Raw genomic sequence first — 142,153 nt, forward strand, 5'->3', positions numbered from 1 at the left:
ATAGTATAGACCTGATAATTCTCTTATAAGCATTAAACTTATTGTACTCCTTTGCTTTGTGTTTCATTTTAAATTGAACATTAAGGGAATGCACTATTTTAATTGTATCTCTGCCAATATTTGTTTATCCAGAGGCTTGTCATTTTTGTCATTTAAGCAATATTTGCATGTCTATCCTGATTGAATTGGTGTATTATATTCTCGGTTATCCAAATAGTCATGGCCTTTGGGCTTTCAACTGGTAAATATCTTTATATGTGAAAAAGAATGATGCATACTATATGATCTCAAGCACAAAACCATGTGTCACTGTGTAAATGTACAGACACACACACACACACACACACAGGACTAGAAGTTCAAGTCAAACTGTAAACTCCTTGTGATTATGGATGTTTCTTTATGTCCTTTGCTTGTTGGGTTCTATAATGCACATATCAACTTTTAAAAGTTGGGGGGGCAATGTTACTTTTTTAAAAAATCCAGTAGATATTGCTGTTTTTACTTCTTAAATCTAATGCTCTTGAATAGAACTAGTAGTCCATCTTAACATTTGTCACCAACTTAATGGCCTTATTTCTCTGACTAAAGGCTTATGGGACTCTCTGTTGTTTAGTCATTTCACTAGGATATATATTAGCACTAATATTTCTTATGAATTGTCTTGGTACACACTGAACACTCAGACTGAGTATCTCGTCTTTTTTATTATAGAAAAATTCCCTTACGTCATATTCTTAAAATATTTATTTTCTATTCCATGTATTCATTTTGTTTTTCAGGCCACCCGCTACCCTCTCTTTACTCTCTCTGTGACTTTTACCAATTCTTACTTTTTGGTCACTGATTCACTTCTTGGCAGCTTTGTTTTTGCTCTTCACTGCTTTGACATGCATTTTAAATTTCTATCTTTTCTTCTCTGTTTAATTCCTTAATTTTGGAAGTGCCCTTTTTATCTTATTCTGTTTTTACATTATCTTATAACTCATAGTCTCATTTTCATAGTGGTAGTTTTCTTTTTAATTTCCTTGAAACTATGAAGGGTTGTTTAAACTTTTACCTTTTATATTCTTTTCCTTTCGTTTTTTTTTTTTTTCTTTTTTAAAAGAATACTTCTAGGGTGAGCTCCACTCCTCTGTCTCTCTTTTTCCTAATTTCTTCTGCCTTCCTGCCTTCCTTCCTTCTCCCTTCATCCTCTCTCTGGAGAATCCTCTACTTCTTCCTCCTCCTCCCGCTGCTTCTTCATCCTCTCTTCTCCTTTTATAATTTTACATAGTTCCCAATTTTATTTCCCCTACTTATCCATGAATCAGCATATGGATATTTCTTTGAGGAATACATGTATACAGTTATTTTTATTTATTTATTTATTTATTTTTGCGGTACGCAGGCCTCTCACTGTTGTGGCCTCTCCCGCTGCGGAGCACAGGCTCTGGACGTGCAGGCTCAGTGGCCATGGCTCACGGACCCAGCCGCTCCGCGGCATGTGGGATCTTCCCGGACCGGGGCATGAACCCGTGTCCTCTGCATCGGCAGGCGGACTCTCAACCACTGCACCACCAGGGAAGCCCTACAGTTATTTTTAAATGCTAGTTTGGGGAATTCTCTCTGGGCCCACTCCTGGCACCAAAATGGTGTAATAGGTTTCACTTTGGCTTTCTTCACTATCTACATGGATACTGGATGAATTTTCATCTTAGACCATGAGCTGAGGAGCTGAAAACAAATGGATAGAAAAAAATGTTATGGCTTGGTTAAACTTCTAGTGCAGGCTTAGAATTTCTCTTCAATCATTTCACACATTTTATCTTTCTCATTGCACTAGGTTCCGTGGGAAGACTTTCTGCCTAAGTTCTATGAGGAGGCATTGTCATGCCAAAAATATGCTTTTTATATTGGGATATATTAGTAATTTTTTTCTTTTTTGTTTACTCATTTACTTACTCCTCTATGCCTTCCTTTCTAAAAGTGGAGCTTTAGAATTTCATTGCCAATATAAACCAAATTGTTAAATTACATTCTCTAAGCTTGGAACCTAAGTTTTAAACTCCTTCCATAGTTTTAGAGCTGATTACATACTCTCTTATTTTAGCTTCTTTTCATTCTCTTCAGTTGTTTTTCAAGAAAAAGTTGCTTTGTGCTTTCATGTATACCATTTCCCCCAGTTATGTATTTGTCAGCAAATGTTACTATATGCAGTGTAATAAGAGCTACATTTATAGAATGCCTACAATATGTCAGGCACAGATCTTTGCATAATTCTATTTTAGGAGACAGATAACTTTTCACATTTTTCAGAGGAAGAAAAGGCTCAGAGAGATTTAAAAATTATCCTACTTGTAGACCTACTGCCCAAGATTTATCTCAGTTTGTTTGTTTAAAGCTGGTGGGGTTTTTTAACTATATGTTTTGTTTGGTTTGCATAATTGTTATGATACACTACCTGCAGCCAGAAACAAAGATCAAAAGTGTAATGTTTGCTTGACTTTAGAATTATGGTCCAAAGGCCATGTATAACATCATCAGTAATATCAGTTCTCTATGTTTTGTTCTCAAAACTTGCTAATACATTTGGATTATACCTGTTCACTATGTATGCTCTCTACCTCAAATGATCATTAGATTTTTGAAGGCAGACATATCTTTCTATAGAACATAAAACAGTGCCCCACATCTGAGTCCTTCAAAGAGTAATGTTGCCTAACTGACATGAAAACTCCAGAATGAATCCTTGATGATGCACTGAAGGCAGCCTAAAAGGGCTTTTATCCAATGTAAATGTTTAAGCCTATCTCTCAAGAGGTAGGGAGCAAATATATATTGTAGCCCTCCCTAATTCACTCTGTAGCTGTATCAAATAGAGATAGTCACAAAAATATGGGAAAATTGTTACCTCCATGACTTAATTTTATTTCTATAATTAACTTTATAGTTTTAATTAATTAAAATGTTAAAGGTGAAGTGATTATGAAATGCATAATACAAAATATGCAGTTTGGTCTAGAGCATACTAATTAAGCATTTCTCTTCTTTCCAGTGGAAAGCCCTAGAATAAACAATTTACATAATAGCAAAGACCTGCCTTCATTTTTGGCCTGAATCATGGGATGGCAGTATGAGCACAGATTCTCTATCACTTGGGCATTAGCAACATATTTCTCATTCTAAATGAAGATGTTTAAGGGATATCCTATTGTAACAAAAATATTTTGGTGGCTCTAATATCAACAATTTATATTTCTATAGGTAATATTATTTTGAATATTTGCTAAATGTATTTTTTGCTATTTTTAATTAGTACCAGTTAATTTTGTAAAATTAATATTTTTAAGTTAAATTAAGCTGGATCTCTTTAGATTTATTATGAAGAAACTGTTTCCTTGCCCTGTTACAATTCTGAAATGCTGGCCACCATTTATGAGTAAAATAAATAAAATCTTGACAAATCTCATTAGTTTGCCTATTAAGATAGCTCTGGTTTGATGGATAAGAACAATAATACATCTAAAAGGCATTCTTGCAGTGGCTGTCGATCTGAAAGGAAACTACATTGTTATCAACATGAATAGTTCTCCGTGATGTGCAGTTCAACAAAATCATCCTTGGTATGAATGTTGTAGGTTTGAAAATTAATAATGTAAAAATGTGTTCCAAAAACCAATGATTGACACATTAAAAATTAAGTGCCAACTAATCTTTTTTCTTTGTAACTTTCCCCATTACACTCTCCTGTTCTTATCACAGTACTTTCCACATATTCAATAGCTGTGGCATTTTAAATTATTGTATGTGATAATTTAATTATAATTTTTCCAGTGTATGTTTACTTAACTGCTTTGACTTTTCTATGAAGAACCCATTCATAATATGAAGAATGTGAAAGCTGGATGTTAAATGGAACTATTTTAATCTTATTTGTGTCTGAGGCCACAGGATATTAAGTAGCAATAACCTCCTATTCCCAAATTAGGAGAAGACCATCTCTGCAGGGCTTGTAAAGGAGGTATGTAAATGCCAACTTGCTCACCAGCTTCAGTGTATAAAAACAAGTAGAGGTTGCAGAAGCAGGGGTACTAGAGAGAGAATTTCATGGGGTAAGGCATTTTTTTCTTTCCCCTAATGGTAGGACCGAAGCTCTGAAGCTCAAATTTTCAGCGGGGAGTTAGATAGTGGTGGAGAAGCAGGGAAAGTTCTTCTTCTCTTCTCCCTCCCAAGAAAACCTCATTGATTTCTGCCCATGGCTGTTTCCCACTATTCATGGAACTGGAATTTGAGCCATTTTATACTAAAAGAAAAGAATAACATCTAAAAATGGGGTATTCCATAGGAGGAGATACATACGTTAAATTTAAAGGACTGGAGATTAAACACTGAATCCCTTAATTGGCAGCCAGAAGAGACAAAGTGTTCAAAATAAAAGATTCACCATTATCTTTCTCACCAAGACATTGGCGGATCCTCAGAACCCAAAACTGCCCAGTTCTGCTTGACCAAATATTCACAATTGGCCATTTCTTACCCTCCAATTTGTCTTGACCAAACTTTAGTTAGGCTTATCTCCTTCCTACAGTCCGCTGAGCGCAGCTTGCTCCAAAGCCTTAGGAAGCACTAAAAAAATGGAATTGTTCCCCTACCCCACACTTATCAGCTTCTCCTGGGAATCAGATGACCACAGGGAGACCCTTTTCCAATGAAACCCCACCGGTCATTTCTCCTTGCTTGTCCAGAGTCCCCTTAAAAGATTACGCTTGTCTCTGCTTACCCCTCCTTTACACTGTGGAAGAAAAACTTGCTCTGTTTGATTTTGAAACCCAGATTTCTGAGATTGGAGAGCTCTCACAACTGCAATTGTAATTCCTTCTAATTAAAATCGCTCCCTATCTAAGTTCGGATTTGTTTATATTTGACATACTTTTTTTTTTAACATCTTTTTTGGAGTATAATTGCTTTACAATGGTGTGTTAGTTTCTGCTTTATAACAAAGTGAATCAGTTATACATACATACATGTTCCCATATCTCTTCCCTCTTGCGTCTCCCTCCGTCCCACCCTCCCTATCCCACACCTCTAGGTGGTCACAAACCACCGAGCTGATCTCCCTGTGCTATGGGGCTGCTTCCCACTAGCTATCTATTCTACGTTTGGTAGTGTATATATGTCCATGCCACTCTCTCACTTTGTCACAGCTTACCCTTCCCCCTCCCCGTATCCTCAAGTCCATCCTCTAGTAGGTCTGCATCTCCATTCCCATCTTACTCCTAGGTTCTTCATGACCTTGTTTTAAATTTCCTTAGATTCCATATATATGTGTTAGCATACGGTATTTGTTTTTCTCTTTCTGACTTACTTCACTCTGTATGACAGACTCTAGGTCCATCCACCTCACTACGAATAACTCAACTTCATTTCTTTTGATGGCTGAGTAATATTCCATTGTATATATGTGCCACATCTTCCTTATCCATTCATCTATTGATGGACACTTAGGTTGCTTCCATGTCCTGGCTATTGTAAATAGAGCTGCAATGAACATTTTGGTACATGACTCTTTTTGAATTATGGTTTTCTTAGGGTATATGCCCAGGAGTGGGATTGCTGGGTCATATGGTAGTTCTATTTGTAGTTTTTTAAGGAACCTCCATACTGTTCTCCATAGTGGCTGTATCAATTCACATTCCCACCAACAGTGCAAGAGTGTTCCCTTTTCTCCACACCCTCTCCAGCATTTATTGTTTCTAGATTTTTTGATGATGGCCATTCTGACTGGTGTGAGATGATATCTCATTGTAGTTTTGATTTGCATTTCTCTAATGATTAATGATGTTGAACATTCTTTCATGTCTTTGTTGGCAGTCTGTATATCTTCTTTGGAGAAATGTCTGTTTAGGTCTTCTGCCCATTTTTGGATTGGGTTGTTTGTTTCTTTGTTATTGAGCTGCATGAGCTGCTTATAAATTTTGGAGATTAATCCTTTGTCAGTTGCTTCATTTGCAAATAGTTTCTCCCATTCTGAGGGTTGTCTTTTGGTCTTGTTTATGGTCTCTTTTGCTGTGCAAAAGCTTTTAAGCTTCATTAGGTCCCATTTGTTTATTTTTGTTTTTATTTCCATTTCTCTAGGAGGTGGGTCAAAAAGGATCCTGCTGTGATTTATGTCACAGAGTGTTCTGCCTAAGTTTTCCTCTAAGAGTTTGATAGTTTCTGGCCTTACATTTAGGTCTTTAATCCATTTTGAGCTTATTTTTGTGTATGGTGTTAGGGAGTGTTTTAATTTGGTAAAGTAGCAGGATACAAAATTAATGCACAGAAATCACTGGCATTCCTATACACTAATGATGAAATATCTGAAAGTGAAATCAAGAAAACACTCCCATTTACCATTGCAACAAAAAGAATAAAATATCTAGGAATAAACCTACCTAAGGAGACAAAAGACCTGTATGCAGAAAATTATAAGACACTGAAGAAAGAAATTAAAGATGATACAAATAGATGGAGAGATATACCATGTTCTTGGATTGGAAGAATCAACATTGTGAAAATGACTCTACTACCCAAAGCAATCTACAGATTCAATGCAATCCCTATCAAACTACCACTGGCATTTTTCACAGAACTAGAACAAAAGAATCTCACAATTTGTATGGAAACACAAAAGACCCCGAATAGCCAAAGCAATCTTGAGAATGAAAAACGGAGCTGGAGGAATCAGGCTCCCTGACTTCAGACTATACTAGAAAGCTACATTAATCAAGACAGTATGGTAATGGCACAAAAACAGAAAGATAGATCAATGGAACAGCATAGAAAGCCCAGAGATAAACCCACGCACATATGGTCACCTTATCTTTGATAAAGGAGGCAAGAATGTACAGTGGAAAAAGGACAGCCTCTTCAATAAGTGGTACTGGGAAAACTGGACAGGTACATGTAAAAGTATGAGATTAGATCACTCCCTAACACCATACACAAAAATAAGCTCAAAATGGATTAAAGACCTAAATGTAAAGCCAGGAACTGTCAAACTCTTAGAGGAAAACAGGATGAACACTTTGACATAAATCACAGCAGGATCCTTTTTGACCCACCTCCTAGAGAAATGGAAATAAAAACAAAAATAAACAAATGGGACCTAATGAAGCTTAAAAGCTTTTGCACAGCAAAAGAGACCATAAACAAGACCAAAAGACAACCCTCAGAATGGGAGAAACTATTTGCAAATGAAGCAACTGACAAAGGATTAATCTCCAAAATTTATAAGCAGCTCATGCAGCTCAATAACAAAGACACAAACAACCCAATCCAAAAATGGGCAGAAGACCTAAACAGACATTTCTCCAAAGAAGATATACAGACTGCCAACAAAGACATGAAAGAATGTTCAACATCATTAATCATTAGAGAAATGCAAATCAAAACTACAATGAGATATCATCTCACACCAGTCAGAATGGCCATCATCAAAAAATCTAGAAACAATAAATGCTGGAGAGGGTGTGGAGAAAAGGGAACACTCTTGCACTGTTGGTGGGAATGTGAATTGATACAGCCACTATGGAGAACAGTATGGAGGTTCCTTAAAAAACTACAAATAGAACTACCATATGACCCAGCAATCCCACTCCTGGGCATATACCCTGAGAAAACCATAATTCAAAAAGAGTCATGTACCAAAATGTTCATTGCAGCTCTATTTACAATAGCCCAGAGATGGAAACAACCTAAGTGTCCATCATCGGATGAATGGATAAAGAAGATGTGGCACATATATACAATGGAATATTACTCAGCCATAAAAAGAAACGAAATTGAGCTATTTGTGATGAGGTGGATAGACCTAGAGTCTGTCATACAGAGTGAAGTAAGCCAGAAAGAGAAAGACAAATACCGTATGCTAACACATATATATAGAATTTAAGAAAAAAAATGTCATGAAGAACCTAGGGGTAAGACAGGAATAAAGACACAGATCTACTGGAGCACGGACTTGAGGATAAGGGGAGGGGGAAGGGTGAGCTGTGACAAAGCGAGAGAGAGGCATGGACATATATACACTAACAAACATAAGGTAGATAGCTAGTGGGAAGCAGCCGCATAGCACAGGGAGATCAGCTTGGTGCTTTATGACCGCCTGGAGGGGTGGGATAGGCAGGGTGGGAGGGAGGGAGACGCAAGAGGGTAGAGATTTGGGAACACATGTATATGTATAACTGATTCACTTTGTTATAAAGCAGAAACACACCATTGTAAAGCAATTATACCCCAATAAAGATGTTAAAAAAAAAAAAAAAGAACTACCATATGACCCAGCAATCCCATTCCTGGGCATATACACTAAGAAAACCATAATTCAAAACGAGTCATGTACCAAAATGTTCATTGCAGCTCTATTTACAATAGCCCGGAGATGGAAACAACCTAAGTGTCCATCATCGGATGAATGGATAAAGAAGATGTGGCACATATATACAATGGAATATTACTCAGCCATAAAAAGAAACGAAATTGAGCTATTTGTAATGAGGTGGATAGACCTAGAGTCTGTCATACAGAGTGAAGTAAGTCAGAAAGAGAAAGACAAATACCGTATGCTAACACACATATATGGAATTTAAGAAAAAAAAATGTCATAAAGAACCTGGGGTAAGACAGGAATAAAGACATAGACCTACTGGAGAATGGACTTGAGGATATGGGGAGTGGGAAGGGTAAGCTGTGACAAAGCGAGAGAGAGGCATGGACATATATACACTAACAAACATAAGGTAGATAGCTAGTGGGAAGCAGCCTCATAGCACAGGGAGATCAGCTCAGTGCTTTGTGACCGCCTGGAGGGGTGGAATAGGGAGGGTGGGAGGGAAGGAGACGCAAGAGGGAAGAGATATGGGAACATATGTATATGTATAACTGATTCACTTTGTTATAAAGCAGAAACTAACACACCATTGTAAAGCAATTATACTCCAATAAAGATGTAAAAAAAAAAAAGTTCAAATAAAAAAATTAAAAAAAAAGTGTTAGTAAGCAAAATTATTTCTCAAAGGTTTTGGAAATTCATGTTTTAGAAAGACAATTATTGATTTGCATTTTGAAAGGCTGTGCTAGAAAAATAAACAGGTAGTTTTCCTTTAAAGCCTTAACATTTTGTTTACCAACTCATCTTCCCTTTGTCAGAAGGCAACTCTACCTAGAGGCATCAACTGAGATCCTGTTTCTCAGATATTCAAGGCGTTCCACAGGCTGGACAGCACTCCATACCCATGATAATTCCTTTCATCTCTCCTTCCCTCCCCCTTCAGGGTTCTTTGCCCTGGAGAGATGCAAATTTGAGAAAAAAGGTTAATGGCTGTTAATAGCTAAATGTGTTTCCTTTTCAGGGGTAAAATGCTATTATAGAAAACAACTCTTGTCCTCTGTTGCAGATGGTATGAGTTTTAATTCTTGTACTTTTGTGTACAGGCTTTGCTGGGCAAGTCATTTGTTCTCTCTGAACTACAATTTCTTTATCTGAAAAAGTAATCTTCATTCAGTTTAGCACTTCTTCAGGGCCTTTGATGTTTCCAGGCCCAAGGATAACCACTGGGTTCACAACTATGCCCCTGAACAATTCTTTTGTTCCTACTGCACAAAATTGTTATGAAACTCAAATTAGACCATTTATATGAAAGCGTTTGGACAATTAAGTGTTATCATTAGGATGGTAGCATGTGAACACTTCCTTCGTTGCATTCAACCATAGAAAAAGGTAAGAGTGGGCATTTCAGGGAAAGAAATTGGTTAAGGATGGAAAAATCTTTTGTCAGAGATAACTTTTTAAGTTAATTCCAAAGAAATTACTGCTCAAACTGAAGGACTGCTATCTCCATAGTTCTATTCATTAAAATGTAAACCAAAAAACTATTGTTCCCTTTATGTTCAAATTAAAGTATCTTATTCTTTCCTTCTAGCCTGCAACACCGATATGCTGTAGAGAGGGACAAATGAAATAAAACATAACCACATATTAGTTTTCTATGCTGTGTAACAAATTATCACCAATTTAGCAGCTTAAAACAACATATGCTTATTATCTCACAATTTCAGTGGGTTCGGAGTCCAGGTCTGGTTTAGCTGGGTACTCTGCTCAGGGTCACAACACTTCAATCATGGGCTGTGTCTAATTTGGAGGCCTGATTGGGGAAGAATCTGCTTCCAAGCTCATTCAAATTGTTGGCAGAATTAATTAATTTCCTTGCACCTGTGTGATTGAGGACCCTGGCTTTCTTGCTGGCTGTCAACTATGGGAGCCACCCTTAGGTCCCAGAGGCTAATAACTGCATTTCCATGACCCATGGGTTTCTCCAACATGGCCACTTACTTCATCAAGCCACTCTGGGTCTAGTCCATATTAAAAGAGCATTCACCTGATTAAATCAGGCCCACCTTGGCTAATCTCCCTTTTGATTAATTCTGTATGGATTGATTTGGGATCTTAACTATATCTGCAAAGACCCTTTATCTTTGCCATATTCTATGGCTAGAAGCAAGTCACAGGTCTTGTCCACACTCAAGGGGAGGGTACTTTACAGGGCATGAAATACAAGGGAGTGGGAATCATGTAGGCTACCACAATGCTTAAAAAGAATTAAAGAGAAGATCTTTTTTAAAAAAATCTAAATTTGATTTTTTCAAATCAAATGCACTGTACCATTTCCTTAACTCCTCTATCACAGTCGTTTTTGTTTTGTAAGCTGCTTTAGGAAATAGACCGGTATCCCTCCAGGGGAGATAAGAAGTGCATACACGTAATGGATGGAGAGAGTATGAGGGCTATATTGGTGATATTATCAATAATACTACTTAACAATTAACTATGGGCCATGAATTATTCAGAGTATTCTGCATGAATTACTTAATTTAATTCTCACAACAACCTTATGAGGTAGGTACTATTATTATACAAAGTAAAAATGTGATTATTTGGAAGATCTACATAGGAATGCCTAGTAATATTTGCGCCCTTCGTGCTTACTGTGGTGTATGTGTAGTTGCTGAATCCAGATTTGTTGAACTAATAGCCTAAAATATTTATGGTTAACATTTAGAGTCTACAGTACTTAACGCAGACATTAAACCAAAGGTTCTTGGCAAGTTGTAAACTACAAACAGCATGCTGGTTGTTAGGTGTTCTGGGTTTCTAAACTTGACCCTGCTTTTTCACTTACTGAGAACTTGAAGTAATCACTTTAACTCCCTAGATCCCCAAAATCTTTCCTTTAAAATAAGAATTTGAAACTAGATCACCTGTAAGAGTCTCTCTGTACTTAAGTAAAACACATTCAAAATGCATGGGGAATTTGTCACACAGGGTCCACCTAATAACCAAAACACATTTCTAAGTACTTTAACCACATATACTTATAGTAGGAATAATGCTAGGTGAGTGAAGTTCATATTTGGGCAAGGGTTTTGTGACAGGACAGACTTAGGTTTGTGTTCTAGCCCTAAAACGTATTAGCTGCAAGTGAGCCTCTTTGAGCATCAGTGTCTTCCCCTGTGAAACTTCAAAAAGAGAACTTCCTTGCCAACCTGTTTTGGGAATCAATTAAGATAACTTACATAAAGCAATTAATATAATGTCTGGTGCCATGATGCTGCTCACTTTCTCTTTTTCTATGGAAAAAAAGAAATATAAAAGAACAATCTGTAAACAAGACCAAATGAATTTTATCTTCATATAGCAATTCAAACTTTGAAAATATAAACTTCTTAAATCTTCCTTTGGATGTTTATAAACATATAACACCCCACAGTAAGGGGGTGTGTGTGTGCGTGCGTGCGCGCGCGTGTGTGTATGTATGATGCTATTGTGTGAATAAAGTTCCCTTGTTAGCTGAATGAATCTTATAAGTTGGGAGACTTGAATATAAAATGTCTCCCTTGGTGGTTATAAAGGAAAGTCATGTGTACATTTCTGAATGTTCCATTATACACACTTTAATTGCAGTGGTATTTTAATTGCACAGTGATTGCAGTTTTATAAGTGAGACTTATAAAAATAGTCTACGCTATACTATATTGAATGAAGCATTTCAGCGTTTAAGAAGATGATATAAAAAGAGTTGTAAACTACAACTTAAAAAATTAAAATTAACTACAGCTTAAAAAATTAAGCTCTTTTTTTTAAGGTGATTGCTCTTTAATTCCACCTTCACTGCCCATAGGCTGAAAACAGTTGGAAGATGAACATTGTAATTGACTAGCATGGGAGATTTTAACACTTACTTGCAGTGTTGAGGGAAATCAGTTTCTGTACATCTTCTGAACTAAACTAAAATCTCTATCTAGAGCATTCCTATTAAGTGGCCATCTTATCAACCTTCCCTTTATATGTTTCATTCTAATTTCTTTGTGGGATACCCTTGCTCATATAATAAAATATAAGCATGGATATGTTATGCTTTTAGGATCAAGCATGGCTTCTTTGATCATTCCTTTGTGGATATTCCAGGTATTAAGAACACACATGGTTGAAAAATTACATTTTTAGAAGTCCTATGCCCACAATATCTGCTTCTGTACTTTCATACTCTTATTTACTTTCAATTTCCATTTTTTATCCCACTATATTCAAAGAAACTAATATCACCATGAATAACATGCTGATTCAGACAGATTTTTAAAAGAAATTAAAAAGACCAAAGATCACAGCAGCTGTTTTTCATCTAAGTTCCTTCTATCCAGGACCAATTTTCGAATGAGTGACTAATATTTATGAGGCTCTAGGCATCAGAATCTGCTGGGATTGAACCAGCTTTACTGAAAGATAATACAATAGATAGTTGTTTGAACCATTTTGCTTCTGAATGAACAGACTCAACTAATTCTGCCTCACATGTCCTTCTTGGCATATGTGCAGTTGACCCTTGAACGATGTGGGTTTGAACTGCGCAGGTCCACTTATAGGCAGATTATTTTCTATAGTAAATATTACAGTACTATGTAATCTGTGATTGGCACATCCACTGATGCGGAACCACCTATGTGGAACTGCAGTTATTCAAAGGTCAACTGTATTAGAAATAGTTTTCCTCCTAATTTAAAAGTACTATTTTTACATGTTTGTAATTTTCTCCTGTCCAGAAGTGAAAATTGGCAAAATCTAGAACAAACAAATGTGATTCTGTCAGCTTCCTAACCTATGAAATAAGGAGGTTGGGAACTAATTGGCTTTTAAGGCTTTTCTTCTGAGTCATGTTCTATGGTTTTAGTTTTATAGGCTCCCACATTTCTTGCTCAGATAATTGAAAAAAAATTTGGTATCCTATGTTTCTTTTCTACTTTCTTCATATTCCAAGGGCTTGCTTGATTATTTAATGAGATTAGGAATACATGCATAAAATGGGGTCACCTTCTTCCCTGAAAACAATTGAGAACAAACAGCATGGAAAAATAAAAACTCAAACAAACTTGGTGAAAAAACCCCACAAAAAAACCCCAATCCCCAAATCCCCAGTGAATTAGAGTAAAATGGAACAAATCAAAATCTCAGCCCCAAAGAAATTACATGCCTTTCAGTTCTAGGGCATCTCTCTCACAGAGCTGTTCATAAGTCGGTAGCCTACTAAGCTGGCCATCCCTCCATTGAACCAAAAGGCCATTTACCACAGAGAGGCTAGAGAAGTGTGGCAAAACTCACATGATACCAAGAAGTTCAGGGGAAAGTGATGATCAAAGAATTTGATAGACATATCATTATTGAAGGAAGCAGATTTTAGTTACGGCTAAGCTTACACACTTAAGCAGGTTGAAGCTAAAAATCTATAGTTGCTGATCTGGTTAACTGAAGAGCAGTGGGAGCTAAATCACCATATAAAAGATTATCAAAGTGCTGGATTCACTGAGAGTCAGGCCTTCTACCAACTGGTAGGTGGAAAATACTCTCAGCATTGAATGTCAGGGAGAAAGAGTTTTAATTCTATTGATCTAAATCTAAGATACTTACTCCTTAATTCATCCCCTGGGTCTTTCTACCTTACAGCATTTAATGAAAGCTTGGCAACAAGAGAAGCCACTGCAATGATGCAATGAGAAGCCCGCCCACTGCAATGAAGAGTAGCTCCCGCTCGCCACAACTAGAGAAAGCCTGTGCACAGCAATGAAGACCCAACACAGCCAAAAAAAAAAAAAAAAAAAGAACCTCAAGGGAATTCCCTGGTGGTCCAGTGGGGTTGGGACTCTGTACTTCCACTGCAGAGGGCACTAGTTCGATCCCTGGTCGAGGAACTAAGATCCCACATGCTGCGTGGTGTGGCCAGAAAAAAAAAAAGTTAAAATTAAAACCTCAAAATCCTCACAGGAAACAACTCCTCTTAGAATATACTTTAATAAAAATGTTTCATATTGACAGAAATTCTGCCAGGGTCTGAATTAGATGTATAAAATACTAAGAACACTGGATACATCAGCATTTGATGTGCAGCTAGACGGTGAGTGAAGACGTATTACTTAATTTTTGAGGATTCTTCTTGTACAGAGTTAGAAAGTGCTTGTATTTAATCTTTGATAAATTCTAAGCACTTCCTTAAGATATTCTTTTCTGCCTAGGGAAATATATTCATTAAAAGAATATTTTAAGATGTAACTTAATGAATAAGAGCAAATATTCATGAGAGTAAGTTTCTATGTGTTTACTAAAATTTTAAATAAAAATTCACTTAAATCAGTTCAGCAAATGTTTATTTCACATCTACTATATAGAATGTACTAAGCTAGATGTCGTGCTTAAATAGATAAAATGTCAAAGCAATACTGTACATATTAGTGGGAAAAACTTATTACATTTAAAATGTAACCTTATTCTATTAACGTTGCTTTGCTATAGAATATGCTACAGGTTTCCTCATACCTTACTTATTTGCGTGTTGCTGGGTTTTTTTTAAGGAGTAGAATAACATATTTATATGCTCTTATTTTTCTTTGCTATTTCTTTCTTATTATTTTTAAAGTAATATCTTCATAGCAGTTTTCAGAAGAAATTTAGATTATAAAAAGAGAAGACATACATATGTGGTAATATCTTTTATGCACACCACACAAATTTCACAGCTTATTAAATTTCTTCTTTGGTTGTTGCTAAAATGCACCTCTTAGCAAACCAAAGAAATTTACTTCATGACTCAAATTCTCTGTTCTTTGCAGAAGCCTAGCATGGGTACCATTTCAAATTTTTGGCTCCATAGTTTTAAATATTTGATGTTCAAGAATGTTTCCTGCTGATCGAATAACTCTTTCACTCACAAACATAGGAAGGAAAAAAGTGGAAAAGAGAAGCTGAGGGAAACAAATTGTTCTTAAAATACAACAGCTGGCTGAATTAAATTGAGTCAATTACAGATTGCATCTTACACTGAAATACAGTTTTCAGCAAAGAGACAACAATAATGTGATGATTTAGTTTTTGCATGAGATTCTCACTTATTGAACATGTAAAATAGACAAATATGACATTTATCAGGAAATACACGTTAAAATTTTAGCCCTCTGGGTTGACAGACTGTGTCATAGTGAAACTTTGCAGTGACAGTAGGGCTAGAAGAAAATTTGAAGATTATATCTTTTTATTGCAGCAGTAATTAAGTGGGCAGATGTCTCAATTGTGGTGCAATTGGCCTACTTTTCCACAAGCTAAACTTCTTTGCCCATCTGGACATGGCCAATGACCTACTTTTCTCAATTCTACCAGTATTGTATACTAACTCACAAAAGTGAAAAGTAATCTACATATTATGAAAGGAAATACTGTGGTCGAAATGACGTATGATGTTTAGCAATTACTCTTGTTTTCCTAATATATTTGTTATGGGGTAAATATACTTTCTTATAGGCTATTTTATGTAGATTCCTAAATTTAACCTCAATATATAGCAGAAAGGTAAGCCTAGATGTGAACACACACACATACACACACATACATTTTGATTTTGATTTCACATTTTATTTTCACCTTTAAAATACTCTTTTGAACCTGTCTTCCCTTAGCTGGACTTGCTATGAAGACGGCATAAATTTACTGTTTCTTATACAAATTTCAGGGAGTGACCTTGAGCCTGAGTCTTGGGCACTGTTGCCTGTGTCTTCCTTACGTGAAATTGTTCAGTATTAGATTTTACATTGATTTTAACTGGAAAATGGATATCTTTCTTGGACTTTTCACTACTATTCTTTCTCCATGAGACATTGAACACACTTTTCTTTTTGTTTCATTCCTATATATATTCATGAATACATATATGGTTTTAATACATAAATTCACTAAAAATTATTATTATTATTTTAATATTTTAAAAATTAATTTAGTTTATTTCTTTTTGGCTGCATTGGGTTTTCGTTGCTGCGCATGGGCTTTCTCTAGTTGCAGCAAGTGGGACATGGGCTTCTCATTGCGGTGGCTTCTCTTGCTGCGGAGCACGGGCTCTAGGTGCGCAGGCTTCAGTAGTTGTGGTGCACGGGCTTAGTTGCTCTGCGGCATGTGGGATCTTCCCGGACCAGGGCTTGAACCAGTGTCCCCTGCATTGGCAGGTGGATTCTTAACCACTGCACCACCAGGGAAGCCCACTAAAAATTATTTATTAAATCCCTATCCTGTGCTGAGTACTTTGCTGTTGTGGAAAATATGACTATCTTATAATGGATATTCAGAAACTTAGAATATTTTAAATCTTGAATGTTATGTCTACCTCTAAGTATAAAACATAACTTAATATTCTGAACTAAGTTCTAAAGATTTAAATAAAAGGAACATGTTATGGTAATTTGAGACATAGTTTGTCTCAGTCAGATAGACTAAGCTGTTCCGTAGTAACAAAAATTCCCCAATTCTCCAAAGATGATGATAATGGTAAAGTTGATATCTTGTTTATTCTACGTGTCTGTTCTGGGTCACTGGGAAGGGATAGGTGAAGTACTTTTTGTTCATGGTAGTTGCACACGGAGTCAAGCTGACAGAACCACCACCATCTGGAATATTGCTGGTCATGGGGAAAGTGCAGAAAGGGATCTATGTATGGTAGCACATCTGCAATTTAATGAGCCAGCTCAGTAGTGACGAACGCTGCTTATACTCACAGCAGCAGCTAAAATCTAATCACACAGTCCTATCCAACTGCACAGAGAACAGGAAGTACAGTCCTGTCATGTATATAAATGGGAAAATAACCAGAAATATTTGTCATACAGCACTAATAACTGAAGAAACAGTGGTGTTTGACAAACAGCCCCCACCTACTGATCATTGAATACTATTTGGCTCACCCTCTTTCTCTCATATAAAATACATCTATGTCTCCTCCCCAAGGAGATAAACCAAAAGCCTCTTTTAGGCAAAACATCAATTTCAGTGTCCAGGATCACAGCGTTACCTCTATCAGGGAGACTGACGTGTGGCAAAATCTATGAACAAAAAGAAACACAAGGTATTTCCCTACACCATCCCACCATATGCAATGAAGGAACAAGTTCAGTATAACTGCAGTAAACACTCCTCATGAGAAAATAAAGGATAGGGGACTTGTAGAGTTGGGTAGCAATTCTGACACATCACTAGGAAGACATTTGAATGTGGGGACTATTCCTTGATTAGACTCCAGATTTTCTCCCTAGAAGGAACTCCCCAGCCATTGATTTTTAAAACCCTTTTCTGTGTCCGGTGGTAGGTTCTTACATTTTTATTACCATCTTTGCCCACATTTGAAATGAGATTTCAGACTAAGCTGTTCTTGAGGGCTGTTCAGCTTTCTCATCCTGCTTTGTCTATTCAGAAGTTTGAAAGCCCAAGTATTGCTTTGTGTCTCAAAGAACTGTAAAAAATTTTACTACAAATTTGTGTTTTCTTTCTCTTCTACTCCAGTTTGTTCCGTGTGTAAACACATACACACACACCTATTAGTTTTTTGTGTGACATAATATTCTTTACTCACTTTTACATGACATTTTTGACAAAGCTACTCAGCTCTCCTCCTATTACAACTTTTTCTTTAACTTTTTATTTTGAAATAATTAAAATTTACATAAAAATTGCAAAATAGTAGAGTTCCCATATACCTTTCATCCAACTCCCACCAATATTAACATTTTATATAACAATAGTATAATTATCAAAACCAGGAAATTAACAATATTAACTAGATTACAGACTTAATTCAAATTTTATCAGTGTTCCCACTAATGTTTTTCTTCTCTTCCAGGATCTAAGCCAAGACTCCGTATTGTATTACTTGTCATGTCTGCTCAGTCTCCTCTAATTTGTGACAATTTTTAACTTTTTATTTTTCTTTCATGACCTTGACACTTTTGAAGAGTACTGGTCAGGTGTTTTGTACATGTTTCTTAACTTGGGTTTGTCTGATGTTTTCTCATGATTAGATTGAAGGTATTCATTTTTGGCAAGAATATCACAGAAGTATTATTCATAGTTATTTTTTGAGATCTCTCTCTCTCCCTTTCTTAACTGTGGGCACATTGTTGGAACAGTTTGTTTCCATGTCTGCTACCTAGTCCTAAAGCTAATGCCTCATATTTGAGACTTCTGTTATAGCAGTACTCCCTTTCTGGGAATCAACTTTGTGTCAGTCATAACAGACAGGTTACGTTATAGAAAGTACAACTTGCATATCTCAATGCTTAAAGAAACACATGCTTACTTCTCACTCACACTACATGGCAATCACTGGTTGTTAGAGAGGCTTTCTTTGCTCATGGTCGTGTCTCAGGTATTCAGGCTCATGAAGCAGCCACTATTTTCAATGTTTCTGGTCATAGCAGGCAGTATGTTACCTCAACAATTAAATGCCCCAGCCTGAAAGTGACACATCATGCTTCTGCTCTCAATTCAATGTTTTGATCTAGTCAGAGGTCACCAGGAAGTATATTCCTACCATGTGCTTAGAAGGAGGAGGCCAGAAATATTTGACAAACAGCATCAATGATGATCACATTCCTACTATAATACTTTATAAAATTTAAATGATTTTATAAAATTATTTTCTGATTTTGCATATTATGTGCAATGGAAAAATCTGAAAAGAGCAAAAAAGCATGAAGGATAAACATCACATTATTCCTAATTCAGCCCTCAAGAAATTATGCATAAGTGTTTATGCTTGTTTCCTTGCATTTGCTTTTCTGTGTGTGTGTGTGTGTGTGTGTGTGTGTGTGTAACCAGGATCACACTTCAGAAACAGATTTATATACTGCTAAATTTGACTTACTGTAAAAATTCTACTATTTCAGCAAAAATTTTTTGAAATGATTGTTTTATTAAATAACTATACTATTTCATCACATATATACAATGACATTTTCATTTATATTTTTCTTTGTTAGATATATTGCTGTTTTTAATACTCTACTATTCTAAAACTGCTATGATATAATCTATTTAAAATACATTCTTTCTGTTTTTCTACTTATTAGCATGGCAGATGAAAGCTGGACAGATTGTCATGAGACTTTGGAGGCTTATATATGGTGCTTGGTTTATTATTATTATTCCTGGATATTAGTTATCATGAATAAATAAAGTTCTTGCTGCACCATACCTTAAAGCACAGCACATGGAGTGTTCTCACTTACCTGCAAAGCAATTTTATCCTAATTCCAGAACATCACCAGCCCCTCATATGAATTTTAAACTGTCGTTTAAATAAGAAATATTTTGCTGTTAATCTTCTTGGGGTTTCCAAGCATATCTACAAATTCTCGTGGTTTTCTCTTATTTAAAAACTACACTGTGGCAGCCATGAGAATGAGCCTCTTAGATCTATGATTTCAGGGAGCATAATTGACAGAGATCCCCAGTTACTGCCCTCTGAAATCCGTCATGGTATTGGCACCGAGGTCACACTTCCCATGAGCTGCTCTCAGCCAGTGACTGAGCATGGCAGGGATACTAAGACAGACAGACCCGTCCTGGGAAACAGAACTCCTCTGACTCTTGATCTTGGCTCAAGGACTTCCCATCAGCTTTGCTGAAATTTTTTAGAACTGCACTGCATTTTTTAATTTTCTCTCTCTCCCACCTTTCCACTAAGAGGCATGCCAGGGATACTGGCCTGCTTTTGCTTTTCCTTGTTAGGGGGCAACTATGAGAAGAAACTCATCAGTGTTCGAACAGTGTGGGAACCAGAGCATCAAGGTTGTCTGAGAAAGCTAGCTTCCCTGCCTCTGGAGACACTGAGGTTCATAACAGGTGTGTTGCCCCTCCTTTCAGTAAAAGGAGCTCATCTATCCTTGGAGAACTCATCCATCCATCTCCTCCTGCTGAGAGAAGATTGTACTCAGGTCTCAGGCAGCTCATTGTCTAACAAGCTGAAGTAAGTTCCTAGGGTCACATTTGGACACTTTTGCTCATTGCCCCTACCACACATTAAAATGTTTGCTGGTAGTTCAAGATACTATTTTTCATAATACAAAAGTGTCCTTCTTTTATATTCATAGAATTATTAATATTAAGCTATCTTTTCAATCCTGAGATAGCCCTATTTTTTTCTCAGCAGTTAAATCACTTAATGAACAATTGAATTTGTTTTCATGAAATCAGGTATTCTCATTTGAATTTACTGGAGATTGAACTATTGTGGAACCATGGTTTTACGCAGATGTGCGCGTGTGTGTGTCCACAATGAGCTTATGTGTGTCCCTTACATTTGCCAATTATTGACAGCCTAGGTGTGTTCCATTCAAATACAAATTGCTTGGCTTTCCATTATTTTCTGTAAGAGTAAATGGTTTACTTAGCATGGAAATTATCATAACAGAAAACAACACATCATCTTTACTTAGAACCTATTTGAAAACTTTGGTATATTTTTCCATTTCTTCCATGTTAATTTGTTGGTTCAGGTTTTGTCTACTTACATCAATTTAGATAATTTATGTTTCCATAAATATTTATTTTCTCAGATTGACAGAATGTATGTAGTCCGTCTCTATATTTTTAAACAGCTCTGTAGGTTTTTCTTTCTTTTTGCTTCAAATTTTATTTATCAGTGTTTTCTATATTTAACTTGCCAATATTTATTTATGAAACACTTTAAGAAAACAAGTATTCTATTTGTTGTATTGTAATTGATTGTCCATATTCTTATTTATTAATTTATGTTTTAAGTGTTCTGATTTTTTTCTTGCTTTACTTTGGGTAATTTTTTCTTTCTAAAATTGAATTAATTATTTACTTAATTAAAATTATTTTTTCTCTAAGGAACATATTTAAACCTATGAATCTTTTTTCCATGAGTAGGGCTTCCAGCAAACTTCCTATGTCTTGATAAGTAATATTCTCACTGTTTTATGGATTATTTGCAATGACATTTTCTTATGCTTTTGTAATTTACATATTTTAAATGTAAAGAATAATGCATGCTTGCCGTGACAAACTGAGCAATACAAAGATTTATAAAGAAATTCGATATCTCCTCTACCCTGGACCACCAATGTTATAATTTTCTCTAATATCTTTTTGCATCTTTCTTTGTGCTTCCTTCTATAGATACTTCCAAATATCCATAAATGCATAGTTCCTCCCCCTCATCTATATGTTTACAAAGATGGGATCATTCTCTATATATTACTCAGCTATTTAAAATTTTTGTTTGTTTTTTCTTAGTGATATACCATACTTAGCATTCCATGATAACACATGTAGAGCTAGCTCATTATTTTTCGATAATCGCTTAATATTCTGTGTTGAAGGATTTAGGCTCAGGCTACGGATTATTTCTCTATTGAGCTTCATTACCCTTTGTAACTAGTGAGATTCATTACAGGTTCGACCAGTTAGTTTTAGTTAATTTAATTTGGGGTATGTTGGAGTTTTTTTTCCTTTTTCCTTTGTCTTTGGCTCAGAAGACATTATTTGGAAAAATATGAGAGAAGATATGTTAGCAATTTAAAGTCAGATCCAGCTTTAAGTTAGTAGTCTCTCTAACTTTTGTGTTATTCTTTTCAACAAGCCTTGCCCCTCCATCCTCTTCATTTATGACTGTTCGTTCTTTCTCAATTGGAAGTTAAAGCTAGAAATTAAATTTCTCATCAAGATATACAAAGACCTCCATGACATCTTCTCTCCTCTTTCCAGCCTCATCATCAGCCATTCCCCATCTCCAAACAGACACTACACAATCATTTTCAATCCTAGATTATTCTTTGCTTTTCTGGACCTCCTTATTTAAATTCATGTTTTTCCTTCTGCCTTGAATATCCTTTCTCCTTTTCCATTTCTGACTAATTCTTATATATCCTCAACAGTCAGTTTAGAAAGCACCACGTCTGTAAACCTCACCCCATCTCCACCCCATCCAATTTTAGGCCCATTTCTTTCTTTTGCACTGTCTATAATAGCACCTATCATCCTGTTGCTGCTGTATGTGACAGCCCTAAAAGTGTTTCCTGAGCTTCCCTGACTCCTCAAGTTCTCATTATGCATCTCCTCTTGGTTACCTGGAATAGCAAAACAGTAGCACCTACCACAAAATTTAACATTTAAACATAAATAATAAGGTACATGAAACACATATACATATGTATTTACTTATAAATTAGATAGAATACATAGAGATAACTTATCAATATGGACTTAAACCCCAGATGTCTAAACACAGAATACACTGCTAATCAATGAATATACGTTAAATGACAGATGTATCTTTTTTACTTCATAGGGAAGAAATAACCTTACATGGTTTTATTCTCTTTTTAGATGATGTTCAATGAAATTTTTAATGGTTAAATTGTAAGAAAGGGCCATGGATGCTTTATACGAGCATGAATAGGATAGACTTTTCTGCCTCTGAATGAAGACTATCCATTAATAAGAACAATTACAATTTACAGTCAGTTCTGTTTTCAATCTCTCTTCACCATCTCAACCCCCCCAAAAGATTTATAAGAAATATGTTTGTTACAAGCATCACACTATTTTTTATAATCTGGGCACTCAGTAATGTTGGGAATATAGTCCCAAACCACCTGTGTTTTGCCCTGTGAATTACAGGAGCAGCAGCGCCAACAATGTTCTATTGTCACCTTCTGCCCCAGTGGCCTGCTGGCCTCTCTGCTCAGCCACCTGATTGCTCCTCATACAGAATGATCAATGCTAGAATTAGGATGGACCTTAGCACCAGCAATGTGAGCTCCCTTATGTTACTGATGAGGAAATTGAGGCCCAGAGGTTCAGTAGCTTGCTCATTAGTTTGCAGTGAGTCAGCGATAATGCAGACTCTTATCTCCTTGGCCAGTGCTTCTTTCTTTCTTTTTCCCCCCAATTTTATTGGGATATAATTGCATCCAGCACTGTACAAGTTTAAGGTGTATATCATAATGATTTGACTTACATACATCATGAAATGATTACCACAATAGGTTTAGTGAACATCCATCCTCTCATATAGATACATTAAAGAAATAGAAAAAATATTTTTCCTTGTGATGAGAACTCTTAGGACTTACTCTCGTAACTTTCATATATAATCTACAGCAGTGTTAATTATCTTTATCATATTGTATATTACATCCCTAGTATTTATGTATCTTCTAACTGGAAGTTTGTACCTTTTGACTACTTTCATCTAATTCCCTCTCCACCCACCCCCTGACTCTGGCAGTCACAAATTTGATCTCTTTTTCTGTGAGTTTGTTTGTCTGTTTGTTTTTGAAGTATAACTGACCTACAACTCTACGTTAGTTCCTGGTACACAACATGGTGATTCACTATTTCTATACATTTCAAAATGATTACCATGATTAGGCTAGCTGTCCTCTGTCACAAAACAAAGATTTTACATAATTATTGGCTGTATTCCCCATACTGTACATTTCATACCCATGACGTATTTATTTTGTAACTGAAAGTTTGTACCTCAATCTCCCTCACGTATTCGTTTCTTCTCCCAACTCTCTCCCCTCTGGCAACCACCTGTTTGTTCTCTGTATCTATAACTGTTTCTGTTTTGTTATGTTTGTTCACTTCCTTTGTTATTTAGATTTCACGTAAGTGAAATCATACAGTATTTGTCTTTGTCTGACTTATTTCACTTAGCATAATAACCTCTAGGTCCATTCATCTTGTTGGAAATGGCAAGATTTCCTTCTTTTTATGGCTGAGCAATATCCCATAGTGTGTATATGTGTACATATATACACCACATCATTGTTCATTCAGCTGTTAATAGACACTTAGGTCACTTCCGACTTCCATATCTTGGCTATTGTAAATAATGCTGCAGTGAACATTGGGGTGCATATATCTTTTTGAATTAGTAATTTCATTTTCTTTAGATAAATACCCAGAAGTGGAATTACTGGATCGTATGATAGTTCTATTTTTAATTTTTTGAGGACTCTCCTTACTGTAAGGAGAGTCCTCAAAAATTGGCTTCACCAATTTACATTTCTACCAACAATGCACGTGGGTTCCCTTTTCTCTACATTCTCACCAACATTTGTTATTTCTTATCTTGTTCATAATAGCCATTCTGACAAGTGTGAGGAGATCTCACTGTGGTTTTGATTTGCATTTCCCTGATGATTAGTGATTTTGAAGATCTTTTCATGTGCCTGTTGGCCATTTGTATATCTTTTTTGGAAAAATGTCTATTCTGGTCCTCTGCCCATTTTTAATTGGGTTGTTTGATGTTGAGTTATATGAGTTCTTCATATATTTTGGAATATTAACCCCTTGTTGGATATTTCATTTACAATTATCTTCTCCCATTCAGTAGGTGGCATTTTTGTTTTATTGATAGTTTCCTTTGCTGTGCAAAAGCTTCTTAGTTTGATGTACTCCCATTTGTTTATTTTTGCTTTTGTTTCCCTTGCCTGAGGAGACATATCAAAAAAAGATATTGCTAAGACCAATGTCGAAGAGTGTATTGCCTATGTTTTCTTGTATAAGTTTTATGGTTTCAGGTCTTACATTTAAGTTTTTAATACATTTTGAGTTTGTTTTTGCATATGGTGTGAGAAAGTAGCCTAGTTTTATTCTTTAGCACATAGCTGTCTCTTTTTCCCAACACCATTTACTGTAGAGGCTGTGTTTTCCTCATTGTACATTCTTGCCTTCTTTGTTGTAGATTAATTGTCCATATAAGTGTGGGTTCATTCCTGGGCTCTCTATTCGGTTCCTTTGACTTATCTGTCTGTTTTTGCGCCAGTACCATACAGTTTGATTACTTTAGCTTTGTAGTATAGTCTGAAGTTAGGGAACGTGCAGTCAGTTTTATCTTAAGAAGAAGGTAATGTTCAGGATGATTTAAAAAACTGAAGTTTCATTTTGGAAAAATATATATGTATGAAAAGAAGAAAAAATTTTATATGGATATATATTTCTTTTTCAATTGTTTCTGTAGGCATAAAAAGAATGAGCATCAAGAAAAGAGAATTAGAAAAGTAGATAACTTTATGTATTATGTATGTATGTATTCATTTATTGCCTTATAAATTATAATATAGAATTGAGGAAGATAATACAGGGTTTATAACAGTCAGCAAAGCTGATAAAATGACATGAAGACTTAGGCAAAGCTAAAAAGCTCCTTAAAAAGTCAAAAAAAATTAAATTAGTAATTTTTGAGCTTGGGGAAATACTGGTGGAGACTAATTTGAATGAAAATGTTGGTTACCTCTAGAAATATAATATGGAGTCAGAGAACTATCACTTCCCAAATTAGGCAAATTATCTGATTTCTCTGAGACTTAGTTTCCTTCACTATAAAATGGCACCAAATGGCATGCCTATCTCCCAGATTTGTTTGAGGAAGTGAGATAAATACACTAAAAGGCTTACAATAACACCGATTAGTATATAATCTGATTCTAAAGGGAGAAGGGGAGGGATTAAAGTCCACAGCACCAAAATCACCCATTGCCATCCATGTTTAAGCTGTACTTGCAAGTGATTTTTCTTGTATTTGCAAGTAATTGATGACTTGTAAATCCCTATAGAAATGATAATTATAATCCCATAGGATTTCTAATAGTGTCATTATTAGTTCTTTTAGGGATAAATTTTTGGTTAATAAAATCAGTCTACTGACAAAATCAAAGCAGAGGCTTAAAAGGTTTACTTTGTCTACAATGGTCAAATTAATTAAATTTCATTTTTTCTTAAATAAACATAGTATTGATGTACCTGTTAATGACAATGATCCCTTACATTTTTTAGTGAGAAGGTTGAGCCTAACAAAGGAAATTTAACATTTTCAGGAGGTGAAATTGGAAAAGATCATGAATAATTTTCCCAAAACTGGAAACTGATAATTCAAACTATATCCATTTACATACCTAAGTGTAATGAACGTCATGAATCTTGTTCATCTCTGTTGTCTAGAACATAGCCTGGTGCATAGTAGGTGCTTAATAAATATTGGATGAATGAACTTTGTATTGCATTCTAAAGGAGAAGGAAATCACAAGGAGTGAAATTATTTAAATTAACCTCTGAGCAAGTGTGTTTACCTTGAAAGGTTTGGATAGGATTATTACATTATGAAATGTGCATATTCTTTTATAGAAGACACACCATAACTTCACTTGGGTAAGCATGTTTCTGATTTGCATGTAAATGTAAAATACCATTGGATTCTGGGACAATTCATTTAATCAGTCTAAGCCTCAGTTTCCTCATTAATAAGGTCAGGAATTTGGGTTGGATAGTCATTCCAACTCTGGCAATTCTAAATTTCTGTAATTCTGGGTTTTACTTAAATAAAACAGGTTCATTAGATACCTGGGTTTTATGGCTATAAATGGGAAAACCTATACTTAGTTCACAGTATCAATAGTATATAATAAAAATAATCTATTTGGCTATGTCTTTTGTAGTTTGTGTTTTTCCTCCATCTTACCTTCCAGAACACATGCATATTTTCTTGGTATTAATTTTATTTTTTATTGCAGCTATACAGACAAAAAAAATGCCAATTACTTTTTTAAAGGGTGTAAAAATGACTCAGTGCAGGAGACTTGGAAGTTATAACAATAGGGGGAATTTCTGTTTCTAAATCCAGTGTCTGTTATGGCTCCCGAAGGATTGAGAAGTGTTTTTAAAACACTGTGCAAGTTCATGCTCACGACTAATTGCTATGAAGAATATTGTGCTCATATAGTATCAGTATGTATAATACAGAAAATCTAAATTGAAGTTTGACAGTACTTATCTGTTTTTTTAATTGCCACAAAAAGCTATTAAATTTGCTGAAGCACAGTTTCTATGGAACCACTTCTCTGAGTTTTATCTCAGTTGTTGCACAGCACCAGGGAAGAGTATTATCTATTCCTCATACCGTCAACAAATCTAGCTTTGTGCTAGTTTCAAAAAGTTACACACACTATGTAAGGAGAAATTCATAGAAACTTAAAAATAAACTTTTCATTTTAATGAAAATAGTGTCTAATAACTTGAGATTTTCTCTTTGCTCACCTGTGAGTCACAAAAGAAATTGGGGAGAAATTGTTCTTTTTATTTAAAATGACCATTGGCAGGCATGTAAACCTTATCTGGATGTATTTTAGTTAAATTCCTTGAAGTAATTCACTTCTGGGCTAAGAGCAAGTAAGAAATTTCAGCCCCCAAAAGTAATTTTTCATGACAAATAACTGAAGCAAAGATTTGGAAGGAAGGTGCCATCTGAACTCAAGTTATAGCACTGATAATTTCAAGCCTGACGAAAACTGATTATTGTGTTTGCTCATCTTAGAAGACAGGGAAATCCTAAGTAACGGGGTAGAAAAAAATGTAGTCTGAAAATCTAATTGACTGTCCATGCTTAAAATAAATAATGCAAATAATAAAAACACAAAATAGGCTTCTTTTGTTATCATAAAGTTATATAGTTTAAAATCTGAATTTGGACCCCTTGAAGTAACAGAATTTACTTGAGGAAATTCTAAGTACCTCTCTTACTACAGAGAGTCATAGCAGAGTCAAAAGTCCTAGCATGAAACTGCTGAAAGTGGCTAATTAAAGTGTTGCATGACTTGACAGAGATGATAAAATATGGAGCTGCCTACCTTTAAGGAGAGAGTGGTTCATTTTCATGTCTATTTTTAACCAAGTATGAGAAAATAATGTATTTTTTAACAGAAATTCTGAAAGCTTTCGAAAATATAGAAAATACAACTTTAATGCTTCAATTTTAAGAAAATTGAATGACATTTGACTACCTCCCACCTTTTCCTTCTCCATTTTAAAGATCTGGAAACTGAGGATAAATGACCAGACCAAAGATTTCTGTTAGCTCATCTCAGGACTGGAATTTAATTTTATGATACTCTGCCATTGGTTTTCTCTCCTCACTGCATTGATTCCAATATTCAACGTTCCCTTTTTTTCTTATATAATTTATATGATTTTTCTCTTCACTACTTACTAGGAAGCCAGATTAATTAACCAAGCATTTATGTTTGGTTTCCCAGATAATTCCCAGACGCTATGACTCTGTCCAGGATGTCAAGGTTTCACACAGTTCTGTGGGTCCTGAGAGAGGAACGGCCAAAGCCTAGATGGCAGAACCTTCTCTTTTGTCCTCCTCCAGCCTGATATCGTCACTTGTTCTGGGATTCCCATGGCTTGGGATTCATACCTGCCTAGTGAGCGAGATGCTGAGAAAACTTAGCTTGGGTTTTTCTGCCTGGGGATTACCTTCTGATGTTTTCATTGTTGATGCCTTGGGCTGACTTTTCATATCTGTTAACTTCCTGCAAATTTCTGCCAATGAACATAATAAATAAAATATTCCCAAACCAGGTGGCAGTGTGGCCCAACAGTGTAGTCTGGGGGTCAAGAGATGGGATTTTGGCCTTTCACTTGATTTCTGTTCCACCATTGTACATAGTTCTGGAATAACACATGGTTTGGAAAATAGTTTTTTGAGTTCAAACACTGGGTTCAAAGCTAGCAATATGTTCTTGAGGGAATAACTTGGGAGCGCTGTGCCTGTTTCCCCATCAACCAAAGGAGATAAAAATAAAATATAAATAATAGAATTGTTGGGAAAAATGGCAATTTATTTGAAGAGTTTAGAATTATGCCTGACAAACAGTGTCACTTGATAAAATGTAGCTATGATTATTAATATTACTGTGGTGACTTTCCACTATCCATTTAGTAAGTAGGACTGCCATCTACTTCCACCTTAGAAAGAGTTTATTGAAATCTGCTGTGTGGAGAAAGGATGGGTTTTTGAGTTAGATCTTACTTGCATTTGAAATAGCAATTATACAAGCTGAAATATCAATTATACAAGCTACTAGGTATATAAACTCTGGATAAGTTATTCACTCTTTCACAGCCCTCGTAGTCCTCATCTGTGAAATGGGGATTGTATCAGAGAATTGTTTTAAAAAAATAAAATGAAAACTGATAGTGAGAGCAAGAGAGAGATTGATTGTGTTTTTGTCAAGTGGTGATGTGGAGGTAAGCCTTATGGAAAATGTGTGTGTGGGATGCGTTGGGGTTGGCGGGGGACTAATGCAATTGAGAATCCTGTAAGATTTGTAAGGAAATAATTTATTTCTGAGCATATTTGTGTATTTAGTAGTACTTCAGGAAGTTCTGTAGGTGTGACATAGAAAATAAATTGCCGAAATAAAAATTAAATAAGACATTATCTGTTACCCCTTTTAATGTAAAACAGTATCCTTGGCAGTTTGCAGCTGCTTGTGAGCATAGTATGTGTGTTAAAAAGCCCAGAGGTCTTTGGAAATTTGAATCCTCATAGCTAATAAAGAACACAAATGGAAATGATAATGTTGCAGTTTCAGTACACTGGGTTTTGGATTATTTTATAATTATGATGTTATGGTTTTCTCTTACTAAAATACTAACGATTCACTCGGCCAGAAAAGCCTAAGAAGTTGGTGGCATGCCAACTATGGTGAGCACATCGTTTGATTTGCTCCTATGGTTGCAGAGAATTTGAGTATTTCTGAAGCAGAAACAGAGAAAAGAAGGCTTATTTAAATAATAAGATCCAGAAGTGAAATAACGAGGAAAAAAAGAAAACTCTCGTGGTGTTTGGGGCCCGTGTGTCTCTGGTCCAAAATGCTCTCACCTATGAAGGCCCTCTCCAGAAGTATAGCTCCCATGAGATGTTCAGAATGACACCATCAGTGATTACACTTGTCCAATGTTTCTTTTTTCAAAATAAAAATATTTCTCCAAAGGATAGTACATCAAGTCTCTTATATTGTTATTTAGTTTCTTACTAATTGATTTCCCCCCCAGAGCTAAAGAAAGGGGCTGAGAGAAGGGGAGCGGAGAAGAACCAGGGGGTATTGTAGATTATATAACTGCTCAGAAATATTTACTTATTCTTGCCTCTCCTTTTTCAGGGGTGGAGTTTATTTCCCTATCATTTGATTTTTGGGTTTATGTGACTTGTGTTGACCAGGAGAATGCAGTAAAATTGACAACATAACCGGCCTGAGCCTTGGTCTTAGAGGGCTTCGTGGTTCTTTGCTTTCAGTCTTGTGGTTCTGCCATTGCCATGGCATGGAGAACTTTTACATGCTCCAAAAAACTCTTTCCTACTCCCACTTTTAAATTTGATCCAACTTTCATCAATCCATTCTCCACTTAATAATCAAAGTGATATTTTAAAATTTAAATCAGATTATTTCTCTTTTTCTTGGCTTAAATTCTTCAGTCACTTCCAATTTCACATGGAATAAAATTTAATGTCTTAAATGAGGTCCTAAATTCTCTATTTCTCCTGTTTTTCTTTTATGTCAGCCTCACTATATTCTTTTACATCCTCTGAAAACCCCTTTTCTGGAAAACTCTTTTCTCATCTCAAGCCTTAGCAAGTAGCATTTGCAAAAACATGGAAGTACAAGAATGTATGGAAAATTCAGGAAAGGAAAAATTGTTCATTATGAATGTGGCATAGGGACATATCAGGAGTGGTTACAAAAATTAGTTTGTGTTTGCTCACATGCTACAGAAAATACTTGTGTTTATGTCAGCACATGTGATAATATATGCATTACACAAGTGCATATATATCATGTTTTTCTTGGTAAGTCAAGATAAAGTGTAATAAATTCAAGTTGGCAGGTGTGATCAAATGTCTTTACCATACAGGTGATATAAATTATTTAACGTCTTTGAGCCTCAGGTTTCTCACGCAAAAAAGAAGAAGAAGAATACCTACTCACAGGGTTGTTGTATTTCAGAGATTTCTTTTTTGTAAGGCGCACTAAACACTTGGCACATTGCAGCTATTCTATGCACATCAGGGAGTTAACCGTAGAGAGGAATGTTAAACAAAAAAACACAGATTTTACTCCCAGTGAGATTTAAAACTCTCAGAACAGAAATCTTTACAGGGCAAAAGGGGTAAGTACCCATTAACCTACTCATCTTTTAATATAATGACTAAAAATAGTAAAACTTTCTGGACTGAGAATTCCATATCCCAAATGCAGAGTCCTGCCATGAGGTCACTGAGGAAAGCTTTGATGGTGAGCATTGACCTCAAATATTTAAAGAACTAAATTCACCATGTTTGTGTGACCAGGACCCGTGCCCCTTTAGGTTCAGACACTGTATATTTCTCTGTGATTAAGCACATACTACAATATCAACTAACATTTTTAACTTGATTGTCTTTTGGTAACAAAGCTTCCAGGAGCGCCTGAGCCAGCTACGTCATTCAGGAAAACAGCTTAAAATTACGACACTAGTTTAGTTTTAAAAATATTATGAGCCGGGCTTCCCTGGTGGCGCAGTGGTTGAGAATCTACTTGCCGATGCAGGAGACACGGGTTCGTGCCCGGGTCTGGGAAGATCCCACGGGCTAGGCCCGTGAGCCACGGCCGCTGAGCCTGCGCGTCCAGAGCCTGTGCTCCGCAACGGGAGGGGCCACAACAGTGAGAGGTCTGCGTACCGCAGGAAAAAAAAAAAAAAAAAAATATATATATAGATATATAGATATATAGATATATATGTATATTATGAGCCAGTCAGGTAATGGAGACTATTGTAATGCCTAAAGGAAATGAATACAGAAAGCGTCTAAGAAAACAAGTTAAGAAATTTGTAGTCTATATATCACTTTGCAAAAAGCTCAAAAGTTTAGACTTTAAAAAATAAACCGAATCCTATCCTTTACAAATTTGTCACAAAACTTATGAGTACAGATTTTTTACCCGATTGTTAATGCCTCTTGTAACTACTGTAAATGCAACTTGTATTGTAATAGTCTAATATTCTTCAAGGATTTTATTTTGGCCAGAAACCATAATTGGAGAAAAAGGTTATTAAAAACAAATTCAACCTCAAAAAGTTGAAGATTTACTTTGATACTAACTGGGAAAGGCCTAATATAGTAGAATGCAAATATTAATCATGAGTTTATAAACTATGTAACATATTCAATAATAATTTCATCTTACAGAAACATTGTATTTTGATTTAGTTTATGCCAAACCACAGACTCAATCCAAGGAATTTTCTATGGCGCAACTACTCACTTGGAAATACAAGGTTTCTCTAGAAGAGAAGCTTAACTATTATATTCTTACTGATATTTGATTGCTCTAAATGAGACAGAAGTAGAGATAGAATGAATATAGCACTGGCTTAGTTCACTACATTTGGTGTGAAATGTAGGTTTAAATCCAGGGTAGTAGTTTCATGACACTGGACAAATTACTTAACTTCTCCATGTCTCAATTTACTTCTGGGGATGATATTAATGGTCCTCAAAATAATTTGATGAGATGATAGCTAGAAGTTGTGTGTGTTGTAGTAGCAGATTGAATTCCCCAGAAAGCTAACTCTGACTTGAAGATTAAGTTCATTATGGAGTACTCTTGGGATAAACACTGTGGAAGGGAATATGCAGAAATGGGATTAGGCAGAGGTAGAAGCTAAGCGGCAATGCGCTATCAGTGGAAGCCTCAGCCAGCCCATGGAGAGTTCTGTAGATAGGATGAAACTTCAGAGGAGTCCTGAGTTTGGATGAGAGGAATGAATCGTTTTACCCCCTCACAGATCAGTCATAAGATGAGGGCCATCTGGAATGGCGGAATGACCTTGGCTGAGGCTGTTCACTTCAGCTGAGGCAATCATTGAAGAGGGCTTGGTAGCTTGAGGGCTGTCAATCATTAGCAGTACTTCCAGCGCCTGGGATAATTGACCCTTCCTTTCTGAACGGGATCTGGGCAGCACTTCAGTGTCCACTACAGTTAGTCACAAAGTCAACTGTAAGTGTTTAACAGTATATGTTACTATGAGAAGGGTCATCTTTCATATTTCAAAGAGACTTTAGAAGTTCCCTCCCGCCTCTTTTTATTCAGTTGCACTATTTTTGTATTTGAATTTGCTCTTCTATATTGGGTCAGGCACCCTATGAGGTATCTTGCATGTCTTATATCATTTAATTTTCATAATAACCTGGTAAATTGGTATCATCTTCAACAAGTTACTGTTGTCAAACAGTAACTGTTTGACAACAAGAAACTGTTGTCAAAATTGAGGGTATAAGCATTTTAATTTACAAATCTAATATACAGTGAAATATGAATTCAACCCCAATATTTTTTAAAATCTAAAGCCTATATTTTATTGAGGACTTTGGTGTGGTTGGACTTTGCTATAATTTATAACTTAAGCTATTTTGACAAAATCTTTTAATGCCTATAAGGATTTTAATTTAGCATATGCTGTCAGCAACAATTATCATATTAAGATTAAATGTAAGATCTTTTAATTTTTTATATAATTTTATAAGTAGGTTAATTACATGAATTTAGTTTAATTATTAAAACTTGTATTTAATTTGGATAGACAGGTAAACCTAGAATTTTCATGAATATCTGACAAATATTCTCATATCTTATATAAAATATTTTGGCGCCATAATTTCTTACTGTGCTATTCACTCATTTTGACCTAGAAACACAAGTGAACTGATTAAAATAAGGATTTACCTAACTGTTAAATACCAGTGTCCAAAACAGAATGAACCAGAAATATCACAAGATATAATGACACACACGTTAGGTGGTCTTCAAACAAATACACTTTGTTCTTTGAGATACATTAGTTAGAGGAGCAGAAGCAGTACACCATGAGAACAGCTGGGTTTTTCAAGTAGCTCACTCATGAAAGGCAGGTGAGTGGGTGGTGCATTCAGTTAAGGGATTGAGGAGTTAAGGACCTTTCTCCATAACTGAGGGCTCAGAGAAAAGCCTTGGAGGTACAGAGAAAGCGAAAAGGAGATCCAAGTGAGAAAAAGCACAATGTATAGTGGGCATACAAGTCTAGAAGCAGACAGACAACAGGGATCGCTTTTGATTTGGCCTGTGACCAAGGATTGCAATCATATGAAACATGTTGGGGTTGGCTATTTTATTTTATTAAAAAAATTATTTATTTATTTTTTTGGCTGCACCACACACCATTTGGGATCTTAGTTCCCTGACCAGGGATTGAGCCCATGCCCCCTGCAGTGGAAGCACAGAGTCTTAATCACTGGACCACCAGGGATGTCCCTGGGGTTGGCTATTTTAGAAGGCTTCCAAAAGCGTTATTCTCAGCAGTTTAGTGATAGAAAGAAACAGCATCAGCCTCCAGGTTATGGGATCAGAGATCAGCTTCATCACATGAGAGTTACTAGAAATTTCCCCCAGGTTGTGGCACCAGGTTTTTAGACAGTTTTAGCCTCTGAGAGTGATATGACCTTTTCTTAAAAATCTTCCGTGAGTGTGTCTTCAAGGTATTTTAGAAGTAGATTGGAATTTATTGCATTGGGGCCTGGATGTAATAGTTAAGATGAATTTTAAACAAGAAATTCTTGGAGCGACATAGGTCATTCCCAACTTGGCTCCCCTTCCCAACAAGAACAACTAAGAACTATTCATGGACAAGACACCACTGAAAAAAACCTAGAACACAGTGGTGAAGCTAAAGCACCCCCTGTATCACAGAGGCCAAGACAGAACCAATCAGAGGATGAGACGAGCAGTTACATGCTGACTTCAATGTCCCTCCTGCAGGCTGGCCCAGTGACCAAGCCCCGCAGATTCCCGCACAATCCCCATGAGGTAAGAGCAGAGTGGGGACTGCCAAGAAGCAACCGACAGGGCTAAGGAAGCTGGATGTCGGCAAGAACTGTAGGCTGAGAGATCTCCCCTACAGTTCTTAGCCTACAGTTCTTAGCACTGTGGGTCACTTCTTGTCAGTCCCCACTCTGTTCGCTTCATGGGGATTGTGGGGGGAATCTGTGGGGCTTGGTCATTGGGAACCTGATTGTGACTAAGAAGCGGGGAAGAGCTCACAACAACCAGCACTTAGATCTGGGCAAACCAAGTTCCTATCTACAGTACCCGAGTTGTAGTCCCAACCAGCAGCTATGCTCATCTGCAGAGCCAAGTGGGACAGTTTGACCAAGGAACGGGGAGGGGTGCGGATATGCCTGACTTGGGTCCTCAAAGGAAGAGCCTTGCTGGCCCTGGAGCCTGATCTGCCTCGCCGCCTGCCCACCCAGGCAGAGGAGGTGTCATAGCCCCACCCCTACTGAGTGTAGCTCCCAGCTCTGCCCGACCAGAAATCCTGTCTGGAACATGTGGAAGCTGTGTAGCCCAGCAACACTCAAGTGGAGAGTCTGGAAGACAGAACTGATCTTCTGCAGAGCAAAGCCAGTGGCCCCATTCAGCTAAGGAACTTGGGGTACTGGTCGGGTTGAGTCAAGACCGCAAAGAACCTCGCTAACTTTGGAGTCAGTTCTGCCAGGACAGGGAAACTAATTTGTAGCCCTACCTATGACTGAATACAGCCTTCAGCCCATCTGACTAGGGAACCTAACCAGAGCACACTGGAAGCTGCAGACCCCATTCAACAGCCCTGCTTACAGTGTCACTTGAACAGAGAGCACTACCAGTGGCTTTCCCCATCTGCAGAACAAAACTGGTGTCCCCATCTGGCTGGGGAATTCAGTGAATATTCTTGCTTGATTCAGGTCAGCGAACAGAGAGCACTGCAGGTCTTAGGGCTGTTCTGCTGCCCCCCAAGTGCAGGGAAACTAATTCATAGTCCCACCTACAAGAGTATAGTACCCAGCCCTATTATCTAGGAAGCCCAACCAAAGAACCCAGACAACCATGGAGCCCATCCTACAGCCTCGCTTGGGCAGGGAACAAAGCCAGCAGGCAGTTCTAGCCAACTGTTCTCAGCGAGTGGCACCACCCCAACCCCACCTCAGAGCTTGGGCAATGGCCTTGCCCCCAAATAGAGCCCATTAGTAAGCTCCACCTGCCCAAGGACATTACCAGCTGACACGTCCAGAAACCCAAAATGAGCTGCATGGTAGAGAACTGTCTCTGCCAAACACATTAGGGTGGTTCAATGTATGCAAATAAATAAATGTGATGCATCACATTAATAGAATGAAATATAAAAATCATATGATCGCCTCAATAGATGCAGATAAAGTACTGGACAAAATTCAACATCCTTTCATAATAAAAACTCTCAACAAATCAGGTATAGAAGGAACATAACATAATAAAGGCCATATATGACAAGCCCACAGCTAACATCATACTCAGTGGTGAAAGGTTCAAAGCTTTCTTGCTATGATCAGGAAAAAGACATGGGTGCCCACTGTTACTGCTTATTCGAAGTCCTGGCTGGAGTATTAGGCAAGAAAAAGAAATAAAAGGCATCCAGATCAGAAAGGAAGAAGTAAAATTGTCTCTGCTTGCATATGATATGATCTTATATATAGAAAAGCATAAAGACTCTACAAAAAGTGTTATGTCAACAAATTCAGTAATGTACAACCTGGTAACTATAGTTAATAATACTATATTAGTTAAGTACTCGGAAATTGCTAAGAGAGTAGATCTTTAATGTTATCACCAAAAAATGAAATGGTAATTATGTGAAGTGATGGAGGTGTTAACTAACCCTACTGTGGTAATAATCATTTCTCAATATAAGCATCAAATCATCACATTGCACATCTTAAACTTATACCAAATTATATGTCAATTATATCTTAATAAAGCTGGAAAATAAATAAAATTCAGTTCCTCCCAAGAGGCCAATCCTCAATTAGATAAGGAGCTGAGCCAGAATGAAACTCAATGCACTGCTTCCTTCTTTGAGAAAGTCATATCATGAAAAATAGAAAGCGGCTGAAAGAAATAGTGTGCTTAGTGATATAGCTGAATTACATTTTGGCATAAGCTCCTTATCTCATTGTAGTCTAGTCATGGACAGGCAGCCATTAACTTGGTGTAGCAAAGTTTTACCTGTATCATTTAATTTAATCCTCAAATCCATGCTATGAGAAATAATTATTAATCTCATTTTACAGGGAATTCAGATCCAGAGAGTTAGTGTAATTCACTCTCGTGTCTGCAATTAGCAAGTGCTGGTCAAGGATTTTCAATGCAGACTGACTCCATTGTCCTCCTGTTTAATTATTGTGCTTTACTGGCATTTCGAATATAAATGGGCTTTAGAAGCTTTTACACAATAATTTTTAAAATGAAATCTCATGTGTGTTCCAACACATAAAACAGATAAAAGTGGATGTATCTGGTTTGATTTGGGAAAGCAGGGAATTTGATATCTTACTTACTCAGACTCTATCAGCCCCATCTGTCTTGTTTTGTGTCTCTAGACACAGCTTGGACCCCTCTAGTCTAGATTATACTGGAGATTGGCATAGTTATTAGAGCACAGACAAGTTTTATTTTGTTCACTTGATAACATAACCAAGGTATGTATGTAGTACACAAAATACAATTTCATTTTGTGGATCAGACCTATAGAGAACAAAAGGAAGTCATTATTCAAAAGTCTGGGGGAACACTGATAGAATCAACCCAAGATCATCAATCTGGGAATATCTTATTCTTGTTTCAATGGCTCCTTTAAGTCTCTCTTTACCATGCTTTTATTGATGCAAACAATCATTTGGGAAACCCAAATGTGATCAAAGAAGCACAATTCCTCAGTCTATGCAGGTACATGTTAATTCCATTTAAAAAAATTTTTCAGAGGATGTTGAAAGCATATCAATACTTCTACCATTTTATGATGAACTCCTTGTTAGGGTCAGTTGCCTCAGGTTAAAAAAAGTGTAAATATGCTGTTTCTTTCAGTGAAATTAGCTCCTTTTAAGGCCTGGAGGGATAAAGTTTGAATTGCATCTATGATTCCTGATGTTTATGTACTGAAGTTTGCATACAGGTGAGGTTCTACATTGTATTAAGGGAATGATCAACAAATCTGTTAAGATTACATTTCTTCCAGGCAAATCTTAGGATAAAAATGTAGAGTTAACAAAGAGACTTTGCAACGTGAAAATGTAGTATACGAAAATAACCATATTAACATAAAATATTTATATGTCCCAACCTTATTTTCAGTAAAATAATTTTATACCATATAACTATTCTTAATAAGTGACCAAGTAAAATAGCAGCTCATTGATACTAATTATTTGACTTATCTCCCTCAAAATATTTCTTAAAGTATGCTTCCATTACTAAAACCATACTGAAAAAGCCACAAGCATCATTCAAATAAAAATTTCTGACTATGCAGTTCACCAGCAAGAGGAAATGCATTATTAATTATCAGAGCATTTGCTAGTTCCACTCACATTCTGCTTGGTAGTAGTTACTGCCATTTGCCATTCCATAATTTACACTTCACTCAGACCTAATTGCTTGCAGCTTCTAAAACAAATAAAACTGTTTTTAATCTTGGGTGCCTGCTGACACAGTTCTTTTTATCTGGGAACCCACTCTACTTTTAATAGAGTAATTAATGCTCCCTGCTATAATAAAATTCCCACAATCTCATTGCCTTAACCTACAAAGATTTAGTGCATTTTATCAAATCTAAGCTGCCATCTATTTTAAGGTGCATTGTTTTGTATAGTGCCCAGGAAGAAAATGAATTCTCCCAGTTAAATTATGGTACCTTGCTTCCTTATCACTTTAAGAAGCATCCTTATTATAGAGAAATTAAAATGTGAGGAGGAAAAGTACCTGAGAATCAATGATACTGCTTTCTCCTTGTGCATAGTCTACTGAAGATCATCTAACTGGAAAGGGTCTCCATCAGGCTGTGACTAAGGCATCCTGGCTCTTTCCATCTTGAGGCTCCACTGTCTCCTGGCGACTTCTGAGTTCTCCATAGGATCCTGTCCATTGAGATTAGCAAGAAGTCACGAGAGAGAGAGAGAGAGAGAGAGAGAGAGAGAGAGAGGATGGCAATCGTTGTTTCAAATGTCAGGTCTAGGAGTGTCTTACATCACTATCACTCACATCCCTTTGGCAGCACTGATCACATGACATATCTAGATTTACGAGGAGGAGAAACGTATTTTTCCTGTGGTCCAGGAGGAAAATGAAATGGTGTGAATACCACATGGTATCACTACTCCAGTTCAGCCCCTATCACTTCCATTCATCTTTCACAACTTACCACAAGAATCACCTTTTCTGTTCAAGTTTTTCTTACTCATTACTCTTCCAAGTTAAAATGACTACTCTTCCTTTCGTGCTGTACTGATTTTCTTTTTTTTTTAAATTTAATTTTATTTATTTTTTTATACAGCAGGTTCTTATTAGTTACCTATTTTATACATATTAGTGCATATATGTCAATCCCAATCTCCCAATTCATCCCACCACCACCACCCCACCCCAACTTTTCCCCCTTGGTGTCCACACGTTTTGTACTGATTTTCTGATATAAAATTAATAACCCTGTATGTTTGCATTAGACAGTGTCATAGTCTGCTAGGGCTGCCATAACAAAATACCACAGACTGAGTGGCTTAAACAACAGAAGTTCATTTTCCCAAAGATCTGGAGGCTAGAAGTCCAAGATCAAGGAGCCAGTAGGGTTCCTTTCTGGTGAGACCTCTCTTCCTTGCTTGCAGACAGCTGCCTTCTCACAGTTTACTCATGAGTCCTTTTCTCTGTGCATGTGCACCCACCAAGAGAGAAATCTCTCTGGTGTCTGTTCCTCTTCTATAAGGACACCAGTCCTATTGGATTAGGGTTCCATCTTTATGACCTCATTTAACCTTAATTACGTCCTTAAAGGCCCTATCTCCAAATACAATGACATTGGGAGGTTAGGGCTTCAACACAGGAATTTTGGAGAGACACAATTCAGTCCATAACAGATTCCAAGTCCTTTTAAATGAGTGGATCCCTTCTGCCTGGAAGAATTTAGAAAATTAATACATTTGTTTTAGTTTAATTGGAATTAAATTGGAAGATGATGAAGAAGGGAAACTGTTGGGTTCTAGTTCTAGAATTTACATCATTTATCTATGTGATCTTTTTTTGCAGTACGCGGGCCTCTCACTGTTGTGGCCTCTCCCGTTGTGGAGCACAGGCTCCGGACGCGCAGTCCCAGCGGCCATGGCTCACGGGCCCAGCCGCTCCGCGGCATGTGGGATCCTCCCGGACCGGGGCACAAACCCATGTCCCCTGCATCGGCAGGCGGACTCTCAACCACTGTGCCACCAGGGAAGCCCATCTATGTGATTTTTAACCCTTCAGACACAAGTTTCTTCACCAAAAATTTTAGGAATTACAACAGATGGGTCTTTAAGTTTTCTTGAATGCTAAAATTTTTAATCTATTTGACACCCACAATAAAAATCAATGAAAGATCTTAATTCTCAATCAGGGCTCACAATTTTGATATACATACATCTTTTAAAGCAACAGATCATATTCCTGTATTGGGTCACAATTTACATTTATGCAAATTCATGATTGAATTCATGATTCCTGACTTTGTAACTATATCCTACCACATGCTGAAGACACATAATGCTATTCCAATTTCCCTTGCTATTGACTGGGTTGAAGTATAATATATTCTAATAATTATTTGCCATCAGGGAATTCTTTAGCAAATCTTTCCTCAGTTATTCCATTTCTGCAATACAGATGGGGAGATTTTTCACTTTTCAAAATGCTAGTGAATAAAATTCACATAAAGCTACCTTTCAAAATATAAAGAATTCATCTCATTTGAATCCTACCAAGGTCACCAGTGACTCTAAATTTACTTGAAAAAAACACATTTAAGTTAGAATGTGTTGTTAAAAAAGCAAAAATCAGCTAGAGCATTGTGAATGAGGGATAATGATAAACAATATTCCACCATAGAGTTAGAAGTCATCAGCAGTAGTAAGTTAATACTATTAGCTTTGAGGCTAGTTATAGTTAGTATTTTTATAAAAATACATTAAGAAAACAAAAGAATGATAATTTATTTTTCTAAGTAGGAAGAAGTTAGAACAAAATACAAATATTCAAAAGAAAAATGTATCACTTCAGATTTGAAAATGTTTCCAAATATATTCATTTCTCTGTAATTTAATTACATATTTTGGGACTTTCAAATGATACTTCTCTGTTGAAAGCAGGAAATAAAGAATATTTTTAAAAGTTCAACAAATATACATGGTAAGATTTGGGTATATATAGATATATATGTTATTAATGGCACCAATGATCAGAAGGTTTTTTTTTTTTTTAAACAATTAAACTATTTTTATTTTTGTGGTACGTGGGCCTCTCACTGCTGTGGCCTCTCCCGTCGCAGAGCACAGGCCCCGGACGTGCAGGCTCAGTGGCCATGGCCCACGGGCCCAGCCGCCCCGTGGCATGCAGGACCCTCCCGGACCGGGGCACGAACCTGTGTCCCCTGCATTGGCAGGCGGACTCCCAACCACTGTGCCACCAGGGAAGCCCCAGAAGTTTTTATTGAGCCTCACTATATACCAGTCACCATATTCAGTGATTTAAATATAAATCCTCACACTAAATGAATGAGGTAGGTACTATTAACATCCTGTTTTGTAAATATGGAACCCAACCAAGGTACAGAGATTTAATGTCAAGACTATACAATTAGAAAGTTGTGGAGCCCAGACAATTTGACTCCAGAATTTGTGTTCTTTCCACCATATTCAACTATTTCTGATAACACTGGGGCATCAGTTATGTGATTCGTACCTAGAGTAAATAAAGTCTTAATAAATTTTGTACCTTTTTGTGTATGGTTGTAAAGTAACTTTTTATAGTACATAATTAAGAATGAATTAGAAGTATTTTTTTAGTCTTGCCAAAAATGTACAAACAGAATCTAACCATGAAGAAACAACAGATAAGCACTGTACAAAGTACTTGTATTCTTCAAAAACGTCAAGATCAAGAAATACAAAGAAAGGCTGAGGAACTTCTCCAGAATAAAAAAAGACTAAGGAAACATGACAGGTAAACGCAGAGGATGATTTTGGATTGGATCCTGGACTGGTGATAAAAGGGAATATATATAAAGGGGATTATTGGAAAAATTGACTAGATCTGAATATGAGCTGAAGTTTAAGTAATAATGTATCAATGTTAAATTTCCTGTGTTGTGGTTATATAAGAGAATATACTTCTTCTTAGGAAATACACACTGAAGTACTGAAATGTGTGTGTGTTTGTGTGTGTGTGCATTGGTGGGGGGTGCATATGAAAGGAGAGAATGATAAACAAATGGGATAAAATGCAAATATAAATGAATTAATGAATCTGGTGAAGGCCATAAGGGGATTTTCTTGCAACTTTTCTTTAGGTTTGAAATCATGGAGAACATCATGCTAAGTGAAATAAACCAGACACAGAAAGACAAATGTTGTATGATGTCATTTATATGTGCAATCTAACATATTAAGACTCAGAATCAGAGAGTAGAATAGTGGTTGCCAGGAGCAGGAGGGAGGGGGAAACAGATGTTGGTTAAAGGGTACAAAGTTTCAGTTATGCAAGATATGCTCTGGAGATCAAATATACAGTATACAACACGGTGACTATAGTTAACAATACTGTATTGAACACTCAAAATTTGCCAAGAGGGTAGATCTTAAGTGTTCTCACCACAAACAAAAAGAAAAATAAAAAGAACATGGTGACTATGTGAGGTTATGGATATATTAATTAATTTGATTGTGGTGATCATTTCACAATGTATTCAAAACATCAAGTTGTACACCATAAATACATACAGTTCCTATTTGTCAATTATACAGTTCAATAAAATTATACAGTTCAATAAAACTGAAAAAATAGGAAAAAACACACTAAAAGGATAGGATAGAAAGAAGTATGTTATCGATTGTTTAATTCATAAGCTTATAAAAATATAGATTAATAAGCCATCAAGCACTAAAGCAGGCACTAAGGATCAAATGAAATTGAAACTAAGTATCTTCATCAGGAATGTAATTATCTGCGAAGAAATGTTTGAAAGTAATAAAAACCTTCGGTTAAATAGAGAATTGGGATATGTTAGTTTAATTGTTTTTTATTAAGAAAACTATCAAGAGACTAAAAAAATATATTCCAGATAATATTAAAATATATTGGCTTCTTTCACAGGAAATATCCATTTTAATCATAAGAATGTTTCCTTTCTTGTGGATCTGCTTTGGTAACTTTTTTTAACTAAAATAAGTTAGGCACTTTCACATTTATTATTATTTTAATTCACAGAATCATTCTCTAAGTTGTGTTATTATTTCCATTTTTGTAGATGAGGAAACTGAGGCTCAGAGCAATTAAATAACTTGTTCAAGGGCACACAGGAGTTATGCTTCTTGGATTTCACATCCCCATCAGCCTGATCTTAATCCCATACTTTTTCTACCTTAACCCTCTGGCATTTAGTGAAAGGTGAGTCATTAAAATATAAAGTAAATTGAAATAGCCAAGACCACTTTCAATGAAAAATGAGATGGGAGCCTTCTTAGTGGCAAAATGGATTTTGAAACTTTGCTTTGTAATGAAATGCTAGCCCTTTACAAATTAGAAGTTGTTGATCTTTAAACCATGGCTCATTTCAGTTTACTGAAGGGGGAAAAAAAAAGACTAAAATGGAAAGAAAGAATAAAAGAAATACTGCTTTTATCAATGTGTTAGACATAAAAATGACTGATTAATTGAAAAATTGTCACATAGCTTCTCTGATATTGAATACTTTCAGACACATTTGGCTTAAAACTGAATGATTCCTTAGAGACCTTTTTTCTACCCCCATAACTGCAATGCACCTTAAAAAACCCTTATTGGCAGGAGTCTCAAAGCTGCTGCAGCATTTTGTATGACAAAATATCTGACAAGAACTCTTCTCACTGGGACAGTCATTAGAAGCCCAGGAAATAATGCCAATAGAATAAGTCATCCATCAGCTAAAGAAGATGTGCCTTCTTGGCTTTTTCATTTTATTTTAAGGAGAATCATAAAATAAATATGTGCCATTGTCATTGATATCCAAAAGAATTTTTTGAAGTGTTACATAATTATTTACTGAACTATTAAATAATAAAGAAAATAAGTTATTGTGTTAATTAATTAGTCAGTTATTTTGTATACTGTTGTTGCTCCACAACAGAGATTTTCAAAAGTGCATTAGAATCACCTGGAGGTCTTATTAAATGCAGATTGCTAGACCCCAAGCTTTGAGTATCTGATTTAAGATTGGGGCAGGGCTTGATAATTTATATTTCTAACAAGTTCGTAGGTGATGCTGATGCTGCTGATCTGGGGACCATACTTCAGGAATATTTGGTCTGGAATATATGTAAGATTTTTAGATTTCCAAACTAAGATTCTTCATTGATCATCTGGAATCACTTAGAATCCTTTGTATTCAAGAAAAGATTATAAATATGCAAACATAACTATCTTTAAAAGGCTCTGTTTCCACCTGGTTTGTTAATTGACCTTTGGACTTAGATCTTCACTGTCCAATATGGTAAACACTAGGTACATGTGGCTATTTAATTAATTAAAGCTAAATAAATTTAAAAGTTCAGTTCTTCAGTCACACTAGCCACATTCAAGTGTTCAATAGCCACATGTGGCTAGTGGCTACTAGAGTAGACAGAGAAGAACATTTCCTTCATCTTTGGAAGTTGTATTGGATAGTTAATAGAGTCTTCCTTAACTTTTTAAAAATTTTTTATTAAAAAAATTTTTTTGACTGCGTTGGGTCTTCATTGCTGCTCGTGAGCTTTCTCTAGTTGTGGCAGGTGGGAGCTACTCTTCGTTGCAGTGCATGGGCTTCTCATTGCGGTGGCTTCTCTTGTTGCACAGCGCGGGCTCTAGGCACACGGGCTTCAGTAGTTGCAGCACACGGGCTCAGTAGTTGTGGTATGCGGGCCCTAGAGTGTGTAGACTTCAGTACTTCCAGCGCATGGGCTCAGTAGTTGTGGCACGTGGGCTCTAGGGCACGCTGGCTTCAGTAGTTGTGGTGCACAGGCTTAGTTGCTCTGCAGCATGTGGGATCTTTCTGGACCAGGGATCGAACCCGTTTCCCCTGCATTGGCATGCGGATTCTTAACCACTGCGCCACCAGGGAAGTCCCTTCCTTAACTTTTTCAAGTTAACATAACATAACATAAACAGAGCAGGCAGATCAGTGATGTAATTTCAGGCATTTGGTCTTCCTCAACATCCCCCTCCAGCTAAGATCATCTGTGCGTGCATACATGCACACTTACGAACACAATTTTCTCACTCAATATCTAATATCTACAAGCTAACCTTCAAGTCTGGGATCCAGTTTAAAGACATACACACTGGGAAAGATTGTCCCTTACATGTTTTAATCATTTAAAATTCTGTAGGTTTTAAGAGCTTCCTGAAGTTCTAATTTGAGGGCACAGATAATAGAGAAAATTAAAAGTAAAATTAAAATAGTAAAACATATTTTGATCCTGGGATGTTGGAACAGAGGAATGTACCATTCAGGAACATGTAAAATATTCAATTTTACTTCATTTTCTTCTAAATTGTCCTGCGTATTATATTGAATCCTCTCTATAGTGCCAATTTGGCTATGAAGAATAGAGAACAGGGGGCTGTGGCTTTCTATACGGAATGCTGTATGTCTATGTCCCCATTCTACTCACTTTTCTGTGACATTGTATGACATCATTGGATCTCAGTGCCTTGTTTATAAATGGAACCAACATGATTGTTGTAAAGAGGACATGAAGAAAGTATGTTTGAATGTACTTTGTATACTGTCAAAGCTTATGCAAATTCTGTCTATGGCATTTCTCTCATGCTAAAAGTTGATATTCTGGTTGTGAAAGAAAGCTGATAAACAGCCTCACGAGACAGTATGGCACTACAATCCCAGAAATTCTCATCTTCATCTCTGTGAAACAGGGCTGCCAACTCAATGCTCTTTGCAGCACTGTGCAAAGATAAACAACAAAATATTTCAGCCTTTTAAAGCTTCACACATTCAACTTAGAAGTATAAGATGGATGTGATAAGTAGGATGCTAAGGTGTCTCTCAATGTTCTTCACCCACTCCTATGAGATCCTCTGCCCTTGAGTGTTTGTGGGACCTGTGAATATAATGAGATATTACTACCATGATTATGTTAAATTTCATGGCAAAAGGAATTTTGCAGATGTCATTAAGATCTTAAATTAGTTGATGTTAAAATAAGGAAACCATCCTGGGTGGTTCAGACCTAATCAGATGAGCCCTTAAAAGGTCCTGAACTCTTCCTAATGCAAGAGATTGGAAGTGTGAAGGATTCAATGAGAGGGAAGGTCTCTGTTACTGACATTGAAGATGAAGGGGGCTACATGGCAAAGAATGTGGGAGGCTTCTAGGAGCTGAGAGTAGCCATAGATGATAGCCAATGAGGAAATGGGGACTTCATTCCTACAACCACAAGGAAGTAAATTCTGCTAACAACCTGAATGAACTTGGAAGAGAATCCCAAGCTCCAGATGAGAGTGCTGACATCTTGATCGCAGCCTTGTGAGATTATGAGCAGAGAATACACTCATGCTAGCTCAACTTCTGACCTATAGAAACTGTGAGATAATAAATTGGTGTTTAAGCTGCTAGATTTATGGTGTTTTTGGTACAGAACAATAGAAAACTAACACAGTGCACTGGCACTTAGGAGGTTGCTTTTTAGTATCTATTATTTGAGAGAAAGAGACACTTTGACTGCAGCATTTCTGTACATAAAGTATTTGAAATCATAGCATGTTATTCATATTTAGTGTGGTTCAATTCCTCAGGAATCAGAGGACTTAAAGGGAGGAGAGTATGCAGTGAGTAGATGATTCCTAGGCTCTAATTCAGTAGGTCTGCATGTGTGGCCTGCAGTTAAGACTACTAGGGAACATCTGTCAATGGTTACTGAGAAAAAGTTAATTAAAATCAAGGCCACTTGGTCCGTACAATGAATTTTATGGGCGTGCCGTGTGAGAATCAGGTAAGGTCCTTTTAAAAACTGACTTAGAGAGGAAGGCACAATATATATATTTGTGATCACCAAAGTGTCAATAATATCCTAAGCCTTCTTACAGTTTTTCCATCTTCCATTCAAACTGGTAATAACATACAATATTCTAGAAGAAAGAGAGTAGAGAAAACCTTACCACAGAAGTGTCTGTGTTTTGAAACATCTGATACTCCTAAGTGATCATGATCCACCTTGTTCTCATCTTGGGCTGTACGGCCAACATTATTTTTATTGAGGATGATCAACTGCCTTACAATGTATCTTTGGTATGCAACTCAGTGATCTGCAAAGTCGAGAAACAAAAAGACGTCATAGTGAAGACTCTGCTTATTAACAGCCACCCTGCCTTAATATTAGAGCCACAACAATGATTGGAAAATTGAACATTTTTTATTCCTTCTCAGTTAATTACAAATTTCCTTCTGGCATTAATATTGGACTATCATCTGTTTAAAATTATATCTCAACATCGATGAACCTATATTTTAAATAATTCCTTAATTTGATTCTATTACTGCTGGTTCACTGATCTTCTTTTGAGAATCAATTGGAGAGATCATTGATAAAGAGCACTTACAGTGGCTGAGAAGTAATTTGATCAGACCTACTACCGTAGTCAAGATGAGAAAGTTACCAGTTCTGCCTATGGAATGAATCAATATTGGTAGTGAAATCTAAGTATAGGGATTTATTCCTCTTGACAATTATCTCCTAGGCATACAGTTCTGTTCCTGAAGATTGTTCCATGGACCACCCACATCAGAATCACCTAGAAAGCTTGTTAAAATGTACATGCCTTGGCCTCACCTCTGGCCTATTCAGTTAGAGCCTTTGGTTTTACTGCCCAAGAGTCTGCATTTTAAAGAAGCTCCCTACAAGATTCTTAGGAACACCTAAGTCAAGAAACAGTGATAAATGGAGGCTAAGAAGTGGAGTTGTTTTGTTTCCTAGGTCTGGTAGAGTCCAGACCTCTTCAAACTTGGCATACCCTCTCTTCTGAGGTTCATGAGGCCTACCTTAATGGTCTCTGATCTCAACTATAATGACAAATCCTACCTCAATATTGAATGTCTTTGTACCCTCTGCCAACAACATATCTCAAGTAAGAGATTGTTTCTAACTTGTCTTTAGCTTTGCAAATATCTCCACTTTCCTCCATTTTTATTCAAAAGAGTAAATCACCTAGAATGCCTTTGAATATGATGCTACTATTTTATACCAGATGAGTTAAGATGGTAGGCACATTTGGAAGGGGTTGTGCCTCAGGACTCCACAGTCATATTTTGAACCTGAAAACCTGAGACTTTTCATGCTTCAAGAGAAGTTATCTTAAAGCATGTCATAAGATCATGTGATGGGCCTGAAATTTCTGGGAATTTAAACAGGGATGATTAACTTTCGTGATCATGGATGAAAGAAACCCCTCAAAAAAGTCAGGAGGTGAACTTTCACCTATACTTTACATATATATTTTGGGTCTTGGAGATGGATAGACCTCAAATTGTACTGCTACTGTGTTACATTCGAACCGTATGTGTCTGTTTTGTCTTCTATAAAGTTCATGTGTATATGTCTCAATTTTATCATCTATAAAATTCACCTGCCTTTAGGATAGAGTTTTCAGATAAAATATAGGACGTGCAGTTGAATTTGAATTTCAGATAAACAACAAACAATTGATTCAGTATAAGTGTATCCCATGGAATACTTGGGACACATTTACATGAAAAATTGGTTTGTTGTGTATCTTAAATTCATATTTAACTGGGCATCCTACACTTTGCTAATTTGCACAACCTTAGTTTAGGGATTTAAATTGCATAAGTCTAAGGATTTTTGGAACAATTAAATGAGCTAGCACATGCAAAATGCAAAAATGAATGCTTGGTAAATATTTGACATTGCTGTGTACATTTTCCTACTTCTTATCCATACCTTCTGTTCCAGTTTGGGCACTTTGCATAGGTGGAAGCTCTGACAGGAAGAGATCTACTTGTCTTCAGATTTTTCCATCTGACTAAATAACAACGTTTATAGTTAAATCCGCTATTAGTTTTCATAGCTTAGCTATATGTAAATTCCTATATTCTACTTTGCAAAAATTAGGAGCACAGAAAAAAATGAGCTAAACATTATTTTATCTAAGCCCTGGAACAGGTTAATACGTATATCTAATAACAATCAATGAAAAGTCCTTTTTATTGATATGAAACATATAGGTTAGATATGAGGTATAGTATATAGGAAGTAATTTCCTTTGGGTATATCTTAAAAATTTCTGAAAAACATTGTGAAATTGCATCAGTAACTTTTTTGATAATGCAGAAATGTTTCAAGAAGCCAAATAGTAAGCTAATTTCTGTACCACTTCACTTCTTTATAAATGAAAATGGTGTTTCAGTCTAATTCTAGTTGTGATTTTCTTGCCATGAATTTTCATAAAGAGAGAAAACCAATATGTATATACGTTAATTTTTAAACTTCATATTATATACTTATATAAGTAAATCCAGATATACTTAATAAAATAAAAATGGGAGTCTTGTTTATTATCATTTACATCAAGTTGGTGATTTGATTTTGAGTTGGGTGCTCTTCAGCAGATCAGATTAATTGGAACTTCTCAGTACAGTTCAGCAAATACTGCTAAGTGATTTTCAACTGTTCGCAGCTGATGACTAGGAGGACAATAATTTGGGGGGCCTTTTTAGATCAAATACCACAATATTTTAGATTGAACATACCTAATGTTAAATAGCTGAGTACACTTTGCTTTGGCAGACAGCACAAAGGAAAAAGACACAATCTGCCTTTGGTAATTTTAACTCATCGAGGAGATAAGTTTGTATCTATTTCACTTTCTGTAGTTTCAAGAGTGTTCTTTAATTCAAGGTCCAAATTGGTTCTCCAAATATCAAGAGGTTTTTAATTAATAAGTGTGTAAAATTTTGGTAGAAATGCTGTATTGTTTATCACTAGACTGTGTGGTCCTCAATTTCTTCCCTATTCCAAAGTTTAGGGATCTTTGTGTGAGGGACAGGAGAATTAATGTGCAACAGGAAGCCTAGCCTGCTAAAGGAGAAACGGTTTGCTCAACGATTAACCACTTCAAATCGCAGTGTGGGTAGTTGCAATTAATTCGGGATCTCCCTTCTTTCCAGCAGAAAAGACTGTGTCTTCTAGTAGCAGCATTGTTCCTATCGTGTCATCCCTTGGCAATTCTATACCTGAGGAGTAAGAATGACTTAGGTATGTCAGAGGAATCACCTTGAAAGAGAACACAAAGTAATAAAAACAAACATTTATTGAGTGCTTCAATTTGCCATGCACTTTTCTAAGTTCGTACTCTACATATGTTACTGTTTATATTCTCAACAAATCTGAGGTGGATAGGATTATCCTCATTTAAAAGATGAGGTGATTGGGACACAAAAAACTTAAGTATCCTAACTAGTGTCACACAAGAATGAACTGGTGGAGTTACGATTTGAACCCAGGCGGTCTGATTCCAGAGCCACTGCTCTTATGATTTATATCATAATTGTGGGGAGATGGTTAGTCCTTCTTCATAATTCAGATTTCTCCTATCAAGAAACTATTACTATTGAGTGGAGTTCAAGATAAATCTTGGAGCAAAACATTTAGCCTAAATTATTTTCTTCCTTATTGTCTGCCACATGTCTGTAATTTCTTAGCACATTCAATCATTCAACATATGTTTATTGAACATCCACTACATTTGGGGATTATTTGAGACTTCAAGGTTAAGAATGCAAATAAATTACAGTTTGGCATTAGAAGAAGTTAACTACTTAAAGTGCAAGGTCCGGGAGGTATTAGAAGCACCATGTATAATATGTGCTGGGGAACAGAAAAAAATAAGGTCTTGGATTCTGCCTGGGCCCTTAGGAAAGGCTTCCTTCAGATTTTCTCTCTAAAATTATATGGTTTTAAGATCAGCATTAACTTAAGATCTTGATTGCTAACATCAAGGATCTACAGCAATCATACTCTGCCTTTATACCAAGACGTCAATAATGAGCTAAATAAAACATTCTGTATTATAAAATATTATCTATTTATATAATTTTGGAACTTGCCTTACCAGTTCTCGTTCATAGATCCTACTAAGCAAACACATAACTATATATCCATGCTATTTAGTAGCGGCCATAATCTTCATCCAGGGTATGATGTCATCTTGATATCCCTCAGTGTTCTGCCTATATTATATCAACTTGACTCTGTATCTTAAAAAATGTAGCTGTGATCATTTGCTAATTTTCAGGGAAAGGGCCTTTTAACACTGACTAAGGGAAAGAGAAAATCAAATTCCCCTTTCTGTTCTTTTTATCCCTATACACTTTTTGGTGGTTAAGTTATGGATGGAGTATTATAGCATAGAATAAACACATTAAATGTACAGACTAGTGAACATACCTCCCCTCACATCCGTAACATGTGCCTGTACGCACACAAATACACACACACACAGGAAAATACAGACTCAGTAAATGGCCATTTATATCACATTTCATATAGAGCAGAGAAATACCCATATTTGTTTTTTTCCTTTCTAGTTTGCTTTTCTAAACAATTCAGGATATATAACAATGATATGACACAGATATATTACTCTGTGGAGATATGCGCATTCACGACATTGGCAAGTGGTTTGAGATTGATGACATAGAACTGCTCTAGCAGATGATCTGGCATTGTATGCTCTTCTCCTCTAATGAAAGAAGGAGCTACACATGGATCATAATTATCAAGAACTATCTGTTACTGTCAGTGACAAAAGGAAATCACATTGTTTCACTGTGTGTGTATTAGATATTACTGCTGAAGATTAAATAAATGTAATGTATTATAGATACAGAAGGAATACATTAAAAATTAGCTGAGATATTTATAAGATGCCACAATAGGAAGCAAGGGTTCATGGCATTATCCAAGGTAATGATGATTTTGGCATTGAACACGACTTACATGTTTATGCAATGGTAAATGTTTTCCTGTTTCAGAAGTTACTTTTTATAGAAAAAGGCAACAAGAATGTAATCACTGGTATTAAGTGCATTAGGGGAAGTAACTAAGCAGATGAAATCTTTCTGAACATTCTCCAGCATTGTAAAAATACACTTAATCATATGGCCATATCGCTGGTTACATGACCTCTTTAAAAAAAAAAAATCTGAAGAGGAAGCACAAATATTTTAAAATATTTTTAAAAACAAATACTGTGTTTTTGGCAGGGAATATTATCTAAGTTGTATAGATTAGGATGACTTTGCTCTGTTTTAAAATCTAAGTTCAAAATTATTTAAAAGTGAAATGGAAATGATATACAGAAATACTATTTACATTACCAGATATAAATTTTCAAATATTCGTAGTAATGGACGGGAACCTGGAAAATACTGGTTGCAATTAAATTTGGATTTGGAATTGTAATCACCTATTCACACCCTCAGCATTCAGCTAACTAGTTTTTCTATTACATTTTAAAATTATCTTAGCTATACCTACACAAGTGTTAGAAGGCTTGAGTTTATAACTTAACAATTTACTAACTGAGGAGAAAGTAAGTGATCTTCTTTCACGTTAATCAGTTGTTACAATTGATGACACTGAGCAGAAAGAACAACCAGAAATCAAGAGCTCTGGAATTCTCAAAGCCTACTGCTTGGTTTCATTGCAGCAGCTGTTCCACTTTGGCTGTGTGAATTCAGCAGCAGGGTTTGGTCTCCCTAACCACTCCTGTGGTTGTATATTCATGCTATACTCTGAAGTCCACTTTCAGAGAACCTCCACTTGCTGGTTTTTGGTTTGTTTGTTTATTTACTTACTTACTAGTGTGGCAATTAAAAATATGTTTCTTGTAGGTCTAGACAATAAATTCATGCATACTTGGTAGCTAACTATAAAAAAGAGATGAGCCATCAATACATGTTCTGTAGAGGCATTCCAAAACAGGAGTGCCTGGTATATTTAACACAGGGCTTAGGGTATTATAATAATTTAAAGACATGCTATGTTTGGTATTTTACTATTATTATTTTACTTTATGGTATTTTTGTTTATTTCCCCTTTTTGTTATTTTTCTGGACTAAGTTGCTCTACATGCTTTTTTTTTCTCTGTCACTTAGAAGGCAAGACTCTTTAAAAATTTTCTGTTGGTGATAGGATGACTGAAATGTTTGGCCTTATCAAGTACGATCAAGGATGTGGAATTTTAGAACACTTACATTGCTAGTGATGATGTAAATTTGCACAGCTGTTTTGGGGAAAATACCTAAAATTACTTACTTAAGCTATGCAGCAACTTAAGCAGCTTATTTTATTCCTGGATATATACCCAACAGAAATAATTCTTCATGCATGTACAAGGCATGCATGACAGTGATCACAGAAGTTTTATTCATAATAGTTGAAAGCTGAAAACAACCTAAATGTATATCAAAAGTTGAATCGGTAAACAAATTGTGATATATTTATGCAGTGGAACACTTTACAGCAATGAAAAAGAGCAAACTACCGATAGGAGCAACTAGATGGAGTAATTTCAAAGACATAATATTGACAGAAAGAAGTCAGACACAAAAGAGCATGCACTGTATGATTCCATTCATGTGAAGTTAAAAATACAATTTGTTGTGATAGAGATTAGAATAGTATTTATCATTGTAGGGGGACGCTACTGTCTAGTCAGGTGGACAGGAGAAACTTCTTGGGATGTTGAAGATGTTCTCTAACTTGATGCGGGTGGTGGTTACATACGTGAGTATATGTGAAAATCCAAAGAAATTAAGATTTATTTTTTCAATTTAAGTAATTCTTCAGTTAAGAAAAATATACTGTACCAGTATATTATATACCAGTTGTATATAAATGTCAACTACTTTTGAGTTAATATTTCTTTCTTTTCTTTTAACATCTTTATTGTACTATAATTGCTTTACAATGCTGTGTTAGTTTCTTCTGTATAACAAAGTGCATCAGCTGTATGTATACATATATCCCCATATCATCTCCCTCCTACATCTCCCTCCCACTCTCCCGATCCCACCCCTCTAGGTGGTCACAAAGAACAAAGCTGATCTCCCTGTGCTTTGCAGCTGCTTCTCACTAGCTATCTATTTTATATTTGGTACTGTATATATATCAATGCCACTCTCTCACTTCGTCCCAGCTTACCCTTCCCCCTCCCCAAGTCCTCAAGTCCATTCCTTATATCTGTGTCTTTATTCATGTCCTGCCCCTAGGTTTTTCAGAACGATTTTTTCTTGCTGTTAGATTCCATATATATGTGTTAGCATACGGTATTTGTTTTTCTCTTTCTGACTTACTTCACTCTGTATGACAGACTCTAGGTCCATCCACCTCACTACAAATAACTCAATTTTGTTTCTTTTTATGGCTGAGTAATATTACATTGTATATATGTGCCACATCTTGTTTTATCCATTCACCTGTCGATGGGCATTTAGGTAGTTTCCACATCCTGACTATTGTAAATAGAGCTGCAACGAACATTGTGGTACATGACTCTTTTTGAATTATGGTTTTCTCAGGGTATATGCCAAGTAGTGGGATTCCTGGGTCATGTGGTAGTTCTATTTTTAGTTTTTTAAGAAACCTCCATACTGTTCTCCATAGTGGCTGTATCAATTTACATTCCCACCAACAGCGCAAGAGGGTTCCCTTTTCTCCACACCCTCTCCAGCATTTATTGTTTGTAGATTTTTTGATGAGGGCCATTCTGACCAGTGTGAAGTGATACCTCATTGTAGTTCTGATTTGCATTTCTCTAATGATTAGTGAGGTTGAGCATTCTTTCATGTGTTTGTTGGCTGTCTGTATATCTTCTTTGGAGAAAGGTCTATTTAGGTTTTCTGCCCATTTTCGGATTGGGTTCTTTGTTTCTTTGATATTGAGCTGCATGAGCTGCTTGTATATTTTGGAGATTAATCCTTTGTCAGTTGCTTCATTTGCAAATATTTTCTCCCATTCTGAGGGTTGTCTTTTGGTCTTGTTTATGGTTTCCTTTGCTGTGCAAAAGCTTTTAAGTTTCATTAGGTCCCATTTGTTTATTTTTGTTTTTATTTCCATTTCTCTAGGAGGAGGGTCAAAAAGGATCTTGCTGTGATTTGTGTCATAGAGTGTTCTGCCTATGTTTTCCTCTAGAGTTTTATACTATCTGGGCTTACATTTAGGTCTTTAATCTATTTTGAGTTTATTTTAGTGTATGGTGTTAGGGAGTGTTCTAATTTCATTCTTTTACATGTAGCTGTCCAGTTTTCACAGCACCAATTATTGAAGAGGCTGTCTTTTCTCCACTGTATATTCTTGACTCCTTTATCAAAGATAAGGTGACCATATGTGCATGGGTTTATCTCTGGGCTTTGCAACCTGTTCCATTGATCTATATTTCTGTTTTTGTGCCAGTACCACGCTGTCTTGATTACTGTAGCATAGTAATATAGTCTGAAGTCAGGGACCTTGATTCCTTCAGCTCCGTTTTTCTTTCTCAAGATTGCTTTGGCTATTCGGAGTCTTTTGTGTTTCCAAACAAATTGTGAAGTTTTTTGTTCTAGTTCTGTGAAAAATGCCATTGGTAGTTTGATAGGGATTGCATTGAATCTGTAGATTGCTTTGGGTAGTATACTCATTTTCAAGGTATTTTATTCTTTTTGCTGCAATGGTAAATGGGAGTGTTTCCTTAATTTCTCCTGCAGATTTTTCATCATTAGTGTATCGGAATGCAAGAGATTTCTCTGCATTAATTTTGTATCCTGCTACTTTACCAGATTCACTGATTAGCTCTAGTAGTTTTCTGGTAGCATCTTTGGGATTCTCTATGTATAGTATCATGTCATCTGCAGTGACAGTTTTACTCCTTTCTGGCTTGTAGAGTTTCTGCTGAAAAATCAGCTGTTAACTTTATGGGAGTTCCCTTGTATGTTATTTGTCGTTTTTCCCTTGCTGCTTTCAATAATTTTTCTTTGTCTTTAATTTTTGCCAATTTGATTACTATGTGTCTCAGCATGTTTCTCCTTGGGTTTATCCTGTATGGGACTCTCTGTGCTTCCTGGACTTCGGTGGCTATTTCCTTTCCCATGTTAGGGAAGTTTTCGACTATAATCTCTTCAAATATTTTCTCGGGTCCTTTCTCTGTCTCTTCTCCTTCTGGGACCCCTATAATGCGAATGTTGTTGTGTTTAATGTTGTCCCAGAGGTCTCTTAGGCTGTCTTCATTTCTCTTCATTCTTTTTTCTTTATTCTGTTCTGCAGTAGTGAATTCCACCATTCTGTCTTCCAGGTCATTTATCCATTCTTCTGCCTCAGTTATTCTGCTATTGATTCCTTCTCGTGTAGTTTTCATTTCAGTTATTGTATTTTTCTTCTCTGTTTGTTTTTTAATTCTTCTAGGTGTTTGTTAAACATTTCTTGCATTCTTGATCTTTGCCTCCATTCTTTTTCTGAGGTCCTGGATCATCTTCACTATCATTATTCTGATTTTTTTTTTGGAAGGTTGCCTATCTCCACTTCATTTACTTGTTTTTCTCAGGTTTTATCTTTTTCCTTCATCTGGTACATAGCCCTCTGCCTTTTCATCTTGTCTATCTTTCTGTGAATGTGATTTTTGTTCCACAGGCTGCAGGATTGTAGTTCTTCTTGCTTCTGCTGTCTGCCCTCTGGTGGATGCGGTTATCTAAGAGGCTTGTGTAAGTTTCCTGATGGGACGGACTGGTGGTGGTAGAGCTGACTGTTGCTCTGGTGGGCAGAGCTCAGTAACACTTTAATCCGCTTGACTGTTGATGGGTGGGGCTGGGTTCCCTCCCTGTTGGTTGTTTGGCCTGAGGCAACCCAACACTGGAGCCTACCTGGGTTCTTTGGTGGGGCTAATGACAGACTCTGGGAGGGCTCACTCCAAGGAGTACTTCCCAGAACTTCTGCTTCCAGTGTCCTCTTCCCCACGGTGAGCCACAGCCACTTCCTGCCTCTGCAGGAGACCCTCCAACACTAGCAGGTAGGTCTGGTTCAGTCTCCCCTGGGGTCACTGCTCCTTCCCCTGGGTCCGGATGCGCACACTACTTTGTGTGTGCCCTGCAAGAGTGGAGTCTCTGTTTCCCTCAGTCCTGTCAAAGTCCTGCAATCAAATCCCACTAGGCTTCAAAGTCTGATTCTCTAGTAATTCCTACTCCTGTTGCCGGACCCCCAGGTTGGGAAGCCTGACGTGGGGCTCAGAACCTTCACTCCAATGGGTGGACTTCTGTGGTATAAGTGTTCTCCAGTCTGTGAGTCACCCACCCAGCAGTTATGGGATTTGATTTTACTGTGATTGTGCGCCTCCTACCATCTCATTGTGGTTTCTCCTTTGTCTTTGCATGTGGGGTATCTTTTTTGGTGAGTTCCAGTGTCTTCCTGTCAATGATTGTCCAGCAGCTAGTTATGATTCTGGTGTTCTCACAAGAGGGAGTGAGAGCACGTCCTTCTACTCCTCAGGGAACATTTGTATCTCTACCTTCTCTGTGCTTGATGAGGACACTGCACCGTGATATGACTTGCTTGGGTTCTTGTCAAGTGCTGCCATCTTAATCAGGTAAGAAACATTATCTGAGGTGAATTTTCCTCACTATACCTTTGGATGATTTTCTGTTTTCTATTGCAGCCTATATCCTGGGCCTAACATTTATCTATTCTTAAGTGTTGCCTGACGGTCTAATATATTAAAAAAGGATACCAAATGGCACCTTCTCTATCTGCCTAATAGCCTTTTTCCTTCTGTTTTCCCTTTTTAGTTTCTACAGATCCATACTTTATAAGATGAGATGCAAATTGTTTCTTGGTCTCTTTCTAAGATTTATTATCATCTGCACCACATTTAGCAGAAATAACTTTCATGTTTCTGCCATGTGTATAACCCTCTCCAGTAACTCACAGAATTCTTGCTGTCAATAAAACAAAAAAAATAAGCTATTCAGATATAGCAAAGTTTTTCTGATCGTGAGAACGATAGTGACTTCCCCCAAGGGCTCTCATAAGGAAAACATTGTATTTTGTTCTTTAGTGTGTAACACATTTGATAACTTAATCATCAATAAACATGTGAACTAATTTTTAAATTTTGATTTGGATCATTCTGTCTTCTGACCATCATTTTTTATCCATCTAGATAACTTACACCAGTACTCTTAATTCAGCAATTATTTGTCTTTATGGAAGCCTCTCACCTGGAGATTATCCATTGTCCATTGCCTGTGGATGTCTATATTCCCCTCTTACCCAGGTAACATTCCTGATCCATCATTAAAGTCACTCCTTTGCAATTTCTTGCAATATTCTTGCTCCACTCTTTCTCCCTTATACATGGCTGGCTAAAAGCATCTATCCAAATACTTTGTGCCTTCAGCCAGGAAGCTGAAATCAACATAAAAAATGCACACAAATATATTGGATATATTTTATATTCATGATCACGCATTTAAAACATACACAATATTGCGAGACAAACTTTTTTCACTTTCTTAATTTGACTGATTTCCCATCCTTCAAATTATTTTTCGTAAGTTTTTCTCTCTCGTCAAAGAACCAACATTTTTCCATCTACTCCCTCTCTCTCAGCCGATATTCTAATCTCACTCATCTCTTATGAGATAGAAACAATAAATGAGAAAACTCCCTCAGTTTCCTTTGACCAAGTTTATCATTGTGACTTCTTTTGTATTCACATTGCCTGCCTTTCTTCCTTTGCAGTGTCCCTACTTCTAAGGCCAACCTCAACAATTGCTACTCTTGATCTCAACCTCCCTTATCTTATCAAGCATAATATTCTTGCAATCATACACTCTCTCTCTCTTGCTCTGTCTACTAGTCTATCTCTCTACTAGTGCATTTTCCAAAATACACAAAATGATACTTTGCCAATCACCTTAAAAACATTGCTGGGATATTAGTCAGGACAGGCTTAGCTCTGCTGAGGTAACAATTGAAACTATTTATTTCTGGCCAAACACAAGAAAGGTTTATATTTTCCTGATGTCAGAGTCCAAGATGGGTAGCTTGGCTCTTCTTGGAAGCTCTCCTTAATACTGGCCCAGCAACCCAGGTTGCTTGCATATTGTGGTTACTGTTTCTGGGACACATGTCTTTCAAGTTTGCCACTGAGGGCAAAAAAGAAGTGGAAGACTGCATGAGATGTTTTCAAAGCTCAGTGCTGAGAAATGGCATGCATCATTTCTATCAACACCCCATTTTCCAGATGCAGTTCCATAGTAGGAACCTAACTACGAGGAAGACTGAAAAATGTACTCTTCCTATGCTTAGGAAGAGGAAATGTTGTGAATACTAACATTTTCTCTGGCATAGTCACACTAATCCCACATGTCCCATCCAGCTATTGCTCTTATGTCTCTGTTCTTCTTAAGAACAAAATTTTTAAAAAGATCTCTATTACCTATTTAAACATCCTTAAATTCTTTTTTCTCTTCAACATACAGCAATCCATTTTCCATGCCCACTAAATCATGCTGCTATTATCAGTGATCTGAAAGGTGACATATCAAATGGTTGAACTTCTATTCTCTTAATACTACTCTCAACAACATTCCACACAGTTGGCCACTTCCCCCTTCCTGGTATTTCTTGATGTATATCATGTTTGGTGTCCATGAAACCATAGTGCTTGTCTTCTGCCTACTCTACTAACTTCCCCATCTCATTCTGCTTTGAGGTTGCTTCAACTCTTCCTCAAGTTTTTTTCGTAGGCTTTCTACTTTCTTCTCCAGAGGAGCACATCTGGTTTTGTGTTTTTAAATTCTTAGATACCACTCTGTCCTAAATTTATATCTCCTGTCTCATCCTCATTTCTTTTTTTAAAAAATTGAAATACAGTTGATTTACAGTGTTGTGTTAGTTTATGGTGTATAGCAAAGTAATTCAATTATATATGTATTCTTTTTCATATTCTTCTCCATTATGGTTTATTACAGGATATTGAATATAGTTCTGTAAGCTATACAATAAGACCTTGTTGTTTATCCGTTCTACATATAATAGTTTGCATCTGACCATACTCATTTCAATGTGGCTTTTCATATTCAATGGCATTTGGTTTCTTTCTTTTCTTTTTACTGCCTTTCCATGTAATCTATCAGTGAGTCTTACTGGTTTCTCCTCAAAGATGTATCTTAGGTGTGAACCTTCTTTCCATCTCCACTTTTCCTCATTAAGAGAAGCTTATATTTTTCTCTCATCTAGCCTAGTACAGTAGTTTTATAACTGGTTTTCTTGATTCCTTTCTGTTGGTTTGTAACTCTTGTCTTCATAAAATCTGTTCTCCAAAAAACAGCCAGAGATTTATTTAAAAAAAAATTATATCACTCTCTTGCTTAAAACCTTACAAAGGCTGATTATAATTATAATATAGGGCTGAACTCCTTACTATCACCTACACAGTCCTATAAAATATGTCTCTTACTTGCCACTTTGACATCATGGCCTACCACTTATTCACTCTACTCTAGCCACTCTGGTCTTCTTGGCACTCATTGAACATTGCTCACCTCAGGGACTTTGCAGTTGTTCTTGTTTTCACTAGGAACTCTCTTCCCCAGATCTTCCCATGGGTAGTAACCTCTTGTCATTTAGCTCTCATTTCTAACACTACTTTAGTGAGATCTTTCTTAATTACCCAATTAAAACTTTTGATTTCCCTCTCCTACTACGTTAGTTTTAGTTTTCCCCAAAAGCAAATCTTGAGACAAGGCCTTGAATGCAGGTAGTTTATTTAGAAGTTTATTCCAGGAATCACAAATGAAGGAATGGGGAAAGTGAGTCAGGGGAGTAAAGAAAAATGAGTAGGTTGCTGTAGTGAGAAAATGGAGCTAAATCCTTCTAGGATACCCTAAGAAACTGTGGAACACACTTTAGAATTATCCCATCAGAGAAGGACACTGTGGTATTTATATACTAACTCTCATCCCCCATTGGTTGAGATTGAGGTGAACCCTGCCCTTTGCACTGCTGAGTTGTGCCTAGTCAGGCATACTACTGTGGTGCCAGAGAAAGTCCTCAGGCAGAGAAGCAGAAATATGCATGTGCTTGAGGTTCCAGATGGTGTTCTACCATAGTTGCAGGTGAATTCAACGTAGGCCATGGAAATACATGGCAGGGCATTAATAGCATCTGTCACACACCTCTGTCCCCCAAACACACGTACACACTACCTATGCCTATGCTGCTTGTCAACTATTAATACATTTCTATATCTTCTCATTTATCATTGTCAAAGTTATCTTACATATTTGCCTTCTTATTTATGTTTGCTTTCCCCACAAAGAATGTGAATTTCATAAAAACAAGGTTCTTGTGTTTCTTATTCACTGTGACTTTCTGAGTGCCTTGGACAGTGATTGGAATGCACACAGCAAATATCTTTTAAATGAAGGAGAAAACAATATTCTCTGCAAATATTTCCTATAAGTACTGGGATCATTTTCTAGAACACTTTAAGGTTACCTTATCATTTTCTTATAAGTCTATGATTTTCCTTTTTTTCTAAAGGTGGGAACTGTGCTTTCTAAACCGTGACTGTCTTGCATTATTTACTACTGGAGATGTCAGCATATTTTGTGCAGTTGATGACATTTCTTCTAAAAAAAATGCCATCTTCCAGCCATATTAATCAGTAAGTGACAAGGCATACATAGAAAAATGTCTCTAAGCTCAAGTGACAAGAACATATAAGCATACACATCACCAACTGCATGCAGCTGTCCCAAGAAAGAACTAAGTGCTGTACATAAGAGAAAGTGGAAAGGAAACCAAAAGAAGAGAGAGAATGAATCATTAAAGTGATAGGAGTGGTACATCCTAAGTAGGTTCTAAAGATGCCACCAGAAAGCTACCAGAGCTAATCAATGAATTTGGTAAAGTTGCAGGATACAAAATAAATGCACAGAAATCTCTTGCATTCCTATACACTAACAACGAAAGATCAGAAAGAGAAATTAAGGAAACAATCACATTCACCATTGCAACAAAAAGAATAAAATACCTAGGAATAAACCTACCTAAGGAGGTAAAAGACCTGTACTCAGAAAAGAATAAGACACTGATGAAAGAAATCAAAGATGACACAAACAGATGGAGAGATATACCATGTTCTTGGATTGGAAGAATCAATACTGTGAAAATGACTATACTACCCAAAGCAATCTACAGATTCAATGCAATCCCTATCAAATTACCAATGGCATTTTTACAGAACTACAACAAAAAATCTTAAAATTTGTATGGAGACACTAAAGACCCCAAATAGCCAAAGCAATCTTGAGGGGAAAAACCAGAGCTGGAGGAATCAGACTCCCTGACTTCAGGCTATACTACAAAGCTACAGCAATCAAGACAATATGGTATTGTTACAAAAACAGAAATATAGATCAATGGAGCATGATAGAAAGCCCAGAGATAAACCCATGCACCCATGGTCAACTAATCTATGACAAAGGAGGGAGGGATATACAATGGAGAAAAGACAGTCTCTTCAATAAGTTGTGCTGGGAAAACTGGACAGCTACATGCAAAAGAATGAAATTACAACACTCCCTAACACCATACACAAAAATAAACTCAAAATGGATTAAAGACCTAAATATAAGACCGGACACTATAAAACTCTTAGAGGAAAACATAGGAAGAACACTCTTTGACATAAATCACAGCAAGATCTTTATTAATCCACCTCCTAGAGTAATGGAAATAAAAACAAAAATAAACAAATGGGACCTAATGAAACTTAAAAGCTTTTGCAAAGCAAAGGAAAATATTTGCAAATGAATCAACGGAAAAAGGATTAATCTCCAAAATATATAAACAGCTCATGCAGCTCAATATTAAAAAAACAAACAACCCAATCCAAAAATGAGCAGAAGACATAGACATTTCTCCAAAGAAGACATACAGATGGCCAAGAGACACATGAAAAGCTGCTCAACATCACTAATTATTAGAGAAATGCAAATCAAAACTACAATGAGGTATCACCTCACACCGGTTAGAATGGGGATCATCAGAAAATCTACAAACAAATGCTGGAGAGGGTGTGGAGAAAAGGGAACCCTCTTGCACTATTGGTGGGAATGGAAATTGATACAGCCACTATGGAGATCAGTATGGAGGTTCCTTAAAAAGCTAAAAATAGAATTACCATATGATCCAGCAATCCCACTACTGGACATAGACCCAGAGAAAACCATAATTCATAAAGACACACGTACCCCAATGTTCACTGCAGCACTATTTATAATAGCCTGGTTATGGAATCTAGCTAAATGCCCATCGACAGAAGAATGGATAAAGATGTGGTACATATATACAATGGAATATTATTCAGCCATAAAAAGGAAGGAAATTGGGTCATTTGTAGAGACGTGGATGGACCTAGAGACTGTCATACAGAGTGAAGTAAGTCAGAAAGAGAAAAACAAATATCATATATTAACGCATATATGTGGAATCTAGAAAAATGGTACAGATGAACCAGTTTGCGAGGCAGAAATAGAGACACAGATGTAAAGAACAAACGTATGCACACCAAGGGGGGAAAGAAAGGGGGTGCGTGGTGCTGGGATGAATTGGGAGATTGGGATTGACATATATACACCAATATCTATAAAATAGATAACTAATAAGAACCTGCTGCATAAAAAATTAAATTAAATTTAAAAAAAAGAAAAAAGAGAGAAGTCATAAAAAGGAAACATGTATTTCAATGAAATTTATAAGGAACATTAAGGACATGGGTTTATAGAAAAAATACATCAGGAAAAGGTAAGTGACGGTGCATTGAAGGAAGCAGAGATTTTAATATTAATTGTGGAAAGAAGAAAGTGGGCTTTGGAGTGGAGATCAATGCTGTGAATCACAATCAGCTAAGCGCCTTAGACACTAATATGGATGTTTATAAATGTTTACAGCTGTGAAATGGCTCGGCTTTTTAGAGAACCTCAGTGGTGTTGGGGGATAATAGCTGTGAGTTCAGCACCTATAGCTTTTCCACCCCTAAAATCACTACCATGGTATTTTTTAATTTAGGATGAGTTGCTTTGGTGATTCTTGTCTTGAGCAGTCCTAGAGGGGACTAGGATAATGCATGATTATCTGGATTGGCACAGTGGACTAAACAGAGGCTATTTCTAACACAAACTAGTATCTTATTGATGAAGTGCAGGTTCCTGTTTTTGTAGATCACTCCTTGGCTTTGTGCCTCACCTTTGTTTCCAGATCAATCTTTAAATCTTCTGCCTTAAATGCATGAAACTATTTGATGTGGGGCTTCGCTTGTGGCGCAGTGGTTGGGAGTCCGCCTGCCAGTGCGGGGGAGGCGGGTTTCATCCCTGGTCTGGGAAGATCCCACATGCTGCGGAGCAACTGGGCCCATGCGCCAAAATTACTGAGCCTGTGCTCTAGAGCCCACAAGCCACAACTACTGAAGCCCACGTGCCTAGAGCTCATGCTCCGCAACAAGAGAAGCCACCAAAACGAGAAGCCCACGCACTGCAACAAAGAGTATCCCCCACTCGCAGCAACTAGAGAAAGCCCGCGCGCAGCAACGAAAATCCAACACAGCCAAAAATAAATAAATAAATGAATAAATAAATAAATAAATAAATTTAAAAAAAGAAACTATTTGATGTAACACTTCTTTAGAAAGAAGAAAAATGGGGGATAAATTCCTTGAAATATTTTCTTGTAATATTTTATAAATCATTCAAGGTGGAGATTATTGGTAAAACGCCAAAAATGAAGATTCGAACTATCTTAAAAGAGACTAACAAGACAATATTTTTACACATTTCTATCCACATACATGAAGGTTCATTTAGAGCATGAAAATATAAGCACTTCAAGGAAGATTAATAACTTTATATATCCTTTTTAATTTCACTTAAGTCAGTATCTGAGTGTATATATACAATCTCCTCTTTAAATACATGTGAAGAATCGATGTGCAGGGTGTGTAAACCATGACATAATGAAGCAGAAATGGCACTCAAATCGATTTTAGTATCTACCATATTACAGCCTAGCATGGTGTGTCATGATTGCAGATGGACGGGGAAACCACTGTAACCCGCCCTCTTGCTTGATGGATGCTTTTAATCCAAGGGATTCTCTGTTTGAGAAAAGATGAGAATACAACTGGGATGTTAAGAGAAGAGTTAAATCGTTTGCCACTTTTCCAGAGAATAGCTACAGATATGAATAGAGAGAGAAATTCCAGGGCACTCAGGGTGGAACGTCATTGGTCCTGAATTGCTCATGTCAGAATTGCTCAGGCCACACATAGATTCTAATTGCTGAGAATAGCAACAGCTTTAATAATGGAGGCTAATAATAAATGTATGAAATGGGATGGGCTGTTGATGTTCACACCCACAATGAAAAGGCTCTTCCAAGTGTTGGTACTGCTGCACTGGGATTGTTTTTTTGCAGTCATCCTCAAAAGTAAAAAATCACAACAGAATAATAATCTAATTTTTTAGAGGGGAGGGGATAGGCATAGTGGAAATTATACACAGCAAGAGAATTAAACAAGTGAAAATTAAGAAAGAAAAGAAAGGGCAACAGTGGATTATAGGAAACAAGAAAGGGAGGGAAGGAAGGAGGGGGGAAGGAAAGAATGAACTAATATTCTTGGGATGATTATTGAATTTTGGACTCTTGGCTCTATACAAAACAATTTAAAATTCTACTTAAAGCTTTACACATAGCTCTCTAAAATATCTAATTTTATTTATGCAGTTTTTGTCTATAATTGGACTCTTCCACTAGTTAAGAAAGCTCTGTGAGGAAAAGACTTTGTCTTATTCATCCCTGTATCGCCTGTGTCTAAAACAGAGTCTGACTCATTGACGACCTCGAGGGAACATGTGCTAAATAAACAGTCTAACAAAATAGGGATTCTTTTCCAGAAAAGGTAATAACTGAAGGCTGAGCTGCTGGTGGCAGGATGCACAAGGGAAGACTTTTTCCACCAAAAAACTAAAAATCTGTGTAATTTTCTTCTATTTCTCCTTATTAAAGACTGTTTTCATACACCTGATGTCCACTGTCAAGTTCAAGGTTCTATTATCCCTGAAAGAACAAGGTACATTCTTGTCTAGGCTCTAGATATATTTAATTCTGTTACAAACTTCTAAGGTATCAATTCATATTTTTAAAATATATCTGATGCCCCCATAATTGAGAAGGTATTTGAGGGCAGAATATATTTCTTTCTTTCTTTTTTTTTGAAAAACACATGGTAGCCTCTTGACTGTTGTACCAATTAAAATTTCATCAATAATGTGAGAGAGTTCCTTTTTAATAAGTAACTTATACATGCTGTCAGAAAAGAGGGAAAATGGAGTTATATTAAGAGCTGCAACAGTTAGATTAAGGAGACAAATAAAATTTGTGTAAACATTTGATAAATGGGAAAATCATAATGCCCTTTTCAGAATAACCATTTGATTTTTTGTGGGTATTATTTGAGTGAAATTAATGAATTTTCATTTGAGCATGTTGGCTTTTTACTCATAAAGGAAAAGCAATTCAACAGAATAGTCAAAAGCAAAAACCTTTTAAAAATTTTACGTTCCAAGGGATGATTCAGCCCTCTTCTTTACTTCGTCACTTTGAACTAGGCTGCTTGCATTTATCAAATTAACTAGATGCTTTACAAATCTTTGTATGTGCTGGATAAAACTGGCTGATGTCTGACAAACTATAGTCTACAATCTCCACATCAGTTGTCTGTAACATGCTTTGAGCTGAATTCTAATTTTCACTTCCCTATTTCTAATTTTTGATAATTGCACATTGCCTATCAATAATGTTCTCATTTAAACCCTTGCTGTAATAGATACATATATATCTAGTTCTTTTGCTCTTGCATAAGACATTGTGGCAGTTAATTCTATAGTCTAAGGACCACTTTGTAATGAAATTTTGCTTGAATTGCTTATAAAATAATCCCCTTCTCAAACTTGATCGATAAACCTCTTGTTTTTCTAATTAGTTATTACATTGGCTCAAACAGCTTCCTAGAATCAATCAGTTCCTTTCTATTTCAAACTTCTGTGCCATCATTTCTTTAACTCTATCAGTCACCTCTGACTAATCTATCTTTATAATTCATACCCACAACCCTGAACTATTTCTCTGCCTTCTGACCTAAACTTTTCAATCTCCACTATCCTTTCCCTAGTTTAGGGAATCTGGAGGTAAGTCTGATATTTCAAAAATGATACTACTGGACTTCCCTGGTGGTGCAGTGGTTGGGAGTCCGCCTGCCGATGCAGGGGACACGGGTTCGTGCCCCGGTCCGGGAGGATCCCACATGTCGCGGAGCGGCTGGGCCCGTGAGCCATGGCCGCTGAGCCTGCGTGTCTGGAGCCTGTGCTCTGCAATTGGAGAGGCTGCAACAGTGAGAGGCCCAAACGATACTACCTCCCTTTGGTGGGATACATTTAATAATTTTGTTATAAAATACTTTATGTTCTTTTTCCATTTTGTCCTCAGTTTGAGAATAATATGGCTTTTTGTTTGATCCATTTGTTGATACACTAAAGTCAAATTAAGTTATGCTTAATAAACCTGAAACTTTTATATGATTCAACGTGCCACAGTTGAGATTTATTAGTAACTGAGGACAAATTATCACATTAGTATATTTTATTCTTTCTAAATACAGTTTTTATGTTATATGTCGTAAAATTCACTTTGTTGTGTACATTTTTATTAATTTTGGCACATTTGCAGAGTCATGTATCTACAGCCAAAGTCATGATACAGAACAGTTTTATCAAATCATAAACTTTCTTTATGGGTTTCCCTGGTGGCGCAGTGGTTAAGAATCTGCCTGCCAATGCGGGGGACATGGGTTCGAGCCCTGGTCTGGGAGGATCCCACATGCCGCGGAGCACTGAGCCCGTGAGCCACAACTACTGAGCCTGCGCGTCTGGAGCCTGTGCTCCGCAACAAGACAGGCCACGACAGTGAGAGGCCCGCACAAAAAAAAAAAACCAAAAAAAAACCTTTCTTTATGCCTCTCCTTGATAGTCAACCCTTTCCTCTACCCTGAACCCCTAGCAACCACTGATCTATTCTCCATCCCGATAGCTTTGCCTTTTCCAGAACATCATATAAATAGAATTATTTAGTTTGTAGTCTTTTGACCTGGCTTTTTCCAGTTAGCAAAAAGCATTTGAGATTTATGAATGTTGTTGCACGTATCAATAGTTTTGGGTTTGGTTTTTTTTTTAAGTTTTATTGCTGAATACTATTCCACTGTATGGATGTACTACAGTTTGTTTATCTGTTCACTGGCTGAAGAACATTTGGGTTCTTTCCAGTGTTTTGTGATTATGAGTAAAGCTGCTAAAAACTTCCACATACATGTTTTTGTGTGAACATAATTTTTCTCTCTTTTGGGGGGAAGTGGGATTTCTGGGTCACATGGTATAGGTGTGTTTACCTTTAAAAGAAACTGTTTCTGCTTTACAAAGTGATCATTTTGCAATTTATGAATGTTCGAGTTGCTCTGTATCCTCACCAGCAACTGATGTTGTTTTTTAGGCATTCTAATAAACATTTGGTAGTATTTCATAGTGGTTTTAATATGAATTTTCTTAATGACCAGATAAAATGAACATCATTTTATCTGCTTATTTGCCATCCGTATACCTTCTTTGATTTAGTGTATATTCAAACATTTTGCCCATATTTTTATTGTGTTGTTTACTTTCTCTTTGATGAGTTTTGAAAGTTCTGTATATATTCTGTAAACAAGTCCTTTGCCATATAGGTGATTGACAGATATTTTTGCCCTGTCTGTGGTTTGTGTTTTCATTCTCTTAACAGTGTGTTTTGCTGTCTCAGGTCTTCTACCAATCTTTTGGGGGGAGGGTAGGGGAGCGAGGCCCATGGAGTAAGTTAGGTGTTAAGAGTGGGTCTGAACTCCCTCCCTATCTATGATCCCCAAGGGATCCACATACTCTTGCCAGTCTCTACTTGTCCTTTACCAATTTGTTAATAATTCCAGCTGAACTCTTTTTAGATTTTGGTCTAGTTGGCTACCCTGTGACTGAGGTCTCTTACGGATCTAAAAAAAGTTGTAAACCTGCAGTTTGTCCAGCTTTGGTTCTTGTTATAAGGATGGATTAATGTTTTTTTCAGCTCTCTACTTCCCATGTAGAAACCAGAATTCTCCTCATTGTGTTTTTCATGTGACTTTTCATTTACCTAAGTTGGGGAAATATTATTAGAAACAAAAATCATTTGTTAACCTAGAAAACCTCTCCACAAAGGTAGAAAAAGAGAAAGAAAACAGTTTTATTATTGAATGAGCATTAAACTGGAGTGTGATACATAGCACAGGCAATCTAAAAAGAATGCAAAGACAGAAAGAAATCTTACCCTTTTATACAACCAAGCAAATACAACCCATTATATACTTGTTCCCAAGTAAACAATAAACAATAACAAGCCTCAAGTATGAGGACTTGACAGCACCCTTTCTCACACAAAGTTCATCCAAAATTCACCTGGTAATTGGAGTGACCATTTGTGTTTGGTAATGGTCTTTATCCAAAAGAAAAAAAATTTCCTGGATCTTTATGACAGGAGCTAGGTTTGCAGCTTAGAGCCAGATACCAGCTAAACTTAGGCTCCTGTCCTCCATGGAAACTGGGAGATAGGGGCACTATTTTCCTTGATGATTGCATTTCAAATCATGGCTCCCTGGTCCTTGAGGAAACATTACTGGGTTGTAGAACTAAAAAAAGGCTTACTTATTAGCTTTTGAAAAGATTTACATACATTTCAAAGAGGCAGAGAAAGATTTTATAATTACTGAAATTCTAAAGTAAATGCTTTAAGAAAAGGAAGGGGGAGGAGCCTGTTTCCCTGTTTGCACCAGGGAGAATTGATTTTTTTTTTCTTATTTTTAATTTGTATTTTTTCTTACACCTGTAAACATCAGGAATGCAGCCCACAGAAAGGTTTACACAATATATTTAAATGCTTTGGTTTACTTGAGATTTACAACAATCCTGTGAGGCAAGCCAGAAAGTAATTATTTCTATTGGTCCAGTTTAGTAGATGAGGAAATTAAGATGCAGAGAAGCCAGCTGAATTGTCCAATTACACACTTCTAAGAAGAAATAAAACCAAGGCCTCTCAAATCCAGCTTCTCTGGAGTTGTCTCCAGTCCTGCCACTCTATACTACCTTCTCAAAAGCTTATATATTAATAATCCCAAATTTATGTTTAGGATCAAAGAGTAAACACATGCACACTTCGCAGGTCTCAACAAACGTTTAGGATATATAATTTAGCCATATTAAATGTACCCTTGATTGGTTCAGTTGACAAGTAATTTGGCTGAGAGCAAAAGAGCCAACAGAGTTAATATTTATTGATACATTTATTATCAATACACACATCTCACCTCATTTATGCCTTCAAAGAATATTTATTGAATGTGTATTATGTACCACATATCATTTTAGGGGCTGGGGAAGCAGTAATGAATCAAACTGATCAAGTCCCTGCCCACATGAAGCTTATATTCTAGTGGGTGGAAAAGAGAATAATACTTAACACTACATAAAATATGTATATATATACACAAAGTGATTGCAATGTATACAGTGTAGAAAACCAAAGACCAAAACAAGAAACAGGGGACAATATGTGTTAGGAGGATACAAGAGCTTTTTTTTGTTTTTTTTGGCAAAGGCCTGAAGAAAGCTAAGAGTAAGCCATGATGATACCTAGGGAAAAAGCAAATACATAGGGGAAAAATAAGTAAAATGTCCTTGAAGCAAGACTATGTTTGTGTATTCAAGTAACAGCAAAGAAGATATGTGACTGGCGCTGAGTCCAGGAGGAAAGAGAGGTGGAAGGGGCTAGGTTATTAAGAGCCTTGTAAGTGAGATCAGAAGCCTTTGTGTTTTGAGAAAATGACGTTGATCAAACATTTAAAAAGTTCACTCTGGCTGAGAAGACACTATTGTGGGTCTAGGGCACCAGCATTGAGACCAGATAGGCAACTATTGCAATTCAGCTGAATTCATGGTACCAAATAGGGGGAAATATCCCTGCTTTATCTTATTGTTATAGTTTTTAAATTCACTTTTTTTCAAAATGTTTTTTTAAATTTATTACAGTGGTAATAGATTTATGATACCATGTAAATATAAAATATGGACTTCAATACATCAGAAGGGCATTTGCTTAGGAAACATTTCATTGACATTTCATGTAGAAAAATAACTTCACATTTGCCTAGGATAGGCTGAGACCATGACAGAATGAGTAGTAAGAGTGCTCCGAGCTGTGTTTTTCAAATAAGAATTTACTTGATAGTTTATCAAGTAGACAACATGTGGAGAGAAAGATAGAGTCTGCACATCCAAATTCATCTTGTAGTAACATTTGCGATTGAGATTAAGGAGAGACGTACTGGAGTAAATTCCTATCTGCTTAAGAACTGACAAAACTTGATTTACATTTGTCAGTTTCTCAGTATTACTGAAATATGTATTGGTCCACTAACAAATTATTGCAGAATATCTTCCACAAATTCAGTAACAGTTTTTCTGCACGGTGTCCCTATTTTTATCTTAAATGTGGCAAATTCCTCAACTTTAGGATAGTCTTCAAATTCCTTTGCATGTTAAGTAAATTTATTCAAAGGGCTTTTAAGTCGCTTTATAATTTTACTAAGATCTGAAATACAATTTCTAGGCTCTTTCTACTTTATTAGTTTGAAATAACTAACTGAAGGCTTTGGAAGAAAAATCAGTATCTAAAAATGTTTTCCCTTTTTCTATTGTTAGAGTAAAACAAAGTAAGTGTTGAGATCTCTTTGTCACCTATAGATTTCTCATTACCCTCATAGCATTCCATTGTTTGCTACATCCTTAATTGAAGGACTGTTATAAACACTTATGATCATCGATCTTAGTAAGCTCATGTAATTTAATAGACTTCTTGTGGGGTAGTTGTTCCTCAAGAAAAAGTTGCTCTTTATTGTTCAGTTTATTTTCACATTAATGGTTGTTTGAGAAGCTGCATCTATTTGTTTCTTTTCTGTTCTGACAGCTTTTAGCTTCTCCTCCTTCTTGTATTTATTTTATTATTATTATTTAAAGAATCTAGATCCTACCCTCATCTTTTACATAGAGTTAACAATAAGAATGACTAAGGTAAAGATGTCACTGACATCCCCATGACCACAACATAAATTCAGTCCAAATTAAAAGCCATCATCTTCCAGGCTTCCATTTCTTTGACCTACACCTAGGTATTTTCCTTTCTCATTTGAGTATACAAAGCCAACCTTCTTCACTTTCATACCCTTTTTCTAAGATCATAAAAACTTAAGTCCCTATTCCATAAATACACTCATTCAACACAATTTATATGTAGAATATATGAATCAGTGGTATCATCAGAAAAGGCAAAGGAATATGCATTGAATCTTGGGATCAGATAACACTGAGAGCTATAATGGACCTTCCAGATTATTTATACCAGCAATTTTATTTTATTGGTAAGCAAATTCAAAGGTCTGAGAAGTTAAGCAGCATACTTCAGGATACACAACAAAGTGCAAGTACCGAATTGGAACACTGGTATCTTGACTGCCATTTCGTGTTTCTGCTACTACACCACAATGATTTTCACCTACATAAGTAGTCATAGTAACAGTATAATGAAACAATACTTCAAAAAGGAGAATTAAGATTATGTTGATGATAATTATATTACTAAGCACCTGCTTGGATATGCCATTCTTTCTTTCATCCAAATTACTAAAACAGAATACAAAGCACTTAAAAAGATACAACTGCTATATTATAGTAACTTATAAAGAAGAAATGACCATGGTTATAATATAAATAATTTCCAGAAATGTACCTAATTATGGAACATTTTCAGAAAGTAAGCATTTGCTTTATAAAAAATTAAGTGGCAAGGTTTTCTCTGATTTGAAAGAGAAGAAATCAAAGGAGGTCAGGAAAAGTTGAATATGCACTTTTATTTTTGTTTAAAGGAGAGTAAAAATTTTAAGTGGATACTTTATGTGAATTTTTAATGTAGAAAGTTATAGAGGCATAAGGAGTTCTAAGAGAGAATCAAATAAAAAGATAATTCAACAATGAACCCCGTTTATTACATTCTTACTATGTAACAGATGTTTCCTGGCTCTGGGTGGTAAAAGAAAATAAGACCTAGTTTTGGATCTTAGGAATCTCAAGACTAATATTAAAACAAATTTATACTATTTAGTAAACTACAATATAGGTAGAAATATATGTAGGAAACATGATACAGACGAAGTACAAAAAAGGAATTTGTTTGCTTGACCCATCAATGTCAAGAAAGGCCCTGCCAAGAAATGATGACTAATATTGGTGTCAAAAGTTAAGAGTTCACCATAGAGACATGAGGAATATTATATCTCAGCAGGGGAAGCAGTCTGTTTAATGGTTTGGGGACATCAAACAACATGACATGTTTGAGCAAGGGCCAAAATTTTTCCTTTTGGATTATGCTTAGAATGTTTCAGGAGATGAGGATATAGAATTAGATAGAGAGCAGGACTTGGGAAGCCTTGCTCTACATAACACATCAAACAGCTTTTTCATAAGAAGTGAAACATACGGAGAAAAAGAAAAACAAAAGAAATGTACAAATCTGGGTTTATTTTGGTGAAATCTGTTGAAGCAAACCTCAGGATCATGATGTTATATATATTGTAGTGAAAAGTAATGCTTTGGGAAAGACAGAAAATCATCCACAATCGCATCATCATTTACCTTGACTTCTTGAAAGGTAGTAGCATCACACTCCCCTCTACATGCCCCTTCTCACTTTCGTTTCCATGAAGAGCCCCTCACTCCAACTTTTCTTCCTAGATATCTAAGCTCTTTGCTGCCATCATGCCCATAACTTTGTGACTTGAGGATGTAGTGGGATTGTAAAAAATTCCTCAGCAAATAGTAGTGCAGCCAGGGAAAGAGGAATGGGCAAATCAGTTAAGTCAGGGGAGAAAATAGTATGGTTAAAGGCAATGCAAATTGAATAGGAGACTCATGTTTAAGTTGAGGAAAAATGAGGAGAAAGACATAGTGATTTGTGTGAAAAAGACTAGAGGACTAGGGCCGAAATTAAAACCCTTAGAGCTGAATTTTAAACTAAATGTACAAAGTAATTTGAAGCAAAGCTAGTGGACCAAAATATAACAAAGAGTCCAAATTGTGCCTTTCCATAAGCAAAGGTCATGAACCAGTGGTATTTTCTTTGTAATAGGAACCCTATAGGAAATCTAAGATCAATGCTGGATGTAGATTTACTTGCATTAAACATGCTGATTCTACACTATTTTTGAAAGGTTAAGAAAACATGTGAGGAGCCCAATACAATGAAAAGTGTTTGCATGATTTCTTTTTTGAACCTGAAGAGGTTGAAGCAAACCCTAGACTGAATCTGTAAGATGATAGTTGTAGCAGACACAGATGGCATCCCACCTCTCACCTTTACCATCTTGATTCATACTTGTGAACTTCAAACTGCCAGCTCTTAAATTTATGTGTGTGTGGGGTTTTTTTTGGCCCTTGGGGCTTGTTTTGCAGCTAGACAGCAGACCAGAAATTATAGGCAATTAATAGCTCCCAGGACAGCTACATGTAAAAGAATGAAATTACAACACTCCCTAACACCATACACAAAAATAAACTCAAAATGGATAAAAGACCTAAATGTAAGGCCACCCACGATCAAACTCTTAGAGGAAAACATAGGCAGAACACTCTTTGACATAAATCACAGCAAGATCCTTTTTGACCCACCTCCTAGAGAAATGGAAATAAAAACAAAAATAAACAAATGGGACCTAATGAAACTTAAAAGCTTTTACACAGCAAAGGAAACCATAAACAAGACCAAAAGACAACCCTCAGAATGGGAGAAATTACTTGCAAATGAAGCAACTGACAAAGGATTAATCTCCAAAATTTACAAGCAGCTCATGCAGCTCAATATCAAAAAAACAAACAATCCAATCCAAAAATGGGCAGAAGACCTAAACAGACATTTCTCCAAAGAAGATATACAGATTGCCAACAAACACATGAAAGAATGCTCAACATCATTAATCATTAGAGAAATGCAAATCAAAACTACAATGAGATATCTCACACCAGTCAGAATGGCCATCATCAAAAAATCTACAAACAATAAATACTGGAGAGGGTGTGGAGAAAAGGGAACCCTCTTGCACTGTTGGTGGGAATGGAAATTGATACAGCCATTATGGAGAACAGTATGGAGGTTTCTTAAAAAACTAAAAATAGAACTACCATACGACCCAGCAATCCCACTACTGGGCATATACCCTGAGAAAACCATAATTCAAAAAGAGTCATGAACCACAATGTTCATTGCAGCTCTATTTACAATAGCCAGGAGATGGAAACAACCTAAGTGTCCATCAATAGATGATTGGATAAAGAAGATGTGGCACATATATACAATGGAATATTACTTAGCCATAAAAAGAAACGAAATTGAGTTATTTGTAGTGAGGTGGATGGACCTAGAGTCTGTCATACAGAGTGAAGTAAGTCAGGAAGTGAAAAACAAATACCGTGTGCTAACACATATATATATGGAATCTAAAAAAAAAAAAAAATTCTTCTGAAGAACCTAGGGGCAGGACAGGAATAAAGAAGCAGATGTAGAGAATGGGCTTGAGGACATGGGGAGTGGGAAAGGTAAGCTGGGACAAAGTGAAAGAGTGGCATGGACATGTATACACTACCAAATGTAAAATAGATAGCTAGTGGGAAGCAGCCACATAGCACAGGGAGATCAGCTCGGTGCTTTGTGACCACCTAGGGGGGTGGGATAGGGAGGGTGGGAGGGAGACGCATGAGGGAGGAGATATGGGGATATATGTATATGTAATAGCTGATACACTTTGTTATAAAGCAGAAACTAACACACCATTGTAAAGCAATTATACTCCAATAAAGATGTTAAAAAAAAAAGAATGCTAAGTGGTAAATTTTGAAATCTAATTTTATATTTAATATTTCAAAAATCTCCCTGTAACCAAAGGCTACCCCCATTAGAACAGTGGTAAGGATTCAGGTGTTATTATATCTCACTGATTCCTTATTTACAGGATATTAGAGAATATAAAATATGCTTCATCAGAGAAGGAAATGAATGCTTATTATTGTGCCATTGACAAGCTGAGAACCTTGGGGTCAGAGCACTCAAGAACATCTACCTGTCACGTACTAATGGTAAGTGTGTGTAAAATGTAAGAGGAAGGAAGATTTTTCCTAACCCTATAGCTTTCATTATATTCACCTATCTGTCCTTTACATCTTTGATTAATTCCATTTAGGGGCACATAGATGTTTTCACAGACAGTTTATTTTGATTCACAAAATGGAAAAACAAAGGACCTTTTTTCATTTTGCTTAAGCTTTAACTTCTAATTGAAGAAACTCACCTGGAATAAGCTTTACAATAGTGAGTACATTTTGTGAGTCAACTGTCACTTAAAACATATAATTCCTGAAACAAATTGGTTTACATGGACTTTAATTTTTGTCCTACTGTTTACTTTCTCCCAATAAAATATGCACCAGATGGATGTTAAGAAAATGGATTGAGTGAGAGAATACATTTTTGCAAAGGTGATTTCTCCTCAAGTAAATCGTTCATATTACTTCGCCAAAAGTTTATGTCTAAGGAGGAGAAAATCAACTATACAAATGACTAAATATTAAACAGAACATATAATGTTTAGGGACAATTCTCTATGGGTCACTTGCTATTCTGCATATCTTGTGAGGCACTGGCTGCCCTTTGTCTGATATTTTCAACAAAGTCTGTGTATCAAACAGCCTTGGAAGTTATAAATAATGTCTCCAGAGCAGGGGGGAGGCATGCTTTCTGCCCATTATACAAAATTCAGGTTTCCTAAGCACAGGGCTCCTTTCCTGCAATGCAACTCACTGTATGTTCTGGTGTCACCTGGACCTCTCCATGTCACTCTCTGGTTACTGGGACTTGGATAACCGGTGTAAGAAAATGCATATACTCTGGCTACTACTATTGCTTTGAGTAATAACGTTCTTTATCTCTTACCCAAGCGTTTTGTGTTTTTTGCCAGCATCCATGAAACTGTGACAGGCTAACTTGTTAGCTTGCAAGAAGAATAAAAATCTTAGCTTCTTCACAGCTCTTGACAGCAGCAAATACCTCTGTTTTCCTATTTGCAAACAAAAAACAAACAAAATTAGCCTTTAGAATAGCATTTAAGGGCTTCCCTGGTGGCGCAGTGGTTGAGAGTCCGCCTGCTGATGCAGGGGACACGGGTTCGTGCCCCGGTCCGGGAAGATCCCACATGCTGCGGAGCAGCTGGGCCCGTGAGCCATGGCCGCTGAGCCTGCGCGTCCGAAGCCTGTGCTCCGCAATGGGAGAGGCCGCAACAGTGAGAGGCCCGCGACCGAAAAAAAAAAGCATTTAAAATTTTCCTTTTGCTCCTATTTTTGTTTTAATATGTATCATAAGTCTGAATTTCTTCAAATCATTTAACTAGCTTCAAATATATGATTAAAATGTGAGATACGTAACATGATGAAGAGTGAAACTGTAAATCAAGGAATATAGTTTTGATATCAGTTATTTATGAAAGTGACGCTACAACCATTTTAACTTGTCTCCTTGTAGCACTGTGTTCTTTTTTTAACAGAACATCAAATTCACTAAGGTTAAGTAATGATGATAAAATTGAACTCTCTATTGTTACATATACATTATTTTTACTTGTTTATATCCATATTTTTTACTTTAAATGTTGTCAGAACTGTAAGAATAACATATATGTGTATATATTACACAGGTATACATTATTTAGATCTAAATTTATATACATTTCAGTATTATTTATATACTTACGTTATATATAAATTTATATATTTTTATTAACATACATTTGAGGAATATGTGTGAATATTTAAGCCACATCACTATAAGCTCCTTTGCTAATTACTTATCTAAGTCTGAATTTCTTCTGTATTTAAGCAGAATAAACAATTTAAAATTGTAGGCAACAAATTAATTCTACTCATAATCTGCATTGATTATCTTATATAATTATCTAAAATAGTTGTACACAATGTTTGTATGGTGTTATATGCAAGAACATGGGGGAAACAAAGGTATTTAACTACTGAAAAATTTCATGACTTCCTGTCATAGGCTTTTGTCCTATCCCCTTCCCCATGTATTTTCTCTTTTGAATTTTAAGTACTGCACAATTTCAAACATGTGCTCCTATGGAGAAGAAGGGACATGCAGTTTTACATCCAGGTGTGATGCGACAGATAGCATCACTGAGTTCTGTATACACAGAACAGTATTACCAATTCCATGTCATAGTTATCTATACTACTATAGTGCTTGCTAGAACAGGGAATATCTTCTCCCTGGATTTCATCAGCATCAGGATTAATTTGCTGGCCTCAGTGTTGACCAGGATACTGGTGCTGGTGGGGTTAGAGATCTGGACATCATCACAAAGCTATTTCTATCACCAAACAACAAGGACTACTCTAAAGAATAGGCACAGTTTTAGTAAATCATTTTTATGCAGTTGCACTTGACGTCATTACGGGAAACTTGGAAGCTAGAATTAGAGGACATTTTTGATCCTTTAAGAAACTTTCCTAGCTCAGCAGACTATGAATACTATTAAATCTCTTTCAGAGATAGTATCAGCATGATGGCGTACTTAGGATTGGACCCTAAAAACCCATCTAAGTCAACATGAAAAAAGAGATTTTGGACATTCACTACAGTGCTATCAGTTTGAGAATGTTTGAAGTCTGTGCTTCCTCTTCTATTATTCCTGTTTTTAGATTAGAAACTCGAGAAAGGCAATGCTAACATTTGTTCCTAATTGCTAGGCAGTATGCTAAAAAATAAAGATAAGCAGAAAATAAAAATGTTGATGGTTGTTATATCTAAGTTATATGATGATAGAAATATTTTTTTTGTTCTTTAAAGCTAATTCTATATTGCCAAAAATCACAACTCATTCTCGAGCCTAATCCCTGGAGACAGATGTAAAAACAGAATTCATAATTGGTTAAGTCTTAAAGAATGGGGCAGAGATTAAGAATATGGTGAATATTAGCACATGAGATATTGTCCTAAGACGCTGTGTTTTTGCTGATGGGTAGAGGGTCACTGATGAGATATGGAGTTTAGGGATAACAGAAGTAGTAGAGATGGGGTAGGGATGCCTGTTACATGAATTACTTGCTAAAATAAGTTAGATCTTAATAGCTGATTTGGGGTTTAAAAAAACGTAAATATCAAAATATGATCTACATGAGAATGACCATATCAAATGCCTAGGTAAAGCCCAGTGATCAATATGGTGAGCAGTCTCAAAGAGAAGTAGTCTATTTTGAGCAAAATACCACCTACCTGTGAAATGAACAGTCAAAAAGCTTATCTTTCTGTAACAGGGTATAGATAATATACAAATATCTCACGCACTACATCTGACTCTCTTCTTTGGGGCTTATGCCTTGAGGCCACATAAACGTGTTTGCCATAAGTTAGTTTATTATTCTCTTTCATTTTAAGTAACTTATTGAATATTTCCTGTACTTTTATGGTAATTTTACAGTAATTTGCTTCCATTATGGTAATAATGAACGTTTATCAGCAACACTGTAAATAGTTAAACTACCTACATTTTTTTTTAACAGTCTGGCTTCAAAAATTGCTCATCTAGAACTTATCTAGCCTTAATTACAAAGCAATGTTACCTTGTTCTTTTTGTTATTGTGATATTTGGGATGGGGTTAATTATGACCAACAAATATTAGGAATCGATTCTAGATGAAGGAGTAAGATGGGCTCTGAAATGTCTAAAAGATAGAAAGATCAGTTGAAGGATGTATATACAATACCATCACAGCCATGTGAAAAGGGAAAATGCATGGAAAATTACTCAAATACTTGGTGTATACAAAGCTAAGAAGGATTAAGTAATACTTAACCTATGCTTCACCAATGCGTTAAATAAAGTGGATAATTAAACATTATCAGTAAAACTTGGGTATTCCTGTTTTCTTAAAGTTCATGTTGTTCTATTCTGAATCATATCGTATTCTTATAATTCTTATACAATATTCATAGAGGCTATTCACAAAACCTAAATGTATACAATATTCATAGAGGCTATTCACAAAACCTAAATGTACAAATGCATACACATATGTAACCCATCCCCATCAAGATATAGTGTTATTCCACCACCTCACAAAGATCAGTCATGCCTTTCCCAGCCAATTCCAATAGACCACCTCCACATCATTCCTCTTCCACAGTTCTGATTTCAACTATAGATTGGATTGGCTCATTCTAGAATTTTTAACAGCTTTATTAAGGTGTAACTGACATACAATAAACTGCATATATTGAAAGCACAAAATTTGATAAATTTTGGCATATGAATACATTCACGTAACAACCAGCACAATCAACATAATGAATATATCCATCACCCCCAAAAGGTTCCTCATGCTCCTTCGTAATTTCTTTCACATCCCTCCCAGTCCACAGGCAACCACTGAATGATACTCTTTACGTCACTATACATTCGTTTTCATTTCCTAGAATTGCATATAAATGAAATCATACAGTATGAGTTATGTTGTTATGTGTTATGTTCTTTCACTCAAAATAATTATTTAGAGAGCCATGTATGTTATAGCATGTATCAATACTTTGTTCCATTGTATGTATACACCAAAGTTTATCTATTCCTCTGTTGATGGACATTTGAGTTCTTTCCAGTTTTTCACTATTACAAATAAAGATGCTATGAACTTTCATATAAACATCTTTGCATGGATATAAGCTTTCATTTCTCTCAGGTAAATACCTGGTGGTATAATAGCTAGGTCATGTTGCAGGTATGTGGTTAACTTTTTAAGAAACTGCCAAACTGTTCTCCGAAGTGGATGTACCAACTTACATCCTCACCAGCAGTCTCTGAGAGTTCCTTCACATCCTTGGCAATACTTGGTATGAGCAGTCTTTTTACTGTGCATATTCTGATATGTGTGTAGTGGTATCTCATTGGGATTTTAATTTTTATTTCCCTAATGATTAATGATGTTGAGCATCTTTTCACGTGCTTCTCTGTCAGTCTTAACTGTCTTTCAGTGAACTGTCTGTTTAAACCTTTTGACCATTTATATTGGGTTATATGTTTTCTTATTATTGAGCTTTAAAAGTTCTTTATAAATGCTGGGTAGCTTTTTACCATATATATGTTTTGCAAATATTTTCTCCCACTCTATTAGTTGTCTTTTCATTCTCTTAGCAGTGTCTTTTTGAAGAACAGATGTTTTTAATTCTGGTGGAATCCAATTTATCAATTTGTTCTTTTATGAATTGTCCTTTTGAAGTAGTAGCCAAAAAATCTTTGCCTAGCCCAAGAACCCAAAGGCTTTCCCCTAAATTTCCTTCTAGCAGTTTTATAGTTTTGGATTTTACATTTAGATCTGTGATCCATTTTTTGTTATTTTTCTTGTACAGTGAAAGTAATGGATCAAAGTGTGTGTGTATATTTCCAATTGTTCCAGTATCATTTTTTGAAACGACTATCTTTTCTTCACTGAATTGCCTTTGTACCACTGTTGACAATCAGTTGTTTATATATGTTAGAGTCTATTGCCAGTTTTTCTATTCCGTTCCATTGAGCCATTTGTCTATCTTTACAAAAATACCACATTGTCTTGATTATCATACTTTATAATGTCTTGACATGAAGTAGTGTCAGTCCTCCAAATTTCCTTTTCTTTTTCGAAGTCATTTTGGCTATTCTTGTCCATTGTATTCCCACATAAATTTTAGAGTATATCAATTTCTTTAAAAAAATATAAAGGCCTTCTGGGATTTTGATGGAGATTTTGTTGAACCTAGAGATATTTGGGGGAGAACTGACAACTAAATGGTCTCATTTTCCAATCTCTAACTCCTTTATTTCATTTATTTCCTTTTACTGGGCTGGCAGGTGTCTCTTTTACAATGTGGAATAAAAAATAGTGATAGTAGCCATTCTTATCTAATTCCCAATTTCCAGTGGTTTTCCACTAAGTATGATGTTTGCAATGGAGGGTATTTTTTTGGTAGATATCCATTATCTAGTTTGATAACATCTCTTTTTATCATGAATCAATATTGATTTGTATAAAACAATTTTCTTTATCAACTTGTATATTTGTCTCATTTAATATGTCATTGTGTTATGCCAGCCCTATACTTATTTGCCCTCAGAGCCACTCCTTACTCTTTCTTTGCTCTGCTCTGTAGTGTTTTGCAGATAACTCCTGCAGGCTGCAGCTCCTAGGTTCTCCAATATTTGGCTACTATCAAGGATCGGGCAACAAGGACACCAGCAGATTATAGTCCAGGAGGAGAGAAACAGTCAGACATTTTCTCCTTCTCCCTTTCTCTCTCTGAATCAAGTGGCTTCTCCTTCAATGGTTACATCTTCTCTATGACTCTAGCCCCCAATATGTTGGTTAACCATGGTTCTGGATCCTGCTGACCCCAACTCCCAGTCTCCAGTAACACTACCTCGTCTCTTTGTCTCTCTATCCTAAAGATGGGAGTGATTTCCTCAAGTTGCAAAGTATTGGTTTTCCTGACTCTATCCTGTTTGGCTTCTCCATTATTTGAGTAACCAATTTCTTGCATTAAATTCTACCTGAGTTATCGATTGAAAGTAACTTCTGTTTTCCTGAATAATCTCTGACAGTTGCATTTGTAATTATTTTGTTTGATTTTCTAATGTGAAACTCTCCTTTCACTCCTAGGAAAAACTCAATTCAGTCATAAGCAGTTAAATGTGTTCAAGTCTCTTATATCATATATAACCAAAACAAAACAAAGCAAAACACCCACTGGGACCCTGAAACCTCTCTAAATAATTCTCTGCTTCTCTCCTCCTCTTCACATCCTTCTCCAAAATAATTTTCTCCACTTACTAGTATTTGTGTGTGTTTGCATGTATATGTGTGTGTGTATGTATATATATGTATATAGATATTCAAAAAATTCTAAGAACATAAGGAATACAGAGACATTCAGCTTGTAAAAAATTCCAGCACTACACATAAAGCTCTATTAGCATTACTTGTGGGAAACACCCCAAGTGGTACTCAGAGGGATATTTATAGCCTTAAATAAATTTATTTAAAAAATAATGCAACTGCTATGGAAAACAGTATGGAGGTTCCTCAAAAAACTAAAAATATAACTACCATATGATCCAGCAATTCCACTTCTGAGTATTTCTTGGAAGAAAATGAAAATGCTAACTTGAAAAGATATATGCACCCCCATGTTCATAGCAGCATTATTTACAATAGCCAAGATATGGAAACAACCTAGATGTCCACCAATGGATGAATGGATAAAGAAAATATCATATATATATATATGTATGTATATATATATATACATAATGTAATATTATTTAGCCATAAAAAGAAGGAAATCTTGCCATTTGCAACAACATGGATAGACCTTGAGGGAATTATGCTAAGTGAAATAAGTCAGACAGAGAAAGGCACTTATATGTAGAATAAAAAAAAAAAATGAACTCAATGATACAGAGAAACTACTGGTGGTTGCCAAAAGCAGGGGGTGGAGAGTGGGCAAAATGGATAAAGGTAGTCAAAAGGTACAAACTTCCAGCTATAAAATAAATAAGTCCCGGGGATGTAGTGTACAGTATGGCAACATGGTTAATAATACTGTATGTGTATATTTGAAAGATGCTAAGAGGGTAGATCTTAAAAGTTCTCATCACAAGAAAAATTGTAACCATGTGTGGTGATGGGTGTTAACTAGACTTATTGTGGTGATCATTTCACAATATATACAAAAGTCGAATCATTATGTTGTATACCTGAAACTATTATGATGTTATATGTCAATTATAACTCAATTTAAAAATAAAATCCATTAAAGAGAATAGAAAGCATAGAGACCATAGGAATAAGAAATTAGGGAAAAGAACAGGCTAATTTGAAAAAGAACTAAAACAATATCTGGAAATAAAAATATAGTTATTGAAATTGAAATCCCAATGGACAAAAAAAAATAGAAATATTTAAAACATGCAAAAAATTTCAAGAAACTAGAGGAGCACCATATTAAACCCCCCAAAATAGAATGTATGAAATAGTGTAGAAATGATTAATTAAAAGACAATGAAAAAAAAAAAAAAGGGCTTCCCTGGTGGCGCAGTGGTTGAGAGTCCGCCTGCCGATGCAGGGGACACGGGTTTGCGCCCCTGTCCGGGAGGATCCCACATGCCGCAGAGCGGCTGGGCCCGTGAGCCATGGCTGCTGAGCCTGCGCGTCCGGAGCCTGTGCTCCGCAACGGGAGAGGCCACAACTGTGAGAGGCACGCGTACCGCAAAAAAAAAAAAAAAAAAAAAGACAATGAAGCCAACTAACAAAAGCCTACTCTTTGAAAACGCTGATATAACTGACAGTTTTATAGTTATCATCAATTACAAAAGAAAGAAACAGAAGTGATATTAGTTGAATAATATTGTACAAAATATAGGTGCAGAAGGAATTTAAATATTCTAAGAGAACAGTATAAATATTACCAAATGGAGGACAAGGATAGGTTTCTACATAAATATATATTTCATCTAATAAATTCAGAAGGAATGATAGAGAAAATTAACATTGTGTAACTCAATTAGTTAATGGATAAATATGCTAATCTTCAAAGACTGCAAACATCAACACAAATGGAGACAGACATTAGGTTCCTAGTAATAAAAGTGCACAGTATCACCTATGGAGCAGTCTTTCCAGAAGAAGAAAAAAAAACAAAGAGAAAAAAGTTAAACCTTAATCTGATCTAACTTCAACCGATTTAAAGAAATACACGGGGAGAAGGACACCAGTGTTGGCATCAGCAAAATCCAGGCCATACGAAACCGGACTGAACATAAGATGAGGGTTTTCCCCCGAACAACAGCAACAAAATGACAAGGAAAAAGAAGTAATGTATCTATTGGAGACGGGGGAGGATAAGATCTATAAATTAATGGACATAAAAAACAATGACAATGAACAGACTTTACTTGACTCTAATTCAAGGACAAAACATTTAAAAAATATGTCAGGTAAATGTGAAAAGTAATTGGACATTTGATGATATCACAGAGTTAGTTTTTTTAAGGTAGAATATGTATAATCCTACCATATAAGGTTTATATTTCATAAAGAGTACTTACCTTTTGGAAACCGGTACTGACATATTTAAAGATGAAATGGTATTATATCTAGGATTTGTTTCTCATTATTTCAGTGGCAGAGATTGGAGTACCTATGGGTATAAATGGAACCAGACTGACTATGTATTGATAATTGTTGATTCTAATGTCAGATGTATTGGTTTTACTACACTAGTCTCTCTATGTTGTATATGTTTGAGAATTTCTCCAATGAAAAGAATATACATGTTGCCATTAAATTTGAAACCCCAATGAAAATAGACCATTATTTAGAAAAAATATTAATTACCCAATTGATCCAAAGAGAAATAGAAAACTGTAATTGAGAAATACAAACTGAAACTCTCCTCAAAGCTCCAGCCACCTTCAAATGTTTCAGGACAAGGCAGTTCTGCCATATAATAAGCAAAAAATGAACCATTATCTTATGTAAACACATCCAAAGCATACAAAAAGATGGGAAATCTTTCAACTCATTTTCCCAGGCTAGCTTTCCTTGATAAGAAAACCAGCTGAGGACACCCCGAAAACAGAATACTTGAGCCAAGCTCACCCACACACAGGCAAAGATCCTAAATAAACCCATAGAAGTTTCAATACAGCAGTGAATTAAATGTAGAAAAATGAGGCTGAATCCAAGAAATGTAAAGATGATATAACATTAGGAAAAAACTGCCTAAAATATTACCACATTAACAGATAAAATTTTAAAACGCTTTGACCATGTACTGAAATGCAGAAAAAGCTTTTGAAAAGAACTCAACACTAATGCATAGTAATACCATTTAGCAAACTGACATTAGAAGGGAATTTTCATTTCCTAAAATCTACAGCAAAAGAATTGAAATGTGAAACACAAAGTGTTAGTAGCATTCCCGTTAAGGTAAGGAAGAAGACACAGCAAGCAGAATGCTACCAACTCTACTGTTCAACACTGGACTGGAATGCATAGCCAGAGGATAAGAATACAAAAATAAATAAATTTTAGGACTATTAAAAAGAAACAAAAGTTATTCGTTGTAAATTTGATCATCATTTTAGAAAATCCAAAGGATTTTGTACAAGTATCAAATGAAAGAGCCCGTTACCAAGGCAGATATGTTGAGAAATGTAATACAGATGTACAAGAATCACTTCTATAAGATCCTCAGGAAAGCCTCTGAGCATTTGGAGCTGGTCTTTGGCCTTGACGTGAAGGAAGTGGATCCCAACAGGAATATTTATGTCCTTGTCAATAAACTGGAACTAAGCTATGATGCAAAGCCGAGTGATGACAGAGAGGTTCCCAAGACTGGTGTGCTGATGACTGTTCTGGGTGTGATCTTCACGAAGGGCAACTGCGCCACTGAGGAGCAAGTCTGGGAATTGCTGAATATAATGGGGTTGTATGCTGGGAGGAATAACTTCATCAGTGGGGAGCCCAAGAAGCTCATCGCCAAAGATTTAGTGCAGGAAAGGTACCTGGAGTACTGCCAGGTGGCCAACAGTGATCCTCCATGCTATGAGTTTCTGTGGGGCCCGAGAGCCCGCGCTGAAACCAGCAAGATGAAAGTGCTGGAGGTTCTGGCCAAGATCCATGATACGGTCCCCACTGCCTTCCCATCCTGGTATGAAGAGGCTTTGAGAGATGAGGGAGAGAGAGCCCGAGCCAGGGCTGCAGCCAGGGCTGGCACTGCTGCCCTGGCCAGCGTGCGCTCCAGGGCCATAGCCAGCAGCTTTTCCTGCCCTGAGTGAAGGCTGAGGAAGATTATTTAACATGTTCAAAGAGAACAGCTAATGTTCTCATTAGTGGAAGGTTGGGGCAGGGCTGGAGAAAACAGAGTATATAACATGTTTGTGCTCCTGTTCTATGTAGTAACTTGGATAAATTTGCCTAAATGTTGCTCCTTTTAGTAGAAAGTTTAAGTAGCTTCAGAGTCTGAGTTTATGAATGATGTAAATCAGACATTTATTGATGTTTATGAGGTTTAAGAGTAAGAGTTTTACTATTTTATAGAATTGGGAAATTTTCCATCTCATTTAGTTATTTGGAACAAGATAACATGTCATTGGGTTAGGCATTTCCTTGGAAATGTGAAAAGAAATCAGCAGTAAAATGGTTGGGATCAAGAAATAGAGGAAAAAGTAAAAGGCGATAAATATTTACATTCCCTTATCATGTTTAGTCTGTTGTTCTGTAAAATTAAGAGATATATACTTGGATGTGCTTACTTTATTCAAGAATGTAGAATTAATTACATCATAAGAAATTAGACCTCTTGCACACTGTCTCATCTATTTCTCAAACATTCCATGAGCATCTGCTCTTTGGCAGGCTCTGGGCTACTACTGGGAATGTCAGGAAAAACAAGACCAACTGTGCCCATAGAATTTTAGAGTCTAGGAACAGCTGTAAAGTAAGGAAGATAATGAGATACACCCTAAGACCTAAGGACAGGTCAAAAGGAGGAGAGGACATAGGAGGATCCAGAAGAGAGCAGTCAAGTGTAAATGCCCTGAGGCCAGTGGGTTTGGGAAATGGCAAGTCCTTCAGTGCGAGTCAGTGCTGTGATAAGCTGGGAGGCGGGTCAGATGAGGCTGTGGGAGTGGTGGGCAAGGGCCAGACACTCAGAAGGTGTGTCCAGAGTTGAGAGACTAAAGCCTGAAATGGAAAATTTCTAGCAGTTACGTTTGAGTCATGGATAAACCAGAGAAAGTTCTCCACCTGGGATAAGAATGGAAGGTGACCTACATCCTTTCCAGTGTCCTTTTCCCAGTGCAGTTGAGCACAGCACGTGAACTATGTGTTTTATGCTCATCATCCCCAGGGAATTTCTGAGAAATAGGGGTGATCATCTATGACATGCGTGTGGTCAGAAGCCACCATGCTAGCAATCTTTGCTCTGGCCTGGGAGAGACAGAGTCCACTACATTTGAAGTTCATCTTATTTAGGTTGTCTTGTGTGTAATTTGGCAAACTCCAGGTTAGGGCTAGATTTTTTTTTTTTTTTTAGGGCTAGATTTTTAATGGGACTGAAATAAATGAAAATAGAGGTGGTTTGAATGGAAGGACAGTTGGAAGGGATGGAAGGAGTTGGTGCTTGACACAAATTCTGGAATCCCTAAGTTCCACCTGGGGAAGATTCCCCTAGACACACAATAAATAACATAACCTCAAAAACTTATGTAGTAAGTAATTTAGTTTTACTTGCTAAGCATCATGTTAGCTAATATGTTATGCCATATCATAGGGTGCCCCATATTCTCTGATATCTCTTGGATTAAAAAAATCATAGAGCAGATTTTGGTAGGGTCTGCGGTCAAAATAATAACAGTAATAACTGCAAATCATGAAAAGACTCAATACTTGCCAGACACTGTGCCTGGTGCTTTCATACATTACATACATCCCAGGAGTCCTACACAGCAGGGCTTATCAAACTCACTTCATAGAAAAGCCTCACAGAGCTTCGCAATTTTCCTGACTTCACATGGCTCATGAGTGTCAGAACTGGGACTAGACCTCTGGTCTGAATTCATTTAGGGCTCTCACTGTTCCACTCCTTGAATAAAGCAGTTGCTCTGTCGCTTAATTCAGTTCTACTCTCAACACTCCACAATGTCTTTTAGGCAATGAAATGAAGGACCCTGTTGCCAATGTACTAACGCCAGGTATAATAAGTAAAAATTAAAATGAGAATTAAAAACAATTCAGGATAGGCTGTGAGCTTAGTTTACCTAGGCTCCTCCTGCCCCTACCCCCAGAGATCCTTGAGATCTGACTCTGCCCTAATCCAGCACTTCCAGAAATATATCACTCTTGGCCTGGGTCTTCCTCCTGTCACAATCTAGATCCTGACTTGCTGTCTAGTTTCCTTTCTTAAGGCTGCTATCTGCTCCCAGTGGAAAAAAAAGCCCCGAATCACCTGCCTCTCCCCTGATTTAGAGCCTCCCAATCCCCACAGATGTCCCCTGTCTGTCCCATCCTTGACTATGGAATCCCTCTGATAACAATAGCCCCGTCCATGTGGTTGTTCACTTTGGCAGTGAAGTTTAGACGTCTGCTCATCTGCTCTGGGCCCTTCCCCTACACTCAAAGTTTTTTCCAAATTGGCCTGTGAGTAGAGTCTGGTTTGGCACAGGATCTACGGGTTATTGGAAGATAACCCTGAAGTTAGGGAAGAGATTTTAGAAAGCGGATGAGGTTAGTAAGAAAGGAGAATTTAACTTGGGATTTATTTGAGACTGACCACTGAATCCATACACTGAAGAGTGAGCTTAACTAAGTGGCCAAGAACCAAAGCTTCTTTCCTAAGTGGTAGATGAGGAAGGACCAAGGAAATCGCTGTGTCACAACCATCTGCAGAGGCTGGATTCCTAAGAACTCAGGTTTTTAGGAGGATTTAGTATTTTTCTATTGCTGACAAACAAATTGCCATAAATTAAGGGACTTACAACAACACACATTTATTCTCACATTTCTGTAGATGGGATATATGGGTTGGCTATGCTGTTTTCTTTGTTCAGGGCTACACAAAGCCCAAAACAAGCTGTTGGAGACTGGGTTCTCATTGGTAGGTGCTGAGAAGAATTGCATTCCACTCTTACTCAGGTTGCTCTCAGAATCCAGTTCTATGAAGAATTCAGTTCTTTGTGGTTATAAGACTGAGGCCGTTTCCTTGCAGACTGTCAGCCGGAGATGCCATAGTTCCTCTAGGCCTTCCTTCAGTCCTTGCAAATGGGCCCCTGCTTCTGAAACAGCATATTGCATCTGTCTCTTGTGGAAACTCCTACTTTCCCCTCTGCTGCATCTCTCTTCTGCATCCAGCCAGAGAAAAGTTCTTTGCTTGTAAGGGCTCATGTTGTTTGATTGGGCCCACCCAGATAATTCAGTATAACCTCCCTATTTTAAGGTCCATTCCATAATTTTAATTACATACACTAGGTGCCTTTGGCTATGTAACATGACATATTCACAAATTTCAGAGATAAAGCTATGGGCATTATGTGGAATGACTATTGAGTCTACCACTGAGGTAGAATATGTCTCCTTGGTGGAGATGCCAGCTTTAATAAGAAAAAGAAATTGACCATCATTTTCCTGAGTCTTGTCTGTATCTGCTCCAGAGGAAAACCCTGCTTTTCCAGTGTGCCTAGAGACATCTGTACAAGTGTTCAGGCATGTTCAACAGGTGGTGAATAGCAGAGACTCACAACTATGATTTTTTCATGCAGCAGAAGGAAGAAGAAAAATCTCAGTGTATTGAGATTACAGAGGTTACTGAAAAGGTCAGTGTAGAATGGTGCTAAGAATGAAGAAGGGTGCATCCTCCCTGCTGAGATTTATGAGATCCTTTTGAAAGCTGAGGTGACCCTGTATTTGAAAAACACAGGTCACATACTGGCACTAGAAAAAGTTGTTGAATTGCAAGGAAATTTGATCTTCCCAGAAAATCCTCCAGGAATAATGAGGGCTAATGTCATAACAAATTTTAATAGTTGCTCTTTTTTGAGCAACTACTGTGTGACAGTTAATGGGAACGTCTACAAGTGCTCATTCACTTCGTGTCCTACTCTCCATCCTTGTAGTTCATATGGAGACTACACGCGCAACCACTTGTAGCTAAGAAGGGTCATGTGATTATCCATGACACTGAAATATGAGCAGAAGCATGCTTGTCACCTCCAGACCCAGGTATTTGAGAACCAGTATGTCAACTCCATGCTTCGTGTTTCATTCAGCAGCAAACGCGGAGAGCCTGTGTTGAGATGTGGAAGCTCATGATGGAAGCAGCCTAGATCCCTGAGTCACCTGACAGTGTAGACACCACCACCTCCTGCCAGCACCCATCAGATTTTATGTGCATAAGAAATAACATTTTGTTATGTTAAGCCATTCAGAAATCAGACTTCTCCCATCACATCTCATAAAAATCTTTATCTGAATAATACATACCTACTCTTTCTGTTATTTTTATTTAAATATCTTAACCAAAAAGGAAATAGGACATATATTCTTGTTTCCAAAACATTCTAACAATAGGAAGAAATCCCAATTCCTCTTCCTTACCATGTTCCTCCAAAATTCATCCTTGCCCAGAGGTAACTGCATTAAAAATTCTTCTGTGTAGTATTTTAGCATTTATTCCAGGCCTAGTCTTACATACCTGTGCTAGAAATATACACTGTGAGTTTTTAAAATACATGCATAACACTATTGTTCTGGCTTTTGCCCTTGTCACTGAATAAAATGAATGCAGGATCTTTCCGTGAGAACATATATAGATCGTGTCGCTCTTTTAACTATGCCCTAGAATTCTAAAGTGTGTATGTGTTGTAATTAATTTAACCATTCTCTTCCTGACAGACACACAAGTTGTTTCTCATTTGCTGCTATGATTAACAGAACTGACATCAACATCATCGAACATCAATTCTCGGGCAAATGTGCATGTTTTATCATAGGAAAGATGTACAAAAGTGCAATTAGATTAAAGTGGAAGGAGTGTGATGATAGTAAATTTTTATGAATATTGGTGATATTCTGTTCCAAGAATGCTATACTAAATTATCTTCTCACATATTTATGTATGTGAATAAATTAAGCTCTCATTGGTATTTTATCAAACTTTTAAATTTTGGTCAAACTTTTGATTGAAAATATATCATCTCACTGTCATTTTAATTTGTATTTCCCTATTTTCTAAATAGATTGAGCAGAAAATTAATTTAGTCCTTCACCCATATAAAGCAGAGTTTCTTCAGTGATATCTTAAGTACCACGATTGCCCTAGGTGCACGCTTTAAGAATTCTGATAAGTCAAGTAAATGTTCCCTTTACTTTGAGAAGCAAGGATCTGTCAGAATGATCAGGTGCCAGGAAATGAGCCTGGACAGGAAAACATCACTAAGTGAGGGACAACAGGAGGATGTTGGGAGGGGTGATGGGGTGATGGGGGGATGGGGGGAGTAATTTCCAGAATCCATGAGAGAGATCAAATATTGAAACAAGTCCAGAGAGCCTAGGGCAGCTGGAAGTCGGGGACCTGTATACAGACTTCAGCAAAAGATGGAAAAGGTACAAGGAGGAGAGAAGGTGGAGAATCTGGTGGAGGGTACTGGACAGCTTACATGGAAAGGCTAGGGAATCTCTGGATCATCATTACCACCCTGAAGTTGTAGAGTGGTCTGAGTGGGAAGGTCTGCTGGATCAAAGTACCAGAGGCACGCCTGAGAATGCCCCTCCCCAATGTCAGGCAGAGTATAGCTAGCTGATCTGTGTCATCCACCAAGTGACGTTATTGACGGATTCTGGGAGGGTACATCTCTTCACTACTCTGGTGGTTCCATGCACCCTTGCCAGTGTACCAGGGCCGAGAGCTGTCTTGATGCCTGAGGGAGACGACTATTTCTCCCCATGTATGTGGCCCTCCTACTGCTGAGGCTGAAGCTATGCAAGTGGATGGAATTGGTTGGTGATCCAGGTCAGGTTTTAACTGGGCAAGTATTACTAATGAGTAGAAGGGGGTGTGCAGCTGCAAGGAGGGGGAAACTGGAGGAGGAATTCCCTAAGGCTAATTACCTCAGTGACTCTGGGAATAAAGGGCTGAGTATAGACATGCCTTGAAAAACAACTCTGGTGTTATCCCCAGCTTGGACTGCCTCCATGGTTCCTGATTTCTTTGCACACCAGAGGGCAGAAGTACTTTGGCTCTGTTTGGTGGTCTGTGTTGCTACCAGATACTGTCTGGAGTAGGGGGCTGGTCCACAATGCAAACATTTACAGGGTAGATGGAGAACCATGTAGTTTGTGTAGCTCCTTGTTAAATGGACGGTGGATGACAGATATATGTGGAATCCAAAGCTATATCTCTCTTATGGTAATAACTCTTATGGTTTAACTTGATTGAATTAAAAGTAAAAAAAGAAAATTCTGTGCCAGCCATTCCTGAAATCATCACAGTGATCTGTAGTAAATATAGTAAAATCAAACTCTGAAGTGAGGACAGTGGACCAGCCTGTCAGTTTCAGGCTGGCCGATGGAGGAAACCCAGGCCCTAACAAAATTAAAGGTGAGGACTCTGAATGAGGTCAGAGGGACCAGCCATTCCAGAACAGATGGTGCCATACAGAGGCCCATCCCTGTTGTCAGCCTTGGGAAGCTCCAGAAAGCGTGGCTGGAAATGGCTTCCCTTGAATTCTGTCTCTGGTGTCTAAGGGATGTGAACACTTTGATCTGAGGTGGGCAGCATCAGGTCAGCAGAGGGAAGAGTTCCTGTCTTGCTTGGCATTTAGGTAAGGTCCCTGATTTAGTTTGAGGGGACCCCGCACCCCAGAAGAGTGGACCCCAGGGCCTCACCCCTGCTTTCAGTCCTGGCAAGTTCTGTGCAGGGATTTCCTAAAGTAGTGCCTTCTGCATTTCCCCTCTGGGGACTCAGAAAGTTGGGGGCATTGGACCTGAGTGTCAGCTCAATGGAGAGTGGGTCCCAGGCACTAACAGAAGTAAACATGAGAATTCTGTTTGATTCTGAAGGAACCCCAGAACATGTGGGCAGCAGAGTGGCCTGCTCCTGGTGTCAGCTCTGAGAAACCCCGGTATGGCTATGAGGCTCAAGAAGTCCCTTCACCTCACCCTTTGAAACCTGGAGAGCGATGTATGGAGGGCCTTGGTTTCAGTCTAGTTAACCAGAGGGAGGATACACAGGATCAGGCAGGAATTAAAAAAAAAAAAAACCCTATGTGAATTCCAAGGGAATCCCCACCCGTACAACAAAGTTGAACCCATAGAACCCCGCCCCCTCGCCCCATGTCAGTCCTGGGAGACCCCAGGCAAAGCTGGCCAGAAGTGGTGCACTCTGATATCTGCCTTGGGGTCTCAGGGAAGTGAAGGCATAGGTCTGAGGGGAGCGGTGTCTTGTACGCTAAGGGAGGCACTCTGGGCTCTGCCTGGAATTACAGGAAAGATCCTGAGTTAGATGTGAGGGTACCGCCCGTCGCGGACTAGAGAGGCTCCCAGAGAGCCCCGCTCCTGCTATCAGCCCTTAAAGAAACCAAGCAGGAATGTAGCAACCTCTGAGAACCTTCTAAATTCCCTCTGAGAGGCCTAAGGCAGGTGAGGGCGGTGGGACCAGGGTGTCAGCTTCAAACTAGCAGAGGGACGAGTCCCAGGCCCTAAAGGAGTAAAGGCAAGGACCCTGGGCAAAGTCTGAGGGAATCACCCGCTCCAGCGCATAGGTGGCCTCGCAGAGCCCAAACCCCTTTTGCCGGCTGCGGCGAGGGGCCTAGGTAGGGGTAAGGATGTGACGTGGGCCAACTTCTGCCTGTGGTGTCTGAGGAGGCAGCATCACGTCAGTCCAGGGAAAAGCTCCAGGCTCTGTGTGGAATTACGGTAAAGACCTAGAGTTGGGATTGAGGGGACTGGCCAGTCCAGATTAAAGGTGTCCCCAGAGAGTTCCACCCTGCTCTCAGCCCTGAGAGAACCTGGATGGCAATCATCTGACCGAACGACCTGTTAAGTATTTTTGAAATTTCCCCTGAGGGGATGAGGGCGGAGCAGGGTGTCAGCTTCAGACCAACAGCGAGACGGGTCCCAGGCCCTAATGGGGGTAGAGGCGACATCTGTCTCTTGGTGTTTCGGGGGGAATGAACACTCGAGAATGGGAGGAGGATGGCATGGCATCAGGGGGAGGTGCTCCCAGGCCCCGCGGCCTGTTACAGCGAGGGCGCCGAGTGAGGTCTTGGGGAACTCCCACCCCCGACAAAGGGGGCCTTGCAAAGCCCCACCACCGCCGTCAGCCCTAAGCAGCCTCCCGTAAGGGGTGAGGCCGCGGCATCCCCTCGTGTGCTCCTCGGGCACTCTCAGCAAGACGAAGTCTGGTCTGAGACAGCAGCCTCATGGTCATTAAAGGGAGGGAATCCAAGCTTTTCCAACCGTCAGTGTGAGGATCCCGAGTGAGGGCCGGGGGGACCACCTGCCTCAGAACAGTGGGGGTCACAGAGAATCCTATCCATGTCATTAGCCCCGAGGGTACCTGGGGCAGATAGGTTAGACTGAGGCCTCCCTAACCTCCTCCTCAGAACTTTCAGGATTTGAGGGCCTTGCTCTGAGAGCATAGGTCTCATGTCAGCAGAGGGAGGAGTCCTAGGCCCTACCAGAAGCGAAAGTAAGGGCACTGAGTGAGGACTGAGACGGCTAATCATCCAAGGATATAGAGGGTCCCACGGAGCTCTGTGTTCTCTTCCCTGTGCATTCCCAGGCAAGTGTGGTATAATGAAGTTCTGCTCATTTCCATCTCTGGGGTCTCAGAGTGATAAGGACTTTGAAATGAGGGGTCAGCATCAGACCAATAGAGCACAGGAACCCCAGGGCTTGCCAAAAGTGAAGTGATGACACTCTGTTCGTTAACTCGGAACAGAGCCACTGCTCTAAGCCCCAGTGAGCCCCAGGCAGATTTGGTAGGTAGGAGCTAAGGTACACCCTAGTTATTTCCACAGGGTCCTCAGGGAAGAGGCAAATTAGAGAATAGGAACTTTGTGGGCTCCTAGAACAGTGCCTTCAAGGAAACCTACAGAGGCGGCCTTCAGTAGAGGCCAAGCCTGTATCTATCTCCCTGTTGAAGTGGCCCAGCAATCTCATCCTCTTTCCTTTAGGTCACTGAGTCACCCGCCACTTGCCTGCTGCTTTTGTTGAAAGTCATCATGCCTCGGGGTCAGAAGAGTAAGCTCTGTGCCTGAGAAAAACGCTGCCAGGCCCTAGACGAGCCCAAGGATCTGGTAGGTGCTCAGGCCACTGTGAGAGTGGGAGAAGAGATCCCGTCTTCTTCCTCATTGCAAAGCTATTTCCCAAAACTCACCTATTGCTTGGTCATGTTGCAATCCACAGGGTCAGAGAGCCAGAGCTGTTTCATACACTGAGCCCATCTACAGAGGCCATATGGATGAGAAGGTGGTTATACTGGTGTACTACCTGTTGTACAAGCATCAAATGAAAGAGCCTATTACCAAGGCAGATATGCTGAGAAATATAATCCAGATTTATAGGAATCACTTCCTTGAGATCCTCAAGAGAGCTTCTGAGCACCTGGAAATGATCTTTGGCCTTGACCTGAAGGAAGTGGATCCCTACTGGCACATCTATGTCCCTGTCAACAAGCCAGAACCAAGCTATGATGCAAACCTGAGCGATGATAAAGAGGTTCCCAAGACAGGCCTGTTGATGGCTGTTCTGGGTGTGATCTTGACTAAGGGCACTTGTGCCACTGAGGAGCAAGTCTGGCAAATATTGAATGGGATGGGGTTATATGAGGGGAGGAAGCACTTCATTTTTGGGGAGCCCAGGAAGCTTATCACCAAAGATTTAGTGCGGGAAAGGTACCTGGAGTACCGCCAGGTGCCCAACAGCGATCCTCTGTGCTATGAGTTTCTGTGGGGCCCAAGAGCCCACACTGAAACCGGGAAGATGAAAGTGCTGGAGTTTGTGGCCAAGATCCATGATACGGTCCCCAGGGCCTTCCCATCCTGGTATGAAGGGGCTTTGAGAGATGAGGGAGAGAGAGCCCGAGCCAGGGCTGCAGCCAGGGCTGGCACTGCTGCCCTGGCCAGCGTGCGCTCCAGGGCCATAGCCAGCAGCTCCTCCCACCCCAATAGAGTCTGAGGCAGATTCTTCACTTTGTTGTTAAAAAGAGAAGTCCACATTCTAAGTAGTAGAAGGTTGGGGTGGGGCTGCAGACAACATAGTGTATAACATATATTTGTGTTTCTGTTCTATGTAGTAACTTGGATAATTTTTTAAAATATTGTTCCTTTTAGTAGAAGGTTTAAGTAGCTTCATAATCCAAATCTATGAGTGATGTTGCTCAAACACTGATGGCTGTGAATGAGATTTAAGAGTAAGAGTTTTATTATTTTGTAAAACTAATTGGAAAAGTTCTACCTTATTTAGTAATTTGGAATAAGATAACATGGCAATAGACGAGGCATTTCCTTGGAAATGTGAAAAACTCAACAATGTAATAGTTGGGGTCAAGAAATAAATAAAAGATGATAAATTCTTGGCTTCATTTATCACTTTTGGTCTGTTATTTCATAACATGATATATATATAAAAATAAAATAATATTGTAATAAATATTGTAATAATAATATTTATTATTATTAATATTGGAGAAATAATATTGTAATAAATTAGACCTCTTTTTCAGTGGCCCACTTTTTTCTCCCTTAACAATAATTAAGCATCTAATCTTTGCAAAGCTCCCTGTTAGTATGGGGAATACTAAGATGAACAAGAACCATTCCTGCCCATAGAATTTTAAAGTAGAATTTTAAAGTCTTGGAGCAGCTATGACGTTAGGAATATTGTAAGATATTCCCTACCACTAAAATGACAAGTCAAAAGATGGTGTGAGGACTTGGGGGTTTTAATTGTAGTGAAATGTAAATATCCCATGGTAAAGGGGTTTGAGACCTTGGGAAACTGCAAGCCCTTCAGTGGGAGGTAATTTTAATTAAGCTGGGTGGTCAGTCAGATGAGTTTGTTTGAGCGGTAGGCAGAGACTAAAATCTCAGATGATGTGTCTCAGATTGAGAGACTAAAGCCTGGAATGAAAAGCTGCTTTTAGCAGTTGCTTCAAGACCATGTATAAAGCAGAGCGATCTTCACCTGGGGCGGAAGTGGAAGAGGGCCTGTGCTCTTTTTCCAGTGTGGGGGAACACAGTCCAAAAAATAGGTGATTTGTGCACATTATAACAATGGAGTGTCTGAGAAGTAAGCGTGATACTTATATGAGGCGGGATGCTCAGAAGCCACTGTGCTGGCAATCTTTGCCTTGGGCTGGGAGAGACATAGTCCATCCAATAGATGGGCATTTTAATTAGGTTATCTGGGATGTAATTTGGTAAACTCTAAGCTAGAACTAGATTTGTGATGGAGGTAAAGTAACTGCAAACACAAGTGTTTTGGATGGAAGGGAAGATATAAGGGAGGGATGGAAATAGCCTTTGACACAAATTTCAGGAATTTTGAGTTGCATCAAACTGGGTAGGATCCCCCACACCAGTAATAAATAATATATCCTAAGAAAATTTATACAGCAAGTAACTTAGTTTAACATGCTAAGCAACATATTGGCTGATTTCTTATGCCATATCCTAGAGAGCTACAAATTCTATGATATTTCCTGGATTGAAAAAAAAATAAACCAGAGGGGGAGGTTAGTAGGTTTTAGGGTGAAAATAATTATAGTAATAACTAAAGTTTAGTAAAACCCAATAAATGCCAGAGAGTGTGCCAGTGTCTTGCATAAGTTACATTCCAACATTCCTATTTACATGATATATGTGAAGCAAGAGCAAGAGGACTACTTATCAAGTCCATTTCACAGATGAAGACTCTGAGGCTCATAGCGTTTTGCAATTTTCCTGAGTTCACCTGGCTTGTAAGTGACAGAGCTGGGACCAGAACCCTGGTCTGAATTCCTCTAGAGCCCACACTGTTCCACCCCTCCCAGCCTGAGGCCAACTTTCTATCTTTTAATTCATTTCTCATTACTCCACAATGTCTCCCGGGAAATAAAAAAAAGAAGTTATCTGCAGCCAATGTACTAAACCCAAGTGTATTAATAAAGTGAAAATGAGAATTAAACACCAAGTGAGGACTATCTATGGCCTGCATTTGCCTAACGTTCTCCTGCCCCTATCCACAGGGTTCTTTTAGGGCTGATTCTACCCAGTGCTGGTACATGGGACCAGATCCAGTCCTTTCCGAATTACGTCGCTCTTCCCCTGGGTTTTCCCCAGTGTGCCCTCATGCCCACATCTGGATCCTAACCTGCTGTCCAGCTCTCCCCTGCTTCCTTTTATAAGGCTGCACTCTACTCCCAGTGGAACAGAAAACCCAGAATCACCCACCTTTCCCCTGATTTAGAGCATTCCAACTCCCTGCAGACATCCCATCTGTCCCATCCCTGACTGTGGAATCTCTCTTCTAGCAGCAGCCCCAACCACTGTTGTTTACTTTGGAGGTGAAGTTTAGAAGTCTGCTCATCTGCTCTGGGTGCTTCCACCACACTTTCAAAATTTTTTCCAAATTGGCTTGTGAGTAGATTAGGCACAGGTTCTACAGGTTCTTGCAAGATAAACCTGAAGTTAGAAGGTTTTAGAAAGCAGACAATGTTAGAAAGAAAAGAGAATTTAATCTGCTGACTTATTTGAGACTGGCCACTGAATCGGTACACTGATGAGTGAGCTTAACTAAGTGGCAAAGAACCAAAGCCTCCCTTCTAAATGGTAGATGAGGAAGGACCAAGGAAGTCACTGTGTCACAACCATCTGCCTAGACTGGATTCTAACAGACCCTGTAGCCCTTCCAGAAGTTTATGCCAGTATTCCACATATTGCCACAAATTTAGCAGTTTACAACAACACAAATTTATTCTCTCACATGTCTGTGGGTAAGAAATCCAAGTTGCGTCTGCTGGTTTCTCTGTTCTGGGTTTCACAAGGCCCAAGTCAAGCTTTCAGCTGCCAGACCTCTCCTCATGAATTCTGGGAACAATTTCCTTCCAAAAGCATGCAGGTTGTGGCAGAACCCAGTTCTTTGTGATAATAAGACCAAGGCCCTGTTTTCTTGCTGACTGTCAGCTGGAGCTGCCATAGTTTCTCCAGACCTCTCCCCCGTCCTCACATGTGGGCCCATATATTTTGAGTCAGCAATTAAACTTTGAATCTTCCTCACGCTTGGCATTTCTTGAACTTCCCTGTCTGCCACATCTCTCTTCTGCAGCAAGCCAGAGAAGGTTCTCTGCTTGTAAGGGGTCATGTCATTAGATTACCTGGGGTCCAGCCAGGTATTCCAGTATAATATCTTTATCTTAAAGTCGCTTGCATAACCTTACCACATCTGCAAAGTGCCTTTGGCCATGTAACATAACATATTCACAGGTTTCAGGGATAAGGTATGGGCATCTTCATGGAGCAATTATTCAGTCTACCAACAATATAGAACATAATCTCCATGGTGGACATGCCACCTTTGATAAGAAAAAAAAATTGACCATCATTTTCCTGACTCTTGCCTGTATCTGCCCAAGAGGAAAACCCTGGTTTTCCAGTGTGCCTAAAGACACCTGTACAAGTGTTCAGGCATGTTCATCAGGTGATGGGCAGCAGAGGCTCACAAGCTGTGATTTTTGACCACGCAGAAAAAAGAAGAAGAAAAGTTTCAGTGTATTGAGACTACTGTAAAGGTAAGTGCAGAAAGGTACTATTTAGTGACAAAAGGTGACCGACACTTCCCTGCTGAGATTTACAGTGTCCTTTAGGAAACTGGTGTGAGCCTGTATCTGAAAACACCTGTCACATAGCAGACACTAGAAAAAGTTGGAGTGTTGCAAGGCAATTTTTGCCTTCTCAGAAACTTCTCCAAGAATGAAGAGGGCTTTTGTATACAAATTGTAAGCGTTGTACTTTACTGATGATCTCCTACTCCATTAACTGTTTGTGGAGAGATTGCAAGACTGTATCGTCCAGTCCACTTGTATTAGAAAGGGTTTTGTGACTACCCTTGCCACTGAAATATGAACAGAAACAATGTTTGTCCTTTTCAGACCAAGGCATTTGACAGTGTGCTACCTCAATGCTTTCTGTTCAATTAAGCAGCAAATATGCAAACCTGTGCTGAGATTTGGATCCATACGGTGGAAGCAGCCTGGATCCCTGGGTCACGTGACAGCAGAGACACTGGCTAACCAAGGCAAGCTTTATGTGTAGGAGAGAGAAACTTTTGAAGTGTTGTCATTCAGGTTTCCGGCTTCGTCCTACATTTCTGCTAACAGATACTTTATCTGAATAACACACAGCTACAATTATTTCTGTTGTCCGTCTTACTTAAATATACTAATTACAATAGAAATACTGCATATATTCTTGATGCTACAAAAATATGGATGAATCCAAATCCCATTCCTTATTTCATCCTCCAAAATTCAGCCTTACTCACAGGTAACCATAATTTTTCAATGCTTATATATTATATTAAAATATATTCTGGGCTTTTTTCTTACATAGATATAGTACGAAAATTCAACGTGAGTCTTAACACACATAGATAATGATATAAATATTGTTTTGCCTCTCATCCCTGTCACTTAACAAAATGAGCGCAGGATTTTCTGTGAAAGCACATATGGATCCATCTCAGTCTTTTAACTACCCCCAATAATTCTAAAGTGTGTATGTGCCATAATTAAATTAACCATTCTCCTTCTGATGGGCACATAAGTTGTTTTCCATTTGTTGCTATAACTAATAGAACTGATACCAACATCATTAAATATAAATTATTGGGCAAATGTGTATTTTTTCTTATGGAAAGACATAGAAATGAACATTGGGTTGAAGTGGAAATAGTGTATTGATTGTAAATTTTTATGAATATCACTGCTATTCTGTTTCAATAATACTGTACCAATTTCTACTCTCACATATTAATGTATACAAATATCATAAACTCACAAGCATTTTGTTTGATCAACTTTAAATGTTGATCAATCTTTTATGTGAATATATATCCTCAATGTTATTTTATTTTGTATTTCGATTTTCTAATTATTTTACTCAAAAAATAATTCCTCATTAATTAATTCCTCATCCATACAAAGCAGAATTTTTGTAAGGTATCTTGAGTACTGGGATATCTCTGGGTACATGTTTTAAAACTCTATGTCAATAAGATTCTTTTCAATTACTTTAAGAAGCAAGGATTTGGTTAGAATGACTAGATCTCCAGGAAGAGTCTAGACAGGATATCCTCAACTAGTAAGGAGCACCAGGAGGCCTGGGGGGTAAAGAAATTTCCAGAATCCATGAGAGAGGCCACATACTAAACCAAGTCCTGATAGCCCAGGGCAGGCTGGCAGTCAGGGTTCTGAATTCAGAGCTCGGCAGATAGTGGAAAAGGAAACAGAAGGACAGAACATGGGGAATCTTGGAGGGTCCTGGCCAACTTCCATGAAAAAGCTTAGAAAATCTATGAATCATTACCAGCTTAAAGTTGTAAAGCCATCTGAGTGGGTAGATCTACTGGATGAAAGGACCAGAGGCTTGCCTGATACCCCTCCCTACCTTAGAATCTCCCCTGCTCACTGTCAGTCAGGCAGAGTATAGATAGCTCCCCCCCTGTCAGGCAGTGATAATATTAATGAATTCTGGGAAACCTACATCTCTTCACTACTCTGGTGGTTCTGTGCATCCTTGCCAGTGTACCAGGGCTGAAAGCTCTCTTGATGCCTGATGACAAAAGCTATTTCTTCTGTGTACAGAGCCCTTCCAGCACTGAAGTTGGGGCTAGAACATTAAAAAATAATCTAGATGCTATCCCCACCTTAGACTGCCTCCCTTGGTTCCTGAGTTCTTTGCAGCCATAAGGCAAACGTGTATTCGGTAGTCTATGTTGCCACCAGATACCCTCTGGGGTAGACAGCTGGCACCAGGTATGTAAACATTTTGCAGACTGGGTGGAGAGAATCATTGCAAATGGTGCAGATTGGGAGTTTGGGATTGACATGTACACACTGCTATGCTTAAAATAGATAACCAACAAGGACCTACTGTAAAAAAAATAAATTAAAAAAATGACTGGAGTTGATATGTGATGTCCAAGTTGTTGTAATAACTCCAGATTGATTGAATTAAACATTAAAATTAAATTCTGTGTTAGCTATTCTCAACATTTTCAATAGTTTTCTAATTACAGAAAAGTTGCAAAGGTAGTACAGAGAGTTCCCTTATACACAGCACTCACTCTCCCCTATTCTTAATATCTTACGTTAGTATGATAAATTTGTCACAACTATTGAACCAATATTGATACCTTACTAGTAGCAAAAGTCCATACTTCATTCAGTTTTCCTTCATTTTTTTCCTAATGTCCTTTTTCTGGACCAAGATCCCACCCACAATAGCACATTGCATTTAGACATCACTTCTCTTAGGCTCTTCTAGACTGTGACAGTTTATCAGACTTTCCTTATTTTTGATGATCTTGACAATTTGGGGGAGTATTTGTCAAGTATTTTGCAGAAGGTCCCCTCTATCGGGATGTCTTTGATATTTTTCTCATGATTAGACTGGCATTATGGGTTCTTAAGAGGAAGGCCTCAGGAATAAAGTGCCATTTTCATCACATTATATCAAGGGCACACTATCAACATGACTTAACAACTGATGATATCACCTTGTTCACCTACCTAAGGTAGTGTTTGTCAAGTTTCTCCACTGTACAGTTACTCTTTCCTCCTCCTTTCCATACAGTACCCTTTGGAAAGAAGTCACTATGTTCAGCCCACTTAAGGGGTGGGGAGTTATGCCCCGCCTCCTTGAGGGTGGAGTAGCTATATAAATTATTTGGAATTATTCTCTACATAAGATTTTTCTATTCTCTCTGATTTATTTATTCATTCAGTCACTTATATATAGCAATGTAGACTCATGGGTATTTATTTTATACTTTGGGTTATAATACAGTATTAGGTTTATTTTCCCACTCATGTTGTTCCCTTGCTATTAGAGTCTTGTTGCTTTTAAGCCCTCTCAGAAGATAGAGCTTAGAAAATGTCTGTATACTAGCCCATGTACCCATATATATCTATAATTATTTATACATCTGTCCATTTGTATCTATATTAAGGTACACATGAGTCATACTGATGTCTCCAACTCTAATCTAGTATCACGTTGATTCATTCTAGCCTTCCCCCCTGCTTACCTTTGTGAGAAAATTGGCTCCAACTATCCGTATACTTATTTACTCAATCCCAGTATACACGTATATTGATTTCAGATTGTTAGCCCATACTCTTCTAAGAACCTTACCAACTAGAATACAGTATCTATATACAGTTCCTTTTTTCTTTAGTCTTACAGTATCCACTCATTTCCAAAGTTACTTAGGTCAGCACTCCTTTTCCCCATACTCTTCATTGATGTTATTTCATACGTTTGTAAACAGCTAGATTTTTTTTTTTTTGTCATAGTCTGCATTCCATCCTGGGATACCTAGATCTCTGAATTGATTTTTTATTTGCATACGTTAAGGTTCACTCTTTGTTCTCTAATGTTCTATGGGATTTAAAAAATGCATAGTGTCTCATATCCATCCTTACAATATCATAAAGATAGTTTTACTATCCTAAAAAATTCCCTGTACTTCATTTGTTCAACCACTTCCCCCCTGACAAAAAAACGTCTAGAAACTACTGGCCTGTTTTTTGTCTCTGTTGTTGTCTTTTCCAGGATATCTTACAAATGGAATCATATAGTATTCAGTATTTTCAGACTGGCCTCTTTTGCTTAGCAATATGCATTTAAGGTTCATCCATGTTATCCCGTGAATTAGGAGTTGATAGTTTATTACTTTTTATTGCTGAATAGTATTCCATTGTATGTATGTACCACAGATTATTTATTCACTCACCTATTAAAGGCATCTTGGTTTTTGGTAAGGTAATTATGGATAATGCTGCTATAAGCATTTATATACAGTTATTTGTGTTGACATTAAGTTTTCAATTCAATTGGATAAACAGGAGCACAATTTCTGGATTGTATCAGAAAAACATGTTTAGCTTTTTAAGAAACCACTAACCTGTTTCCAAAATAGCTGCATCATTTTGCATTTTCAACATCAATGTGTGAGAGATCCAAATACATCCTTGCTAGCCTTTCAGTAGGTGTGCACTGGTAAAAAAATGTTGTTTTGGGCTTCCCTGGTGGCGCAGTGGTTGAGAGTCCGCCTGCCGATGCAGAGGATACGGGTTCGTGCCCCCGTCCGGGAAGCTCCCACATGCCGCGGAGCGGCTGGGCCTGTGAGCCATGGCCGCTGAGCCTGCACGTCCGGAGCCTGTGCTCCGCAACGGGAGAGGCCACAACAGTGAGAGGCCCGTGTACCGCCAAAAAAAAAAAAAAAAAAAAAAATTGTTGTTTTAACTTGCATTTCCTTAGTGCCAAATTGTGTTGTGCATCCTTTCACATGTCCATTTATCATCTGTCTATCTTCTTTTGTGAGATATTTGTTGAGATCTTTTGTCCACTTTTAAAATAAGGTAATGTATTATTTTTGTAGAACATCTGTAATAACACAAACTGGGAGGCTTACAACAAAAGGAGTTTATTCTCTCACAGTTATGAAGGCCAGAAGTCTGAAATCAAGCTGTCAAAAGAGTTGGTTCCTTCTGGAGGCTCTAAGGGAAGATCCATTTCCAGACCTTTCTTCTACCTTCTGGTAACTACCCAGCAATTCTTGGATGTTCCTTGGCTTGTAAATACATCTCTCCAATCTCTGCCTACACCTCCACATTCACATGCCTTTCCCCTCTATGTCTGTGTCTCAATTCTTCCTCTTTCTCTTATGGGACCTGTCCTTGGGTAGATCATCCTTAATCCAGGATGATCACATCTTGAGATCTTTAACTTAATTATATCTACAAAGACTTTTTCCAAATAAGGTCACATTCATAGGTTTCAACAGTCTCTTTTTAGAGACACCATTTAAACCACTACTGGTTCCTTGTTTTATTATTGTTGAGTTTTAAGAGTTCTTTGTACATTCAAATACAAGTCATTTATCAGATATGTGATTTGCAAATATTTTCTCTCAATCTGTGGCTTAGTTTTTCATTCTCTTAACAGTATCTTTCACAGAGCAAAACTTTTTAATTTTAATAAAGTCCAACTTACAAGTTTTTTTCTTTTATATATTGTGCTTTTGCTATTGTATCTAAAACTCATCACCACATCCAAAGTCATAGATTTTCTCCTGTATTTTCTTCCAGAAGTTACATAGTTTTGCAGTTTACATTTAGATATATACTCTATTTTCAGTTAATTTTTGTGTAAGGTGTGAGGTTTGTGACTAAGTTCATTTTTTCCCATATGAACATCCATTGCTCTAGCACTGCTTGGTGAAAAAAATTATTTTTCATTTATTGATATTTGCCTTTGTACCTTTGTCAAAAGTTAGTTGACTATATTTGTGTGGGACTATTTCTGGGCTCTCAATTCTCTGGTTCAACGATCTATTTGTCTATTTCACCAATACTATGCTGTCTTGATTACTACAGCTTTATTTTAAGCCTTGAAATAGGGTACTGTGAGTCTTCAAACTTCATTCTTCTTTTTCAACATTGTGTGGGGTCTTCTAGGACCTTTGCCACTTCATATAAATATTAGAATCAGGTTTTTTTTAATTTCTACAAATAAGTTACTGGGATTTTGATTGGGACTGCATTAAATGTATAGATTAAGTTAGAAATAATTCACATCTTAATAATGGTGAGTCTATCAATTCATTAACAGAGAATATTTCTCCATTCATTTAGATCCTCTTGGTAAGTGCCTTGTAGTTTTCCACAAATCGATTTGGTATATATTTTGTTAGATTTATAGTTAAGTATTTCATTTTTTTGCATTGGTAAATGTTTTTGCTTTTTTAAACTTCTAATTTCAATTGTTAATTGCTGGTATATGGTAAAGCAATTATACTGTTATTAGGTCCAGGAGGCTTTCTTTATAGATTCTTTGTGGTTTTCTACATAGACAATCATTTCCTGTGCAAAAAGTATATAATTGTAATTTATCCCTTTCCTATCTGTATACCTTTTTTTTTTTTTTTTGTGGTACGCGGGCCTCTCACTGTTGTGGCCTCTCCCGTTGTGGAGCACAGGCTCCGGACGTGTGCAGGCTCAGCGGCCATGGCTCACGGGCCCAGCCGCTCCGCAGCATGTGGGATCTTCCCAGACCGGGGCACAAACCCGTGTCCCCCACATCGGCAGGCGGACTCTCAACCACTGTGCCACCAGGGAAGCCCTCTGTATACCTTTTATCTATTTGTTATTGTTTGTCTTGCACTGGACAGGACTTCCATCATGATATTGAACTGGAGTAATGAGGGGACATCTTTGTTTCATTTCCAGTCTTAGGGGGAAAGCATTCACTCCCTCATTATTAGGTATAAGGTTAGCTCTAGGTTTTATGTACCCTTTATCAGGTTACAGAAATTCCCTTCTAAACCTACTTTTTAAAGTTTTTATCCTAAATGGGTATTAAAAATTTCAAATTATTTTTCTACATCTATTGGTATGATAACATTTTTCTTATTCAGTCTATTATTCTGATAAAATCACTAATTGATTTATAAATGTTATATTAGGCTTGAATTCTGGAAATGAGCCCTACTTGGTAATAATGTATTACTCCTTTTACATACAGCTGAATTCCATTTACTACTATTTTGTTAAGGATTTTTTTGTCTATGTTCATAAGAGATATTTGTCTGTAGTTTTCCTCTCCAGTAATATATTTATCTGGCTTTGGGCTTAGGGTGATGCTGGCCTCATAAAAAAAACAGAGTGCTTCTCTCTTCTTCTATTTTCTGAAAAAGATTGCACATGATTTGTATTATTTCATCCTTAAATATTTAATGGAATTCATCAATGAAACTATCTGGGCCTAAAGATTCCTCTATTTAGAAGGTTTTTAACTATTAATTAAATTTCTTTCATAGGTGTAAGGCTCTTCAGACTATTTCAATTTAAATGAGTTTAGGTAGTTTGTGCCTTTCAAGGAGCTAATCCATTTCATCTTTATCAAATTTGTAGACATAGAGCCGTTCATAACATTCCATTTTGACAAAAATCCTTTTAATGTCTCTGGGATCCAGAGTGGTGATCCCTCTTTTATTCCTGATATTGGTAGCTGATGTCTTCTTTATTTTCTTTCTTGGTTATCCTGGCTAGTGACTTACCAAGTTTATTGATGTCATTGAGGATTTTATGGATTTTCTCTACTGTTTTCTTATTTTAAAATTTCATTTATTTATAATTATTTTTTATTATTTCCTTTCTTCTGCTCATTTTACGTTTAATTTGCTCTTTTTTCTCTAGTTTCCTAAGGTGGGCTCTTAGGTTATTTGCATCAGAGCTTTCTTTTTTTTCTAATATTTGCATTTAATCCTCTAAATTTCTCTCTAGGCAGTAGTTTAGTAGCAATCCACAAATTCTGGTAATCTGTATTTTCATTTTCACTTATTTCAAGAAATTTTTAGATTTCAAGAGAAATTTTAATTTTAAAGAAATCTTTGATATAAATTTTAAAGAAGAAATCTTTGATTTATGAATTATTTATAAGTGTATTGTTTAAGTTATAAATATTTGGGAACTTTCCAGATATATTTCTGTTATTGATTTCTAATGTCTGCTGTGATCTGAGAACATATTTTGTATGATTTGTATTCTTTTAAATTTGTTAAGGTGTGTTTAATGGTATTTTATGGACAGAGATATGGATGAAAATGTGGTGTATACAGTAGGCCCTTATTAGTTATCTATTTTATGTATAGTAGTGTGTATACTGTATAGCACAGGGAACTCTACTCAATACTCTGTAATGGCCTATATGGGAAAAGAAGCTAAAAAAGAGTGGATACATGTATATATATAACAGATTCACTTTGTTGTAGACCTGAAACTAACACAACATTGTAAATCAACTATACTCCAATAAAAATTTTTTAACAATTTTAAAAAAGAAAGAAAAAGAAAAGTTGGTCTAGCTTGGTGAATGTCACATGTAAGCTTGAGAAGAATGTATATTCTGCTGTTGTTGTTGGATGGAGTAGTGTATGATGTCAATTAGGTCAAGCTGATTGTTAGGATTGCTCATGCCATCTATATATTTGTAATGATGTTCTGACTTCTTCATCTATCAATTACTGACACAGAAGTGTTGATGCCTGCAACTATGACTGTATATTTCTTCTTTCAGTTCAATCAGTTTTTGCCTCATGTATTGTGATGCTCTGTTGTTAGGTGCATATATGTTTGGGGTTGTAATACATTCTCAGATAATTGATCCTTTTATTATTACATAATGTCTCTTCACATCCCTGATATTATTCCTTGTTCTGAAATCTGCTTTGGCTGAAATTTATATAGCTACTTTAGCTTTTTTTGACTACTTTTATCATGGTATATCTGTCTCTATCCCTCTACTTCTTTTTAAGCAGTCTACTCTGAAGTGCATTTTGTTGAATTCAAAGGTGAAATGCCTAACTGAGATACAAGAAACTAAAATAAAGTTAGACAAGCATGCATCATGAGACAAACCAGTGATGAGTCCCATTCAAACAAAATCAGAGCAGATACTAGTTCATACCACAGCCCCCATGAATGTGTTTCTATTTAATAGAACCGTACATTAACAGTAGCAACACAATGGCCACAAGAGACCATAAGTGCACTTGAACTTTTAGTTAGTTCTAGCTAGGCTCTGACAAGTCTACCATTCTTTTTTCACCAGCCAAGTAAACAAAAGAATTTATCTGTTAATGTCAGAAACCTTAAAGTTCTTTATTCAGCTGAAAATGACCACAAGTAAGGGTGCATTTTCTAGCTTCCTGCTTCCTCAATACAGATTTGCCTAACAGGTTAATTTCAGCGTAACAGAAGGTGTCATCTGGCTGGCTGCACCATGTACTGGTGAAAGGAACAAGTTTAACGTGCTTTGTGCTCAGGTTGCTAAGCTTCTTGGCTGGCCCTGTCTTGCCCTGCACCTTGGTTCTCAGCATTCTGAGACTTGGTCAGCTGAAGATAAAAGAAATCTACCAGACAGTTTAGAGGTATGTTCTTAACAAGATAATCCATCACATCATCTAAAGACTCCTTCTTTTTCTGTAGCTGACTCTTGCTTGAGTGCTTTAGTTCAATTACAATATAGATTTATTCCAATTACAGTAAGCTGGTTATGTGTCTACCATGTATGTGAATTTCCCTTGCTCTTGTTTTAATTAATAGACATTATTTTTAGAGCAGTTTTAGACTTACAGAAATATTGAGCCGAAAGCACTAGTTCCCATATACCCCCACCCTGACACACACACACACAGTTTTCCCTATTACTGACATCTTGCATTAAGTGTGGTACATTTGTCACAATTAATAAACTAATATTAATATATTATCATTAACTAAAGTCCATAGTTTACATTAGGGTCACTCTCTGTGTTGTAGACTTTGACAGATGCATAATGTTATGTATCCACCATTACAGTATCGTATAGAAGAGTTTCACTGTACTAAAACCTCTCATCCTTTTGCTTTTAACCTATCAGAGTCTTGATACACAAATGGGTTTCTCATAGATAGCATATAGTTGAGTCTTTTTTAATTTATTTTTTAACCACTGTGACAATTTCTGCCTTCTAACTCGTGTATTTAGAGTATTCACATTTAAAGTGATTATTGATATATCAATAGTTTTATTAAAATCTACTATTTGTGTAACTGTTTTCTATTTGTTGCATTTGCTCTTTTTTATATCCTTTTTTATGCTCTCTGGTATTAACTGAGCATTTTATATGATTCTATTTTATCTCTTTTCTTGATATATCGTTCATACTTTTCTTTAACCTCTTCACTGGCTTTCCTAGGGTTTACAATACACATTTCTAAATAATCTTAGTCCACCTTCAAGTAATATCATATTGTTTCACATGTAGTGCCGATTCTTTATAACAGAGGATTTCTAATTCCTTCCTGTCTCTTGTGACATTGCTCTCGTTTATTTTACTTGTCCATGTGCTACAATCACCTAGTCCATTGTTACTATTGCTGCTTAAAACAAACATTTTTAAATTAATTAAGAATGACAAAATTTAAAGATTTCATTTTATCTCCATTTATTCCTTCTCTGATGCTTTTCCTTTTTTATACTCATCCGAGTTTCTGATCTATATCATTTTCTTTCCACATAATGAATTTATTTTAACATTTCTTGCACAGTAGATCTACTATGAGGCCTATGAGGCAATGAATTGACTCCGGGTTTTTTTGTCTGTCTGTTTGACTGAGAAAGTCTTTATTTCCCCTTCTCTCTCTCTTTTTTTTTTAATTTTGTTGGATACAGAATTCTAGTTGATACTTTTTCTTTCAACATTTTAAGGATTTCACTTCACTCTCTTCTTGCTTGCATGCTTTCTGATGAGGAGTTTGCTATAATCTTTATTTTTTTTTCCTCTTTAGGAGACGTGTCTCTCCCCGCCCCCAACTTTCTTCAAAATGTTGTCTTTGCCTTTGGTTTTCTGCAGTGTGAATACGATATGCCCAGGTATAGTTTGTTTGTTTGTTTTGGTATTTATCTTGGTGTTCTCTGAGCTGTCTGGATCTATGCTTTGGTGTCTGTCATGTTAGAAAGTCCTTGGCCTATTGTTTCAAATGTATTTCTACCCCCATTCTTCTCTGTCTGGCATTGGAATTATCTGTATATTACACCTTTTGATATTGCCCCATGGTTTTTGGGTGTTCTGTTAATTATTTTGTTCTTTGTTTCTCTTTTTGATTCAACTGAGGAGGTGCAATTCACCTATCTTCAGATTCACTGATTGTTTCCTCACATGTGTCACATCTACTAATGAGCCTGTCAAAGGTATTTTTTCAATTCTCTTACTGTATTTTTGATTTCTAGCATTTAGCTTTGATTCTTTCTTATACTTTCCTTCTCTCTAATAACATTACTTATTTAGTCTTGCATATTGTCTATTTTTCCTATTAGAGCTCTTAAAATAGTACTCAAATTTATTTAAATTCCTTGTCTGGAAATTTCAAAATCTGTAAAGTAAAAACCTAACAAATGCTAACTGGATCAATATTTACCACTAACTATTATGTTTAACCTCTAACTATTAATGATTGTTGATTCTGAGTGTCAGGTATATTGGGTTTATTTTACTCTTCTCTGAACGGTTGTATAACATTAATAATTTCTCTAGTGAAAATGTTCATTATAAATATCATATCTTTATACCACATTTTCTTTCTCCAATAATCTGTTGATGAGAAATTGCTAAACTCATTTTAATAGGTGTGCTGACCTTCATACAGAGACCAAATAATGACACCCCAAGAAAAAAAATCACTTGAGCTAAGCTCACTTATGTAGAGGCATCTATCCTAAATAAATTCATGGCATATCCAATACAGCAGTGAGTAAAGAGGCTGACTTCAAGAAATGCAAAGATATTATAACATTACAAAAAATTGTCAACTGGACTTTCTCTATATTAATAGATTAGAGAATAAAATGTATTTGATCACGTCCAGGGGTGTAGAAAAAGCCTTTGAAAAAATACTTAACACCATGGTTAAAAGCCTTTAGTAAAATAACATTTGAAGAGAATTTTCATTTCCTAAAATCTACAGCAAACTTAGATAAATGTGAAATGTTAGAAGCATTCCCATCAAAGTCAGGACAAAGATACAGATATTATGGTACTGTATCTACTGTTTAAAAGTGGACTGGAATACATAACTAGAAGAATAAGAATATTGAAATAAATAAGAGGAAGGAATATTGAAAAGACAGAGATAATAAATGGCAACAATATAACCCTCTAATTAGAAAATCCCAAGGAACCAGTGCACAAAATACTCAAATGAACAAGAGACTCCAAAAGCTGTTGTATATAAGATTACTATACCAAAATCAGGAGCCTAACCACACAAAAGCAATAGCTAATTAGAATAATTAATAGAAAATACTCCCATAACAACAGCAGCAGCATCCAAAACTTACTTAAAAGGAAACTTAACAAAAATGTACATGATCTTTTTGTAGGCAACTATAAAAATGTACTGATAGAAAAAGAAATCCCAAATAAATAAAGAAGTACACTATGTTTATTCATGGGGAAAAGAATATTGTAAATATGCCACTTCTCCTTAAATTATTTACAGATTTATTACCTGGTATGGACTGAATTGTGCCCTCCCCACTCCCCACAAATTCATATGCTGAAGCCCTAATCCACCACTGTTACTGTATTTGGAGACAGGGTCTTTAGGGAGGTTATTAAGATTAAATGAAGTCATAAGGGTGGGGCGCTAATCCAATAAGGCTGATGTCCTTACAGGAAGAGGAACTGACACCAGATATCATTCTCTTTCTGTGTATTTACAGAGAAGAGGCCCTGTGAGGACATAGCAAAAAGCCAGGAGGAGAGCTCTTACCAGAAATTGAGTCGGCCAGCACCTCTATCGGGAACTACTAGCCTCTAGAACTGTGAGAAAATAAATTTCTGTTGTTAAGAAATCCAGCCTGTGGTGTTTTGCTACGGGAGCCTGAGCATGCTAATACACTGCCTCATATGTAGTTTCCAAGATGGCTACCAGAATTGGGCTGCTGTTTACTAAACTCGATACTGGAGAAACTATAAAAGGGAGAATGAAAGAACAATACCAGCAACAACAAAACAAAATAAATGAGAACCCCCTGGGAGAGACTAAGGCTGTGTTGAACTAGAACCTGACTGTGGGCAGGTAGGGGGATGCCCTGAATTCGAGACAGGTCTGTAGCCTGCAAGAGAGGCAGATGACAGGATTGATTAGAGAAAAGCCTATAACGTTGAGCCCTTGATTCTTCCACTGTGCTCTGGGACCATGAATCTCTACTGCTTCACTGAAGGAATCTGAGGCAGCATTTCAGAGCCCGCATGCCAGGAGCATGGGACACCAAAGATTGGGCTGGATGTGGCAGTATGGTCCACAGGCTGTGAAATAACCATCTGAAACTTTCTTAGTGCATGACAACTGGCCTTTTTAAGTGATCATCTTAATAGACCATCGCACACAGACTAAAAGAGAAAAGCAAGTAACACAGTAGTTGTACAAAAGGACAGAAATTCATTTCTGAACTTTTGGGCAATGCCCCTGATGTCAACAAAGAGAGACCACAGTGGGAACTGTCAGGCTAAGGCGCCCCTTCACTAACTCCTCTGGGATTCTGTGGGGCATGGCTGGGGACAGGGATGGATTCATACCAGAGAAGGAAGGAATCGCAGGCCCCGCCAGCAGTCAATGTGAGGACCTTGAGTGAGACCTGATGGGCTCCAAACCACAGAAGAGTCTCGCCTCCTTTCCCCTCAGCTCATCTTACCTGCAGCAGCCATGTCTGGGAGGCTCCAGGCAGAAGAGTCCAGATGAGATGTGCCTGCACTTCACACCAGCAGTCTCAGGGAGTTGATGTCTTTGATGTGAGGCCTTGGCCTCAGGTCAGCAGACGGGAGGTACCCAGCACCTACAGGGAGTCAACAGAAGACACTGAGAGAGGACTGAGAGCAGCATCCACCACAGAAGAGGGGGCCCCAAAGAGCCCTCACTGTCAGTCTCGGGGGACCCAGGCATGGCTGTGAGGCTCAGGGCCCCAGATACTTCCGGCTGGGGGTGCCGACAGAAATGAGAACCAAGGTGTGACGCCTGCTGACTCAGCTCAGCAGAGGGAAAAGTCCCAGGACCTGCCAAGAGTCAATGAAAGGCCCTCGTGCCAGGTCTGCGGGAAGCTCCCCCGGAAGCACCCCCCACCGCCCACCCCCACTGCCCCGCCCCTGCCGTCCTCCTGGAGCCCAGATGCGCATGACCGGAAGTCACGTCCTCCGAGCCGCGCTGTGGGGGCGAGGCCATTTTTGAGAGCTGACGTCCGGCGACGGTGAGCCGCGAGAGGAGTGCCACGTCTCGTCAGGTGTCAAGGTGTGAGGTGACCCCAGTTAGAAGTGTGGGGACACGCCCCTGACACCCCCAATCCCCATTCCCTCCGAAAAGAGGCAGCCACACAGGCCCCGCCCACGGCCACACAGGCCCCGCCCACCACGCCCCTGCTCTCGGCCCCAGAGGCTCGGGCCTGGCTGTTAGGCCCAAAGTCCATCTGCTTCCCCCACGGGGTCTCGGGCAAGGAAGGCCTCGCTCTGAGGCTGCTGGACCCTGGCTCAGCTCAGTAGAGGGAGTGCCCCAGGCCCTGTGGAGTGAAGGACGGGACCCTCGTGGGGACCGCAGGGCTCCACACCCCAGAATGGCGGCCACGCGGACCCCGCCCCTGACGTCGGCCTGGGAGCCTCCGGGCAGGTCTAAAGACTGAGGGGCTCCCTCAGTGCGAACGCGGACGGACGGACAGACGCGGGAGGCCCAGGGAGGAGGGGGCCTTGTCCTGAGGGGCTGGCCGCAGGTCAGCAGAGGGAGGATTTCCAGGGCACGGGAGGAGTCAGGGCGAGGACCGTCCTCCCCGTCGCAAGAGCACCTCAGAACCCCTCCCCTGTTGTCAGCCGCTTCCTTCTGGCCACACACGGAGGAGGGAGGGCTGCTGTCTGAGAGGGGAGGTGCAGGCCAGCAGAAGGCGCGTCCCTAAGCACTCCCAAGAGTCAGCCCAAGCCCTTGAGTGAGGGCCAGTGGGGCCGCCAGCCGCAGGGCCTCGACCTGTCTGCCGCACGCTGCAGGCCTGGTAAAACTCTGCCACGTGCGGCCGCGTGGTCACCCTCACCGCCTCCGAATGAGACTCAAGGAGGTGCCGGCACTGGTGCGAGCAGATGGCCCTCGGGGCAAGAGAGGAGCTCCAGGCTGCACCGGCCGTCCAGGGAGGACCCCGAGTGAGGACTAAGGGAGTCACCCACCCCGAAGAGAAGGGACAAGAGAGAATATGGCCCGTCCCCTCCTGTCAACCCTTAGACTCCCAAGAAAGGACTGTCAGGCTGAGACTGCCCGTACTTTCCTCTGCCAGGTTCAGGCTGAGACTGCCCGTACTTTCCTCTGCCAGGTCCGAGGGAGGTTAGAGCTTTGTTCTGAAGGGGCAGCCACCAGGCAGCAGAACGGAGGGTCCCAGGACCCTTCGGTGGTGGGCTGAACGCTCCCGCCTTTCCTCCTCCTGGGTGTCGTGGAAGATGGTGGTGTCAACTTCAGAGCAGCAGAGGGGAGGGGGTGGGGGTGGGGGTCTTGGCAACAACTGTCATCCTGACTCTGAATGGGAACCGTGGGGACCTACCTCCCCTGCCAGCCCCCACTGTCACCCCCGTACCGCCCAGGCAGGGCTGGCTGGCTGTGGCCCAAGGCTCACTCTACCGTCCGCCACAGGGGTCTCAGGGGACAGGCTGAGCAGGAGAACAGGAGCCCTGTGGGTCCTCGGGCAGTGCCCTCCAGGACCCTGCAGAGGCGGCCTTGGTTAAAGCCAGGGAGGAATCTCCCCGCTGAAGGTGCTCACAGCATCTCCTTGTCCCTCCCCCAGGTGCCCTCGTTGCCTGCCTTCCTGCGCACACTCCCGCCTGCTGGCCCTGACCTGTGTCATCATGCCTCGGGGCCGGAAGAGCAAGCGCCGTGCCCGCGAGAAACGCCACCAGGCCCGGGGGGAGACTCAGAGTCTCAAGGGTGCCCAGGCCACTGAGGCGGCGGCGGCAGAAGAGATGGAAGAGTCGCCCTCCTCCCCCGCTTCTGTTTCTCCGGGCACTCCCCCGAGCTCCCCTGCTGCTGGCACTCGCCAGGAGCCTCAGGGAGCCCCAGCCACGAGCTCTCGTGATGCAGGGGTTTCATGCCCAGGATCTGAAGAGGGTGCCCAGAGCCAAGATGAGAAAAGTGCAGGTACCTCCCAAGCAGCACCTTCCATTCACAGCAGTTGCAGAGATCCTCTGACCAGGAAGGTCAGAAAGTTGGTGCAGTTCCTGCTTGAGAAGTACAAGACGAAGGAGCCCATCCCACACGCAGCACTGCTGAAGGCTATCAACAGGAAGTACCAGAAGCACTTCCCTGAGATCCTCAGCAGAGCCTCTGAGATCATGGAGGTGGTCTTTGGCCTCGAGGTGAAGGATGTTGACCCCAGCAATCACTCCTACGCCCTCATCAGCAAGATGGCCCTCCCCAGCGAGGGAAGTCCAAGTGATGAGTCGGGGCTGCCCACATCCGGTCTCCTGATGACTGTCCTGGGCGCGATCTTCACGAAGGGCAACCGTGCCACCGAAGAGGAGCTCTGGGAATTCCTCAATGCGTTGGGTTTCTATGCTGGGAGGAGGCACTTGATCTTTGGGGAGCCCAGTAGGTTCATCAGGAAAGATTTCGTGATGCAGAAGTACCTCACCTACTGCCAGGTGCCCGACAGCGATCCTCCGCGCTATGAGTTCCTGTGGGGCCCGAGAGCCCACGCTGAAACCAGCAAGATGAAAGTGCTGGAGTTTGTGGCCAAGATCATTGGTACCGTCCCCCGTGCCTTACCAGATCTCTATGAGGAGGCTCTGAAAGATGAAGAAGAGAGAGCAAGAGTGAGAGTCGCAGCCAGGGCTGCAGCTGTTGCTGCGGGCAGAGCCCCTTCCAGGGCCAAGGTCCACGTCTGCCCCAAATGTAGTGGGGGAGGCCGCGGGCAGATTGCTTACTTTGTTTTGGAAGAGAGCAGTCAGGCTCCTAAATAGTGCAGAGTAGTAGTAGGGGTGGAGGGAACAAAGTATAGATCTTATTTATCTTCCTGTTTTAAACTAGTAACTTCTATATATTATTGATTGATTTAGGTTTTTTCAAATTTTTTTTCTTGTAATAGATAGTGTGTTTTCTTAAGAATATGAATTCGTGAATGACATTGCTTGCATATTTATTGCTGTTTAAAGAGTTCTAAAGTTACAGTTTTGGTATATGTAACAGAAAAACGAACCATCTATATTTTCTGTATGATCCAGAAGTAGAAAACATGGCACTGCAATAGAGATTTTCATGGAAATGTGAAAGGCGACCACAGAAAATATTTAGAAACAAAAAATGGAGAAAACAGAGAGTAAAAGCCATTTAACTCATGGTTTGCCTTACTTCGTTTAAACTTTCTTTTGGTAGAAATAAAAGATACTTTGATTTAGCTCATTTGTGAGTATTTGTTTCTTTTGCCCTAGTGCACTGCATATTCTCTGCTACCTACTGGATTAAAAATAAACTCTGATGGGAGGGTGGTACTTTGGGGTTCATAATAATCATATCATAACTGCCATTCATCAAAAACCCAATATTGCGTAATGAGTATGCCACTGCTTTACATGTAGTACATAACATTCCAACATTCACGCAGGATAGGATATAGCAGACTCCCTTTACAGGTGAATAACTTGCAGGTGTCTCAAGTTCACAAGACTGATTAAGTGACCTTGCTGGGTCTAGTCCCCTGGTCTGGAATAGTCTAGAGCCTACACTCTTCCACTCCTCCCAGCCTAAGCCAGACCTTACGTCTTTTAATTCATTTTTCTTCTCACCACTCCAAAATGTATCTCATGGGATAAAAGGGGCCCTGTTCCCAAAGCACTGTTTTGGAATACAGTAACGCTGAATAAGTGAATGGTATGAATAAAAAGAAAAATTTTTGGTGACAATGGGGTCTTCTACATATGCAATGTCAGATACCCTGAAAAGATCAGCATCTCCTCATTTACTCTTCAAGTTTCTCAGGGACATAAAAGCCTTGGTTTAAGAGCTGTGTCCTCAGGTCAGTGGAGGGAGGAGTCCCAGCCTCTGATAGTTACTCAAGGTGAGGACCTTAGAACAGAAGGGGGCCCCACAAAGTCTACCCTGCTTTCTCCCTTGTGTGGCCATGCGCAGAGCTGTCTGTCTGAAGGTACCCCTTCTTTTCCTCCGGGGCAAGGGTGGAGAGGTTCTCAGGGAGGTGAGTTCCTTGGTCTTGTGGCAGCATCTCCAATTCTGCCCAAGTAGGAGATCCTAACAGGCCTTAGTTTGCTTCAGGGTGAGGACACTGGGTGCCGATGAGTGGACTCCCCATAACAAAGGGGACCACACAGAGGCCCCTGGGAGGGGTAGCCAGGGAATAGGTCTCTTATCTCCCCTTCTGGTGTCTCAGGAAGGTGAAAGCCTTGGCCTGAGGCTGGCAGACAGACAGTAGGGAGGGTGGAGTCCCATATGCTACCTGAAGTCAAGGTAAGAAACCTGAGTTAGGACTGAGGGGCCACTGACTCCAGAAGAGTGGGGCCTTGTAAAGTCCTGCTCCTCAGAAGACCCCAACAGCTTTGGACAGATCTGGTTCATCCTGACTTCCAATTCAGAATTCCCAAGAAGGTAATGCCTTTGTGCTGAGGAGCACAGCTTCAGGGGAGTGGAGGGTGGAGTCCTGGGTCTGGTCAGGCATCACGATGAGGACCCTGAATGAGGAGCAAGAGGACCACTCACTCCAGAACAGAGGAGAATGCAGAGTCCCGCCCCTGAGGTCAGCCCCAGGAGGCCCAGGACAAAGCTTTCTGGCTGACCCCCACTGGGGGTGGTCTCGGGGAGGCGAGGACCTTGGTCTATGGGGAACAGCCTCACTCAGTAGAGACTGGAAATCTAGTGACTCTAAATGAGGATAAAGGGACTCCACCTAGAGCAGAGCCCTGCCACTGGATACCTCCCCTTGGCAAATCCAGGAATGTTGGCATGATGCGCCCCACGCCTTTCCTTTTAGAGCGTCTCAGGTAGATGAGGCACTTGGTCCCAGGGGCCAGCCTCAGGGGAGCACAGGGAGGAATTCCAGGTCATGCCAAGAGTCGAGCAGAGGACCATGAGGACTGAGGGAACCACCCAAATCATAAAAGCGGGGACGCCACAGAATCCCTCCCTTACTGTCGGCCATGAGTGACCACAGGCAGTCATGCCCATGTGAGGCAACCCTCACATCCTCCTAGGTGGTCTCAGGGAAGTAAAGGCTGTAGTATGAGAGCACAGGCCTCTCTAGGTCACGGGAAGAGCCAGCGTAAGGACTCCGAGTGAGGACCAAGGGGAACGCACAACCGAAAAGAGACAGGAACAAACGCATAGCCCCACCACCCTTTCGGCCCGGGGAAGCCCCAGGCAGGGGTAGTTCCATGTGTCACCCACTTGCCTCCGGCTCGGGAGGACTCAGGTCGGTAGAGGGAAGAGTCCCAGATCCTGACAGAGTGAGGACTATTGAGGTCACAAACCCCAGAAGAGCGGAGCCCGGGGAATCTTGCCCTCTGTGTTAGTCCTCAGAAGCCCCTCAGAAATAGCTGTGGCTACACGTGGCCTACTCTGACTTCTACTTCTGGGGACTCAGGGTGGTGAGGACTTTGCTCCGAGGCTGGCTGACTCAGCACAGGGGAAATTTCCAGGTTGTGCTAGGAGTTGGGGTGAGGACCTAAGGCTGGAGTGGAGCATGAAAACCATAACAATGGGGGCAGCACATCATCTCTCCCCTGCTGTCAGTCCTGGGAGACGCCTGGAGAGATGTCAGGCCGAGCAGAGGCAACCCTTATCTCCTCCCAGGGTGACAGAGAAGTGGGGACAGTAATAGGTGAAGAGAGGGAGAAATATAGGTCTTCCCAGGAGTCAAACTGAGGAAGAGCCTGAGTGAGGACCGGCGTGGCCAAGCATAATGAGGCCTGGATCTGCCGGCCCCGGCTTCCTGCCTTCAGAGACCACAGGTAGACGTGGGACATCAGGCTACCCTCACTTTCTTCTGTTGGCTCTCAGAGAGCGGTGGGCCTTTCTATGAGCACATGTCCTCAGGTAAAGAGACAGGAGCCACAGGCCTTCCCAGGAGTCAAACTGAGAACCCTGAGTGACGACTAAGGGGAACATGCCCCACCCGCTGAGCTGTGGGGATGACAAAGAGTCTAGCCTTGCCCCTGCTTTCAGCACTTGAAGGCTCAGGACAGGGCAGTCGGGCCGAGGCTCCTTTACATCAGGTCTAAGGGAGGTGAGACCCTTAGCCTGAAGGTAAAGCCATCAGAGGGCAGAAGGGTGGGTCCCAGGCCCTACGTGAAGCCAGCTGAGAGCACTGAATAGGGACTGAGGACCCAGTGATCCCAGGATAGAAAGGACTCCACAGAGCTGTCAGCACGGTGTTCCCCGTCAGGCCGGTGAGCTGGGCCACCACTCACTTCCTCCTCATGGGTCCCCGGGACCACTGAGGTGTCAACTGCAGAGCAACAGAGGGGAGGAAGCCCAGGCCCTGGCTGCCGTCCACCTAAAGATCCTGAAGATGAACTGAGCAGACTCCCCGCCCTAGGACACGGAAGGTCCCACTGGCAGCCCCTTCTGTCACCCCAGTGACACTCAGGTAGGCTGGCAGCCTGTAGCCCAAGGCTCACTCTACCGTCCGCCACAGGGGTCTCAGGGGACAGGCTGAGCAGGAGAACAGGAGCCCTGTGGGTCCTCGGGCAGTGCCCTCCAGGACCCTGCAGAGGCGGCCTTGGTTAAAGCCAGGGAGGAATCTCCCCGCTGAAGGTGCTCACAGCATCTCCTTGTCCCTCCCCCAGGTGCCCTCGTTGCCTGCCTTCCTGCGCACACTCCCGCCTGCTGGCCCTGACCTGTGTCATCATGCCTCGGGGCCGGAAGAGCAAGCGCCGTGCCCGCGAGAAACGCCACCAGGCCCGGGGGGAGACTCAGAGTCTCAAGGGTTCCCAGGTCACTGAGGCGGCGGCGGCGGCAGAAGAGATAGAAGAGTCGCCCCCCTCCCCCACTTCTGTTTCTCGGGGTACTCCCCCGAGCTCCCCTGCTGCTGGCACTCGCCAGGAGCCTCAGGGAGCCCCAGCCACGAGCTCTCGTGATGCAGGGGTTTCATGCCCAGGATCTGAAGAGGGTGCCCAGAGCCAAGGTGAGGATAGCGAGTCACACACGAGCGGGCCTGCCCCATCCTGGACGGTTCGCCTTTCCCTCCCCTACCTGGACACTGGTGGTTGCAGCATGCCCAGAGATCCTCCCTCTCGTGGTCAAGGACCACTGCTAGGTTTCCAGCCGTACCAGGACCAAGCAAGACAAAACCGCCAGCACAGGTTGACGCAGGCGCACCAAGACCTACAAGGTGACTCAAGGTACCCCAGGGTTCATTACGCCTCACTTGTAATAACTTAGCATTGCGGCTTTTGCTTCCCCGCCCCACCCCATGGGTTCTGCTTGGGTGCTTATGGGTAAGTGCCTGCATACTAGCAGGAAAGTTATATAGCCTAAAGCTGTCGATCGATTTGTCAGTCAAATAACACAGGACACAGGGAGGGACCACCACTCTACAAAACACAGCCCTACCCCATCGCGGGGCTGCTTCTGGTTTCCAGACAGCCCGCTCTCCTGCTTTCTCGGGAGCGTACCTTTGCTCTGCTTAACTGAACTCTTGCTACTTAAAACTGCTCTACGCCTCTCGACTGAATTCTTCCTCTTTGGGAGGGCAAGAGCCCAGGAAATCGCCATTCTGCCGGTGACAGTATGGATCGCATATTCATTACTTTTATCAGGTACAAGTTAAAGTTTTCATATTTCATAAAACAAATTTAAAAACCTTCCATTTTTTTTTTATGACCTAGAACAAGAAAACACAGCAATGGAAGAGGGATTTCCATGGAACTGTGAATAGACTCGGCAGTAAAATCATGTGGGTCAAGTAAAAAAAGGAAAGAAAAAGCGTACGTGGTGGTACATTTTTGGTTTGTTTTATTCTTTTAGTGCTTCTTTTTGTAAACCTGAAAGATGTTTTCTTAGATTACTCAAGATTGTGAGAGAAATTAAACAATAATAGAGTAGACATCCTTATCGTTGCCACTCTTATTCCCAACCATTAATTGAGCAGCTACTCTTTGGAAGGCTCCGTGGCACAACTGGGGATGGGAAGAAAAAGAAGACTGAGCCACTGTCCATAGACCTTCGGAGCCTAGGAGCTGCTGCCATGTCAAGATGGTGAGACACACTCTGAGACCTAAATAAATGGCAAGTTACAACAAGGGGTGAGAAAGAGAGGAGGTTCCAGACGAGAGCAGTCAAGTGTAAATGCTCTGAAGCAAGGAAGTCTGGAGCTTTGGGACACTGCAGTTCCCTCGAGGAGGTGATTTTAAGTTAGGCGGGATGGTGGGCTAAATGAGGCCGAGTGAATTGTGGTGGGGGAGGGTGGGACCCTTAGATGGTGGGCCTCAGGGTTGACAGACTCAAGACTGGAATGGAAGCTTACCCTGAATTTTTACTTTGCGACTGTGGGTAAAACAGAGAGAATCTCCACCCGGGGCAGGAATAAAATGGCTTCCGTGTTCCTGTCCCAGTGCAGGTGAACACAGTGCACAAACTAGGTGTTTTAATCCCATCGCCTCCAGGGAGTTTCTGAGAAACAAGGATGATACTTCCTTGAAGTGAGATGTCAAGAAGCCACTGTGATAGCACTCTTTGCACTGGGGTCAAAGGGCCAGAGGCCACTCCCTTAAAGGGATGTTCTACTACTTACCTTAAGTGTAATCTGGGGAACTCCACAGGAAGGCTACAATTTTTGGTGGTGGTGAAATTATAATGAAACTAGGGGTGGTTTGGATGAAAAGGCACCTGGGAGGGAAGTTGTTGGTCCTTGGCGCAAATTCTAGAACCTCTGAGTAGCATCCAGCTGGGAGAGATTCCTCTACACTCAAATGACATATTTACAAATGGGGAAGTTTTACATAGTTTCACGGTCTAAGCAGTTTTGTTCGTTCCAAAGGTGCTGCGTATCGTATTTTCTGACATCTCATGAGATTAAAGAAAAAAATCCCCAAGAGTTGGTATTATGGTCTGGGGTCATAGTTATCGTAGTAATAAATGCCATTCTTGAAAGACCATTGTTGCAAGTGCTTTACAAACATCACGTATATTACAACAGCTCTACAAGATAGGGCTTATCAGACTCACTTTGCAGATGATGAACTTGCAATTTTCTCAAGTTCACAAGACTTGTGACAGAGCTGGGAATAGACCCTTGGTCTGAATTCGTCTAGAGGCCACACTGCTCCACTCTTCCTGGCCTGAGGCAGACCTAGTATCCTTTAATTCACTTGTCTCCTCACTACTTCAAACTGTATTTCAGGCAATTTAAAAAATAAAAAGCAAGCAAGCAAACAAAAAAACCTGTAGCCAAAGGACTATAAACAGTCCTGATGAAGGAAGGTTAATACAAGAATAAACCGTAATTTGGGGATTGTCTGTGGGCTTCATTTATCTAGAGTCCTCCTGCCCCTCGCGCCAGGGTTCCTTGAAAGCTCACTGCCCTGGTCCCAGCACGTGTGTTCAGCTCCAGCAGTTTCCCACGTTAGAGCTCCTTTCTCCTGAGACTTCCCCAGTGTGCCCTCAAGTCCAACTCTGGAATCTGTTAATGGTGTGTTGAGACTGGCCTCTGAATAAATACACCAATGAGTGAGCTTACCTAGGAGGTCAATATCCAAAGCCTCCCTCATAAGTTGGAGATGAGGACCTGAATAGACATTTCTACAAAGACGGTATACCAGTGGCCAAACAGTACATGAAAAGATGCTCAATATCATTAGTCACTAGGGAAATGTATACAAAAAACACACAGTGGGATACCATTTCACTAGGTTGGTTATAAAAATGGAAAATAACAAGTGTTTGCGAGGATATGAAGAAATTGGATCCCTCATACATTGCTGGTAAGAATGTCAAATGGTTCAGCCTCTTTGGAAAACAGTTTGGTAGGTCCTCAAATTTAAACAAAGAATTACCGTATGACCCAGCAATTCCATTCCTAGGTATATAACCAAAATAACTTAAAAACTGTATTCAAACAAATCTTTGTACCCAAATATTCAAAGAAGCATTATTCATAAAAGCCAAAAAATGCAAACAACCCAAAATTTCCATCACTGAATGAACGGACAAACAAAATGTGGTATATTCTTACAATGGAATATTATTCAGTCATGAAAAGGAATGAAGTACGGATAACTGAGAGACCATGGATGAACCTTGGAGACATTATGATAAATGATAAATGAAAGGAGTCAGAAACAAAAGGTCACATATTATATGACACCATTTACATGAATTGTCCAGGATAAGCAAATTCATAGAGACAGAAAGCAGATTGATGGTTGTCCGGGGCTAGGGAGAGGTATGAATAGGAAGTAACTTTTTGAAGGGTAAGAGATTATGTAAGCAGATAGGATAGGCGGTCCCTGGAGAAAGAGAACCAGGTATGGCTTTCTTGACATAAGAGAAGCCAGTTTTTTGCCTAAGCCATTTTGTGATCTAAGCCTGGAGACAATGTTTGCCCTTGAACACACCTCTGTAATAATGATCTTAAGGGAATTAAAGAATGCGGCGACAAAAGACTGTTATCAGGCAGGAGTAGTAACGGAAGCAAAGGTAATAAATCAGTTGTTAAGACTCTCAGTCTTTTCAAGGGTAAAGATTAGCCTGAAGCACAATCTTCAGCTGTTCTGCAGAATTCAAACCCCCCCTCCAATGATCAACCACCACCAGATCAACTGGAACTGAAGGAATGAAGACGGTAATCTTCTCTGACCCTTGTGACTTCAAACCCCTATAAAGCTAGGACTCTGTTGACCTTTGTCCCAAATCTAGGCTGAATTCTCCTCTGCTCAAGCCCCTTCATGAATATGCATGTACCCTTAGCTTGAAACTTCCCCAGTTCTGCTGTCCAGGGAAACACTGCTTTGGGGAAGATCCCCAGGGTTCTCCTTCCTTGCTGCAAGTAATAAATCCTTCCTTCTCCTGCTCTTTGACTTGGTTGTGTATTTGGCTCGACACCCACCAAGAGGCAAACCCAGTTTTCGGGTAGCAGTTACCTTTTGGAATGAGGAATATGTTTGGAACAAGATAGAGGCGGTGATTGTACAACATTGTGAATGCAGTAATGCCACTGAATTATTCACTTTAAAATGTTATGTGGATATACATCAATGAGTTATATTTTTAATATTATATATAATACAATCAATAGATTGATTGATCCCACTATATATATAATATATAGGTATATGTATGTATGTAAAATCAATGGAATGATAGAATCAGATAGAATGAGAGAATTACCATTCTACAGCCCCTAATGGATTAATGGATAAGGGTGAAGATCCTCACTACCTGCCAATACCACCAGGAAGCAGAAAACAGACACTATGTATCTCCTAATGGAAGCACACAGCTTGGTCTCAGGAGTGAACTTGCCAATAAACAAACTGGTAAATCAATAAGCCTTAATCTGAACAAGCTGTTTCCTACAATTATGGAGGATCCTTGATGCTGAGTTCCAGGTATATTGGGTTCATTATTTTATTCTCTGTAATGTTGTATATGATTGTTTTTATTATAAATATCATGCCTTTAAACTTGAAAACCCAAGTAAAACGGAACAATTTTTAGCAAACTATAAATCACTAAAGTGAAAATGTAGTCCAAACCCAGAGCACCATCAAAATGTGCCAGGACAATCCAGGTTTGGAGCCCCCTCACACCAAATGATCAGGGAAAAACTAATCACCACCTTATTTGAATTCTTCCAAACCATACAAAAAGATAGAAAACGGATCAACCATTTTAATAGGGTAGCCCTCCTTGATACAAAGTCCAGATAAGAATGCCCCAATAAAAGGATACTCACACATAACCATGTGATTAAATGAAGAAATGGGCTATGACTAAGGAACACAAAGATATCATATTAGAAAATACTGACAGTTGGAAATCACTGCACTAACAGAGAAAGGAGAAAATGCATTTCTAAAGGGAAAGAATATTTGTCTCTACACTTCTATTCTCAAGCCTGTTGACACCAAATGTATGGGCTTTTTGTTTTGTTTTGTTTTGCTCACACAAACCAATTCTCTACCACCAGCTGAGTATCCTACAATTCAATTCAATTCTGACAATACCTACCTGCAGTTAGCATCAGATCCCACAAGGTAAGGGCTCATTCCCACAAGATTGCCCTACACTTAATCCAAACCCAGGTCTCCCATAATTCTGACTGACTGGCTATAAATTGGGGGCTCCCACAACCCCCTCCCTGGGTTTGGTAATTTTCTAAAGTGGCTCAAAGAACTCAAGGAAACAGTGTACTTACTAGATTACTGGATTATTATAAAAGGATGTGACTCCCTAACAGCCAAATGGAAGAGATACTTAGAGTGAGGTGTGGGGAAGAGGTGTGGAGCTCTCATGCCCTCTCCAGCTGCATCACCCCCATAGCACCTACCTGCGTTCGGCAAACTGGAAGCTCTCCAGACCATTTTGGTTAGGATTTGTATGCAGGCTTCATTACACAGGCATAATTAATTAAATCATTGGCCACTGGTAATTAAGTCAATTTCCAGCCCTTCTTCCCTCAGAGGGTAGGACTGAAAGTTCCTAGCCCCTGATCACATGGTGGGTCCCCCAGGCAGCCCCCCACCCTTAGGGGCTTTCCAAAAGTCACCTCATCAACATAAACTCAGGTGTGGTTGAAAGGGGCTTGTTACCAGTAACATGAAACACTCCTTTCACCTTTCTTGCTCTTTTCACTTAGGAAACCCCAACAGTTTTAGCACCTCTGGGGACAAAGACCAAATATATATTTCTTAGTATAAATCACAATTTAATTATATGCAGGGGAAAGAAAGGGCCTTTGATAAAAATTTTACACCAGTCCATGGTAATAACTTTTCACAAACTCACATCAGTAGGAAATTTCTCTTCTGTAAAATCTATACATATTAAGCATACTTAAATGTGGAATGTTATCAGAATTCCCAATAAAATAAGAAGCAAGACACGGATATATGGTACCACCTCTACTATTTGACAAGAATTTTCCTGCTCTGCCACGTGAACATCTTGGAAGTCATCACTCCCATCCTCACAATGACAAAAAGCTGAACAAACTGAAAATCAACAACTCTTCTTAGATCCATCAGAGAACTGAAGTTACAGGGAAAACCAATGCTTCAAAACTGAAGATGCAGGGAAATACAGGGAATCACAGCTCACTGGGAGCTGAAAGTCCTGGATCCAGGAAGGAGGAGAAAAATTTACATTGTACTTGATGCAACACTGGAAGCTATGTGTGACAAGCTTCAGAGCCCAAAACTCCTAGGAGCCTAGTCTTAGGGGAGCCCACACACTTCTGTGAGTTTTACCTTCTGGGGTCCTAACAGGTTCTCACCATAAAGATCCAAGAAAAATATTCTCATGCTTCTGGCATGAGGGGGACATAAACCCTTTTGAAATACACCTAGGAAAAAGTAACCATTCTGAAACACAGGTCCAGATGTTTCTGTTCTGTGTACTTTCCTAAACCAACTACCTTGGATGAAGGAAAAATCCAAACTCTAGCCCCCTCCAGACTTCCTATGTCACATAACAGGGGGGATAAAAGCTGAGAAGCATTTGTGAAGGCAATAGCCCAGGGGGCACAGAGCCACTAAAACATGGACAGCTAATCACAAGATTATAGAACACTTCCCGGACAACTTACCACTGCATCAACAAGGTCCAATATAATACCAGAGGATTCCTGCTGAAAGAACTGCAAGGCTTAGACCACTTATGAAGGTGTTCCTAGGGAAAACCAAAGACAACAAGAACACTCAAGGAAACTGAAATCTCAGGTGCCTACATTAAGAGCAAACAGTAAACACGACATAACTCTTATGCAGATAAACACAAACTCTCATGCTAAAGGCCCTTTAAATCGATTCCTATTTTCCAATACGTTAAGTCCAGCCTTCAACGAAAAATTATAAGATATGCTAAAAGGCAGAAAAGCACAGTCTGATTAAAAAGCAAGTAAATTAACCGCACTCAGGTATAGGAGATCATTTGGAATATCAGACTAGGATTTTACAATACTTATGATTCATACGCTAAGCCTCTAATGGAAAAAGTGAACAACATGCAAGAATAGTAGGTAATGTACGTAGAGAGACGGAAACTGTAGGAAAGCATCAAAAGGAAATGTGAGAAATCAAAAACATCATAACTGACATGAAGAATACCACTGATAGGCTCACCAGTAGACTGCATATGGCCAAGGAAAGACTCAGTGAAATTAAAGATATACATTGATAGAAAACCCTCAAACTAAAAAGCAAAGAGAAAACAAAATAATTTTTAAAAAGGAAAAGAGTAACCAAGGATTGTGGAACAATTACAAGAGATGTAACATATGCATAGTGGGAATAATCTGAGAAGAAACAGAGAAAGCAGCAGAATTTTCAAAGTAATAATGACGGAGAATTTCCCCAAATTAATGACAGACACTAAACCACAGACCTAGGAAGCTCAGAGAACACCAAGCAGGATAAATAGAAAAAAAAAATCTACACCTAGGCATATCATACTCAAACTGCGGAAAACCAAACAGAAAGAGAATTCTTGAGACGAGGTAGAGAAAAAAAGAACTTACTATAGAGGATCAAGGGTAACAATTACCAAGATTTCTCTTCACAAGCGATGCTATCAAGAAAAGACTACAGTTAAATTTTTAAAGCATTGAAATGGAAAAAACCCAACAACAACAACAAAAACACTACCACCAACCTAGAATTCTGTAGCCAGGGGGAGAAAATCCTTCAACAGTAATGAGAAATAAAGACTTTCTCTGACAGACAAAAACTGATGGAAATTTGTCACACAGATCTACTTTGCAAGAAATATTAAAAGAAGTTCTTCTGGGAAAAGGAATATGATATAGGTCAGAAGCTTTGGCCGACATAAAGAAAGGGAGTAACACAAGGAGTAAATGAAGATAAAATAAAACCTTTTATTTTTATTATTTTCAACTGATCAAAAAAGATAAATATTTCTTCAAAATAATAATATAACAGCAATGCATCCAGTGATTATACATTGTGGATAAGAGAAATAAATGGCAGAAATGGTATACTTGCACTGTTACAAGATACTTGCGCTAACCGTGAAGCAGGATGATGTTATTTGAAAGAGGACTTGAATACGTTGGAAAAGTATAACGCAAATGCTACAGAAACCACTAGAAATTTTTTAAAACTATAACTGATATGCTAAAGAGGACAGAAAACGGAATAACATTAAATCTTGAATTAAAAGTAGAGAAGGCAGAAAAAGAGCAGGGGATTAAAAAAGAAACAAAGAGTAAGCTCAATGAGTAGAAAACAGTTACAAATATGGTCAACGTTAATCCAACTGTATCAATAATCACTTTTAATGTGAATGGTCTAAATATACCAATTAAAAGGTAGAGATTGATAAAAAGAATGAAAACAAAGGTGACCTAACCCTATGCTGTTTATAAGAAACCCAGTTTAAATATAAAGACATGAAATGATTAAAAGTAGAGGGATGGATACAATAGCTGGTCATGGAAGCAACCTAAATGCCCATCGACAGATGAATGGATAAAGCAGATGAGATACATATATACAATGGAGTATTACTCAGCCATAAAAAGGAACAAAATTGGGTCATTTGTAGAGACGTGGATGGACCTAAAGTCTATCATGCAGAGGGAAGTAAGTCAGAAAGAGAAAAACAAATATCGTATATTAATGGATACATGTGGAATGTAGAAAAATGGTACAGTTGAACCGGTCTGTAAGGCACAGATAGAGACACAGATGTAGAGAACAAATGTATAGACACCAAGGGGGGGCAAAGCGGGGGTGGGATGAATGGGGAGATTGGGATAGAAATATATACACCAATATGTACAAAATAGATACCTAATAAGAACCTGCTATATAAAAAAAATAAAATAAAATAAAATTCAAAAACAAAAAGTAAAGGGATGGAGAAAACTCTACCATGCTAATATGAGTGGAAAAAAACAACATCTGCTCTAGCTATATTATTTCAGACAAAGCAGTATTCACAACAAGAAAGTCAGGAATAAAGATGGGCATTACTTAATGATTAAGTGGCCAATTCTCAAAGAAATCATGGCAACCCTTAATGTGTATGCACCAAAAAATTCTGTTAAGATACACGAGGCAAACACTGATGAGACACATCTACTCTTATAGAAGGAGATGTCAACACATCTCTTTTCATAATTGACAAATCCACTAGGCAGAAAATCAGTAAGGTGCAGTTGAACTGAAAAGCCACATCAATTAACTAGATCTAAATGACATTCATAGAATACTTGACAAAAGCAGAAAGCACATTATCTTCAAGTCCACATGGAACATACACCAAGATAGATCACATTCTATGCCATAAAACACACATCATCAAACTTAAAAGAATATAAATGATACAAAGAATGATCTCATTCTGCGATGGAAATAAACTAGAAACTGGTAACAAAAAAGTAGCAAGAAAATCAAGGGTATTTGGAGATTAAACAATATACTTCTAAATAACACATGGGCCAAAGAGTAAATCTAATGAGAAATTTTAAAATATGTTTAACTAAATGAAAACAAAATTACAACTTATCAAAAGTTGTGCAATATAGCAAAACCAGTACTTAAAGGGACATGTATAGCATTGAATGTCTATACTAGAAAAATCTAAAATCAATAATTTAAGCTTCTACCTTAGTAAACTGGTGAAAGAAGAGAAAAAAAGCAGAGGAAAAAGAAATAATAAATCAAAGCAGAAATCAATGACACTGAAGAAAGGGAAAAAATAGAGAAAAAACAGCAAAACCAGAAGCTATTTCTTTGAACATATCCAAAAGAAAAAACAAGAGAACATTCTAACCAGGGTACTCAAGGAAAATAAAAAGAGAGAAAACACCAATGAAATCGCTAATAGCAGAAATGAAAGAAGGGCCATCACTAGTGATTGCACGGACATTAAAAGGATAATAAATGAATGTCATAAACAACTCTAGGCCTACAAATTTGAAAAGTTAAATCGACAAATTACTTGAGGATACAATTTCCCAAAACTATACAAGGATAAATAGATAATCAGAATAGGTCTGTATCTATTAAAGAAATTTAATCTATAATTAATAAGCTTCCAATAAAGACAGCACCAGGCCCAGATGATTTCACTGATGAATTCTAACAAAAATTTAAGGAAGACATGAAAACAATTCTCTACAATCTCTTCCAGAAAACAGAAGCAGAGGGGACACTTCCTAATTCATTCTATGAGGCCAGCATCACTCTAACGTCAAAACCAGAAAAAGAAATTAAAAGAAAGGAGAATTGACCACCAATATCTCTCATGAACATAGATGCAAATTCCCCAACAAAATATAAGCGAAACAAATCTAACAATGTATAAAAGGAATTATATACCACAACTAAGTGGACTTTATTTCAGGTGTGCAACATTTGAAAATCAGTAAGGATAACTCATCATATCACTAGGCTAGAGAAAATAATCACATTATCATATCAATAGATGAAGAAAAAAATTTGATAAAATCCAATACCCATTCATCATAAAATTTCCCAGCAAACTAGAAGTAGAGAGGCATTGGCTCAGCTTCATATACTGAATAGAACATGTAAAAAAAAAAAAACAACAACAGGTAAAACATCCTATTTCATACTGAGACGATAGATGCTCTCATACTAAGATCAGGAACGAGGCTAAGATATCCCTTCTCACCATGCCTATTCAACACTGGACTGGAAGTCCTAGCCAATGCAATAAGATAAGAGAAGGAAGCAAAAGATATACAGATTTGAAAGGAAAAAATACAACTGTTTTTGCTCACAGATGACCTAATTGTCTATGTAGGAAATCTCAAATCATCAATCACAAAAAACTCCTGGTATCAATAAGCAAAGGTTAATATTCAACAGTCAATTGTTTTCCAATAAACAAATGGAATTTGCAATTGAAAAACCTAATGCCATTTACATTACCACCAAAAAAAGATTGATTATAAATAATTCTTAGAAAAATATGTATAAGATTCATATGAGAAATACAAATGTCACTGAAAAAAATTAAAGAAGATCTAAATAAATAGAGAAACACTCCATGTTCATGGATAGGAGGATGCAAGATTGTTGAGATGTCAGTTACTCCCAACTTGATTTATATACTCAAAACAATTCTGCTCAAAACTCCAGCAAGGTATTTTGTAGATAGTAACAAACAATCTAGAGTTTATATAAAAAATGAAAAGATCCATAATAACCAACTCAAATCAATACTGAAGAAGATCAAAGTCAGAGAACTGATATTACTGGATTTAAAAATGGACTTTAAAGCTACAATAATGAAGACCACATACTATTAGCAAAAGAAGAGACAAATAGACCAAGGCACAGAATAGAAAACCTAGAAACAGACCCCCTCATACAGTCAACTGATCTTTAACAAAGGAGCAAAGGCAATTCAATAGAGAAAGGAGTCTTTTAACTCACAGTGCTGGGACAACTAGACATCCACATACAACAAAAAAGAATGCTGATACAGACTTTACATGTTGCAAAACAATTAACTCAAAATGGATCACAGACCTAAATGGAAAACTCAAAATTAAAAAAAATCCAGGGACTCCCCTCACGGTCCAGTGGTTAAGACTGCACTTCAACTGCAGGGGGCATGGGTTTGATCCCTGGACAGGGAACTAAGATCCTGCCTGCCATGTGGAGTGGGAAAAAAAAAAAAAATAGAAGGTAATATAGGAGAGAGTCTTGGGTTTGGCAACGAGATTTTAGACACAACACCAAAAGCACAATCCATGAAAGAGAAAAATGATAAGCTGAACTTCATTAAAATTAAAAACTTCTACTCTGTAAAGGGTACTATTAAGAGAATGAAAAGACAAGCCGCAGACTGGGAAAAAATAATTGTAAGAGACATATCTGATAATAAACGTGAATCAAAAATATACAATGAACTCTTAAAAAACTCAACAATAAGAGAACAAAAAAGTCAATTTAACAGTGGTTAAAAGAGCTGAACAGACGCCTCACCAAAAATATACACAGATGGCAAATAGCATACGAAAAGATGATCAACATCACGGGTCTTCAGGGACTTTGGGATTAAAACAACAATGAGATACCTATCAATATGGCTAAAACAAAAACAAACACCTGACAATACCAAATGCTGGCAAGGATGGGGACCAATAGGAACTCTCATTCAGTGCTAAAGGGAATGCAAAGTGATAGAGACACACTGGAAACTGTCTGGAAGTTTCTTTTAAGCTAAACATAATCTTATCACATGATCTAGCAATTAAACGCCTAGGTATTTACTCAAAAGAGTTGAAAACTTATGTCCACCCAAAAGCCTTCAAACAAATGTTAATAGTACACTAATTCATAGCTGCCAGAAACTGAATTCAACCAAGATGACCTTCAGCAGATGAATGGGTACACAAACTGTGGTAGTCCACATGACGGAATGCTATTCAGCCATGAAAAGAAATGACATTTCAAACCACAAACAGATATAGAGAAACTTAAATGTATATTGATTAGCAAAAAGAGCTAGTTTAAAAAGCCTACTTATTGAGTTATTTGTAGTGAGGTGGATGGACCTAGAGTCTGTCATACAGAGTGAAGTAAGTCAGAAAGAGAAAAACAAATACCTTATGCTCACACATACATCTGGAATCATAAAAAAAAAATGGTCATGAAGAACCTAGGGGCAAGACGGGAATAAAGATGCAGACCTACTAGAGAATGGACCTGAGGATATGGGGCGGGGGAAGGGTAAGCTGTGACAAAGTGAGAGAGTGGTATGGACATATATACACTATCAAATGTAAAATAGATAGCTTGTGGGAAGCAGTCGCATAGCACAGGGAGATCAGCTCGGTGCTTTGTGACCACCTAGAGGGGTGGGAAAGGGAGGGTGGGAGGGAGGGAGACAAAAGAGAGAAGAGATATGGGGATATATGTATAACTGATTCACTTTTTTATAAAGCAGAAACTAACACACCATTGTAAAGCAATTATACTCCAATAAAGATGTTAAAAAATAAATAAATAAATAAAAGCCTACATACTGTAGCATTCCATCAATATTGTATTCTGGAAAAGGAAAAACTTCAGAGAGAGTAAAAAGTTCAGAGTTGTCAGGGGCTCAAAGTGAGGTTTTGAGGGATGGACAGGTGGAGCACGGGGGATATTTAGGGCAGTGAAACTCTTCTGCATGATGCTCTGTTGGTGAGTAGATGACGTCATGCCTCTGTCAACCATTATAGAACTGAAAAGCACAAAAAGTGAAATGTGTTATAAACAGTGGACAATAGTCAATAATAATGTATCACTATTAGTTGATCAATTATAACAAATGAACTTGTATCTACTGAACCAATACAAGATGTTAATAATAGGAGAATCTAACTGGAAGAAGAGAGTGGCTGTATGGGAACTCTCTGTACTATCTGCTTAATTTTCTGTAGTCCTAAATCTGTTCTTTAAAAAAGTCTATTAATTTAAAAACTGGAAAAAAAACCTGGACAAGAACACATAGCCAGTACAGAGCTATATACAACAATAGCAAATAAATAAGAGTCATGAGTAATGAAAAGCAAAAGATAACAATGCTAATAATTTGATCCTCTAATTAAAGATCTAAGGGAATAGGCACAGAGAATAGTCAAATATATAAAGAACTTCAGAAACCTGGTGGAAAAAAAGATCACCACAGCAAAATCAAGAGACTGGCCTGAAACAGTCAACAATTACTTAGATCATGTTAATCAAAAATACACCAAAGACAAAAGCAACAATATAAAAAACATACCTAGAAGGAAACCATACAAAAATGTATATAATCTACATGGAGGCAACAATAAGAATTTCCTGATAGACTTTGGAAAAAGAAGTCTCAACCAGAATAGTATGTTATGTGTATTCATGAGGAACAGATATTGTAAGAATATCGATTTTCCTTAATTCTTTTACAGATTTAGTACCTTATCCATAGCAGCTGATGATAATCAAACATGGGCTACTGTTTCCTGTACCCAAAATCAACCATGGAAAAATTATAGAAGGAATAAAGAAAAAAACATTAACAAAAGCAAAAACACAAAACTGAATAATCCCTGAGGGACAATAAGTCTTCACTGAACAAGAACCTGAGTGTGGGCAGGTAGGGGGATGCCCTGAATTCGAGACAGGTCTGTAGCCTGCAAGAGAGGCAGATGACAGGGTTGACTGGAGGAAAGCCTTTAAACTTGAGCCCTGGATTCTTCCACTGTGCTCTGGGACCATGAATCTCCACTGCTTCACTGAAGGAATCTGAGGCAGCATTTCAGAGCCCACATGCCAGGATGGCACCAAAGGTTGGTGTTGTTTGAAACAGAATGAGTCCAGAGGCTGTGCAATAACCACATGAAACCTCTTTAGAGGATCAGGACTGACCTTTTAAAAAAATTAATATTATGATCAAACATAAGGAATGGAAAGAATGAATCACACTTAACAAGGGTAGGTGTTCTTTCATGAAAAAATGCATATACACACACACTTGTTAGAGATATAAATATATTTCTTAGTATGAATGAGGGTCAAAAAATAAAAGTGACCACACTGGACTGAGCAATGTGAGATAATATAAAAGAGCTAGGTCTCACAAAATCCTGTAGCTTAGCCTCTTCTCCTCAGAAAGTAGATCTTTTAGAGTAGAAGGTTCCCCAAAGTCTAAGTATAGCTGGCGAACAAACGCTATGGGCCAGTGTGCCTTTTCTTTTACAGCCCACCATGTGTCCTGGGACCCCGCCTTATACTGCAACTTTCCCGTCTGGTATGTAGCCTGGGACTCATCCATTTTCTGCAAGGTTTGCAGGGAAACAGCTCAGAGCTTTCAGAGAGTTAGTATTTCCCAGGAAGTCTTTAAAGAAGCAGCCAAGAGGAGGACACCCTACTCCATGCCTCCACCTTGAGGAATGACGCGACAACCCACCCCAGAATAGAGGAACCCGCACAGAGCCCCGCCCCCGCTTTCGCTCCTGGGAAACCCAGGGCAGAGCTGTCACCATGAGGTACTGACTGACTTCCACCTCCAGGGTCTCAGGTCTCTGGAGGGGAGAGGAGACGCTGAGAGTGAAAGGAGGACGCTTAGAATTGCAGGAACGTGCCTCCCTAGAACAAAGGAGACATCATAGAACGCCTGCTACAATCCGACGCGTGCTAAAAGGCTAGCGGCAAAACTGTTAGGCCCAACGCACCGTCAGTTTTGCCTCGGGGTCTCAGGGAATGAAGACGTTGATCTGAGGCTGGTGGTCTCAGATCAACAGAGGAAAACATCCCAGGCTTTACCTGGCGTCGAGAGGAGACTGAGCGAGGACTGAAGGCACGCTCAACCCGGCACACACACTTGCTGTCCCTGCGGTCCACCCTGGGAGGCCCCGGGCAGGGCTGTCAAACTCCGGCGGGGGCCGGGGATGGGGGGCGGCTTGGCCTGGTGGGGGTGGCAACATGAGCGACGACTGAAAACCCTAACAAAGGGGGTGGCAACATGAGCGATGACTGAATCTAAGTGTATGAATGATATTGTGGAAACGCAACGCTGGCTGACTGTGGATCTGAGGCTCGTAAGCAACACAAGCCGGGCTCTGGGAGAGGAGGCGGCGGGGCGGGGCAGGTCTGATTTTCTGTTTCGTGCAGCCAGCTGAAGGCTAAGTGCCGCTCTAGATGGCGTGAAGCATGCCTGCATCCGCGAGCAAAGGAACTAGCTCCTTGGGACTCATTGAAGTATAAAAGTTTATAATTTTACAGCAGTTGAAATACTGACATCAATATTAAACCCATCAACCCCTGCTCCTGTTGTCAGCTCTGGAAGGCCCCAGCAGGGGTGGCCCGCTAAGGCTCTCCCTCATTTCCTCCTGGGATGGGGGGTGGGGTTTAGGGAGGGAAGGCCATTGGTGGAAGGAGTTTAGCCTCAGAGCGGTAAAGGGGAGGATGGCCGGGCCCTGCCAACAGTTGACAAGATGATCCTAAATGTGAACTGAGAGGATTATAGAGGGGACCACACAGAGCCTAGACCTGCCAGCCCAAGGCACACTGACTTCTCTGCAGGGGTCTCAGGGGACAGGCTGATCAGAAAAGGAGCCCTTTGGGTCCTAGTGCAGTGACCTCACAGAAAACTGCAGAGGCGGCCTTGGTTAAAGCCAGGGAGGAATCTCCCCGCTGAAGGTGCTCACAGCATCTCCTTGTCCCTCCCCTAGGTGCCCTCGTTGCCTGCCTTCCTGCCCACACTCCCGCCTGCTGGCCCTGACCTGTGTCATCATGCCTCGGGGCCGGAAGAGCAAGCGCCGTGCCCGCGAGAAACACAGTCAGGCCCGGAGTGAGGCTCAGCGTCTCCAAGATGCTCAGGCCCCTGCAGCAGAGGAAGAAGAGTCTCTCTCCTCCCTCACCCCTCCTCTTGGTGGTAATCTCCAGAGCTCCCCTGCTTCTGGGTCAGGTAGAAGATCCCAGGGGTCTCAGAGAGCCCCATCCACTACCACTACTTCTGCAGGTGTTTCATGCACAAGATCTGATGAAGGTGCCAAGAGCCAAGATGAAGAAAAACCAAGCACCTCTCAGGCATCACTCGGCACTGATTTTTCCTGCAGAACCGTTGTAGACCAGAAGGCAATTCTGTTGGTGCAATTCCTGCTGTGCAAGTATAACATGAGAGAGCCCATTACAAAGGAGGGTATGCTGAAGCATGTCATCAAAAAGTACAAGGAGCAGTTCCATGAGATCCTCAGGAGAGCCTCTGAGCTGATGGTGCTGGCCTTTGGCATTGATGTGAAGGAAGTCGATCCCACCAGGCACTGCTACGCCCTTGTCAGCAAATTTCAGTGCACCAGTGATGACAGGATGAGGGGTGAGGAGATCATGCCCAAGACCGGCCTCCTTATGACAGTCCTCTGTGTGATCTTCATGAAGGGCAACTGCGCCACTGAGGAGGATATCTGGGAAGTACTCAATGTGATGGGGATATATGCTGGAAAGAAGCACTTCATCCATGGGGAGCCCAAGAAGCTCATCACCAAAGATTTGGTGCAGGAAGGGTACCTGGAGTACCGCCAGGTGGCCAACAGTGATCCTCCACGCTATGAGTTCCTGTGGGGCCCGAGAGCCCACGCTGAAACCAGCAAGATGAAAGTCCTTGAATTCTTGGCCAAGATTCATGATACGGTCCCCAGTGCCTTCCCACTCTTGTATCAAGAGGCTTTGAGAGATGAGGAAGAGAGAGCCCAAGCCAGATTTGCAGCTATGCTTCTCACTGGTGCCGTGGCCAGTGAGCGTTCCGGGGCCGACTTCCAGGGCAGCTTCTCCCACCTGTAGTGAAATCTGAAGCACCTTCCTGCAGTAGTGTAGGGGCTGAGGTGGTGGTGGAGGGATCACAGTGAATAGCATATTAGAATAACTTACAGATTTATGTTTTGTTGTTGAAGGTTTTCAAATGTTGCTTCTTCTTTAAAAAAGTTTAATTAGCTTCAGAATCTAAGTATATGAATGATATTGGTTACATACTTAAAGCTGTTTATGAAGTTTAAGAGTAATAGTTTTGCCATTTTATTAAACAAATAGGGTAACGTTCCATCTTTTTTAGTGACTTGGAACAAGAAAAGATAGCATTGTAATAGGCATTTCCTTAGAAATGTGAAAGAAATTAGCAGTAAAATAGTTGGGATGAAAAAATAGAGAAAAATGTAAAAGATGATCAATTCTCGGTTTCCCTTATTCCTTGTATTTTGCTGTTCTGTAAAATAAAAGTTATACACCTGAACTTGCTTCGTTTATTCAATAATATAGGAGAAATAAAATCATAATAAATTGTTCACTTTTTTCCCCTCAAACATTAGTTGAGCATCTGCTCTTTGGAAGGCTCCATGGTAGTATGGGGGGTGGTAAGAAAAAGAAGACTGAGCCTTTTCCCATTGAATTAGAGTCTAGCAGCAGCTAACATATAAGGAAGATGGTGAGATGCCCTCTAAGACAAAAAAGACAAGCAAAAAAAAAGGATGAGGGGGAGGGGGAGGGCCAGATGAGAGCACTTAAGTATAAATGTCCTGAGGCAAGACAACTTGGAGCCTTGGAAAAACCTCAAGTCCTTCAGTGAGAGGTAATTTTCAGTTAAGATGGGTGGTGGGTCAGAGGAGGGTGTGTGAGGGTGGTGAGCAAGGGCCAGACCCTTGCGTGGTGTGTCTCAGAGTTGAGAAACTGAGCCTCCGATGGAGAACTGCTTTTAGCGGTTATTTTGGGATCATGGATTAACCAGAGAGAAATCTCCACGCGGGGAGGGAGTGGAAGGTACCCTGTGCTCTTGTCCCAGTGCACAAACTAGGTGTTTTATCCACATCATCACCAAGGAGATTCTGATAAATAAGGGTGATACTTCCTTGAGGTGGGATGCCAAGAAGCCACTGTGCCCATATCCTACTCTTTAACCTGGACTGGGAGAAACAGAGCCTGCTCCATTAGTAGGGTATTTTAACTGGGTTAATGTGAGTAAAATTTGGCAACCCCTATGGGAGGGCTTGATTTTGGTAGGAGTTAAATGAATGAAAATAGGGGTGATTTGGATCCAAGGGCAGCTGGGAGGGAGAGAAGGAGTTGGTTCTTGACACACATTTAGCTTTGAGTTGCATCCAGATGGGGAGGATTCCCCAACATGCAAATTAAATAATACATCCTCTAAGGGGCATGACTTACTGAGGTATATTTTCTTGTTAAGCAGAATTTTTGGCTGACTTGATGTTCAGTGTCCTATAGCACTGCATATTCTCAGATATCTCCTGGTTTAAAACAACAGCAAAACAAAACAAAACTTCTCGGCAGGAGGGTTGGTATTATCTGGGTCAAAAAATCATGGCAAAAATTGCCACTCTTTAAAGTTTCAATGCACACCAGTCACTGTGCCAGGTGTTTTGCATACATTATACACATTCCAACAGTCCTAGAAGACAGAGCTTATCAAACACACTTCATTGAGGAAGAATCCAAGGCTCACAGAATTTGGTAATGTGCTGAGTTCACATAGCTAGTGACAGGGCAAAACTAAAGCCCTGGTCGAAATTCCTCCAGAGCCCATACTGTTCCACTCCTCCCAGCCTGAGGCAGCCCTTCTGTCTCTTAATTCATTTCTCTTCTCACTGCTCCATGATGTCTCTCAGGCAATAAGAAAGAGGAACTTGTAGCCAAAATATTAAAAGCAGGCCTAAAGAAGGAAGGTGAACATGAGAATCAGACACCATTTGGGGATTGTCTGTGGGCTTCGTTTACCTAGGATCCTCCTGCCCCTTGCCCTAGGCTTCCCTGAGAGCTGATTGCCCCGGTCCCGGCACGGGGATCCAGTCCCAGCACTTTGCGGCATCACAGCGCCCTGCCCCTGGGTCTTCCCCAGTGTGCCCTCGTGTCCAGACTGGAAGCTGACCTGCTGGCCAGCTCTTCTCTGCATCTTCCTCTGGAGGCTGCACTCAGCTCCCGGAGGAACGGACAGCCCATATGCCCTGCCCTCCCCTGACTCGGAGCATCCCGACTCCCCGCAGATCCCGTTCGTCACCGTGGACCCCTGGGACAGCAGCTGCCCTTTCCATGTATCTGTTCACTTCAGACAGTGACGTTTACACACCTCCTCATCCCCACTGGGTGCCTCCACCACATTCTCAGTGTTTGCAAACCTGCTGGTGACGAGACTCTGATTTGGCACAGAATCTACTGGTTGTTAGGGTAATAACCCTGAAGTTAGAGAGGAGGTTTTGGAAACCACCCTGGCATTTGCAGTAGAATTTTAATGGGCTGAATTATTTGAGATTGGCCACTGACCACATACCAATGGTTGAGTTTACCTTTTTGGTCAAAACCAAAGCCTCCTCCATAAGAAGTAGATGAGAAAAGATCATCTACATAGACAGAACTCCTAAAAACTCAGGTGTACTTCTAGGAGGTGGAAAA

The 142,153-nt window shown here is 38.8% G+C and overlaps 2 protein-coding genes and 2 pseudogenes across 2 annotated transcripts; all 4 read left to right on the top strand.

Moving 5' to 3' along the window:
* Positions 1-42,181: 42,181 nt before the first annotated feature.
* Positions 42,182-87,525, top strand: LOC115846515 (melanoma-associated antigen B10-like). The gene is made up of 3 exons (XM_060292067.1): positions 42,182-42,306; positions 76,609-76,732; positions 86,833-87,525. Exons 1-3 carry the CDS (start codon positions 42,182-42,184, stop codon positions 87,523-87,525), a joined length of 942 nt encoding a protein of 313 aa, XP_060148050.1.
* Positions 87,526-96,703: 9,178 nt separating this feature from the next.
* On the top strand, positions 96,704-97,423 carry LOC115846514 (melanoma-associated antigen B10-like). The gene has a single exon (XM_030845259.2). The coding sequence runs from the start codon at positions 96,704-96,706 to the stop codon at positions 97,421-97,423; it is 720 nt and encodes a 239-aa protein (XP_030701119.2).
* Positions 97,424-116,601: 19,178 nt separating this feature from the next.
* Positions 116,602-118,033, top strand: LOC132594548 (melanoma-associated antigen B4-like; annotated as a pseudogene).
* Positions 118,034-120,774: 2,741 nt separating this feature from the next.
* Positions 120,775-139,540, top strand: LOC115846506 (melanoma-associated antigen B4-like; annotated as a pseudogene).
* The last annotated feature ends 2,613 nt before the right edge of the window (positions 139,541-142,153 follow it).

The sequence above is a fragment of the Globicephala melas genome, chromosome X (genome assembly GCF_963455315.2).
Source record: "Globicephala melas chromosome X, mGloMel1.2, whole genome shotgun sequence".
NCBI lineage: Eukaryota > Metazoa > Chordata > Mammalia > Artiodactyla > Delphinidae > Globicephala > Globicephala melas.

Bases quoted from the DNA above. Each gene is read 5' to 3' on its own strand.
- LOC115846515 (XM_060292067.1), top strand. From the start codon at position 42,182: ATGAAGAAACAACAGATAAGCACTGTACAAAGTACTTGTATTCTTCAA. The intron at 42,307-76,608 runs GTAAACGCAGAG...CCTTATTTACAG, and splicing joins AGACTAAGGAAACATGACAG to GATATTAGAGAATATAAAAT. The intron at 76,733-86,832 runs GTAAGTGTGTGT...TCATCATTTTAG, and splicing joins CTACCTGTCACGTACTAATG to AAAATCCAAAGGATTTTGTA.
- LOC115846514 (XM_030845259.2), top strand. From the start codon at position 96,704: ATGGATGAGAAGGTGGTTATACTGGTGTACTACCTGTTGTACAAGCAT.